Source organism: Loxodonta africana, chromosome 3 (assembly GCF_030014295.1).
Source record: "Loxodonta africana isolate mLoxAfr1 chromosome 3, mLoxAfr1.hap2, whole genome shotgun sequence".
Taxonomy (NCBI): domain Eukaryota; kingdom Metazoa; phylum Chordata; class Mammalia; order Proboscidea; family Elephantidae; genus Loxodonta; species Loxodonta africana.
The window spans coordinates 103,902,114-104,046,292 of record NC_087344.1 but is presented as its reverse complement, the minus strand read 5'-3'; the positions used below and the strand labels follow the sequence as shown (position 1 = coordinate 104,046,292).

The window sequence follows — 144,179 nt, the reverse complement described above, 5'->3', positions numbered from 1 at the left end:
TCTCTAAGAGTTCCATTGATCTGACCTTAAACAAAGGTGGAGAGGGGTTGTTTATCAATCCTGCATCCCCCCAAAGCAACTGACCTGTTTGCCTCTGACTCTTCACTGCCTAATTTCTTATGAAGAGACCTAGTTACTATTTCTGCTTTATCATTCATTGACTCTTTAACCCACAGCAATCTGGCTTCCTCTCCTGCTTCTATCCGCTTTACATGATAATTTATATTCAAAGGTCACTAATAATCTCCTAACTGTCAAGCCCAGGGGACTTTTCTCAGGCTTCTTCCGGCTTAATCTCTTGGAAGCACTTGACACTTGACCAGTCTCTCATATAACTCCGTCTTGCTCAACTTTCTCAGGACTTCTTATTCCTGATTCTTTCTGTTGCCCCTAAATGGAGGAGTGCCGCCATGTTCTGCCCTCAACCAACTCTTTTCTTGCCAAATTATTTTCTTTAGAAAATAGGGCTACTGCCCTGTGGTGCAGTAGTTAAGAGCTACAGCTGCAAACCAAAAGTTCAGCAGTTTGAATCCACCAGTTGCTCCTTGGAGACCCTAAGGGGCAGTTCTAATCTGTCCTATCGGTTCACTATAAGTTGGAATCGACTCGACGGCAACAGGTTTTTTTTGGGGGGGGTGTGGGGGTTACTACTAGTGCTACTGATAATAACAGCTAACTAATATTTATTGAACACATATGTCAGACAGGTACTAAGCATAACACATGCATTATCCCACCTAATCCCAACACTAAAAAGAATTCTATGAGGTTGGTAACGTTATAACCTTATTGTACAGATGAGGAAGCCAAAGCAAAAAGAAGGATCAAATAACTGGTGCAAGCCCACCCAGCTGGCAAGGGGTGGAGCTAGACAAGACCATTGCTTGCACATAGGGTGCATCTGTGCATATTTAGAAAAGGGCAAAAGCAGCCCCATTCCAGAATGCACACCTTAGCAACCAGAGGAAGCCTTAGCCAAGTACCCTCATGCAGGACACAAACCGCAGAAATGAACAAGGCACTCATACAGCCAGAACCTAAACCTCAACCACTCTGACGCCAGAGACATCATACCTCACCAACCTGCTATACCCCAACCTCAGAGCATGTGAGGATTAAAATCAAACAGATCTGGATGTAAACGCACTTTGAGTCTGGCATGTAAGAAGTACATGATAAAAGATAGCTACTATTATTATCATGGAAACTCTGGTGGCATAGTGGTTAAGTGCTACAGCTTAAATAAAAAGGTCAGCAGTTCGAATCCACCAGGTGCTCCTTGGAAACTCTACAGGGGCAGTTCTACTCTGTCCTACAGGGTCACTATGAATCAGAATCAACTCAATGGCAACAGGTTTGGGTGTTTTCTGGTGTTATTACCATCGTTATTCACATCACTGGTCTCAACCACTTCCAAAGTTTTGACAAATTAACTCATCAAGCATTTAATTATGGTTCACGTGCCAAGTAGTATGTTAGGTGCTGAGGTTAAGAAGTAGAAAAAAACACTATTCCTGACTCAAGGAGTTAAGAATCTAGTGGGGGTGGGGTGGGGTGAGGGGAACCATACAAATAATGGGCAGAAATAAAAAGGGACAAGTGCAGAACCCAGTGTGTGCACAGTGCTATGCCAGCACAGAGGACAGTGTTGAGCCCGTGGGACATAGGGATGGGAACCGAGGCAGGTGGGTCGCAGCTTCAGGGAGGAGGGACATTTTGAAGAGCCTGGAACACTAGTTATGGGCAGGTAGGGATCACTAGAAGGGATAATCCAGAGATGGAGACCACATTGAGCAAAAGCATGGAGGTTGGGAAGCATGTGGTATATGTGGCCAGGAGTTTGGACTTGGCAATGGGAAATCATTGAAAGTATATAAGCAGGGCTGTGATGTGGTCAGTTCTCAGTTTTAGAAAGAAAGCCCTGGCATCTAGAGTAGTGTTTTACACTTAGTAAGTGTTATGGATTGAATTGTGTCCCCCAAAAATGTGAGTTGTAAATCCTATACTTGTTGATATAATCCCGTTTGGAAATAGGTTTTTTTTGTGTGTGTGTGGTTATGTTAAGGAGACCCTATCAGTCGGCGTAGGGTGTGTCTTAAACCAGTCATCTTTGTGGTATAAAAGAACAGATTAGGCACAGAAGTAAGGAAGCACCCGTTACCCCATTGCTGCAAGTCAATTCTGACTCACAACAACCCTATAGGACAGAGTAGAACTGCCCCACAGGGTTTTCAAGGAGTAGATGGTGGGTTTGAACTGCCTACATTTTGGTTAGCAGTCATAGTATTAACCTGATAGCACAGTCTTAGCCACTGTGCCATCAGGGCTCCACAAGGAAGCACAGATGAGGGAAATTAGATGTCATGCCACATGAAGACAGCAAAGAACCAAAGAGCAGAAGCTGAAAAGAGACAAAGGCCTCCCCTAGAGCCAACAGAGAAGACAGTCTTCCCATAAGAGCTAGTGCTGTGAATTCAGACTCCTAGCCTCCTAAACTGTGAGAAAATAAATTTCTGTTTTTTAAAGCCACCCACTTGTGGTATTTCTGTTATACCAACACCAGATAACTTAGACGGTAGGTTCTTAGCAAATGTTTGGTGAATAAATGGATGGATGAAAGAATGGAAGAATGCATGATGAATGAATGACTTAGAAGAAACTCTTGCCTCTGGTGTGAGCGCTGAGACAGTCACGTATGAATTGCAAAGTCCTCTAGGGTTGTGTTAACATGTATGCTCACATATTTATTTTAATCCACTGTGGAACAAACTTGGACTTAGATAGAGAGTGTTAGCACTGGAAGAGTCCCTGAAGAGGAATCACTCATGTCAAACTTCACAAACCGGGAGGCTGAGGCCCAAAGAGGGAAGCGGCTTCATAAAGTGACATGTCTCATGAACCAGCCACAGTTTTTGATGCTGTAGTATGGCCATTCTGAATCTAAAGGTCTTTCTAAATTTCTCACTTGATGAAGTGCTCTACTCAGTCTTCTCTTGAGCATACCATTCATGTTTCCTTCTCCATGTCTTGCCTATGTTATCTGTGCCCCTGCCTGAAATGCCTCCTTCTTGGAAACTCTATGGGGCAGTTCTACTCTATCCTATAGGGTTGCTATGAGTCGGAATCGACTTGACAGCACTGGGTATATTCTTCCCAAAGACTATCCACCCTTCAGTGTTCTATTTCTCCAGTAAGTCTTTCCTGACTACCCTGTCACAAAGTTATTTCCTCTTCCACTAGTGGTGATGGAAGTGTAATGATTCTTGAATACATATTATGTGCCAAGAACTGTGCAAAGCAGCTTGGATCCCGTTTTACACTTAATTCTTGCAACAGCCCTATGAAATATGGGCCACTGTTATCCTCAGTTAACAGAAAGGAAAACTGAGGCATCCTCAGTATAATAAAGTTAATATTGTGCCAGATATTAGGCTAAGCACTTGTCATGTATTACTTAGGTTATCTTCACAACAATCCCATTAAATTGGTAGCTACTATAATTTCTATTTTACTGACAACAAAATTGAGACTCAGAGAGGTGAACGTGACCAAGTTCCCACAGAGATATGGTGATAACACCAGGGTCAACCCCAGCATTCTGTCTCTAGAGGCCCTGTCCCTAACCCACTATCTTCACAGTGAGAGTGATGACTTGCCTGGTGCCATGCAGCCAGCACAGGCAGAATCAGCATGCCAGCTGACCAGAAGGTCCATGCTTTAACTTCTCTGCTAGACAGTCTTCCATTGCTCCAACTGGCTAAACCACACATTAGGCTCTTTGTATTGTTATTAAATATTGTGTTCTGTTCCCATGTTTTACTTCTCTGTCTGGAGTGCAATTTCGTGCAGGACAGAGAATGTGTCTTCCTAATTTCAGTATCAGTCAAGACTCCAACAAAGTGCCATCAACACGAAGGGCCTTAATCAGGCTGATTAATTGATTGATTAAGGAGACACCTCACCTATGGAAACAGTATTTCATGGTCTTGAATATGGAAAAATTCATATAAATCAGCAATCCAAAGTTATGTTGCAAGAGCGGTGATTTCAGATTCCATTTTCTTTTCATACCTGGTATGATAGACCCCAGAATAAAAAGGTTAAGTTTATTATGTCATATGCCCAGTTAAAAAAAAAACTCTAAATTTATTTTTCTCTAAGGTGGATTTGCCTTCTTTGAATGCCCCCACAGTCCCTAGAACACCCCCAAGTACTTACTCTATAAATATAGCTGATCAGTTGGTCCATAAAGACACATTATATCTTAACATGGGGGTGGCATAGAAGTTAAGTGCTAGGCTATTAACTGAAAGGTCGGCAGTTCGATATCACCAGCCACTCTGCAAGAGAAAAGCGTGGCAGTCTGCTTCCATAAGGATTACAACCTTGGAAACCTTATGTGGCAGTTCTACTCTGTCCTTTTAGGGTCACTATGAGTCGGAATTGACTCCATGGCAACGGGTTTAGACTCGATATTTATTATATCTTAAATTCCACTGTTTTTTTTTTTTTTTTTTTAGAGAAATCACACATTGTACCTGATTTCTTTATGCCCTATTCCTCTCTCATTAACATGCAGGACTTGTTCCCTTAGAGCAGACTGTAAAGTTTTGAAACTCATCTTTCTACAGGATGGAAAAAAAAAAGAGAGAGAGAGATTTTACTGTCAGACTTTATTTTTCCAGCTCCTGCATGGGAATATTAGATTTTTCCTGCAGGCTTCCTTTTCCAAGGACCAGCTTTAAGGCATTGTATTGTCGCCCCCTACTGGTGAGAAAATGAAAAGGATTTGAAGCTCTTGATGAAGCTCAAAGACCATAGCCCTCGGTATGGAGTATACCTCAACATAAAGAAAACAAAACCTCACAACTGGACCAATAAGCAACATCGAGATAAATGGAGAAAATATTGCAGCTGTCAAGGATTTCATTTTACTTGGAACCACAATCAACACCAGTGGAAACAGCAGTCAAGAAGTCAAATGACGTATTGCATTGGGCAAATCTGCTGCAAAAAACCTCTTTAAAGTGTTAAAAAGCAAAGATGTCACCTTGAGGATTAAAGTGTACCTGACCCAAACCATAGTATTTCCAATTGCCTCATATGCATGCAAAAATTGGACAATGAATAAGAAAGACCAAAGAAGAATTGATGCATTTGAATTATGATATTGGTGAAGAATATTGAATATGCCATGGACTGCCAGGAGAACTAACAAATATGTCTTGAAAGAAGTACAGCTAGAATGCTCATTAGAAGCCAGGACGGTAAGACTTCATCACACTTACTTCAGACATGTTAGGAGGGACCAGTCACTGGAGAAGGACATTATGCTTGGTAATTTAGAGGGTCATTGGAAAAGTAGAAGACCCTTAACGAGATGGACTGACACAGTGGCTGCAACAATGGGCTCAAACACAGCAACAAATGTGAGGATGGTGCAGGACTGGACAGTTTCTGTTGTACACGGGGTTGCTATGAGTCAGAACCATCTCGATGGCACCTAACAATAGCTGATGAGAAATGGAGGTTGACTTGCTCCATAAGGATAGGGCCGGGAAATTTTGCCTTGAAAACATCCAGATGCCTTATCAGCTAAGTACATTTTGTTTTAAATAGTAAATGTGCCAACCAGAGTCAGAAACATTTGACTCACCTAAAGAAAAAAGTGTTCCCCCAAATAACTCTCTAGGATTAACTATACTCTGACTCTTACTTCCATTATACCACAATCATATCCTGCAATTTTATACTTTCTGAGCTCTTCCCAAGTGTCATGGATTGAACTGTGTCCCCCCAAAATATGTGTCAACTTGGTTAGGCCATGATTCTCAGTATTGTGTGGTTGTCCGCCATTTTGAGATTTTCCTGTGTGTTATAAATCATAATCTCGGCCTGTAGTTAAAGAGGATTACGATGGGATGTAACACCCTTGCTCAGGTCACATCTCTGATCCAATGTAAAGGGAGTTTCCCTGGGATGTGGCCTGTACCATCTTTTATCTTACAAGAGATAAAAGGAAAGAAAAGCAAGCAGAGAGAGGGGACCTCATACCACCAGGAAAGCAGCACCAGGAGCAGAGCAAGTCCTTTGGACCCGGGGTCCCTGCACAGAGAAGCTCCTAGTCCGGGGAAGATTGACGAGAAGGCCAACAGAGAGAGAAAGACTTCCCCTGGAGTTGACGCCTTGAATTTGGACTTTTAGCCTACTTTACTGTGAGAAAATAAACTTTTGTTTATTAAATCCATCCATTTATGGTATTTCTGTTATAGCAGCACTAGATGACTAAGACACCAAGGAATTCTATTTTACTAATCTGCCTTTTCTACACCTAGCATAGTAGGTATTGAGACACAGTTTTTGAGACATAGTAGGTATTCAGTAAGTGTTTATTGAATAAATGTATACCTAAATTAATGAAAGAATGAGGGAGGAAGGAAGGAAGGAAGGAGGGAGGGAGGGAGGGAGGGAGGGAGGGAGGGAGGGAGGGAGGGAAGGAAGGAAGGAAGGAAGGAAGGAAGGAAGGAAGGAAGGAAGGAAGGAAGGAAGGAAGGAAGGAAGGAAGGAAGGAAGGAAGGAAGGACTTTTAAGGACTTTTCTGTATACCTCTCAGCTCATGGTAAACTACAGAGAGCCATAACTGATGTACAAAATTGTTTAGTCATCAACAAGTGCTTCAGAACTTTGATCAGGAGAGTCAAAAATCAGGTTAAAAAAAAAATTTTTTTTTCCTTTCTCCCTTTCTCCTGTAGCTGAACAGAATTAAAACATGGTGTAGTTTAAATTAAAGTTATTAGTCTCTCAGGCTTGAAGACTGTACTTTTCACTATTTTCCTTAAGGTTCTCAGTAATTGCAGGACAACTGAGATATTTTCTCTTTTCTAGAAGACAGAGCATAAGAGACTACCCTTGTGTAGCTATAGTAGACATTTGGGGTTAGGCTGACCAGCATCAAACCTCTCGTCTTTCTATTTTGGGGAATGTCCCCTATGGGTATCCCAGGAGGTTCAGGCCCTGCTTCTTGCCCCCTGGCAGCCATTGTCCTGTCATATCACCCAAAATCTGCCAACTAAAGCCTCCTGCCCTGGACTTTGAGGTTCCAGTTTCTTGGCCCTCTGGAACTGTCTAGGTTTTCATTTCTGTCCCCTGTTCCAAGCATGGTCCTCCAGACTTCCTGGAAATTCTCTGAGCCTCCATAGTCTTCCAATCAATTCTCCTTTAAGCTCAATGCAAGTGGAATCAGTTTCTGTTACCTGAATCTGAAAATATTTTAACTAATACAATAGGAATCTATTTTGTGCAATCACACCAAAAACAAAAAAAAAGGTAGAAGGAAAAGATAAAAGACCCTGGAATCCTCTTCTGGTTGGCAAATGGGTGCCTAGCACAGCGCTCAAAGCAGTTGAATGAAGAAATTAAAAATTAATACATTCATTTACTAATACATTTAACTTATTAAATATCACACAGGATGCTTGTTTGGTACTCTTGAGATGATTCCATCTTAGCTGTAGGGGGCCCTCTAGGAGTCCAACAAAAAAACAAATCCAATGCTGTCCAGTCATTCTGACTTATAGGGATTCTAGGAGTAGAACTGTCCCATAGGGTTTCCAAGGTTATAATCTTTTTAAAAAAATTTTTTTATTGTGCTTTAGGTGAAAGTTCACAGTTGAAGTCAGTTTCTCACACAAATATTTAAACACGCACTGTTATGTGTCCCTAGTTGCTATCTCTATAATGTTACCCCACACTCCCCAATTCTACCCCAGAATTCCTATGGCCATTCAACCAGCTCCTATCCTTTTTTGCCTTCTCATCTCGCCTCTGGACAGGAGCTGCCTGTTTAGCCTTGTTCATCTACTTAAACTAAGAAGCACACTCCTCATGAATATCGTTTTGTTTCCCATAGTCCCATCTGTTCTTTGCCTGAAAAGTTGGCTTCCGGATGGCTTCAGTTCTGGGTTATTAGAGAGTCCAGGGGCCATGTCTTCTGGGGTTCCTCCAGTCTCAGGCCATTAAATCTGGTCTTTTTGCTAGAATTTGAGTTCTGCACCCCACTTTTTTCCTGCACCATCAGGGACTCCCTGTTCTGTTCCCTGTCAGAGTAGTCATTGGTGGTAGCTGGGCACCATCTAGTTCTTCTGGTCTCAGGCTGATGGAGTCCCTGGTTTATGTGGCCCCTTTCTGTCTCTTGGGCTAATATTTTCCTTGTGTCTTTGGTGTTCTTCATTCTCCTTTGCTCCAAGTGAGTTGGGACCAATTGATGCATCTTAGATGGCCACTCATTAGCTTTAAGACCCTAGACGCCACTCACCAAAGTGGGATGCAGAACATTTTCTTAATAAACTTTGTTTTGCCAATTGACCTAGATGTCCCCTGAAGCCAGGATCCCCAGACCCCTAACCCTGCTACACCATCCCTTGAAGTGTTTGGTTATGTTCAGGAAACTTTTTAGCTTTTGGTTTAGTCCAGTGGTGGTGACGTCCTCTGTATGGTGTGTTGTCCTTCCCTTCCGATAAGATAATTCTTGTCTGCTATCTAGTTATGCAGATGATATAACCTTGCTTTCTGAAAGTGGAGAGGACTTGAAGCACTTACTAATGAAGATCAAAGACCACAGCCTTCAATATGGATTACTCCTCAACATAAAGAAAATAAAAATCCTCACAACTGGACCAATGAGCAACATCATGATAAACGGAGAAAAGATTGAAGTTTTCAAGGATTTCATCTTACTTGGAACCACAGTCAACAGCCATGCAAGCAGCAGTCAAGAAATAAAAAGACACATTGCATTGGGCAAATCTGCTGCGAAGAACCTCTTTAAAGTGTTGAAAAGCAAAGACGTCACCTTGAAGACTAAGGTGCGCCTGACCCAAGCCATGGTATTTTCAATCACGTCATATGCATGTGAAAGCTGAACAATGAATAAGGAAGACCAAAGAAGAACTGACAGCTTTGAACTGTGGTGTTAGTGAAAAATATCAAACATACCATTGCCCATTGCCTTCGAGTTGATTCTGACTCATAGCGACCCTATAGGACAGAGTAGAGCTGCCCCACAGGGTTTCCAAGGAGCACCTGGTTGATTCAAACTGCTGACCTTTTGGGTAGCAACCATAGCACTTAACCACTATGCCACCAGGATTTCCGAATATACTATGGACTACCAAAAGGACAAATAAATCTGTCTTGGAAAAAGTACAACAAGAATGCTCCTTAGAGGCAAGGATGACAAGACTGTGTCTTGCATACTTTGGACATGTTGTCAGGAGGCATCAGTCCCTGGAGAAGGGCATCATGCTTGGTAAAGTACAGGGTCTGCAAAAAGAGGAAGGCCCTCAGCAAGATGAACTGACACAATGGCTGCAACAATGGTCTCAAGCATAACAACGATTGTAAGGATGGCGCAGGACTGGGCAGTGTTTCGTTCTGTTGTGCATAGGGTCACCATGAGTCAGAGCCTACTCGACGTCAGAGCCTACTCGACGGCCGGTAACAACAACAACTATCTAGTTAGTGAATTCCCATTTCCCTCCCTCCCTACACTCATAACCATCAAAGAATGTTTTCTTCTGTGTTTAAACATTTTCGTGAGTTCTTATAATAGTGGTCTCATACAAGATTTGTCCTTTTGCGACTGACTGATTGCACTCAGCATAATGCCTTCCAGATTCATCCATGTTATGAGATGTTTTGCAGATTCGTCTTTGTTCTTTATCATTGGATAGTATTCCATTGTGTGAATATACCATAATTTGTTTATCCATTCATCTGTTGATGGGCACCTTCGTTGTTCCCGTCTTTTTGCTATTGTCAACAGTGCTGCAATGAACATGGGTGTGCATATATCTATTCATGTGACAGCTGTTATTTCTCTAGGATATATTCCAAGGAGTGGGATTGCTGGATCGTATGGTAGTTCTATTTCTAGCTTTTTAAGGAAGTGTCAAATTAATTTCCAAAGTGGTACCATTTTACATTCCCACCAGCAGTGTATGTGTTCCAGTCTCTCCACAGCCTCTCCAATGCTTATTATTTTGTGATTTTTGGATTAATGCTAGCCTTGTTGGGGTGAGATAGTATCTCATTGTAATTTTGATTTGCATTTCTCTAATTGATAATGATCATTAGCATTTCCTCTTGTATCTGTTAGCCACTTGAATATCTTCTTTGGCAAAGTGCCTGTTCATATCCTTTGCCCATTTTTTAACTGGTTTATTTGTCTTCTTGTGGTTGAAGTTTTGCACTATATTGTAGATTTTACAGACTAGATCTGGATGATATGTCACAGCCAAAAATTTTTTCCAGTCTGTAGGTTGTCTTTTTACTCTTTTGGTGAAGTCTTTTTTTTTTTTTTTTTTTTTTTAATAACTTTTATTAAGCTTCAAGTGAACATTTACAAATCCAATCAGTCTGTCACATATAAGTTTACATACATCTCACTCCCTACTCCCACTTGCTCTCCCCCTCTTGAGTCAGCCCTTTCAGTCTCTCCTTTCTTGAACAATTTTGCCAGCTTCCCTCTCTCTCTATCCTCCCATCCCCCCTCTAGACAAGAGCTGCCAACACAATCTCAAGTGTCCACCTGATATAATTAGCTCACTCTTCATCAGCGTCTCTCTCCCACCTGCTGACCAGTCCCTTTCATTTCTGATGAGTTGTCTTCAGGGATGGTTCCTGTCCTGTGCCAACAGAAGGTCTGGGGAGCATGGCCGCCGGGATTCCTCCAGTCTCAGTCAGACCATTAAGTATGGTCTTTTTATGAGAATTTGGGGTCTGCATCCCACTGATCTCCTGCTCCCTCAGGGGTCCTCTGCTGTGCTCCCTGTCAGGGCAGTCATCGATTGTGGCCGGGCACCAACTAGTTCTTCTGGTCTCAGGATGATGTAGGTCTCTGGTTCATGTGGCCCTTTCTGTCTCTTGGGCTCTTAGTTGTCGTGTGGCCTTGGTGTTCTTCATTTTCCTTTGCTCCAGGTGGGTTGAGACCAATGGATGCATCTTAGATGGCCGCTTGTTAGTATTTAAGACCCCAGACGCCACATTTCAAAGTGGGATGCAGAATGATTTCATAATAGAATTATTTTGCCAATTGACTTAGAAGTCCCCGCAAACCATGTTCCCCAGACCCCCGCACTTGCTCCGCTGACCTTTTAAGCATTCATTTTATCCTGGAAACTTCTTTGCTTTTGGTCCAGTCCAATTGAGCTGACCTTCCATGTATTGAGTGTTGTCTTTCCCTTCACCTAAAGCAGTTCTTATCTACTGATTAATCAATAAAAAACCCTCTCCCACCCTCCCTCCCTCCCCCCCTCGTAACCACAAAAGTATGTGTTCTTCTCAGGTTTACTATTTCTCAAGATCTTATAATAGTGGTCTTATACAATATTTGTCCTTTTGCCTCTGACTCATTTCGCTCAGCATAATGCCTTCCAGGTTCCTCCATGTTATGAAATGTTTCAGAGATTCGTCACTGTTCTTTATCGATGCGTAGTATTCCATTGTGTGAATATACCACAATTTATTTATCCATTCATCCGTTGATGGACACCTTGGTTGCTTCCAACTTTTTGCTATTGTAAACAGAGCTGCAATAAACATGGGTGTGCATGTATCTGTTTGTATGAAGGCTCTTGTATCTCTAGGGTGTATTCCGAGGAGTGGGATTTCTGGGTTGTATGGTAGTTCTATTTCTAACTGTTTAAGATAACGCCAGATAGATTTCCAAAGTGGTACCATTTTACATTCCCACCAGCAGTGTATGAGAGTTCCAATCTCTCCGCAGCCTCTCCAACATTTATTATTTTGTGTTTTTTGGATTAATGCCAGCCTTGCTGGTGTGAGATGGAATCTCATCGTAGTTTTAATTTGCATTTCTCTAATGGCTAATGATCGAGAGCATTTTCTCATGTATCTGTTGGCTGCCTGAATATCTTCTTTAGTGAAATGTGTGTTCATATCCTTTGCCCACTTCTTGATTGGGTTGTTTGTCTTTTTGTGGTTGAGTTTTGACAGAATCATGTAGATTTTAGAGATCAGGCGCTGGTCGGAGATGTCATAGCTGAAAATTCTTTCCCAGTCTGTAGGTGGTCTTTTTACTCTTTTGGAGAAGTCTTTAGATGAGCATAGGTGTTTGATTTTTAGGAGCTCCCAGTTATCGGGTTTCTCTTCATCATTTTTGGTAATGTTTTGTATTCTGTTTATACCTTGTATTAGGGCTCCTAGGGTTGTCCCAATTTTTTCTTCCATGATCTTTATCGTTTTAGTCTTTATGTTTAGGTCTTTGATCCACTTGGAGTTAGTTTTTGTGCATGGTGTAAGGTATGGGTCCTGTTTCATTTTTTTGCAAAGGGATATCCAGTTATGCCAGCACCATTTGTTAAAAAGGCTATCTTTTCCCCAGTTAATTGACACTGGTCCTTTGTCAAATATCAGCTGCTCATACGTGGATGGATCTATGTCTGGGTTCTCAATTCTGTTCCATTGGTCTATGTGTCTGTTGTACCAATACCAGGCTGTTTTGACTACTGTGGCTGTATAATAGGTTCTGAAGTCAGGTAAGGTGAGGCCTCCCACTTTCTTCTTATTTTTCAGTAGTGCTTTGCTTATCCGGGGGTTCTTTCCCTTCCATATGAAATTGGTGATTTGTTTCTCTATCCCCTTAAAATGGTGAAGTCTTTTGATGAGTGTAAGTGTTTGATTTTTAGGAGATCCCAGTTATCTAGTTTCTCTTCTGGTGTTTGTGCATTGTTAGTTATGCTTTGTATTCTGTTTATGCCCTGGGGCTCCTAGTGCTGTCCCTATTTTTTCTTCCATGATCTTTATTGTTTTTAGATTTTATATTTAGCCTTTAACCCATTTTGAGTTACTTTTTGTGTATGGTGTGAGGTATGGGTCTTGTTTCATATTTTTGCAAATGGATATCCAGTTATGCCAGCACCATTTGTTAAAGAGATTGTCTTTTCCTCATTTAAAGGACACTGGGCCTTTGTCAAATATCTGCTGCTCATAGGTGGATAAATTTACGTCTGGATTCTCAACTCTGTTCCATTGATCTGTGTATCTGCTCTTGTACCAGTACTATACTGTTTTGACTCCTGTGGTGGTATAATAAGTTCTAAAATCAGGTAGTGTGAGGACTCTCACTTTGTTCTTCTTCAGTAATCCTTTACTAATTTGGGGCCTCTTCCCTTTCCATGTGAAGTTGGTGATTTGTTTCTCCATCTCATTAAAAAATGTCATTGGAATTGGATCAGGATTGCATTGTATCTGTAGATCGTTTTTGGTAGAATTGACATTTTCACAATGTTGAGTCTTCCTATCCATGAGCAAGGTATAAGGTATGTTTTTCCACTTATGTAGGTCTCTTTCGGTTTCTTGCAGTAGTGTCTTGTAGTTTTCTTTGTATACGTCTTTTACATCTCTGGTTAGATTTATTCCGAAGTATTTCATCTTCTTGGGGGCTACTGTAAATGGTATTGATTTGGTGATTTCTTCTTCCAAGTTCTCTTCGTTGGTGTAGAGGAATCCAACGGATCCTTGTATGTTTGTCTTTGCTGAAATCTTCTATTAGTTCCAGTAGTTTTCTTGTGGATTCTTTGGGGTTTTCTGTGTGTAAGATCAGATCATCTGCAAATAGGGATACTTTTACTTCTTCCTTACCATTTTGGATGTCCTTTATTTCTTTTTTTGTGTCTTACTGCTCTGGCTAGGACCTCCAGCACAATGTTGAATAAGACTGGTGATAAAGGGCATCCTTGTCTGGTTTCCATTCTCACAGGGAATGCTTTCAGACTCTCTCAATTTAGGATGATGTTGGCTGTTGGCTTTGTATAAAAAAAATAATAAAATAAATGCCCTTTATTATGTTGAGGAATTTCTCTTCTATTCCTATTTTGCTGAGAGTTTTCATCATGAATGGGTGTTGGACTTTGTCAAATGTCTTTTCTGCATCAATTGATAAGATCATGTGTTTCTTGTCTTTTGTTGTATTTATGTGATGCATTATGTTAATTGTTTTTCTAATGTTGAACCATCCCTGCATACTTGGAATGAATCCTACTTGGTCATGGTGAATTATCTTTTTGATATGTTGTTGAATTCTATTGGCTAGAATTCTGTTGAGGATTTTCGTATCTATGCTCATGAGGGATTTTGGTCTGTAATTTTCTTTTTTTGTGGTGTCTTTTTTTTTTTTTACCTAATTTTGGTATCAGGGATATGCTGGCTTCACAGAATGAATATGACACTATTCCATCCTTTTCTATACTCTGAAATACCTTTAGTGGTATTGGTATTCAGTCCTCTATGAACGTTTGGTAGAATTCTCCAGTGAAGCAACCAGGGCCAGGTGTTTTCTTTTTGTTGGGAGTTTTTAAATTACCTTTTCAATCTCTTCTTTTATTATGGGTTTATTTAGTTTTTCTACCTCTATTTGTGTTAGTTTAGGTAGGTAGAGCATTTCTAGAAATTTTCTATTTCCTCTAGGTTTTCAAATTTGTTAGAGTACAATTTTTCATAGTATTCTGTTATGGTTCTTTTAATTTCAGTTGGATCTTTTCTGCTATCACCCATCTCATTTCTTATTTGGGTTACTTGCTTTCTCTTGAGTTTTTCTTTTGTCATTTTGGCCAATGGTTTATTGATTTTGTTGATCGTTTCAAAGAACCAGCTTTTTAAAATTCTTTCAATTGTTTTTCTATTCCCTATTTCATTTTTTTCTGCTCTGATTTTTTTTGTTTCCTTTCTTCTGGTGCCCGAGGGCTTCTTTTACTGCTCTGTTTCTACTTGTTACAGTTGTAGGGTTAATGTTTTGATTTTGGCTCTTTCTTCTTTTTGGATATGTGCATTTATTGCTATAAATTGATCTCTGAGCACTGCTTTCACTGTGTCCTAAAGGTTCTGGTAGGATGTGTTTTCATTCTCATTTGATTCTGTGAATTTCTTTATTCCATCCTTAATTTCTTCTATAACCCAATAGTTTTTGAGCAAGGTGTTGTTCAGTTTCCAAGTGTTTGCTTTCTTTTCCCTGCTTTTTCTGTTATTGATTTCTACTTTTATGGTCAGAAAAGATGCTTTGTAATATTTCAGTGTTTTGGATTCTTTTAAGGCTTGCTTTGTGGCCTAATATGTGGTCTATTCTGGAGAATGTTCCATGTGAGTTGGAAAAGCTGCTGTTGGGTAGAGTGTTCTGTATAAGTCTATGATATCAAATTGGTTGATTGTGGCATTTAGATCTTCTGTGTCTTTACCAAGCTTTTTTCTGTATGCTTTGTCCTTCTCTGAAAGCGGTGTGTTGAAGTCTACTATTATTGTGTTGCTATTTCTCTTTTTAATGCTGTTAGAGTTTGTTTTATGTATTTTGGAGCCCTGTCATTAGGTCTATTAATATTTATTATGGTTATGTCCTCCTGGTGTATTGACCTTTTAATCATTATATAGTGTCCTTCCTTATCCTTTGTGATAGATTTTGCTTTAAAGTCTATTTTCTCGGGGATCAATATTGCCACTCCTCTTTTTTGATTGTTGTTTGCTTGATCTATTTTTTCCATCCTTTGAATTTTAGTTTGTTTGTGTCTTAAAGTCTAAGTTGTGTCTCTTATAGGCAGCATATAGACGGATCATGTTTTTTAATCCATTCTGCCACTCTGTCTCTTTATTTACATTCAGAGTAATTACGGATAGGTAAAAAAAAAAAAAAAAAAAATTTTATGAGTTTAGTGCTGTCAATTTGATGTATTTTGTGTGTGTGTGTTGTTGACAATTTCTTTGTTCCACTTAATTTTCTGTGCTGAGTCATTTTTCTTTATGTATTTTCTTTTCATCCTTTTCATTGTTGTTGATTTTGTATTTGCTGAGTCTTTATGTTTTTCTGTTTTTTTAACTTGATGTGTAGGATTGTTAGTTTCCTTTGTGGTTACCTTAATATTTACCCCTATTTTTCTAAGTTTAAACCAACCTTTTACTTCTTTATATCACCTTGACTTCCTCTCCACATGAAAGATCTATGGCTACATTTTTTAATCCCTCTTTTTCATTTTAATGTCGTCACCTTTTACATATTGGTGTCTTTATTTCTCTATTTTCACTATTTTAGCTTTGATTTATTTTGTTACTTCCCTATCTAGGTTGATATGTGATTGCTCTGGCCTGTGTTCTAGTCTTGGTTTGTTATCTGACATTATTGATTTTCTAACCGGAGGACTCCCTTTAGTATTTCTTTTAATTTTGGTTTGGCTTTTACAAATTCCCTAAACTTCTGTTTGTCTGGAAATGCCGTAATTTCACCATCAAATCTGAGAGAATATTAAGTCTTCGTTGGCAATTTTTTTTCTTCAAGGCCTTATATATATGTCATCCTATTGCCTTCTTGCCTGCATGGTTTCTGCTGAGTAGTCAGAGCTTAGTTTATTGACTCTTCTTTGTAGATGACTTTTTGTTTATCCCTAGTTGCTCTTAAAATTCTCTCTTTAACTTTGATTTTGGCAAGTTTGATTATAATATGTCTTGGTGACTTTCTTTTGGGATCTACCTTGTGTGGGGCTCTATGAGCTTCTTAGATAGGTATCTTCTCATCTGTCATGGTATCAGGGAAGTTTTCTGCCAACAAATCTTCAACAATTATCTCTGTATTCTCTGATAGCCCCCATGTTCTGGTACCCCAATCACTCGTAAGTTATTCCTCTTGATAGTGTCCCACAAAATTCTTAGGGTTTCTTCATTTTTTTAATCTGATTTTTAACTGATTTTTCTTCAGATAAGTTGGTGTCAAGTGCTTTATCCTCGATCTCACTAATTCTGACTTCCATTTCCTCAATTCTGCTCCTCTGACTTTCTATTAAGTTGTCCAATTCTGAAATTTTATTGTTAATCTTATGGATTTCTGTTTGTTGTTTTTCTATGGATTCTTGCAGCCTGTTAAATTTGTCATTATACTCTTCTGTAACTGTCTTAAGTTCCTCTATTGCTTTGTCTGTATGTTCCGTGGCTTGTTCTGTGTTCTGCCTGATCTCCTTCCTGATCTCTTGAAGAATTCTGTATATTAGTCTTTTGAATTCTACTTTTGGTAATTCCAAGACCTTGTCTTTCTCTGGGAGGTTTTTTGGTTCTCTGTTTTGGTTGCTTGCTGAAGCCATCATAGTCTGCCTCTTTATGTGTTTTGGTATTGACTGTTGTCTCCAAGCCATCAATAAGTTATTAAACTTATTTACTTTATGTTTACTTACTGTGTCCTAACTTCTTGTTTTGATGTGCCCGAATAGGCTGGTTATGTGAGCTAGCTTGATTATTGGCATCTTTGAAGCTCTCAAGTCCTGTCTCCAGGTGGCTAGAGCTGTTCCTAAGTATGTGAGCCCAGGAGTCCATTTACTTTTCTTGTGTGGATTCAGCTCAGGTGTCCAAGTCATTGGTCACTGAGTGTATGGTGCAGGCTCTCACCTACAGTCCTAGATGGGCAGGGGTGATTGGAGTAGGCACAGGTATCTGGTTGCAATAGGGGGTCATGAGATGATCAAGATAGGGGGATGACTGCTGCCCCTGAGTGTCTGGGTGGAAAGAATGTCCCTGTTCTCTAGAGTGTGTAGGTATGTGGGTTTTGCAGCCAGACTATGGGCACCCAATACTATTGGCCATAAGGACTGGGAGTCACCACTTACTCTTGGATCCCTGTCACAGATCACTTGGTGGAGTGGGTGGAGCCACCAGTCCTCAGGCCCATGACGTGGATAGGTGAGGGCCCTACTTAATGGGCAGAGCAGTGTCAAATATCATGAATCTGCCACTCCCCCTTACAGCAGATACAGTTGAAAATAGGCTTCAGGTATACACCCTGTTGTACTGTGCTAATGAGGGCCTATGCTGTTGAAATGGGCCCACATAGGTCTATGCAGGGGTGAAAGGCATTTAAAGTCTATGGAGCCCTTATGCCTGTGCCTAGGAAAAGGGGCTATGCCTGCCCTGAGTTCCTGGCTTGGGGAGGATGGCTGATTTTTTTTTCTGTTTGTTAATTTGTTCCCTCTCCAAAACTGGGAGAATGGCTCAGGGAATAAGATGGGTCTTAATTCCAGGCCAGGAAGAGCAGCAATCGCTGAAGCCAGACAGGGACCCAGAGCAGGGTGGGGAGGGGGCAGATAAATGAGAGAGAGGTGCTTTCCAAAAGTTTTTTTTTTTTTTTTAATCTGCGCAATAGGTTAAATGCTTGTACTTATTTTTTGCAGATTGTGCACTGTTTCTTGCTGATTCTGGAGGCTTGAGCAGACTCTCTGCCTCTCAGTCTCTCCTGATGTGGAAAACGCTTCCCCAGCACCACTGCTTGCCTCACTGTGCGTGCCAGCTGATCCAACCTGCAGGCTACTGGTGCTGACCTCGTCAGGTCTGGCAACTCCTTGCTGCTTCTAAACTGCCTCTCCCTCCCCCTGCCACTCATTCCGATTCCTAAGCTTTGTCTTAGACTGTCATATATAATCGATTCACTTGTTTTTTGAGGGGGGGTCTTTGCTGTAAATGGGGCCACCGGAAGCATCTGACTATTCTGCCATTGTCTTAGTCATCTAGTGCTGCTATAACAGAAATATCACAAGTGAATGGCTTTAACAAAGAGAAGTTTATTCTCTCATAGTCCAGTAAACTAGAAGTCTAAATTCAGGGTGCCAGCTCCAGGGGAAGCCTTTCTCTCTCTGTCGGCTCTGGAGGAAGGCCCTTCTTGTCAATCTTCCCCTGGAGTAGGAGCTTCTCCCCACAGGAACCTCGGGTCCAAAGTTTCTGGTGCTTCTTTCTTGGTGGTCCCCAACTCTCTACTTGCTTCCCTTTCCTTTCATCTCTTGTAAGATAAAAGGTGGTGCAGGCCACACCCCAGGGAAACTCCCTTTACATTGGATCAGAGATGTGACCTGAGCAAGGGTGTTACATCCCACCCTAACCCTCTTTGACATAGAATTACAATCACAAAATAGAGAACAACTACACAATGCTGGGAATCAAGGCCCAGCCAAATTGATACACACATTTTTGGGGGACATTTTTTTTTTTTTTTTTAATTCAGTCCATGACAGCCATCTTGGCCCTGCCCCTCCAAGGCTGTAATCTTTATGGAAGCAGAGTGCAATATCTTTCTCCCAAGGAGCAACTGGTAGGTTCAAACTACTGACTTTTCAGTTAGCAGCCATGTGCTTAACCACTATGCCACCAGGTCTCCTTTCTCTAGGAGTCGGGTAAACCCAAACCAGGTATTAACTGTGCCTTTCTACTCAGTGTGTGGTCAACAGACCAGCAGGAACCACTTGTGAACTTGCAGAAATGCAGAATCTGGGTCTCACCAAGACCCACTGAATCACAATCTGCACTTTAACAAGGTCCTCAGGTGATTCGTATGCACATTACAATTCAAGCAGCACCATTCTATGAGACCATGGCTAAATTACTTACCCTCCCAAGCCTCAGATTTCTCATCTGTACAGTGAGAATAATAACAGGACCTAAGTAGTCCTGCTAGTGCAACAGTTAAGTGCTCAGCTGCTAACCAAAAAGGTGGCAGTTTGAACCTGCTCAGAGACTCTGCTGAAGAAAGATATGGCAATCTGCTCCTGCAAAGATTACAGCCTAGGAGACTCTGTGGGGCAGTTCTGCTCCATCAAATGGTGTCACTATGAGTTGGAATCAACTCTTCAACACACAACAACCACCCATGCATAGGGTAGAACCATATGAAATTGCCAATATTTAACATTCTGACCTGCAGAAATGGTAATTCTATATAGTTCAACCTAATACTTGTTCTTAGAATTAAATGAGATAATCCATAGTAAGTGCTTACTACAGTGCTTGGCACAAGGTAAGTATTCAGTAAATCTGCCCCAACCTAGATTCTAGCAGATTTTTCTCAGTACAAGTTTCACATGCTGAGGACATTGGAAGTAAACTCCAATAATTCGTGGATAGGGGGAAGAGGGGAAGAGTGATGAGTTAATTAACTTAGGGAGAATTCAAAGGATTCAGTTCAATTCAACATTTGTCTTGTGTATCTGCTCTGTGTCAGTCACTGTGTTAGGTGCTGGGGGTCCCTGGGAGAGAAAAATATCAGCTGTGTATCAGCAGGCACAGTGGAAACTCGTTTGCATACATTCTCTCGTTTCGTTCTCACAAAGCCATTAGATGGAAATTAGCTCCATGTGTAAATGAGAGAAATAAGGCTGAGAGTGAGCATATGTTCAAGGCCAAGAGCTAATAGTTGATGAAACTAAGTTTTTGAATCCAGACAAGGTTAGCTAACCAGTATGCTCAGCTATGATAATGTGTCAACATGGTGGATCAGAAGCTTCCCTTAAGGCCCCGAGAACTTCGAGGTCTTCTCTTTCTCAACCATCTTGCCTCTTCTGGCCTCAACTCCACCTCTCCTGATATTCTTTTTCAACTTGGTAAAACATTGACTCCCACACCAAATGGTTCATGTCCTAAATGAGAATCAAAAATCCAAACCCGTTGTGTAGATTCCGACCCATGGTGACCCCCTGTGTGTTAAAGTAGAACTGTGCTCCACAGGGTTTTCAAATGGCTGATTTTTTCAGAAGTACACTGTTGGCCTTTCTTCTGAGGTGCCTCTGAGTAGACTCAAACCTCCAACATTTTGGTTAGCAGCCAAACTTTAGCTCCCAGAGTTCTCCAGTGGATTCAGCTTCAAGTTTCCCATAATGGTAAGGTGATTTTAAAAATGTATTCTTCATTGCTTGCCTTCTCTCCCCTATCTCACCTCCCCACTCCCCTAGTAGTACTGCCTGTGATCACCTCCATAATAAACTATTTGCATTTGGAGCCTAGTATTGGAGTCTGCTTCTAGGGAAGCTCCAATCAAGGAAAACAGTGTACAAAGCTCATATCCTTGTCCACCCTCAGGGGCAGACTCAGGCAGCAATCACTTCAAATCATTATTCTTTAAATACTCATTCAACAGTTATTAAGTGGGGAGTGGGATTCCTATAAATAAATATTATGAATAAATACTGATTTCCTATTGATAAATTTGAAATACTAATGGCATATCTTCCAGCATCACAGCAACTTGCAAGCCACCACACTACCACAAACTGGCAGACATGTGGGTCATCTATGGTAGACTGGTTTAGTGGAGCTTCCAGACTAAGACAGACTAGAAAGATGGACCTGCCAGTCTACTTCTGAATAATTTGGCCAGTGAAAACCTTATGAAGAGCAGCAGAACATTGTCTGGTAGAGTGCTGGGAGATGAGCCATTCAAGTTGGAAGGCACTCAAAATGCAACTGGGGAAGAGCTGTCTCCTCAAAGTAGAGTCGACCTTAATGATATGGATGGAGTCAAGCTTCTGGGACCTTCATATGCTGATGTGGCATGATTCAAGATGAGAAGAAACAGCTGCAAACATTCATTAATAATAGGAACATGGAATGTACAAAGTATGAATCTAGGAAAATTGGAAGTCATCAAAAATGAAATGGACCACATAAAGATGAATATCCTAGGCATTAATTAGCTAAAATGGACTGGTGTTGGCCATTTTGAATCAGACAATCATATGGTCTACTATGCTGGGAATGACAAATTCAAGAAGGAATGGTGTCAGATTCATCATCAAAAAGGACATTTCAAGATCTATCCTGAAGTACAACACTGTCAGTGATAGGATAATATCCATATGCCCACAAAGAAGACCAATTAATATGACTATTATTCAAATTTACCCACCGACCACTAATGCCAAGGACGAGGGAATTGAAGATTTTTAACACTTCTGCAGTTTGAAATTGATCAAACATGTAATCAAGATGCATTGATAATTACCGGTGTTTGGAAAGCAAAGGTAGGAAACAAAGAAGGATCTGAAACCAAAACCAAACCCATTGCCTTCGAGTAGATTCCAACTCATAGCAGCCCTCTAAGAAGAATCAGTAGTTGGAAAATATGGCCTTGGTGATAGAAATGATGCCAGAGATCACATGATAGAACTTTGCAAGACTAACGACTTCTTCACGGTAAATACTTTTTTTCACCAACATAAACAGCGACTATATACATGGACTTCACTATACAGAATACACAGGAATCAAATCAACCACATCTGTGGAAAGAGATGATGGAAAAGCTCAATATCATCAGTCAGAACAAGGCCAGAGACTGAGTGTGGAACAGGCCATCAGTTGTTCATATGCAAGTTCAAGTTGAAGTTGAAGGAAATTAGAACAAGTCCACAAGAGCCAAAATATGACTTTGAGTATGGCCCACCTAAATTTAGAGACCATCTCAAGAATAGATTTGACACATTGAACACTAATGACCAAAGACCAGACAAGTTGTGGAACGACATTAAGAACATCATACATGAAGAAAGCAAGAGGTCATTGAAAAGACAGAAAAGAAAGAAAAGATGTCAGAAGAAACTCTGAAACTTGCTCTTGAACATGGAGTAGCTAAAGTGAATGGAAGAAATGATGATGTAAAAGAGCTGAACAGAATATTTTAAAGGGGGGCTCAAGAAAGCAATGTAAAGTATTATAATGACATGTGCAAAGACCTGGAGTTAGAAAACCAAAGGGGAAGAGCACACACAGCATTTCTCAAACTGAAAGAACTGAAGAAAAAATTCAAGCCCTGAGGTGCAATATTGAAGGATTCTATGGGGAAAATACTGAACACAAGACTCATCAAAAGAAGATGGAAGGAATACACAGAGTCACTGTGCCAAAAGGAAATGGTCAACATTCAACCATTTCAGGAGGTAGCATGTGATTAAGTACAATGGTACTGAAGGAAGAAGTCCAAGCTGCACTAAATGGAATGGCAAAAAACAAGCCTCCAGGAATTGACAGAATACCAGTTGAAGTGTTTTAACAAAGCTGGAGGTGCTCACTTGTCTATATCAAGAAATTTAGAAGACAGCTTCCTGGAAGAGATCCATATTTGTACCCATTCCAAAGAAATGTGATCCAACAGAATGCAGAACTTATTGATCAATATTGTTAATATCACATAAAAAAAAAAATCACATACAGGTAAAATTTTGCTGAAGATCATTCAAAAGGGGTTGCAGCAGTACACCAACAGGGAACAGCCAAAAGTTCAAGCCAGATTCAGAAGAGAATGTGGAAGGAGGGGTATCATTGCTGTTGTCAGATGGGTCTTGGTTGAAAGCAGAAAAGACCAGAAAGAGGTTTACCTGTGTTTTATTGACAATGCAAAGGCATTCCACTGTGTGTATCGTAACATATTATAGATGACATTGGGAAGAATGGGAATGGGAATTCCAGAGTTGTGCTCATAAAGAATCTGTACTTAGACCAAGAGGTAGTCGTTCAAACAGAACAAGGGGATTCTGCATGGTTTAAAGTCAAGAAAGATGCGCATCAGGTTGTATCCTTTCGCCATACTTATTCAATCTCTATGCTGAGCAAATAATCCTAAAGGCTGGACTATGTGAAGAAAAATGTGGTATCAGAGTTGAAGGAAGACTGATTAACAACCTTTGATATGTAGATGCCACAACCTTGCTTGCAGAAAGTAAAGAGGACTTGAAGCACTTACTGATGAAGATCAAAGACTACAGTCTTCAGTATAGACTGCACCTCAACATAAAGAAAACAAAAATCCTCACAACTGGACCAATAAGCAACATTATGATAAATGGAGAAAAGATTGAAGTTGTCAAAGATTTTATTTTACTTGGACCCACAGTCAATGTCCACAGGAGCAGTGGTCAGGAAATCAAATGACACATTGCATTGGGCAAAAATGCTACAAAAGGCCTCTTTAAAGTGTTGAAAAGCAAAGATGTTACTCTGAGGACTAAGGTGCACCTGACCGAAGCCATGGTATTTTTAATCACCTCAAGCCTAGTGCTGCACATGTATGTAAAAGCTGGACAATGAATAAGGAAGACTGAAGAATTGATGCCTTAGAATTATGGTGTTGGCAAAGAATATTGAATATGTCATGGACTGCCAGAAGAACAAACAAATCTGTCTTGGAAGAAGTACAGCCAGAATACTCCTTAGAAGTAAGGATGGCAAGGCTTCATCTCATGTACTACGGACATGTTATCAGGAGGGACCTGTCACTGGAGAAGGACATCATGTTTGGTAGAGGGTCAGCAAAAAAGAAGACCCTCAACAAGATAGATCGACATAGTAGCTGCAACAATGGGCTCAAGCATAACAATTGTGAGGATGGTGCCCGACTGGTCAGTGTTTCGTTCTGTTGTACACAGGGTCACTACGAATCGGAATCAACTTGATGGCACCTAACGGCAATAACAGCATGAATAAATACTATTCACAAAACAACTTAATTACTAGTTCTTGTCTATTGGCTGAAGCAGAATCAACGTTCAGGATAATTCAACAATATTCCCGCCCTTCTGAAGCTCTGGTTCTACAATTTCCTTTGACAACTATTGAAGTGGACTTTCCTTTATGGAGGCACTTTAAAGTTTTTTTAAGTTTCAAAGATAGTTTAAAATAAATCAAATGTTGCCAGTTCACAGTGTTAGCCGTGCATTATATGTTTTTCAGAACTTCAGCAGGTTATGACCAACTGTGAGTGTGACAAAACTCAACAGAGATTGATCTGGGCTAGCAACAGTTGTTTTTTATTCCTACTGACAGGTGCCAACTCCCTCAGTGGCAGCGGGAAACCTAGGGGCTGTTCTGGTTTTGCTTCATCAGCAGTGACTGAAGCTGTCCTAAATGGTTTGAAGCCCTGGGCTTGGGAGGATAAATAATCGAGCTATTTTTCCCATTCCCATTGCCATCGAGTGGATTCTGACTCATAGCGACCCTACAGGACAGAGTAGAACTGCCCCATAGGGTTTCCAAGAAACACCTGGTAGATTCAAACTGCCAACCTTTTGGTTAGCAGCCATAGCTCTTAACCACTACACCACCAAGGTTTCCGTAGTCTCGTAGAATTAAACCAGCAGTGTGTTATTTCCCAGTATTTTGTTAGTCGCTGGCGAGTTGATTGACTCATGGCAACCTCATGTGTGCAGAGTAGAACTGCTCCATAGGTTTTCCAAGGCTACAGAAACTTTTGGAAGCAGATTGTCAGGCCTATCTTCTTAAGTGCTTCTGGGTGTGTTCAAAATGCCAACCTTTTGGCTAGTAGTTGAGCACTTAACTATTTGTGCCACCCAGGGACTCCATTTCCCTGTATAGAACTGAACCTGGGTGGTGCAGTTAACAGGCTCAGCTGCTAAGCAAAAGATTGCAGATACAAGTCCTCCAGGAGCTCCTAAGAAGAAAGGCCTGGAGCTCTACTTCTGAAAAATCAGCCATTGAAAACCCTACGGAGCCCAGTTCTACTCTGACACAGATGGAATTGCCATGAGTCAGAGTCAACTTGACAGGCAGCTTTTTTTCATTATTTTTATTTTCATTTTACGGATGAGGAAACCAGAGACAGAGAAAGAGCAATTTGGTGGCAACTTTTTTTCATTATTTTTACTCCCATCTTACAGACAAGGAAACCAGAGACTCAGAAAAGAGCAATTTGGTTGCAGTTAATGAAAAGCAGAGCTCGTTTATAGATGGGCATCCTAGCCAGCCATCTGACATCCATCACGTCCATTTGCCCTCTTGGCACTCAGTCTGGACTGCCTTCCCTTCAGCATCCATAGTTTTGGCAGGAAGAGACTTTGAGCTTTGGGTTGCCAGTGCCAGATGCCAAGGTGAGCTCTGCATGTCAGGCTTAGGACATGTCTTCTGTGGCTGCCTTCCTCTCCAGCTGCATCCCGGTCCCTTCCCCAGACCCTGCATGTAAGCTGTGCTGCTGACTGAAAAAATCTAACAAGAGTCAAAATGGTGGAGAGAACCACAGGATATGAACAGTCTTGCTGGAGCCTTGGAGCAAGTAGGTATGTGGGAGCCCCGGCCTGGGACCTCTTGAGCAGTTTCCTGACTCCTTTTTTCTTGACAACTGAAGGAATTGGATAAAACATTTAATCAAATTTGACCTGACAAGCATTTATAGAGCATCCACCATGCACTTAGTAACATCTGAACCTCATGCGGGGAGAAGGATGCTAAAGACTCATAATGTGAGGTCTATGCATTTGAGGAATTTATAGTCTTCTTACCAGGGAAATAAGATTTATAAACATTAAAAATAATAACCAGAGTCTGAGTCAATTGTAGTACAAACCATTGGTCCAATTTGTGGACAAAGTAGGAGAAATGGAGAGAGGAAAGGAAATAAGTGTAAGTATCTACCATCTGCCATGTACTTTTACATTCAGTTTCTCATTTTATCTTTCAACTACCTTAATCAACTACCTTATGAGGTAGATATTATGAATATTATTTTCATTATTATTATTATTTCCATCTTACAGATGAGGAAACTAGAGACTCAGAGAAATTTGGTTACACAACTAATGAGAGACAGCACTGGGATTTGTGTTCGTAAGATTGCATCCAATGCAGAGTTAGACTGAACTCATCAGGACCCATGTAGGGGGAGAAGACTTCCAAGAAGAGCAAGGATTTGAATCAAGAAAATGAGAAACTGGGTAGAATTTAGATGAGCAAAGAAGAAAAGGGAAGTCATTCTGAGGGTGGAAAATGACATAAAAGGAGATGTGTGTAGGATTGGATGTGTGATGTCTATCTAGAACAGGGTCTGCTGCATGAAGGATACAGGGTGGATGAGTAGGTGGGTGGGTGGATGAATGAAGGAGTGGATGGATGGATGGATGGATGGACAGACAGACGGATGGATAACATTGCATAAATGGCATGATAATCACTTACAAACCTAAGTACAAAAAAATGAGAGAGATTTTTAATAAACCTACTGAGATTTTTACTTGGAAATCAATGTTGTCCCTCAAATGTGTCAGCTCCAAGAGTTTGTATATGTTTTGCCAGGAGGATTTCACCTGCTTCTTGGTGTAATGTAGCACAGAAGTCAGGATAAAAGGCTTTTGGGGTTGAATTTCTACTTCACCATTTCCTAGCTGTGTGGCTTTGAGCACATTTCTTAACCTTTCTGGACCTTGGTTTCTTCATTTATACAGTGAGGATAATACCTTATAGCATTTTTCAGAGAGATAAATGAACCAATGCATGTAAAGTTCTTAGCACATTCAATAAATGGTAAGTGAATTTTAAATATAAATAAATACTGGAGGGCTGATTAATCTGGGGGCTTTTTCTGGCGAAGAACTTTCCAAACAAGCGTCACCTATCACTCTTTAAAACCGTTTTCAGGGAGACAGAAATAGTATAAATTAAAGTGTGCTAATTAAGGCTTCTAAAAAAAACATTGTGAGTAGAAACAGAATTTAGAGGCACCTGGCTTCTAAAATCTGAATGATAGTTCCGCAGCGCAAAGAATTCAAACTCAGAGGTTTCAAAGATAGAGCCATTTTAAAATCTGAGTGCACCCATTGTTTACTTACACTGCAAATTGGTAGACTTTGAGTGGGAAAGAATCACATCTCTCCCCAGGACCCGGTGGACTGTTATCACTGAGGTTCCAGTGTGGCAGCAAGGTGAAGCCACTGCAGGATTTATTCAGGGTGCAGGACAAGGGCACAGGATGAAGGGCAGATCTAGGCTCATATAGTGGGAAGCTGATAAAAATTTGGGGACCTTCTTTAAGAAAAACAACACAAAACACTATTGCTACTGCATATTGACACCTTTGAATTGTGGTGTTGGTGAAGAATATTGTATATACCATGGGCTGCCAAAAGAACTAACAAATCTGTCTTGGAAGAAGTATAACCAGAATTCGCCTCAGAAGCAAGGATGGTGAGACTATGTCTTTGGACATGTTGTCAGGAGGGATCAGTCCCTGGAGAAGGACATCATGCTTAGTAAAGCAGAGGGTCAGCGAAAAAAGAGGAAGACCCACAATGAGATGAATTGACACAGTGGCTGCAACAATGGGCTCAAGCATAGCAACAATAGTGAGGATGGCACAGGACAGGGTAGTGTTTCGTTCTGTTGTACACAGGGTCACTATGAGTTGGAACTGACCTGATGACACTCGATAACACCTAACAACCACAACTGCACATATTACAAAAACATGTGACCAGGTGAGCACATTGCTAAGGTCCTTCCCAGGATCATGGAGGGCGCCATTGCCAGTGAGGGACCCCAAAGCTTAAGCTTCATTATTAGTATATCTGCCTCCCATCACCACCTGTCTTTCAATTTGTCATACTATGGTGGATTGTATGTTGCTATGATGCTGAAGCTATGCCACCAGTATTTCAAATACCAGCAGGGTCACCTATGGCGGACAGGTTTCAACAGCACTTTGAGATTAAGACAGACCAGGAAGAAAGGCCTGGCAATCTACCTCCAAAAATTAGCCAATGAAAATCCTGTGAATTACCACAGAATATTGTCTAATCTAGTGCTATAAAATGAGCCCCTGAAGTTGAATGGCACTCAAAATACACAGTGGCTGCAACAATGGTCTCAAGCATACCAGTGATCATGAAGATGGTGCAGGACTGGAAAGCATTTTGTTTCTTGTGCATGGGGTTGCCATGAGTCAGAGCCCACTGGATGGCAACTAACAGCAACAAATATCTGCTTCTGGCCATGGGAGGTGTGCTCCTGACTCTAGGTGGGACTGTGTTTGCCCTCAGTAAATACTATTCACTCTTGCCTTATAGACCTACAGAACCTCTCTGCTAAAATAGACCTCAGAAATTATCTATTTAGCCCACTCATTTTACATATAGTGAGACTGAGAAGTGAAATGTTGGTCAAGATCACACAGACTGGAATAATTAGAATCTAGTAGTCAAATGAGTTCCATGAGAGAGAAAGCACCTTGGAAATTTAAGTATGCAAACCTAAGTTTTAATAAATGGATATTATCCATGCAAATGAGAACCTTAAAATGTATAAATCTATAGGCTATGCAAACAGTTGAAAATAGCTTTTAATAATATTTTCCAAGTACATAGTAATGAATGGTTCTTAAATTGCTCTGGAACTTTCTACCACAATTGAATCATTCATGCATGCAAAAACTATTAAGCACTATCTTAAATTAAAATTTTTTTTTTATTTAATTGGGGTACCTCTGAAAGCAGAGCCCAGGATAGGGTTTGGATGCAGGTAGTTTATTTGGGAGGTGAGCCAGCAAGCAGGAGTGAGGGGACAGGGAGAGGAAGGAGAAGAGGAATAGCCAGCAGAGACTGAGCTAGTTACTACTATGGGAGCTGTGGTTCAATCCTGCTGGGTGTCCCTGAAGGATTCTGTGGAATACATCTCAGGATAGTCCGGCTGGCAGACTGAAGGCCAGATCATTTATCCATCAACTTCCAGCACTCATTTGTTGAAGGCTGCCCTGGAGGGAAGAACTCCCCAGATCTCCTGACTCTGCTGCTCCTTCTTGCCTTGTCTTGCCTTGCCTTTTCTTGTCTTTTCTCTCTCCCTCTCTGTCTCCCCTCACCTCTCCTCTCTCCTTCTCTCCTCACGTCTGTGTCTTCTTCTCTCCTCTCCTGTGTCTTACCCTCTCCTCTCCGGTGTCTTCTTTCCTCTCCTGTGCCCTCTTTCGCCCATCTCTTCCTCTTTCCTCTCCCCTCCCCTCCTCTCTCCTTCCTTCTTCTCTCATTCTGAAAAGGCTTAAACCAGAACAGCTTAGTGAGAAGCCTGCACAGGCACTGCCTGCCACGGCTGCAGCTGAAATCAGAAGTGGACTAATGGGAGGCGGGGCACCAAAAGCGTCTGCTACAAACATCGACTGTGTGCCAGGAGCCAATGTCTATCTAACCCCATATTTTTAAACCAGACTGATCCATCTGGAAGGTCCAAAGGGCCATGAACATAAATCTTAAAGCCAGTAACAGTCATTCAACAAATGCTCTTTGCATGCCCACCATGGCTCTGGTATTGTTTTAGGAACTAGTGATACGGTTGGTGGTGAGTAAGGTTGACTTTGTCTCTCTCTCATGAGGTTTATACTCTTGTGAGGGAAAGGTAATAAATCAATAAGGACAGAAACAAACAAACACAGTAAAATGGTTTGCTAGGAATAAACGGTATTTGGGCTGACAAATGAAATATGGTAATGTGGTAATGCTAATGCAATAGTGAGGAGTTCTGGTGACACAAATAATTAAGTGCTCTACTACTAACCTGAAAGGTTGGCAGTTCAAGACTACCCAGTTGCTCTGTGGGAGAAAGATCTGGTGATCTGTTTCTGTAAAGATTATAGCCGAGAAAACTCTATGGGGCAGTTCTGTTCTTTCACATGGGGTCACTATGAGTCAGAAGCAAATCGATGACACCTAATAACCACAGTGTGATAGTGACTAGCTACTTCAGAAAGGGCTGGTCAGGGAAGGGTTCTCTGGGGAAGGTGGCATTAAGTAGATCTGAACGTCAAGTAGGAAACAAGAATGTCAAGAAGGAGGTAATCATGAGAAAATTGCTGGGTGGTTATGAGGAATGGAGAAATTCTGGAAAGAGGAAATAGCTAGACCTTCAGTCAGAATGGAGCTTGGGGTGGTTGGAGTGTGGCGGGCAAGAGGGAGGGTGGTGAGCTGAGGTAAGGTTAGAGAGCTAGTTAGGGGCTAGATCATGTACAGTGTATGAACTACCGCTAGAAGTTTCGGTTTTATTCTAAGTGGGTTGGGAAGCTATTAAAGAGTTTTAAAGAGGAAGTAATCTGTTATGATTTTGTTTTTAAGAGTTTGCTTTGGCTGCTGTGTGGAGAATGGGAGAGAGGCAGAAATGGAAGCCATGGAACCTTTAAATGGAGGCCATTGCTGTAGTCTGGGTGGGAGATGATGATGCCTTGGATCGTGGTGGTATTGTTGAAGCAGAGAAAAGTGGAGAGTTTCACGATATGTTTCTAAGGTAGAGTTGATAGCACTCTTGGATGGATTGGGTGGCGGCAGGAGGGAGAGTGACAGAAAGAATTGAAGGATAACACATAAATTTTTGACTTGAACATCTGGATGCCTAAGGATTTTTTACTGAGATGGGGAAAGCCAGGGAAAGAATAAGATGATCATGATAGCGCAGGTAATCAGGGTTTCTGTTTAAACTACATTAATTTAAGGTGGTTAAATGACATCCAAGTAAATGACAAATGGACAGTGGGATATAAAACCTTGGAGTTCTGGGAAGAGGTCAAGGGTAAAGATAAATTTGGAAGTTACTGATTTATAGATGGTTTTGGAGCCATGGAACTGGATGATGCCACCTGGTTAGAGAAGAGCCAGGGTCCATGCTTTTCCAAGCTTCTCCACTCTTCTCTGAGCTTGGTCTCATTCCATTCCAATTCTTCCCAGATCCTGACCCCATCTGTTCTTGTTCAGGGCATTCACTGATATCCTTTATGCAGTTTGATCCTTGGATAACTCCAAGGACTTTGGCTCAGCCTTTCTTCTAGAGTTTTGTATTCCTGGTCACTGTGGTAAGAATCCCATGCCTGACTCTGACCTCTAGGATCCAAAACTTCGTATCAGTTCACCTGGGCTTCTCAAGTTCCCATGAGAAGTGTAACCTGATGAGGGTGGGTCCTGCCCGGTGTGACCTCTCAAGTCAATTGAGAGACACCAGGCCTCTGAGAAACAGAAAGACTTTATTGCAAGCTAGTCAAGGAAGGAGTTCAGAGAATAAGTCTCAAATCTAACTCCCTGAGGTTGGGGATACTAGGGCAGTTATAGGGTTTAGGATAGGGAACTTAGGTATAATTCATGAAGTTTCTGAGAATCGGCCAGCAATTTCAGGAACTAATTAACATGTATGGGGGTACAGTGGGGGATGCAATACGGAGGCTAGGGGATACGTGTTTTTTGTTGGGGGGTATGACGCACGGAGTTTATCTAAGGACAGCTTTTCGGCTTATTGCTCATGTCTGAATGGAGTGGGGCCGTGGGTAGTGAAGCAGCCTTAAGCAGAGGAACTCACAGACCCTGGGTGTGATGGGAGGAGAGGGAAAAGTTTAACCCTGTTGGTTACATTCCCTCCTCTGGTCTTCAGTCTTGAAAATTGATCTTTATGTAGGTGGTGGCTGGGACCTCTGGAAATTTTGAGCTTGTTGACTGGTATAAGCATGTGCATTGTAGGATCTGAGGTTTATTGAGTTAAGAGGCACACGATCAGACGTCTGAAGCATCATGATGTTCACAGCTGCTAGGTGATTTTGAATGAACTCGACAGATTGCCTCCAGTGGCTACTGATAGGATTAGTTTCAGATAAAAATTGTCCATGAGATGCTCAGTGTGGGGTCAAAATATGGGAAAGAGAGGAATGATCTGGAGCTGCTGTAAAAAGAGAAGGAAGAACACAATGATTGCCAAGACAGTAAAGGCAATGTAAACATTACAAGCACAATCATGATGGAGGGTCTCCAGGTTGGAGGGTCATAGGTTAGGCGTTAGCTTTGTTTTTCTTTTTACACAGATATTTTAAGTCCTGCACAGGCTGGCAGGTCCAGTTGTTTTGTTAAGGTTGTTCTTGTTGCAGAGGATCTTCCAGCGGGTGTGCAGGTTTGAGGTGAGTGTGATGCATCCAAGGTTCGATGTTTTCAAGTTGAACTGCCGAGTGGGTGGCGAAAAGTCCAGTCCACTCAGGTTCAAGGGGCTCCACTCTCCAGGTTTTCAGCAGAACTTGATCAACAGGCTGGAATGACCGCAGTGGGGCATCAGCAGGATATTTCAGATGGCTGAGAGCATACCTGTGAATAGAAGATAGGACACCAACAAAGACAACAAATATTTTCAGAGAGCAAGCTCCCTGGTGACAGAAACCTGAGTATTGGATAAAGGCAAGTTGTTTTTAAAAAATGGTTTTCTATACATAATTTCAAAAGGGCTCAATTTGAGCCCGCTCCTGGGGGCGACCCGTACCCACAACAGGGCTAAGGGCAAAGCTTAGGCCAGGTTATCTTTTGTTTCTTGACGGATTCTGGCAATTTGGTTTTTTAGCACGTGATTCATCTTTTCAACTTTTCCGCTTGACTGTGGTCTCTAGGCTGAGTGTAAGTTGCAGTTGATTCCTAAAAGTCTAGAGACTTCTTGCATAATTTGTGAGGTAAAGTGAGATCTGTTGTCTCTTCCAATCTTTGCAGGCAGGCCGAACCTAGGAATGATTTCGTTGGGGAGCTGTTTTGAAACTTCTGATGCTTTCTCTCTTTTACAAGGAAAAGCTTTTCTTCAACCAGAAAAAGTATCAATGAACACCAGCATAAATTTATAATTGCTAGGGGCTCTTGGCACGTCAGTGAAGTCAACTTGCCAGTCTTCTCCTGAACTCTGTCCTTGATATTGGATTCCAGTGGGAGGGGGCCCGGTTGTTTTGGGGTTATTTTGGGTGCATATTTGGCAGGAACGGGCTGCCCACTGGATGGCTCAGTGGAGGTTTTCTCCAATAATGTGTTTGGAGACCTGGTTGTAAAGGGCTTCATGGCCGTAATGGGTAGAGTGATGTGCTCCTCGGAGAAGGAAATCAGTCCATCAAGTGTCTTGGAATCTTTACCTTTCCTTCATGTGTACATTTCCATTCATGAAAATCTCTTGTTGCTCCCCACTCAGCTGCTTGTTTGAGATCTCTAATAGTGCAATTTGGAGCTGTTCCTGGAAGTTGTAAAAAAGGGATTAAAGTTATCTACCCGCCTTTGAACTCACAGTTTGTTCAGCAGCAGCTCTGGCGGCCTTGTCAGCTGTAGCATAGCCTGAAACAGTATTGGAAGTTCCCTTTTGATGTCCCAGGCGATGCATGACTGAAACTTGGTGAGCATTTTCACAGCTTCAAGTAGGGCTAAAACTTCTGTGGCATACTTAATGTCTTTCTGAACTGGTGTTCTTTCCAAATGGCCCCATGATCATGCAGGACTGAGAAGGCATACCTGGAATCCACGTAAACGTTGTTTGTTTTACCGGCAGCTATTTGGAGGGCTTGCGTGAGAGCAATTAACTCTGCTTCCTGTGCCAAGGTTCCAGGCAGAAGAGGACGGGCTTTGAGGACATTGGTTTAGGCTACCACTTCATAGCCTGCTTTTTGAGTTCCATTTTTTATAAAGCTGCTTCCATCGGTGTAAAGGGTTAAGTCTGGGTTTTAAACTGGCTGGTCAGACAAGTCTGGCTGACTGGAATAGACTTCTTCAATAGTTTGGAGGAAGTCATGGACCGGCTCACCTGCAGAGTTTGTTGGTAACAGGCTGGCTGGATTCAGGGTAGAAGTTACCTTGAGCGTGACCTCTGGATTGTCCAGGAGCCGGGCTTGGTAGCGGGCCGTTTGGCCTGCTGTAAACCAGAGCCCCCCTTTCTACTCCAATATGGTGAGAACTGCATGAGGCACAAACACAGTCACAGGCTGACCTGAGGTAAATTTCTCAGCTTCAGCTAAAAGAAGGCAAGTTGCTGCTACCGCTCTAAGACAGGATGGCCATCCCTGAGGGATTGGATCTAGAAGTTTAAAAAATATGTTACTGGTCTTTTCCAAGGACCCAGTTGTTGAGTTAAGGTCCCTGCTACAACTCCCCCCGTTTCACGTAAATACAGTTTGAAAGGCTCTCTGAGGTCTGGGAGTACATATGTCAGGGCAGAGGCTAGCTGTTTCTTGATTTTCAAGAAGGCATGTTGATGTTCATCTATCCATTTGAAGGGGTCAGAGTCCTTCCCTAGGGTGGCTTTGTAGAGAGGCTTTGTTATTAACCCAAAGTTCGGGATCCGTGTCCTGCAAAAACCTGCCACATCTAGAAAGCCTCTAAGTTGTCTCCAGGTGGTCGGGGTGGAGATCTGGAGATCTAGGAGCAGGGCTCGCTGACCTTGAGAAACCTGGAGACTTAGGTAAGTTACCTTTTGTTGTGAGATCTGAGCCTTGGCAGCGATAACCAGCCTGGGCTAGAAAGTTCAAACTTAGAATTGTATTTTTTATGAGTCCTGTTTGGTAGGACTAGCAACAAGGAAGTCATCTACATATTGAAGAAGGAAACCCCGAACCATCTGTAGACCCTGGAGATCTTTTGGCAGGGCTTTTCCAAACAGGGTGGGGCTATTTTTGAACCCCTAAAGGAGAACAGTCCAGCAATATTGTTGTTTTTTTCCCAAATAGAGTTCCTCCCATTCAAAGGCAAATATTTCCTGAGATTAAGGGGCTAAAAGAATGCAGAAGAAGGCATCCTTCAAGTCTAGGACAGTAAACCAGGCATAGTCTGGAGACAGGGAGGTTAGGAGAGTATAAGGGTTTGGAACCATAGGGTGCAGGTCTTCAGTTACCTGATTGACCACAAAAAAGTCCTGCACAGGCAGATATTCCGTTTTTAGCTTCTTTACTGGGAGCACTGAAGTGTTGAAAGCAGATTTACACAGGTAGATGAGCCCTGCTTGTAGAAGTCTTTCCTGTTACCCCAATTACTTACATAGTTCAGGGAGAAACTGATCCTTTTATGTGATTCAAAACAGAATAGGTTGCTCCTCTATCATCAAGAAAATCTACAAGGTTATTTCCCACCTTTAATGTAAACTGGGGCTCAGTAGATGAAGCCTGGAGGTTGGTGGATGTTCCTGGTCCTGATCGGCCTGACTCTTTAGGCTGGGCAGATTGAAGCATCTCAGGGGCAGCTGCGCTTTCACTGGGTTTCCAGTTCAGGCAGTCCTTCTTCCAGTCCCCTCCTGTTTACAATAGGTACACTGAATTTGACCTGTCAGGGGACGGCTCTTTAACAATGCCCAGGGCAGTTGTCCTTTCCCATGGTTATGTTGGCCTGGTTCAAAAGGCCCCCAAGCCAGTGCAGCCTTGAGAAAAGCTGCTTGTTGTTTGAATTTCTGAGTTCCTTTATTTTTCAGGACCTGGTCTCTGTTGGTATATGCTTTAAAGGCTATTTCAACTATACCTAGACTCCCCTCAGCTTTTTGTAACTTCTTTCTAATGTCTGGTTCGCTTTTCCCAATAAATACCATGCTTATCATTTTTGTGTTCTCTGGGTTTTCTCGGTCTATATATGTATATTGTCAGAATGCAGCAAAAATTCTTTCAAGGAATGTGGATGGATCCTCAGTAGGTCCTTGACAGACCTCATAGACTGTATTTAATTTTTTTTTTTTCTTTTGGAGGGTTCCCTTTCAACTCCACAGTAAGACAAGTCCGAAAATGGTTGAGCCTGCCATTTCCCAGAGGATCATTAGGGTTCCAGCTAGGCTCAGAAGAAGGTATTGCTAATTCAGGAGCTTGTGGAATAGGGTTGTTGGGCTGATGGAGATGCTTCCCTTCTTCCCTGACTTTTCCTAAGACTGATCTCTGCTCCTCCAGACTCAACAGAATATCCTAGAGTGCCTGACAATCAGCCCAGGTAGGGTGATGGGTGGCAAAGATGGAAGTAAAAAGATCTACCGTACTTTTGCATCCTCTTGATAAGGAGGGAGATTGTTTTTCCAGTTCAACAAATCAGACGTAGAGAATAGAGTGTGTACCCAGACTAATCCCAGAGTTCCATTTTCCTCCTGCCCGGTAGGATCTTGTCTTAGTGGATAATGAGCTGTTGCCTGTTGCCCCGTTTCAGGTTGGGAAGTCTGCCGTCTGAAAGTCATACCACTTCCAGTGTGAGGTGGGGAAACATTTCTGAGGTTGACTCAGCTGGCCTGGATATCTCCGACAAATACAAGGTTGGGGCTGATGGTAAAGGAAGATGGCAAAAATCATTTTCCCCTGGGGAATCAAAGACCTTTTGTCTCTTTATCTCAATTTGAACCATAATTTTACATTGCTTTTGAAAGTTTTTGTTTTTTTACAAGGCACCGACATACCTTTTCTCATCCCATTTATTTTCCTGAGTGCAAAACAAATCTAACTGGAAAATGGTATTACAATTTAGAGAACCATTTTGAGGCTAACAATCCTCATCAGTCAATTGATATCGTGGCCACAAAACATTGCAGAAAAAGTTCACCTTATCTTCCCCCACCCCATAAGATCATTACTAAAAAAACAAAACAAAACAAAAACCCAATTAGCTAGAATGCATCCTAGGGGCGTGCACTTTGGTATATCTTGTGCATTCCCCATACCTGGGCCTAGGCCAAAACCAGAAACCAGAAAAACCAAGAGTACTAGAAGAACCACGATGACCAAGGTGCAACAGGGGTTTCTTATGACCGGAGCAATATAACCCTCAGCCACCCAGATTCTGACAGAAACGGCAGTTCTCTCGGGCTTGCCCCTGGCCCCTAAGTCACTCACCCCCTCTAAAGCCCTTACGTACTTGTGACACCGTTTGCACAATACTCATCAGATCAGGATCTTTACCCAGAATCCGTTTTTCAATCTCAAAAACAGCGAGTCGCCATGGGTCCAGGCACAGCTCCGGCCATGAAGGTCGGTTCCACCGTTGCCTCCCAGACAAATTGGTTGGGGCCCACTGAGGGGAGGCAGTAACACCTAGTGGCTGGAGGTGTTCTCAGGAGCCAGGCGGCTGAAGTTAGAAGCAGAATAAAGATCCTATCTGGGTCGCCAGAATTTGTAACCCGATGAGGGTGGGTCCTTCGCAGCGTGACCCCTCAAATCAATTGAGAGACATCAAGCCTTTGAGAAAGAGAAAGTAGACTGTATGCAAGCTGGTCAAGCAAGGAGCTCAGAGACTTAGTCTCAAATCAATCCAGCTCTCTGAGGTTGGAGATTCTACGGTTCCGGACAGGGAACTTATGCATAATTCATGAAGTTTCTGGCAATAGGCTGGCAATTTCAGGAATTAACATATATGGGAGTGCAGAGGGGGTGCAACATGGTGGCCAGGAGGCGTGTGTTTTTTTGGCGGGGGTATGACGCATGGAGTTTATCTAAGGGCTACTTTGTGGCTTATTGCTCATGTCCGAATGGAGCGGGGGCGGGCGGGAGGGGGAAAGGGGGTGCGGTTAGTGAAGCAGCTCTGAGCAGAGGAGCAGAAGGAGGGCCTTGGGTTGCTACACAGAAGGCTTTATTCGCAATTCACAAATCCTAGGTGTGATGGGAGGAGGGGGAACAGCTTAATCCTGTCAGTTACATTCCAGGAGCGGAACAGTTTAACTCTGTCGGTTACAGAAGGGCATGACTCCCAAGCACCAGATGTACAAAATTTTACTCAAAGAGTTAACTATCAACTGGGGGTGAGAAAACACAATCATCAGTAGTTAATAAGAGGAGGTTTGGATGGATGATCTAATTGTCTCCTGAGACAAGGAAGACATAAAGATTTGGACAAAGTGTGCAAAGCAGGACTTTATGAGAAGTGGTGAGTGGGGATAGAGTAGGAATGCTGCATGGAGAGTCACAGATGTGGGTTCTTATGTTTCTCTGCCACTGACTCATGGGATGTCCTTAGATGTAATCCACTTCCTCTTCTTCTGTCCTTTCTTTGTCTTTAAAAAACAAAAATGAATTCAATGCCCATCCACTCCTAACATTTCTGTGATTCTAAGAGGACCCTGAAAGTGTCAGTCGTGTGACAGGAAATGGATGCAAGGAGGGAAGTTGAAAGCAGGTCTTTTGGAAGACATGGGATGGGGAGGGTCTGAAAGAGAGTTCTAAAAAAAAAAAAAAAAAAAAACCCAGTGCCATCCAGTCGATTCTGACTCATAGCGACCCTATAGGACAGAGTAGAACTACCCCATAGAGTTTCCAAGGAGCACCTGGTGGATTTGAACTGCTGACCCTTCGGTTAGCAGCTGTAGCACTTAACCACTACACCACCAGGGTTTCCGAAGGAGAGTTAGGACAATGGAAATGGGAAGCAACCCTTATGCAATCCGCTGAGAGGCTATAAGAAGACACACAAAAAGCAGGATTTGAGCTCTGTTCTTTTTTTTTTTTTTTATTTCCCACAAGAAACTCCCAATCTATACTTTTCATGACTAAAATAAAAGTTTCTACAGAAGATATGGTTTACTTGTTAAGGGATTTCTGACTTTTGGTATGTAATTTGCTGTGGGTCAAAATACAGTGCACATTTGCACTGAACCGTCTGTCCCGAAGTGCTCATATCTCTATGTTTGGCCTGATCCAAAACAGGCTATGGTCCTTGATCCAGCAACCTCAAAAATCTATTCTCACAAATATTCTCCAGATTTTTTTTTTTGAAGGATATAAATTAGCTAATTCTTACAACTTTTTCCAGATTTATAACTCTTCTGCACAAGTATTCAACATCACCCCATCCTACCCAAGGCCATGCTAAATCTGTATTCTAGTTGCCATAGTAACAGTGTGGTTTGTCTCCTGAGGGAAATGATTAGTTCTCACTTGCAAAGTTGGCATAACATCCTCAGACAAAGAAAGCATACCAAAACCAAACCCACTGCCGAAGAGTCAATTCTGACTCAAAGCGACACTGTAGGACAAAATAGAACTTCCCTCATAGGGTTTCCAAAGCTGTAAATCTTTACAGAAGCAGACTGCCACGTCTTCCTCCCTTGGAGCAGCTGGTGGGTTCGAATCCTTGACCTTTCATTTAGCAGCTGAGTGCAGGGCTTTAAAAAAGCACTGTATTGCGGTTTAGGTGAAAGTGTACAGAGCAAATTAGTTTCCCATTCAACGATTTATACAGAGATTTTTTAGTAACACTGGTTGCAATCCCCTCAACGTGTCAGCGCTCTCCTCACTTCCACCCTGGTTTCCCCATTTCCATTTGCCCAGGTTTCCTGCCCCTTTCTGCCTTCTGAACTTTGTTTTGGAGTAAATGCCACCCTTTTAGTTCTGTATACTTGAATGTTCTGAGGTGCTTATTCCTCACTGGTGTTATTGCTCACTTTATAGGCCTGTCTATTGTTTGGCTGAAAGGTGATCTTCAGGAGTGGGTTCATTTTCAAGACTGAAGGGTGTCTAAGGGCCATAGTATCCAGGGTTCTACCAGTCTGTATCAGACCAATAAGTCTAGTCTTTTCTTTTTTTTTTATGAGTTTGAATTTTGTTCTACATATTTCTCCCACTCTGTTCGAGACGCTCTATTGTGATCCTGATCAGAGTGATCAGTAGTGGTAGCTGGGCACCATCTAGTTCTTCTGGTCTCAGGCTAGAGGAAGCTGTGTTTCATGTGGTCCATTAGTCTTCTGGACTAATTGTTTCCTTGAGTCTTTGATTTTCCTCACTCCTCTTTGTTCCATATGGGGAGAGACCAATAGTTGTATCTTAGATGCATGCTTGCAAGCTTTTAAGACCCCAGTCGCTACTCACCAAAATAGGATGTTGAACTTGTCTTTATGGATTATGTTGTGCCAATTGACTTAGATGTCCCCTGAGGCTATGGTCCCTAGCCCTCAAGCCCAGTAACTCAGTCCCATGAAGTGTTTGGTTATGGCTAAGAAGTTTTCATGACTATGCCCCCTGTGTGCTCTATTATATACATGGATATATTGCAACACATACAAATATGTGTGTAGAAATATCCACTACCAAACCCATACATGCACATACATGGGTGTACTCCCATATACCATGCCCCATCTGTTCAGCTTACATATCTACCTATGTTTCCCCTTGTAAGTTATTCTTTGTTTTTACTGTTGTTGCAGGATTATATATGTAATATTATTTACCATTGTTGTCTTTTACCTTTGTGTACCTCTCAGTGTCTTCCTTTGCTTTCGACATGTTGTGCTGACTTTCCCCATGTTGTGTATTGTCTTTCCTTTCACCAAAATTAACATGTATTTTACTGTCTAGCTGGAAACCCTGGTGGTGTGGTGGTTAAGTGCTATGGCTCCTAACCAGAAGATCGGCAGTTCGAATACACCAGGCACTCCTTGGGAACTCTATGGGGCAGTTTCCACTCTGTCCTATAGGGTCACTATGAGTCGGAATCGACTTGACGGTGACAGAATTTTGGTTTTGCTCTCTAGCTAATGATTTCCCCACCCTCATCCCATCCCTGGTAACTATCAAAGAACGTCTCTTTTTGTGTTAACCTTTTCTTGACTTTTTATAATAGTGGTCTTATACAATATTTCTCATTTTGTGATTGACTTAATTTGTTATCTTTCCCAGGGGTACACTCATTTTAAAAGGTTGAGGACAATGTGTATCACTAAGGGATAAATTACCAGGATTTTACTTTAGAGGAGAGGGGAGATTTAGGGTTTGTAGGAGTCTCTGAGTGGTGCAAATGGTTAAGCACTCAGCTACTAACTGAAAGATTGGCAGTTCTAATCCAACCAGAGGTGCCTCAGAAGAAAGGCCTGGCGATCTGTTTTCTAAAAGATCACAGCCATTGAAAGCTCTGAGGAGCACGCTTCTACTCTGAAACACACGGGGTCACTATGAGTCAGAACTGACTCCACCGCAACCTGTTTCATCTTTTTTGGGGAGGGGTGGAGCTTTTATAACACATCATGCGAACAGGTATCTGAGTCTTTTGTGCCAGTTGGAATCTTGGACTGCAAAGAGCAGAGATTCCCTCCCTTGTAAAGCCAATGCTGGAGGCTGACTTTTTAGAACCCAAGAAGAAATCAAGAAGCACTGACCTAGGCTCCAGCATAAACAGACACTGAAAGGCCACTGCAGACTCAAGGCTGGGAACCTGGGTTTCGCGTGAGCATCTCTGCCCCAGGGCTTTGCCAGGCACAAGCTGCAGCCCTGCACACATCTGCCCTGTACTCTCACCCTTGCCCTCATCATCTGCTGCTTTTTTTCCCCACCTCCTAACCCCTGTTTCCTCTCAGTTTCTCTCTCCCATGACTTTGGCTTACACAGCCCATATCCTCGCCAGCTCTTCTGTGTATTAAACCTTTTAGCTTCATCAGCCACTGCCTCTTCTCTCTTTTATAGTTTAAATCTTGCCCCTGGTCACATCAGTTTGCTGGACAGCCTATGGGATGGCTACCCTTAATTGCCCATCTGTGGTCCTGTTGACCCAGCCAGTCAGGGACAGAGGAGGAACACACAGCAGGTCATGGAGCCCAGAAAGCCGTCTCTTCCTCGGGCTATTTCACCCGGGCAGGGCTGTGGGTGTGGCAGAGGGTGAGATTGCTGGATCTGGCTCAGTTCAAATGTCTGGAAATTTTTCAATAAAAATTATAGGAACTCAGGAAGCAGGCAAATGACTGGCACAAAGTGCTAGACACCCATGTGGAGGTGTCTGAGTTTGGAGGCAATACACACGAAATGAAGGAGAAAAAAAACCAAACAAACTGTAGAGCTAACGCTTCTTAATGAGGAATTACCGTCAAATCATAGGTGGGCCAGTGCCCCAGTTAAATATGGCCTTCAGTGCTCCATGTCATGTTTATGTTTTGTTGTGGGGTTGGGGTGTTTGGACAAGGGAGTAACTGGTCCTTTGTTTCTAATTTAGTTTTCTGAACGTATAACACTCACATTGACTTCATTCAAAATGTGGATAACTGAATGACACCTGCCTGCTTGGTGACCTACCTGGTTTACCAACTTTAGTTTAGTTTTACTCTGGTCTGGAGGAGGGCTTCTTGTACTTTGCTGTTAGCTGCTGTCAAGTCGTTCCTCACCTCATGATGACCCCAAGCGCAATGGAATGAAACATTGCCCAGTCCTGCACCATCCTCATGATCGGTTGTGGATCAGACCGTTGTGATCTATAAGGTTTTCATTGGCTGATTTTTGGAAGTAGATTGCCAGGCCTTTCTTCCTACTCCATCTTAGCCTGGAAGCTCCACTGAAACCTGTTCAGCATCATAGCCACACACCAGTCTCTATTGACAGATAGGTGGTGGCTTCACATGAGGTGAATTAGCTGAGAATGTATCAGTGAACCCTCTCTCAAACTTTAGTGCATTTAAATTACCTGGGAATTCAGGGAGTCCGGGGTATGGCCTGAGAGTCTATATTTCTAGTAAACTCCAGGCTATGCCTCTGTTGTTGGTCCAAGGACAGCACTTTAATAAGCTGTAGAGCAGATAGGTCTCTGCAGGTTCAGTTCCATGGATGTTTCCAGGTATAGCTTGAAAAACACAACTGGGTCAAATAATTTGGAGAAACACTGGGTAAAACAAAGTTCATCAAATTTCTTTACTTTTAGGACTTCTTAGAACTTCTTACTTGCTCATGGGCCTTGTAAGGCTCTAAGAGGAAACAATTATATGCATTGGTTCCCAAACTTATTTAACCGCAGGACTTTTGTTCCCACATATCTCAAAGACTGGGCTTTTGAAAAATATACCTTAGGAAATGCTTCTCTGGGAATCCAATCCTTACACCTTGCTCTCAGCTCAAGACTCTAGGGGGAATTTTAACAATGAGAAACAAACAAACAAAACCAAACTCATTGCCATCAAGTCGATTCCAACTCATAGGGACCCTACAAGACAGAGTAGAATTGCCTCATAGAGTTTTCAAGGAGCAGCTGGCGGATTCGAATGGCCAATTGTTTGGTTAGCTGCCTTAGTTCTTAACTACTGTGCCAGCCGGGCTCCGTTAACAATGGGAAGGATCTGGTAACTGTGTTCCTGGCCTTAGGCAGTGACTTAAATCAGAGATTAACAGCTCTGAAGATTAAAGGGTGTGCGTAGTGTAGTAATGCGTAGTGTAGTGCAACCACATTGTAACACACACCGAGGTTGAATCCTAGCTTCACAACTTACTAACTCCATGATCTTGAGTCAGTTGTTCTCTCTGAACCTCTGTTTGTGTCCTAATCTGTAAAATGGGGAAACTGGTAACCCTTGTAGGGTTATTGCGAGAAAAAAAAAAAAAAGGAGTTGCACATAGAGGACTTAGTACATTGCTTAGAAAAAAACTAAAACCAAACCCATTGCCATTGAATCGATTTCAACTCATACAGACCCTATAGGACAGAGTAGAACTGCCCCATAGAGTTTCCAAGGAACACCTGGTGGATTCAAACTCCCTACCTTTTGGTTAGCAGCTGTAACACTTAACCACTATGCAACCAGGGTTTCCATACGTTGCTTAGTACATAGTAAATGCCCTCATGGAGGGAGGCTCTTGTTATTACAATGATGCAAAAATGCCATAACATTTTATAAGCACCCCATTTTATACTCCAGTTTTTTACTTCAAGAGAGAGGGAAAGAAAGAAAAAGAAAGAGCAAACATTCTGGCTTGGAAGGGAACTTATGCTTTGAAGCTGACATGTATAATTTGTCTTGAGACTGCCAAGCTTTCGGGTTGAGCCTTCATATGGGGAGGAGGGGGGAGACAAGTAAGATTAATCTAGGGCCTTCATTACTTACTCCATCTGGCCTGGCTTGGCACGGCCCCTTCCCTCTACAAACGCATTACTCCTTCAAAAGCCTCAGCAGCGTGGTCTCTAATGGGTTCTGACATGGCAGGAATGGGGCTCACACAGTACAGATAAGGGCCCCAGCAACAGGGCCAAAACGCTTCCAGTGCTGTGGCCCAGATACTCCACCACAAAAGAAAGAAATGAACTGAAAGGAAGCCAAGGCCTCTGGGCTAGGGTAAATCTCAGGGTTCCTGGCTCCCCACGATGAGGAGCAGCGGGAGGGAGCTCACGTGGATGGACCAGTGACCTGGATGAGCTGACTGGGGTGTGTTCTAATGACCACAGGCACTTTTTAATCTGGCTTTACAGTCACACTGAGGATAGGAAGGTACTTGGGGAGAAAGGAAGAGGGTTTTTTTTAAAAAACGTTTGCCAGTAAAAACCTGCTGAGGAGGTTTCTCACATTTTCTTGCACTGTGCATTTGGCCCCGTGGCAACAGGAGTGGGAGGAAGGAGGTGAGAAGGAAGAAAACTGATGTTTACTAAGCACCTACTGGTTTACTATGCTCCAGGCTTGGTGCCAAGTAGTCTCCACAACTGCTGGCTTAATCACTCACCACAAGCCTGAGAAGTAGGTGTTACGATTCTCCTTTTACTGAGAGAAGGTGAGGGGCCATCCAGGGGCACAAAGTAAGTGGGAGAGTCAGGATTTGAACAGAAGACTGCTGACTGCAGATCCATGTGGGTAGTTGTGAAATTCTGCACACAGCAGTAGCAGCCTCTGCCTGACAGGATTTGAGAGAGAAGTTACGAGAAGAGAGAACCTTCCACAACCTCAAGAGGCACTAGTCCAAGTTCTCTCTCCTACAAGATTGTAGTGCATAAGGGCTGAGTGGAAGCCTTTGAATCACCCTTGGAAAGATGGGGTTCTATAACCAAAGGCCAAACTAGATTCACTGGGAATTTATCCGGGATTGGGGGGATGTGAGTCTCCAGAACAAAGGTTCTGCCTCCAAGCTGTTTTGAACACGCAACGCTTTCAAAAAGCTATAGACTTTGGCCTCCATGGCTTAAGGGGTCAAGGTTCAGCCTGATAACTTCCAGGGCCTCAGAGAAGTGGGTTTGGGAATCGTGGGGAGCCAGAGACTGTACAACACTGCCATCTCCTGGGAGCAAGGTCTGCTTTTTTGCCTTGGCTTTCTTTTGAAAAACACTACTCCCCATTCTCAGGCCCTGTGGTTCAGGTGGAAACCCTGGTGGTATAGTGGTTAAGTGCTACAGCTGCTAACCAAAAGGTCAGCAGTCAAATCCACCAGGTGCTCCTTAGAAGCTCTACGGGGCAGTTCTACTCTGTCCTATCGGGTCACTATGAGTTGGAATCAACTCCGTGGCAATGGGTTTGTTTTTTTTTTTTTTGGTGGTTCAGGTAGAGCTGACCTATTTCCTGGTTTCGGGGGTGGGCATATAACCCAGTCTGGACAATCATCACAGCCCACCTTCTTGCCTATGGTTGATTCTGGGATGGCATATGACTCAAGCCAGACCAATGAGACTCTAAGCAGGAATTTTATAGAACCCCTCAAAATGAGAAGCCTCTGTCTGTTGGCATGGAAGCCTGGAGCTGCCACTAGGAGGTGCCAGCCTGCCCAAAAAGAAAGCCGGCAGAAAGGAGAAAAGAGCAGAGAGCCATACCACCTCCACCCTCCACCCCCAGGATTTAGTTCTGCTGGGTCAGCACCTGGAATGTACAGTTATGTGAATTAACAAACCCCCAACCCCCTGCTTTGTTTGTGTGTGTGCCATTTTAAGTTGTGTTTCTGTTACTTTCAACCAAAAGAGTCCTGACCAAAACACTTATCTTTCAAACATTCCATTTCCCACAACTAGATTATAATTCCTTTAAGGATACAGAGCACCCCAAGGCACCATAGAGGAAGGTCTCTGCCTTAAAAGAGCTTATAGTCCACTGGAGAAGGGGTGGTTCACAATAGCCACAAGGTAGCATAGGAGTTCTTGGAGGCAGGCAAAGATCAGGAATCAAGGGAAAGGAGCAGGAATGTTCACCTCTCACTGGTGTGTCTGGGAGATGCCTCCTGGGACAGGTGACAGACCTGGACACATGAAGGACAGAGAAGGGGAGGGGCGTTAAATGAGGAAGGGGTCTAGGCCTTCCTGACTCCTTTAAGTTATTGATCCACCTTCAGCCACAGCATAAAAACGTCTGTAGGCACCACCACTCCAACCCTCATTGATATCATACACAGCCTCTACCCTAAAAGACCATTCGGGCCCAGGTTGGCTTTTCAGCCATCTCTTTTCCCTCGATGACAACCACATGCAGCTTTAACTGGCCACCAGCCACCTGGATGTTGCTAACCATTTCCCAACCTGTGTCTGACCCTCCTGGTCTCTGTTTTCATGATTCCTCTTCCTGCTGTGGCCTGTCCCGAGCCAACTATGCGATTGTTGTTGTTAGCTGCCATTAGGTGAGCCCTGAGTCAGCCAAGGCTCATGGCAACCCCATGTACAATGAAATGAAAATCTATTGGTCCTGTACCATCCCTGTGATTGGTTGTGGATTGGATCATTGTTATCTCAGAATAGATCACCAGGCCCTTCTTCCTAGTCTATCTTAGTCTGAAAGCTCTGATGAAACCTGTTCAGCACCATGGCAACACACAAGCCTCCACTGACAGGTGGTGGTGGCTAGGCATGAGAGTTCCATCCTGGGTCTACCATGTGGAAGACAAGCATTCTCCAACTGAACCACCACTGCCCCCTCTCAACACAGCTTGGGGTTTCCTTTAGTTATGAGGCCTCTGGTTGCCCCAAATAACAACCCTCCACCACTTAGGGCCGGCCTGGCCCTGGGATACTACATCCTGGCTGACCACACATGGATGATGCCCCTCTCCTTTTGCCCTGGCCCTGCATGCTGAACTGAGACAGAGGGAACAAAGGCGAAAACGAAGAGGGGAGGAGGAGTAGGTTCTGGTTGGTCTTTATTCCAGAGGCCATGGCATCTCATGAAGGTGGCGTGAACACTGGCACGGCCTGTGGAGCCTGGCTCCTTTCCGCCCTCTCACTGACCAGGCCCAAGGTCTGCTGGAGTGTTAGATGGTGGTGTGGACAGTCTCACCTGACCTCCACCCACCTGAATTTAGGAGTGCTGTCTGAGCTGTACCCCAGGAGCCGGAATTCCTTCTCACACCATATCCTGTGGCAACAAGGCTGGCAACACTGAATGCTGGCACTGAGTTCTGAGGTGGAAATCAAATAACTATCTGACTTAGAAAAACAGATCCAACACAGCAGTCTTTGTGAGACGAGAAAAGCCATGAGCAGGCCAGAAACACCAAGGGAGTCGGGTTGGCAACTCCACCTTGCCCTGCAGCGGGGAGGGAGGGCCTGCTCACTTTCCCGAGAGAAGCAAAAGCAAGGCCTTGACAGCCATTGCCAGGGTTGGATTCTCTTCCTGGGCCCTGACAGGCCAAGGAAAATAACCAAGTCGAGGCAACCTTCCCAGGCAGCCCCCGAGGGTGTGACAGAGGGTGGCAATGAGCCACATGAGCTCATGCATGGGGGTGCACTTGGCTAGCAGCAGAAGACAGAAAGGATGGCTCAGGTCCTGGGCTGTGCAGCCCACACAGGTACTTCACCCCTCCATTCCCACAGCTTCAGCGCACACCTCCACTGAGGTGCCTGTCACAGGGGATTACAATTATTGCTTTCATTACCTTTTTTCTTAACTAATTCGTGACCTTGGATGTAGAACAGCTGTCTGCACATCTCGGAGCCTAATAGATAGTTGTGAATGAGACTCAATAGACAGCTGTGAATGCATTGTTATTGTCGTTGTTAGCTGCTGTTGAGTCTGCCCCTAACTCATGCCGACATCAAGCACAATGGAACGAAATACTGACCAGTCCTGCTCTATCCCCATGATTGTGAATTGGACCATTGTGATCCATAGGGTTTTCACTGGCTGATTTTTGAAAGTAGATCACCAGGCCTTTCTGTCTAGTCCATCCTAGTCTGGAAGCTCCACTGAAACCTGTTCAGCATCATAGCAACACACAAGCCACCACGGACAGATGGGTGGTGGCTGCACATGAGGTGCCTCGGCCAGGAATCAAACCCAGGCCTCTGTCGTGGAGAATTCTACCACTGAACCACCAATGTGAAAGCATCATAGACGTCCATTTTCTCACTGCAGACTGAGGAGGTTGGACTATATCTCTAAAGGATCTTCCTTTGCGTACAACTTAGAAGTGCAGGCTCTGAGGCCAGGCCGCAAGAGTTTAAAGTCTGGTTCCACCACCTGCTAGCTGGGACTCGTAGTTGCTTAACCTCCCTGAGTTTCCCATCTGTGAAATGGGGATATCACAGTGCTCATCTCTTCAGGGCATTATGAAGTGAAGTGAGGTAATCTTTACAAAGCACTGAGCTTCATGCCCGGCCCATAGTGAGCCTCAGGAAAGATCAGACTCTGAGTCTCTTGAGTGTCTACATTCATTTGCTTCATAATCCATTTGTCACTCAGTCAGTCATTTAATAAACACAGTGATTCAGAGCACTGTGGAGACAAGGTGAACTGAACAGGCTTCACCCTGGAGGAGCTCACAATCCAGGGGCATTTGCCTTGTGTTCAAAATTAGGGTTTAACAGACACCAAAGGCCACATATTTACAATTCCATTTACATGGAATATCCAAAATGGGTAAATCCTTTGAGACAGAAAGTAGATTAGTAGTTCCCAGGGGCTGAACAGAAGCGGGAAATGAAGAGCGACTACTAATGGGAACGGGGCTTTTTCAGGTGCTGGTAAAGATGTTCTTTAATTGGATAGTGGTGATGGTTGCACAATCTTGTAAATATTCTGGGAACCACCGAGTTGTACATTTTACAAGGGCGAATTGTATGGTATGTGAACTATATCTTAATTAAGGAAAAAAAAGGGGAGAGATCTTAGTTACCTAGTGCTGCCGTAACAGAAATACCATAAGTAGGTGGCTTTAAAGAACAGAAATTTATTTTCTAACAGTTCTGGAGGTTAAAAGTCCAAATCATGGTCTCAGCCTTTTTGATTCCTTCTGTGAGCTTCTCCCCTACTTCCTGGTGTCTGCTGGCATTCTTTGGCATTCCTTGACGGTCCTTGGCTTCTGTCTTCCCTCCTCTGTGTCTCTGTGTCTATCCTACTCTTTTCGTAACTCAGAAGTGATTAGGCAGGCTTAGGACCCACCCTACACTGGGATGACCTCATTAACATAACAAAGAAAAACTCTATTTCCATACAGGTACCAACCAGTTGCCATTGAGTGGATTCCAACTCATCATGACCCCATGAGTAGAACTGCACCCCGTAAGGTTTTCAAGGCTGTGACTTTTTGGAAGCAGATTGACAGGCCTTTCTTCTGAGGCACCTCTGGGCAGTTTAAACTGCCAACCTTTTGGTTAGTAGTTGAGCACTGAACCATTTGTGCCGTCTAGGTACCTTGTTGTTATTAGTTGCCATCAAATCAGTTCTGACTCATGGCAATCCCGTGCGTACAGAGTTGAACTGCTCCATAGGATTTTCAACGCTGTGGCCTTTCGGAAGCAGGTTGCCAGACCCATCTTCTGAGGTGACCCTGGATAGGTCTGAACCACCAACACTTCAGTTGTTTGTTTTTTTGAAATATTTATTTTATTTTTGGTGAAAATATACATTTCAGATCATACATCCATTCAACAATTTCTATGTGTGCAGTTCAATGACATTGGTTACATTCTTCACATTTTGTCACCATTCTTGCTATCTCTCCCTATACAGTTTCACCACCACTGACTCGGTGCCCCCTAAACTACTCAACTATGCCTTAGAGTGACTGCTGTCTATCTGATATAGATAACACCTTAAAAGAGGTGAGGATTTCAGCACATATTTTGGAGGCACACAATTCCATCCATAACAACCCTCGAGTCTGACTGCCTGCCACTTACAGCTACCTGACCTTGGACAAGTTTTACGACCTCTCTGTGCCTCAGTTTCCTCATCAGTAAAATGACAATAATAATAATCATGTCATGGAACACTGAGAAAACTAACCGAATCCATATGAACTTTACCAGTCTGTAAGTGTGGTTTTAATCTGCAGTGTCACAAGACAATTCCAAATCAGCAGGCAGGGCATGCTGCACCCCAGGACCCAGCAGCACCTCAGGATGAGGCAGCCTCTTGGAAAGCCTGGCTACATGGCGTGATAAGCCTAGGAGCTCCCAATGCCACAAGGGCCACCATGCAAAAAACATGACACAGTAATGGAGCAGAGGCACAGACTCCAATGACCCTGGGGCTGGGCTAGTGGAATCTCAGTGGGGATCAGTATGGACTAATGACTGAAAGTGCCTCCTTGATGCTGCAGTACTGAGATCACCACAGACATTAGCATGGCCCTAAGGGTAAGTCACAATATTAAGACTGAGGTTAAATTTGAGAGGCTGTGGTTGAAAGCGAAGACTCGACTTCCTGTGTTTTATCCCAACCCTGTCATTTACTACTAATGTGACCTTGGGCAAGTTATCTAAACTCTACTCATCTCTGTTTTACCATCTGGAGAATGGGAATAAAAATCATACTTTGTCTATTGTTGTTCTGAGCATTAAATGAGTAATATTACATGTTCAATTGAAAATAAAAGCAAACAACAAACCTGGCAGCCCAGTGGAATGTGAGTCAGAGCCAGATTTAAATTGTCTGAATAAAGAAATGTGCATTGTTCTTGCCCATCTGAGTTTGTGCACTCACTAGACATCTGTTGAGGCCCTACTCTGGGCCAACCATTGAATTAGACCCTGGGGATACAATGTAATTTGCTATATATATATATATATATTTTTTTTTTTCCTCCAGGTACTATCTGTAAGGAAATATGAAGCTCTGTGAAGAACATCCAGAGGAGAGAGTGCTTACTCCTGGCTAGGAAGACCAAGCAAATTTGTTCTTGTCTTAGTTCAAATTCCTAAGAGAAAGAGATTGATAATTGCAGTTCATCTTTCTGAACCAAGCAATAGGTCATAGGTTACAGGTTGCTGACTAGCCAGTGGATTGGCTGCCCTTGAGTCAGGTGCTCACGCCTGGCCCAGTCAGCTGTGGCCTGGAAATACGATGGCGGCTCATGATACAGAGCATGGCCGTGGCTCCCTGAGCGGAAGCTTATCTTCCATGGAAGGAGAAGTGGGTGGAGCAGATACTCCTGCTTCACTACAGCAGGGAAAAAAATTCTAACAGATGGAATGGCATGGGCAAAATCATGCCAATGCAGAAATGTATGAGATATTTGGGGAACTATGAGAAGTTCTGAGTGACAAGGACATTAAATAGCACAGGCAGGCAGAGGGTGAAGTTGGATCATGGTTGAAAACAAAGCTAGAAAGGAGGCTGGGCAGGGTGGCCTTTGTTCCCTTGTTCCAGAAGTCTGGACATTCTTTTGTTGCAGGGGAGGGGCAAGGGTAGCAGAAGTTGTTATCTCACAAATGCTCATGGCAGGCCCACTCTGGGTCAAGGACCATACTGGACACTGGACTGGGGGCCCCCCGTCACTGCTGTCAAGCCCAACCCACCCCCTGCAAAAGACATTTTGAATGTAATCCTTTATTCTTTGGAAGTTACCATACGACAGAAAAGAAAATCTTCCTTGAGCATGGAGATGGCAATACAAACTTTAATTTAAGGATCCTGAGATGAACTGGTTTTAGGATGCCAGCACTGCTGGCGAAGTCATGGAGACTGCACAGGTGAGGGAGGCAGAAGCCCAAGTTCTTCCTCCCCTCCATGAATCAGCTGCTCTGCAAGGGTCTATCTACTGATGACACTGTGGGACCACTGCACTTGGCCTTCTGTTTTAAACTGGCATTGAACTGTCCTCAAGAATCAGTCATAGAAATGCCTCCCCACAACCACCACCTGTCAGTCAAGAACATGCGGACCAAATTATATTATCAGTTCATCTTGCTAAAACTATTATTTTTTTAAATTAGATTTGAATAAAACTGTATTTCCCAAGGAAAGTAACAGGGGCCTTGGTTCTAGTCCTATATTTTACTTGGACTTTGAAGTCTGACCAACCTGGGTTCAAATCCTGGTGCATCACTTATTATGAGTTCAGCCAAATTATTTAATCTCTTACAGCCTCCATTTCCTCATCTGTAAAATACTGCTGATAATACTCCACTTTAAGGTTGTGGTAAGGATTAAATGACATTGTATATATAATGTGGTTAAATGGTATCTGGTAACTAAAAGGTGATCAATACATAATATTGATCAATATAATTTGTACAATTGGGTGCAAATAATCTGATTGCTAAATGTCATGTTCACGGCAAATCTGCTGATCTTACAGAACAGTTGTGAAGATCAAATGAAAGAATGAATGATGCTGAGATGCTCTGAAAGTACCATCCAAGCTTCAGGAATTATCATGACGTCAGATACGCAGGATGGTTACAGCCCAGGCTGGGAACCCTCCCTGCCTGCAAAGTAGCAGTACAAAGAGCTTGGGTGTAGAAAAAGGCTGGGGCCATGACATGAAAATAAGGAAATACACTTTTAATTCACTTCTGAACTTTTTAAAAATCGGTAAAATTATTTCCTTAAAATGTTTTATGCTATTTCCAAAATAAGTTGTGATTTATTTTATTTAACAGTAACCAATAATTTTATCCATATGCACATATATTTTTCATCAATTTATTGACTGCCTGGCCTATTTTCAAATAGGCTTTAGCAACCACAAATGTTAGTTAAGCATTTGTGAAAATAAGGAATAGAAATATTCCTCAGATACGGATAATAGGTTTTTATTCACATCCCCACTACAGTTGATGAGTATATCATGTTCAGAGCCTTGTACTGAGATTTCTGGAGCCCTGTCTGGGCTTATGGAAACACTGGTGATATACTGGTTAAGTGCTATGGCTGCTAATCAAAAGGCCAGCAGTTCAAATTCACCAGGTGCTCCTCGGAAACTCTATGGGGCAGTTCTACTCTGTCCTATAAGGTTGCTATAAGTCAGAATCGACTCAACAGCAATGGGTTTGGTTTTTTGTGGTTTTTATCTGGGCTTAGTAGAAACAGTGCTGCAATCAATTAGTTATGTCTGTCACGGGCACGGAAAAGTGAGATGACAGCATGTATCCATATGTAGGTAGTTGGCAAATGGATGCTCTTAGTGAAAATAATTTCTGAATTAAATTCTTCCCCATGCTCATATAACCGAGAATGGTTTATTTACCCGGGGGAAAAAAAATACTAATTTGACAGTTGTGGCAGATTGTACATTACAAAGATGGCTACCATATTAGTTCTCATCTCACGTGCTCTTTTGTAATCCAACCTTGCCACTCCCCCATCAAGGGACAGAGTCTAATTCCCCTCCCCTTGAATCTGGGTTGGCCTGATTGGCTTGCTTATAACCAGTTGGATGTGGGAGAAGTGACTACACAGCTCCAAGGCTAGGTCAGAAAAGATGACACAGCTTCGGCCTAGGTTTCTTGGAACGCCTGTTCTTTGGAAGCTCCCTCTTGGAACCCAACACCATGTTGTGAGAAACCCAAGCCACATGGGGAGGTTATGTGTAGACACAGCAGTTGATAGTCTCAGCTGAACCCAGCCTGTGAGTAGAGTCTCCAAATGATTCCAGCGCCCTACCATTTGAGTTATTCCTGGCTGTTCCAGTCTTCCCAGGTGGGGCCCTAGGCATTACGGAGCAAAGACAAGCTATTCCCACTGTGCTCATCTGATTTCCTGACCCAGCATAATAAAATGGTTATTTAACGCCACTAGATTTTTGGGGTGCTTTGTTACACAGCAATTGTTAACCAGAAAAAAACATTTCCCAAAGCCCCTAGGTAGGTGGTGGTGGTAGGTCTGCTTTTTGCTTCACGATTGAGGGATTCTGCACACGTCAAATAAACTCTCAAAATCTCTGTTTTCTTATCTGGGATAATAATAGTCCTCCTATCACAGTGTAAAAATGAAGTCAGAAGCCAATGGAGACAGCTTTTAAGGAACAACACTGTCATGAAGATTGCTGCTCTTAACCAGCCTTTCTGTGTACTGGAGAGGAGCGCTGAGTAAATCACAGAATATATGCTTTCTGGAAAATAGTTATTAGCCCACTCCCCACCCACAAACCCAATTTAATGGATCTAGGTGGATTGTTCACATTTGGTGAAAACCAAACCAAAGACCTCAAAAGTTCCCATAGGACAATCAGACAGACATGAGACACGCTCCTGCCAATGGTGACCTCACTTCTTTTGTATAATGGCATGCCAAGTTGTAAGGCTGCTTCTTGTTCTGGTAATAGGAACCGAGAAAAGCCCTTCAGCCTTCCAGGGGTACACACTGCCCATGGCACCCCTTACTGTAAATCTGCTGAGACAGCAGCTTTACGGTCCGGGGCCTAGCTTTGTAGATTCTATTCCTTGAAGAAAAACAACCTCTTTCTAAACCAAACCACTTGTTGCTGAGTTGACTCCAACTCATGGTGACATCATGTACATCAGAGTCGAACTCTGCTCCATAGGGTTTTCAATGACTGATTTTTCAGAAGTGGATCACCAGCCCTTTCTTCCAAGGCACCTCTGGGAGGACTTGAATCTCCTACTTTTCTATTAGCAGCTGAGTGTGTTAGCTATTTGCACCACTCTGGGATATTCAGGCTAATTTAATAAAGCCTTTCCCCAATTCCACCTCCAATTAATTTGTGTAGCTATGGGTAATAAATTACTTTTCAACATTTAAATTAAAATAGTTTTATTCAATGTGACTATGATACATATCTCTCATCTGCTGCCAGTACCCACCCTGAACCTATGTTCTGGGTGCTTTCTCACCTGCAGGCTCTGAAGCTTTATGAACAAATTCTTGGTTAGCTAGTTACTAGCTGTGAAAATTGGTCAAGACGTTTGTCATCTGTAAAATTAAGATAATCATACCTCATAGGTTGAGGAGGTCACAGCAAAATTTAACACGCTGCCGGGTATCTAGTAGATTTCATTCACTCATTCCAAAAATATTTATTGAGCTTTTATTATGTGCCTGGCACAGGGCTAGATCCTGGGTGCGCATTGGTGAAAGAGTAGTCCCCGCCCTCTAGGAGTTTCTAGGCAGTATGAGAATTTAAGAAAGTAAACAGGCTATGAACACTGAGGATGGTAAGTGCCATGACAGGGGAAACAGGGTGCTATGGGAACACTAGAAAAAACTCTCAAACCAGACATTGGAGGCTCGGAAAGCGCTTCTTGGAGGAAACGATGTTTAAGTTGAGACCTGAAGAACTAGTAGGGGTAGGGTGAATACTGAGGGTGAGGCAGAGAGAAAAGGTGTGCCAAGCAGAGGGAACAGCATGTACCAAGGCCTGGAGGCAAGACAGCCTGGTATTTCCTGAGACATTTGATGCTTCAGCTGGTTCCACATGGTTAAAGCATCGAATGTCATGTGGAAAGGAGAGGAAGAGGAGCTGCTGGAGCAAGCAGTAGGCAGGTCATGTGGCCCTTGGAGGCTCTGCAAGGCATTTGGACTTTATCTAGTATTTCAGACAGAGTGCTTAGACTGTGAAGTGCAAAATGGATCAGAGGGGGCAAGAACGACCACAAGGAGGCTCTGCCATAGACCAGGGAGATCCAGTGACTCTGAGCCTGACTGTTACTACTCTTATATTCAACTCCCCTTCTGTCATGGTTCAGAACTTAAAAACACAAGGCATGTGTCTCTTAGCTGTGATAGTATGTTTTCTGGAGCATTCTTACAAAACAGGGCAAGCAGTTTTCTAATGAGTCAACAAGAAATGTGGGTGAACTCTGGGGCAAAAGAGGCTGAAAGATCAAACCCCCAAATTCTGACCCCCTCAGCACTGTAGTGAGCTCGGCCTTTGCTTTCTTTCTCCACAATGTGGAGTCTCTCCCTCTGCCCCCTCCAGAAGCCTGGCCATTTTCTGGGCCTGGGGCACATCCCTGAACAGGAAGCTGTTTCTTGAGGTGACAGATGAACATCAAGGGCGGGTGGGGGCAGTGGGGGAAGAGTGAAGTTTCAGAGCAGGGCTCCACAGTTTCAACTCAGTTTTCTCACCGTAATCCTCACCACACCCCATAGAAAACGACTTGACTCTCAGGCCACATGAATCCTGAGAGGTGGGAACGTGGCTGTGTGCTGCTGGCCAGCCTCTCAGGGTTCTGTCTCCCTCCACTCCCCAGGGCACATGTGTTGGGACTGCCTCTCTGGAAGCCGCAGAAGAAGGAAGGTCGGCCTTACCCACCCTCACCCGTACTGCTCCACAGCCCCAGCCACCTCCCGCTTCCTCCTCTGAGCTTTTGGCTCCCAAAGCTGTAGCCAAGTGGGATCAGGAAAGCAGTTGAACTATGATCAGAGACTAGGAGGAGCTTTTTGGAGCCATTCCAGGGGCCACAGGCCTGGGAGTGTCTGCAGCTGATTCAACAGATGGGAAGGCAGCAGAAGGGTCATGGAAAGTGAATGAGATTCAGGTTCAGAATTTCAGTCCTCCTACATGGTAGCCATGGGACCTGGGGCAAGTTACTTAAGCTTCAGTTGAGCTTCAGTGGCCTCAACTCTGAAATGCGAAAAAAAAAAATCTCACTTGGCTTCTTGGATCAGGTGGACACTTGAAACTATGTTGGCATCTCCTGCCTGGAGGGGAGATGAGAGGGTGGAGGGGGTTAGAAGCTGGTGAAAAAGACACGAAAAGAGAGAGTGGAGGGAGAGAGCAGGCTGTCTCATTGGGGGGCAGTAATTGGTAGTGTGTAGCAAGGTGTATATGGGTTTTTGTGTGAGAGACTGACTTGATTTGTAAACTTTCACTTAAAGCACAATAAAAATTATTAAAAAAAAAAAGTCTCACTTGGAGGGTTACTGGAAATACTGGAAAGCAGTTAGCCCAATGTCTGAACCAGAATACTTTGTGGAAAACGTGAATTCTGACAGCAGATATTGCGTATACAATTTATAAGACATTATCCTATATAGTTTTCTATCATTAATGGTGCTAGACTTGACTCCCCCACTTAGTCTTAGGGGCATTTTGAGGGCATTAAGTATGTGTCCACATCCTTTCCTTCCCACAGCATTTCATGCTTAATGTGGGTCAATACACATTTCCTGTCATAGATTGAATTATGTCCCTCCCAAAAAATGTGTGTATCAATTTGGCTGGGCCATGATTCCAGGTACTATGTGATTTTCCTATATGTTGTAAATCCTGCCTCTATGATGTTAATGAGGGAGGATGGGTGGCAGTTGTGTTAGTAAGGCAGGGCTCAGTCTACAAGATTGGATTGTGTCTTGAGGCAATCTCTTGAGACATAAAAGAGAAGCAAGCAGAGAGACAGGGGGACCTCATACCACCAAGAAAGCAGTGCCGGAGCAGAGTGAGTCCTTTGGACCCGGGGTCCCTGTGCAGAGAAGCTCCTAGTCCGGGAGAAGATTGATGAGAAGGCTGACAGAGAGAGAAAGCCTTCCCCTGGAGCTGACGCCCTGACTGTGAGCTTTTAGCCTACTTTACTGTGAAGAAATAAACTTCTCTTTGTTAAAGCCATCCACTTCTGGTATTTCTGTTATGGCAGCACTAGATAACTGACACATACCCACATATCAAGACCCCTGTGGGGGAACAACAATGCCAAAACTAATAGAGTCTCTCACACCTAAAGGTACATACACACACACACATACAAAGCAAACTTATTGCCATCAGGTTGATTCCGACTCATGGCAACCCCATGTGTTACAGAGTAGAACTGCTCCATAGGGTTTTCTTGGCTGTAATCTTTATGGAAAGGAGCACAGGCGGCACAAACAACTAAGTGCTTGGTTGCTAACTGAAAGGTTGGTGGTTCAAACCTACTCACTGAGGGAGGAAAGACCTGGTGATCTACTTCTATAAAGGTTACAGCCAAGAAAACCCTATAGAGCAGTTCTTTCTGTCACTACGAGTTGCTTAGGAGTTGAAATTGACTTGATGGCACCTAGCAACAACAACAATCTTTACAGAAGCATATCTCCAGGTCTTTCTTCCATGGCACTGGTGGGTGCATTTAAACCATCAACCTGAAAGTAGTCAAGTGCAAACCATTTGTGCCACCCAGGGACTTTAAAGGCACCCAGTGTCTCCCTTGAATATATAAAATACAGGAGTATTTTCACATCTTTCTTCCACCTGTTAGAAATAGCTTAGAACAAGCCAGTAAACAGAAGAGGCAATTTGGAATAGCGGTGAAACAAGCAGGGCTAGACCCAGACTGGCTGGGGGCCACCATGCTGCAGTGATGTGAACCTGGGCAAGTAACTGAACCTCATCTGTAAAACGGAATAATCAGAGCACCTCCCTCAGAGAATTTTTGGGAGCATTTAATGAGTATATGGAAAGTATTAGCACATGGCACAGGGCTAACGCGGAACCAATACTGGACCCTCCTGATATACGGCAACACTGGAAATCTCACCCTAGATAAAGATCCTGCCACCTGTAATGGGGATCCCAAACTGTGGGAGGAGGAGAGCAAAGCTGGGCTGCCTCTTTAGAGTAGCCCACACAACAAGGTAAATTTGTAGAAGTGCCTTACAGATTATAAAATGCATTATAAACATTAGTGTCATAGTTTTGTTTTTCCTAAAAAGTAGATTTTAGGGGTAATACTTTAAAATCTAGAAACAACATTGTAGAGATAATTTTAGTCCCCACTTTGACAATCTACCATAAACTAGGTACTGTGCCCACTGCTTCTCAAAGGTGAACTCAATGTTCTCAACAACCCTCTACAGACAGAGTTATTTGCATACTCATTTTAAAGATGAAGGAAATGATTGTCAAAGGTCACTCAAGGTCTCAAGTGGGATTCAAACTTGGGTCTGTTGGTTCCAAGTCTATGCTCTTTACTGCATTATACTCGTGGGCTGAATATAAATTTTCTAAGATGGATAAAATGCCACTGGGCTCAAGATTTCCAGCCAAATGGCTAGTCACCCTGCTCTTAGATTCTCCTCAATAGGCATCACAGCATTTCAGCATCGAAGACACATGGCAGTGCTTTGCTATTTAATCTCCTAGAAATCATCTTCTTTTCCCTATTCCAAGTTAACCATGTCAAACTTAGTTTATCTACCTCAGATGGACCCAGGGCTCAGTTGGCCCTGCTACAACTTGACATTACACTTCTTGAGTCTAAGGATTTAAACCTAGCACTGAGGCTGTTTTGTTTTCTGGTTTTCCCATCAAAACAAAATATCACACTCTCCTCCTCAAAAAAATATACGTTTTCTTTCTGAAACCAAAAGAGCATTTTGTAGTTAAGGAAGAAAGAAAGAAAAAAGACAATCGAGAAATAGCAGCTTATTTTGCTTTAATATCCCAAAATTTCTGTGGGAGTGGGAGTATGTTGCAAAATAAGATAGAGATTTGTACGTCTCACTCCGTGGAACAAACTGACTGGGGAGAAGGCACCAGAAATTGAATTGCTGGGTTACATGTGAACAGTAAATGGAGGGGAAGTTTCACCAAGGAGAAAGTAACTTACACTGTCATCTCATTGGCACACTCTAAGGATGAATAATGGCCTTTGTAGCTGATGTTCAGCCTCCATTTTACAATGCAGTGTAAACAGTACCTGGTACTAAGGAGATAAATACCCACACAGCAGCACTGCGTAAGGGCATGAAAAGGAATTGCCATTAGTATAAGCCCCTGGGTCCTCTTTCCCACATGGCTCCCACAAGCATCTTGGTTGGCAGTGCCTCACAAATGCACCATTCATCACCATCTGGTTAGCAGAAAGACCAAATCCTAAAAGCTTGGGTAAATACACTTTGGTTCCGTCTGTGCTCTTCCATCAGATGACTTGGATGGGTCCTGGGGTGGAGGGACGTACCACATTCAGCCTGTCTTCTTAGGTGATAACGGTGGGTGCCGTACGTCCTGTCCTTTCCTGGAGCTGGGACACCTTCAGAGCAATCGAAATGAGGGGGGCCAACATGACCTGGGGAAGACACAAAGAGAAAAACCTTTCCCATCACTTTCTCTAAACACATGTCCATAGTTCTAGCCTGACCTTGCTTCTGAGCTCCCAGCCCATACTAACCGCCGACGATGTCTCAAGCCCAAAACTAAACCAAATCCATTGCTGTTGAGTCGATTCCAGCTCATAGTGACCCTGTTGGACACAGTTGAACTGCCCCGTAGGGTTTCCAAGGCTGTAAATCTTTACAGAAACAGACTGCCACATCTTTCTCCCGCAGAGCGCTGACCTTACGGTTAGCAGCTGAGCACTTAACCACTGCACTACCAGGGCTCCTTTTGATGTCTCAAGGGCTCCTCAAACTCTAAGTCCAAAAAGAAACACATGTTCTTTTCTCCAAAGTCTAGAACTAGCATTCCCTGTCAGTGAATTGATACCACAGTCTATCCTGTAAAGCAAGTGAACAACTAGGAGTCATTCTTTTTTCTTTTATTAATTGAGGTGAAATTTACAGAACATAAAATTAACTATTTTAAAGTGAATGATTCAGTGCTATATAGAACATTCGTAATGTTGTGCAACTACCACCTCTAATCCAAAATATTTCCATCACCCAGAAAGAAAATTCCAGCCCATTAAGCAGTTACTGCCCATTCCCACCTCCCCTCAACTCCTGGCAACCACCAATTTGCTTTCTGTTACTATGGATTTAACTATTCTGGATATTTCAGATAGATGGAATCGTATAATATGTGGCCTTTTATGTCTGGCTTCTTTCAGTTAACATAGTGTTTTCAAAGTTTAGGAGTCATTCTTGATACCTTCCTCTCTCCCATTTCTCTTGTCTAATTCATCAGCAAAGCTAAGTGACTTTGACCTTCTAAATATCTCTCAGCATCACCCACTTCTCTCCATCCCAGTGCCATGGCTCTTGCTAAACTAGCATTCTTTCTCTCTCCTGGAGCAACAGTGCCCCAACACCCACTTTTGCATCGTCCAATTTGTTTCCTATACTATACTCAAAGAGATTGTTTCAAAACGCCACACCCGCCATCTACCTCCCATTACAAATTTTTTTTTTTTTTGCTGCTTAAATATTTTAATATTAAAAAGAAAACCACTGCTCTAGTTTAACTGCCCATTTTACAGTTGAGAAAACTGAGACCCAAAGAGGTGAAGGATTTGACAAAGTGATTCTATGGCAGAGTCAGGAGTGGGGCATTTTCTAATGCCCATTGGTGCTTCACCTCATCTAAATTTCTACCTTTACTGGGTTTTTTTTTTATACTTAGATGAAAGGGAGAACTAACAACATGTGCTGACCACCCCATCTGCTATTCCCCTTTGGGCTTGAACGGTCCCAACAAAGTGCTGAGGCTGTGACCCAGAAGCTATGGAGTAAGGGAAAATGTCTCTCCAACTGGAATGGCAGCACACCTGGACATTGTGAGCATCCTACACCCTTCAGTGCCATCCCACCTCTCCCCACCACTCCCTTAAGACTGTGGTTGGGAAAAAACTTATTTTTCGTTCATTATTCATATCTACCAGCACCAGGCATTTACCTTGATGATAAAGATACAAGTGCAGTTCCTTTCCTCTTGCTCTATTATTCTGTGGGTCTACAATGCAGACCCCACGGCCTTGGTTTAAGTTTGAGGGATGCCTACAACCCAAGAGAGATCTCAAGGATTGAAGCTGGAGCCTAGCCACTGGAAAACCTGTAAAGGTGAAGCATTTTCTCACCTCTCCCTTTTTGTAATAATGACTATAAGAATTACCCCTTCTCAAAAGCTAATCCTATGCGGCAGGCACAGAGTTTAGCATTTTACATGTACTGTTTCCTTAAATCCCCACGACACTCTATGAGGTGGGTATTACTCTGCCCATTTTATAGGCAAGGAAACCAAGGCTTGAAATAACTTACCCAGGGACACAGAGCTATTAAGTGACAGGAACAGAATTTGAACCAAGAACTGTCTAACTCTAAAACCTACATTCAAAACCACTATGCCAGGGGTTTCCAAGTGAGTTTCACAGGATTTTAATTAGGTGTTAGATGAAAAGAGATGTCTTTACTGCACATCTTCTCAGAGGCTTTAACATGTGCTATGTGTTGTAAGAAGGAACCCTGGTGGCACAGTGGCTACAATGCTCGACTGCTAACAGGAAGGTTGGCAGTTCAAATCCACCAGCCACTCTGCAGGACAAAGACGTGGCAGTCTGCTTTTATAAAGATTTACAGCCTTGGAAACCCTATGGGGCTGTTTTACTCTGTTTCTGTAGGGTCACTATTAGTCAGAAGGCTATGTGTTTCTAGGAATCGCTGGGTGGTACAAAGGGTTAACGCACTCAGTTGCTAACTTAAAAGTTGGAGGTTTGAGTCCACTCAGAGATGCCCGAGAAGAAAAGCCTGGTGATCTACTTCCAAAAAATCGGCCACCAAGGTCCCCAGACCTTCTGTTAGCCCAAGACAGGGACCATTCCCAAAGCCAACTCTTCAGGCAGGGACTGGACTGGACTATAAGATAGAAAATGATACCGGTGAGGGATAAGCTCCTTGGCTCAAGTAGACACATAAGACTATGTGGGCACCTCCTCTCTGGAGGGAAGATGAGAAGGCAGAGTGGGTCAGAAACTGCCTGAACAGACACAGGCAATACAGGGTGGAAGGAAGGAGTGTGCTGACTCATTAGGTAGAGAGCAACTAGGAGTACATAGCAAGGTATATATAAATTCTTGTATGAGAGACTGACTTGATTTGTAAACTTTTAGTTAAAGCACAATTTAAAAAAAAATCCACCACTGAAAACCCTATGAAGCACAGTTTTTCTACTCTGACACACATGGGGTCCACATGAGTCAGAACTGACTTGATGGCAACTGGTTGGCTTCTTGCTTGTTTGTTTGTTGTGAATTGCCAAGAAGGGCTACTGTAACATACAAAATCTCCTAAACATTTTTTTTTTTTTTTTTTTTGGGCCACAGAACTCTGGTTGGAAACCATCTGCCAAGATGTGTGTTATAAGAAACACATTCTGGGAAACTCCCCCTGTGCATCACTGCCTCCCCTTTGGCTCCTCCATTGTGACGACTGTCCTCTAAGTTCTCACCCTCACAAGTCCTTCTGAAGACTCTTTGGGTGGGGCTGGGGAACCCAAACCACCAGGCTGCAAGTCCTTAGATTTTTCAAGGAAGAAATTTCTTGCTGGGCCATGAAACTGTCTCTCCCCTACAACCAAATCTAGACCCAGTGTGTGTTCTTCCAGGGCCAGTGATTAGACCAGACAAAGCAGCAACTCATCAGCAACAGATCACACCACCAGATGAGGGGCCGATTCAGAGATAGTTATCCGGAATCTACTACTAACAGTGAACCTATTAACTGTGTAACCTTTCTTTGCCTCAGTTTCTTCATCTCTACGTAGGGATAATAATGGGATCGACCCCATTTGAGGATTAAGTGAGCATATCCAGCTAATGGGCTTCTAACATACTTGGCAAACAGCAAATCTCAGCTATTTGTTAGCTGTTACTGTCGTTATGAGGTATTGAGAGGGAGATGGAGCAAAGTGGGCACAGCTGGAGCCCTGTTTGATCACTGGAGAAAAGGGTTGTTAAAATACCGGCTCAGTGGAACCACAATCATTCCCTCCAACAGAAAGAACTCATAGAGCACACGGTGTGGGCATTACCTGGGGGTCCTGGTTGATCTTGGCGATGTCCTTCTCATAGCTGTCGATGTACAGTCGAATAGTTGCCCCTGCACTCCCAGTCCCGCTCAGTCGGAAGATGATGCGAGAACCATCTGCAAAAATGAGCCGCAAGCCCTGGAAAAGATAAGCAGAGATTTTTCCCCACAAGCTGGAAGGGATAAAGAAGGTTGGCAAATTATGAGGGGTCCATTTGAAGACCTAATTTCATCCATACTGGATCAATCAGAGGATTAGATGCTTGATAAATGGCAGCAATTGAGCCTCATGAATCTGTCTTCTGTCAGCCTCTCATTGCATCCAGATAATGGGGCCTTAGCTAATGCGGGAGAAGCATTCCTAGGGTCAGGTGGGAGATCTGATCCCTGTGATGTTGTATGATGTGAGGCTTTCCTTCCCCTCCCCTCTTCTCTGTGATTTATGGACTAGCCATTCCAGTTTGAAGCTTAATAAATAAATAACACCACAAGATGCAGAAATTCCATCTCCAGATCAGGAGAGTAATATGGTGCAGGCAAAGAATGCCAATCTGCACCTTATGGCTAGGGAGGCCCAAGAGACAGCACAGGCTGAAACCAAAGCAGAAGAGGTTTCAGGTAGACGAGGAAGAACTCTTGGTGAAAACACTAATAGCCTCAAAAAGAGAACAGGGAGCCACTAACTATTCCCAACCTATCAACCATGACCCAGTCGTCAATCTTCCACCGATGCCCGATAACTCAAAGGGCCCAACCCTTTTCTCTGTTGCCTTCTCCTTCCCTCCCTGGCAGCGTCTTTCTTCCTCAGTGATCTTCTTGCTTCAGAGCAAAGTCTTGAGGACTTGTGGGTAGACATTTCATGGCCTGAGGTAAGAGGCTAAGCAAGACAGTTGCCTGAGGACCCTTCTGGCTTTATGAGTCTAACAATTCTTTTATTAAAAAAAGAATCTTCTGTAACTCCAAAGACTGGCCAGTAGGAGAGACACATTCCTTCTCATCTGCTGCTCATCACCAAACCCCACCCAGAGTTTAATTAGGTCATTAGTTAGCTGAGAAAGCTGGTTAATCTCACTGGGCCTTGGATTCCTCATCTGTAAATCTGTAAAATGAGAAGCATCGACTAGATCTTAGATCTAGCCTATTTCACAGTCTATAATTCTCTGCCTCTTGATCATTAAAAATAAAGAAATAATGTGCCTTATTGTCGAGACCTTTCTATTAAGAAAACCCTCTGCTTTCAGATCTTTTAACCCAAGGGTTGGACAGATGATAAGCCCGCCTTCCTTCCCTTCCTCCGTTTCTTCCTTTCTTCCTTCTTTCCTTCTTCCCTCCAGTCCTCCTTTCCTTCCACAAATATTTACTGGATGTCTTTGATATATTAGGCACCATGCTGCGGCTCTGGACAAAGCATCTTGCCCTTGAGTTGCCTACAGTCCAGCAAGAAACATTGAAAAATAAACAGGCAATAATTTGCTCAAGTGGTAAGTGCTTCAATAGGAGTAAGAATACATAAGAGGGGCAACTAGTCCAGGCTTGCAGGTCAGGGATGATTTCCTGGAGGAAAATATGTCTAAGCTAAGCTGTCAAAGATATCATGGAGAACTTAGTGAACACAGACTGCAGGACAGCATTCCAAGTAGAGGGAAAAGCATATTCAATGTTGGTGATGAGAGAATATGATTAGTTAAGGAACTCCTAGTGGTTCAAAATGAGTAAAGTGAGGAGCAGGAGGGGAACATGGGAGAGAGGAGGCTGGAAGGGTTGGTCAAGTCAGATCATGATGGTAATCACCACATGTACCATATTTGAAGGCAGGATTTATTCAGCTCTATACATCCAGGTTCTAGTACAGAACCAAGTGCAGTGAGCGTTCAAACAATAGGTGCCATATTTTGATGTAAATAATGCATGCATTATACGTTTTTTTTTTTTTTTGCTAATCGCACCCTACCCCCACCAGGTATTTTCGTAAGCATGTATTATGGATTGAATTGTGCTCCTCAAAAATGTGTGTCAACTTGGCTAGGCCATGATTCCCAGTATTGTATGACTGTCCAACATTTTGTCATCTGATGTGATTTCCCTAGGTAGGTGTTGTAAATCCTATCTCCATGATATTAATGAAGCAGGATTAGAGGTAGTTATGTTAATGAGGCAGGACTTAATCTACAAGATTAGGTTGTATCTTGAGTCAATCTCTTTTGAGATATAAGAGAGAGAAGTGAGCAGAGAGACAAGGGGACCTCCTACCACCAAGAAAGTAGTGCCAGGAACAGAGCAAATCCTTTGGACTGGAAGTCCTGAGCCCGAAAAGCTCCTAGACCAGGGAAAGGTTGATGACAAGGACCTTCCCCCAGAGCTGACAGAGAGAGAAAGCCTTCCCCTGGAGCTCGCACCCTGAATTTGGACTTCTAACCTCCTAGACTGTGAAAGAATAAACTTGTTTGTTGAAGCCATCCACTTGTGGTATTTCTGTTACAGCAGCATTAGATAACTAAGATAAACTATGCTAATTGTTTTTTTTTTTTAACAAGTTGAATTCTAGCTCTGGAAGGCTCAAGAGCCATAGGAACAATCTCTTACATTCACTTAGTGCTTTGCAAATTTCAAAGCATTTGCACAGTCAGTTTCACCTCATTTGAGTTTCACGATGTGTAAGGTAGAAAGGCCAAGTATTATTTACGTGTTGCTAATGAGGAAACTGAAGCTTAGTGACAAGTGACTCACCCAAGGTCACAGCTGGAACCCAGGGAATGCAGACAGAATCCAGATTGTCTGACATTTGTTCTAGGACTCTTTCCTCTACCCTAACTTCCCAAAGCCCAACGTCCATCAGCCTTCACTAGCTCCCTAAGTTACACACCAGTGATTGTCAAAGATGAGCAGCGTTGGTGTGGAAATGCAGCATCTTGTTCTGCACTGTTGTGCCAGGGCGTGCTATAAGTAACGTGCTATGGACAGTAACAGTTAATGTTTCAAAGTCTGTGAATGGCTTATCTACTTCTTTTTTTTCTTCTTCAGAAATTAGAGGATATCAAAGAAATCTCTGTAATAATGTCATTTTCACACTGTCATTGCTATACGATCTCTTGAGGAAAAAAGAGGGGGTTGATATCTAAAGCAAGAGTTCTCTTCTGTTTTTTGGATTCTGGGGCTCCTTTCTGTACAAACACTCAACACTGCATCTTGCATATAATTCCTGAGGGTGTTAAAATCCCTCTGAAGTCTAGGATAATAATTCCAGAATGAGCGCATAGAGCATTACATAGGACCTGGGCAAAAGTCATTTCCTTACTAGTACCTGTGGGTGTCGATGTGTGACTCAGCAGAAAAGCAGTTGAGAACAACTACCCTAGAAAAACAAAGCAGCAAAGGAAATATGACCAAAGGGCCTTTCTTTTCTCCCTTGAGACTTCAGAGATGAAGCTCTTTCTGAGGTCTCTTTCCCACATACACATAAATCTGTTCCTACCTGATTTCTTGAAATGCTTCCATCCACTGGGTCACTGTATTCAAAGTTATCTGCTTTCTCCACAGTGTAAACTTTGTCACCTGCTGAAAACTGTTTCCCCACAAAGGAGCGATTGAGCATCAGGGCCTCTAAGTCCTTCATCATTTTGTTTGCTCCCTCAGCTTCCACCTCTTCATAATCATACCTGGAAGAAGTTGTAAAGGTGAGGCTCACAGGCTGAGTTCACATCATACAAAGGTATTTCGGCACCTTCATCATCGTTTGTTTGGGCCTCCCCCAAAACTGTCTAACTTCAGAAGAAGCTGGCAAATAAATGAGCTTGTCAGTCACTGGGGATAGATCAAGCCAGGAATGGAAGGAAGGGCAGAAAAATTACCAGCTTGGAGGATTTCAGGGAAGAGTTAAGAGCTTCCGAATAAGCAGAAACCCTCCATCTTGGCTTTTCTACAGAAAAAACCTTCAAAGACTTTGAGAGATACTACCTAATATTTAACCACCACATCCTGAGGTGAATTAAAAACAATGTTATTTCCAGAGAACTCTGCATAAACAAGCAAATGACTCAGGCGCTTTTCCTGCTAATGCCTTGAGCTCTTTAGGGTGAATGATGGGACTGCTTCCCATCTGGGACCTGACTGAGGCTGCTGAGATTTTGGCTAAGGAGAGTTCCAGTCTCCACATGAGCTTCCGAAAATGAGGCCAAGTTTTCACTGACCAGATGAAGGAGCCAAACCCTAACTCTTTACACCTGAAACGCCTCCATCGTTTCAGTGAGAGTGGATTCTGGTCCAAGGCGAAACCTCATGTGAATGTGTGAGGGCCAAGAAAAAAAAAAGTGCATCACAAATTAATTGTACAACTATCTTTTTTTGCTTCAAGAATTGTTCTTGACTTCTTCGTTATGAGGTTAAAGACTCTTACAGGTGGATTTTCTTGACCTAGTGGCATATACCCTCTTGAGAGAGTTATTTTTTAAAGGCTCAAGATAGCAGAGTCTATATTTATTTGCAGTAGTGAAACAAATATGATATGTGCAAGATGACACCTCTGAGACATGAGAAATACCAGGAATTAAGGCCAACCTGTTCTGGCTCCAGGATTCTATGAATCAAGGACAAAACAGTCCCCTTAATCTTGAAGTCAGCTCTTTTCTCCAGTTAAAATGATAAACAGCAAGAAATTACAACCAGGTGTTTGTGCTTTACATCTGTGACCTTTGGGTGTTCAAGGGAAATGTTCTATAAATCCTAGGCACGGAGGGGTGTAATGGAAAGAATCTGAGCTTTGGAATCAGACAGAACTAGCTGTGAAACCAGCCTCTACCAGTTACTAACTGTGTGACTATGGGCAAGTTGTTTCATCTCTCAGAATCTCAGGTGCTTCATAAATAACTGTTTTAACACTAATATGAAATAATGCATGCAAAAGGGCATTTAACAAAAATTGCTTTTGTTCAATAAATGGAGGATATAATGGAGTCCTAACTATTCATAAATACAGGTTCTAAGGACTTGATTTGCAATACTTGTTTAGTAGTTATACTTGAAATTAAGAGATGTATATTAAAACAGTTTTCACATAGGGACCTGAATTCAAGAATGACTGTTTCTCTGAATGAACCCTCCTAAACTTACTCCACTCTGGCCTACTGCTGATTCATTAACTCATTCATTTATCTATTCAAAAAATATTTACACAGTCTCTACTGTGAGTTAGGCATTTGGTAAATACCATGGAACACGAAAACAGACATGTTCCTGATTTCATGATGCCCTAGACTGTGAAGAGTTCATGACTGCTGTTCTGAATGACCAGGTTTTTCCAGCTCTGAAAGAGCAGAGGTTCTTGCCTTGGTTCCCAGGTCTACTATACGGTTGTCACTGTTGTTGGTGTAGTTAGGTGCCATTGAGTTGGCCCCCTAGTCATAGTGATCCCATGCACAGTGCAATCACACCACTGTGATCCATAGGGTTTTCACTGGCTGATTTTTCAGAAGTAAATCACCAGGAATTTCCTCCTAGTCTGTCTTCATCTGGAAATCTGTTCAGCAATATACAAGCCTCCACTGACCGGCGGGTGCTAGCTGCTCTGGAAGTGCGTTGGCCAAGAATTCAACCCTGGTCTCCCACATGGAAGGTGAGAACTCTACCACTAAGCCACCACTGCCCCACTACTGTATGGCACCAAGTGATACTATTTATTACCTACACCTTCCACCAAAGAATAATCCGAGGGAGGAAAAGATCAGTGAACTTGTCCAAAGTTGTTAAAAGGATTCTAATCGAGGAACTCAAGGTGCTTAAGGTTGAATTCTTTCTTGACTATCTGGAGATCACAGACTCTGAAATCTGAACTGTAATGTTTAAAATTTCTACTCCAACCTACCTATCTTACAGAAAAGGCAACTGAGGTCCAGAGAAATCACATTTATACATTTCTTACAGATTAACAATCTATCGAAGATCTGTCTTCTCATATTTCCTTCCCAGAATTGGAACTGTAAGGGTCAGAAAAAATGTTGGTAGGTTTTTACACTTATTAAGAGAAAAGGCAAACTGGAAAAGCACTACTGGCAAAAAAAAAAAATTCAATGTTTTTAGAAATAGGAGCACGTATGGTAAAGAAGAATTACTAAGTATTCTAAGCATTTTGTTCACTGATGGACTCCCAGGACCTGGCAGAAAGTAGGTGTAGAGTAAATATTTGTTGAATCAATGAATGTCAAGTATATATCCTTTGGGGACCTATTTTAATGAAAGGGAAAAGTTTATTTGTACTAAGCTAATTTTTTCCATAATTTAAGAAAAAACCTTTTTCAGACATTTAGTGATCCTAGAATTTACAAAACACTTGCAGATGCATATTTTCTTTAATCCTTTAATCCTTATTAGACTCTTATTTCTCATTTCTACAGATGAGAAAACTCAAGTACAGCAAGGGGTTAAATGATTTCCCAACCTAGTAAGGGGCAGAAAAAAAATTCTGACGCATTCTCCTGAATCAAATTCCAATGTTATTACCATGTCCAAGTTTAAAATGCTTACAAAGCATTTATTCTTTTGAATATGTTAACTAATTTTCTAAGCCTCATTCTTTATGGCTCACATAAAAGTTGACTTCATCTCAACTCTGATAGAACTATTTCAAAAAACCTTAATTGGTAGAGGCTGGATGAATCAGGGTTTCATTATGACTTATGACAGGAAAAAAAAACTGTATGTCTGAGAATTCTCACTGCCTGTTTTCTCACCCTACCTCACATCCCAGCCAGGCTGTGGCTTACCTGGTAAAGAAATTCCGGCCATACTTTTGCCAGTGATCTTTCAGTATGTCCTCCACGCTCTGCTTGCGGGTGGCTAGGATGGAGAGCCAGGCAAGGACGGCCCAGAGCCCATCCTTCTCACGGATGTGGTCAGAACCTGGCAGGGAGAAGCAAGCAGCTGTTTACCACACGATTTCTCCAAAATACTTGATAATAAACCCAACAGTAAGCATGCCAAAAAACGTTGAGTCGATTCCGACTCATAGCAACTCTACAGGACAGAGTAGAACTGCCCCATAGGGTTTCCAAGGCTGTAATCTTTATAGAAGCAGACTGCCTGACCTTTCTCCCTCAGAGTGGCTAGTGGGTTCAAACCACCAACCTTTTGTTTAGCAGCCGAGTGCTTAACCACTGCACCACCAGGGCTCCTCAATAAGCATGCAGACCCAACTAAAAAAGTCACAAACTTTACTGAAGACTTGAGTTGGTGGAGAAAATCACATATGGAATAAAGAGACACAATACTGAAAAGAAGTTGATGCTTCCCAAAGTAATTGAGATATATAAGCAAATGCCAATAAAAATGTCAGTGGAATAATTTGGTGGAATTTTATATATCAATTATAAAGCATGAATGTGAGAGAAAAAGAAAAAAATAAATAAATAAGGGAAGCCGCAAAGGGACATGAGCCACCATCATAAATTTTCAATAATTAAAATAGTCTGATAGCTCAATGGAACAAAAGAAAGAGCCTAGAAAAGACCCAAAAGACCCAAGCACACATGAGACTCAAGAATATGATAAAGGTGTGTCTCAAGCCTGCCGGAAAAGGACGGCTTACTTTCTGAATGGTGTTTGGATAACTGGCTAAACAGTAGTAAAAAAAATTCCATTTTATCCTTACAAAACACCATACCTAAAGGAATTCCAGAGGGATTAAAAATTCAAACGTAAAAACTGAAACCTTTAAGTACTAGAAGATACTGGTAAGTATTTTTTAAGACTTGTAGGTGGTAAATACATGTAAATGAAGAATTCATAAGGGGAAAAAAATGGACGTATCTGCCTACCTTGAAAATTAGCATTTGTATACAAGAAAACTACTATAGATAAAATCAAAAGGCCATTGACCAAAAAACCTTTCCAATGTAAGGTAGATGTTTAATACACTTAAAATAGGAAAAAAAAGTCTTACATGTTAAGAAAAAGGCCAAACCTCAACAGAAAAACAGGCAAAGGATATATATCAGTAGACAATACATATAGATAACCCGTTAACATGATAAAAAGCTGCCATTATCTTTATAATAAGAGAAAATAAAGTTAAAACCATAATAAGAAACTGCTGTTTCCCTGATAAGTAGCCATAGATTGAAAAATGAGAACGCTCAGCATCAGAAAGTATAAGGAAAATGGGATTTCAATGTGCCGCTGGTGGGCTGGACACTGGTACAATCTTTCAGAAAACAATTTGACAAAAAGTATCAAAGTCTTAAAAATGAATCTAAATTTGGATCTAATAACTCCAATTCTAGGACATCTTTCTTTAACCAACAGGGACTGGTTAATATACGACACATCTGTCTCCGGCTAAAGGCCTTGTTAAAGTCTTTACCAAAATTAACAAACTGGCACCTCTGGATGTGTTTATATGCATGTTCTTTGGCAAAAGAAGATGGAGACACTTTTCCAAGGGGCCTTATGTGGAACACAACTTTCTCTCTTTTTTTTTTTTGCCTTTAAATTCATTATTCTAAAAAACCCCCCAGATTATATTAGGCTCTATTTTTGGATTTCTGAATAGGACATTGTCATGGATTGAATTATGCCCCCCACCCAAAAAAATGTGTGTATCAACTTGGTTAGGCCATGATTCCCAGTATTGTGTGGATGTCCTCCATTTTGTGATCGTAATTTTATGTTGAGAGGATTAGGTTGGGATTGTAACATAACCCTTACTCGGGTCACCTCCCTGATCCAAGGTAAAGGGAGTTTCCCTGGGGTGTGGCCTGCATCACCTTTTATCTCTCAAGAGATAAAAGGAAAGAGAACCAGGCAGAGAGTTGGGTACCTCATACTGCCAAGAAAGCAGCACCAGGAGCAGAGTGTGTCCTTTGGACATGCGGTTCCTGCACCTGAGAAGCTCCTCGACCAGGGGAAGATTGAGGACAAGGACATTCCTCTAGAGCCAACAGAGACAGAAAGCCTTCGCCTGGAGCCAGAGCCCTGAATTCAGACTTGTAACCTACTAGACAGTGAGAAAATAAATTTTCTCTTTGTTAAAGCCATCTACTTGCAGTATTTCTGTTATGGCAGCACTAGATAACTAAGACAGATGCTATATAACTCTTCTATAATAGTGTCTGGCATATTATCATGCCATGAAATTTTTAAGTGCCTGGGTCTTCGTGGCACTGTCAGAGTACCTAGCACAATGCTGGTTACATAGCATATATGTGGTAAGTTTGTTTCCTTCCCCCTCTTCACCCTTCTAGACCAACCTCAAATGTCCACTCCTCTCTGTGAGTCTAGCTCCCTGCTTCCCTGAACAGTTATGAGCTTCCTTCTCTTTTCCTATAGCAATGTGCTCAAAATATCTCGTATGCCGCCATCCTCCTTCAGCCTCAACCATCTGTTTATGAGTCTGTCTCTCAACTAACCATGAGCTTCTTGAAGGCAGAGACAATCTCTTAATTATCCTTGTAACTAAGCCTGGTGACTCGCATAGCACATGGAATAAGGTAAATAACTAATTGAGAAGAAGTGCGTAAACGAACAAACAAATGAATCTACTCCAAAGTTTTCTCTTTCTCTTTTTGTTTGATGAGAACATAAGACTTTTTCTTTCACAAGATTTTCTCTTCAGTAGGCTACCACTTTTAGAAGCCACAGTTCTAAACCTGGATGCTACTAAAACTAGAGATATTAGGCAATATTTTTAGCATTTTATAACAAATTTTGGAAATGTTTACCTATTTTTATTATCTATTTGCCTTTACTGCTATTTTAAGGAACAGAAAGTTAGCTCTCTCCTTTTGCAAATGATGATATGTTTTGGAAACAGTTCATCCTGAGAAGCGAGATTTTGGCAGCTTCCCTCATATACTGGGAATTCGTGACAGCAGTATACAGCTTGGAATTATTTGTGCTCCTCTGGTTTTTTTCTCCTTTCCTTTTATTCTTTTTCTTACTTTCTTTTTTCTTTTAGGCTAGGCTGAAGCAAAGCATGGGGGCAGTGTTCCTTCGTTCTTTTCCTACTCAAAGTAAGGAATTTGGCTTTTTCTTTTCTGTGGAAATGAAAATAAAATAAAAAATCATACCCAACTCTGACCAAATTACTTGGAGATAACTAAATCACATGGCCAAATATTATACACAAAATATATGTTCTGGGTAACATAAGCAAATATTCTAGTCCATTTGCAAGATCATCAGTCTCTGGAAATTCTGATTAACACCAGTAATCACCTTGGATGTGTCAAAACTCTAGGAGTTATGATTAATACTCGTAAAAGCTGGGTAAATTTCATTTCTTTCAGTGTTTTGCTGAACCATAACAGGTTTCCAGTGGGAAAAAAGGCAATGGGGCGTGTGTGTGTGTGTGTGTGTGTGTGTTGTGTATTTCTAAAGCTGTTGTTGTTTCTGCAGTTGTGTTTCAGTGGAAAATGCTTTATACTTAAGCGTTAGAAAACTTGACTTTGAGGCTCTGATGCTTATAAGCTGTTTGAATTTGGACAATTCACTTAACTTTTCTGAGTCTCGGTTTCTTCAACTGTAAAATGAGAATAAAACCACCTCTTTCACACAGTTGTGAGAAATTACTGTGATAAAATGGAAGTATTTTATAAATCCCTAAGTAACATATAAATGCAAAATACCATTGTGAATAATGACAAACATAAAAAACTTTTAGTGAAAATTATTTAAAATAATGCTCCCCAATTATACATATTAGGGAGGAAAACAGAAGAATATAACCCATTATGTTCTTTTCTCTAGACAACAGAATTAGTGTTTTTTTTTTCTTTTTCCTTATCTAATTTTCCCATAATTAACGTGGATTACTTGTATCATTTTTTTTCCTTTATATTTAAGAAAAGGAAAAGAAGGTAAGATCGCTTAACTGTGAGAAAAGGGAAAACACTATCAGCAAGGACCACTAGGCCCAGCCGACACAGAAACAGTGGCGGGTTTGGCATTGGGTCTCTTCATACTTGGTCCAGCCAAGGGGCCAACTGAGTGCAAGGGAATTCTGCTCTTTCAGCATCTTCAAACACCTGTCACTTTACTTCGGCCTATTCAGCACCCTGTGATAAGTACAAACTCAGCTCAGTCAGGGCATATTCTGGGGTCTCATCCAAGAAAAATGTCAGACCTTGCTGAAGGAGCCAGGAGCTAACAGTTTAGGGATTAAGTTGCAGTTACCAGTATGGGCACTTCAGGAACTGCCCCGGCTCCTGCCCTGGCTAGACGGACCTAAGAATGGGGACATGGCAGCTCAAAAACAGCTCCATGGAGTTCTCCAAAAGCACTAGCATCTGCCTGTCTGGCTCTCTGTCTTTCCCTCTCTGTCTCTCTCTCCTCTCCAGACTCTTGAACATGCTGTTCTGTCTGGAAATTTCCACCCTACATATTAGCCTGGCTAATATCTCTTGCAATTACTTTCCACGTCAGCCTCATCCATTACACCTTCTTTGTCTCTCTTTTCTAGGTGCTAGTGCAGTACCCTGTACTTACCCCTGTTGTATCATTACTTGTCTGACCCCACCCTAGACTATGAGCTGCATGCTGAGCTGGTGCCTGGCACACAGACAGTTCGCAATAACAGTTTCCCAGAACATGGTCAGAACTCAGCTTGACTGGCTGGGAGGCTCAGCAGACCTGCTCTGTCTGTCTGTAGTCCTCTTTGCCTTCCTCTGCCTAGATGACTTCACTCTGAAAGGAAGGGTGAGCTCCTCAGGAAGCCTTTTCCAGACCACTTCAGCTCCCAGGATGCTCTCCCCCATGGCCCCCCAGACTTTCCATTTAGCAATTAATCCTGCATTGCCTTGTGACTGCTCCTAGAACTCTGTTTCCTTCCCACGAGGTGCCTTTGGAGGAAGATAGTAAGTGCCTGATGGCAGGGACAGATTAACCAGCAAGCAGGGTGCGCACAGCTTACTTGTGTTTACTTGCTAATGTATTCAACCCCATTGCCGTCGAGTCAATTCAGACTAGATGTGGTGAAAAACAGGTGAAATTGTGCACTACAGATTTGTAAGTAAGGACAAGCAAACCCAGGCGTACCTTGTTTATTGTGTAATCCGTCTCTGCCTGATGGGCAGGAACTGTGTCTTAACATAAACTTCATTTCACGCTCAACAAAATAAATCAGTGGCTACCATGTTGCAAGGACACAGTCAAATATGGAGATAAAGAAGCCATGTCCTCTGCCCTCACAGATGAACACATACAGGTGAGAACGGCAGACATGCAAGTAACAGTTTAACTGAGTTAGTTATAACAAGGGTACAAGCCTATTTCTATTGGGGTATTGTGTTTGGGAAATCTCCTCAGTTTGGAGCAACCAACCTTCCCCTGGGGTTTTACCTACTTGGAAAGGTACTCAAGAGCTATGCAAATTAAAATGGGCACAGAGCTAGATAGAAAATCTGATCCTTGCATCTGCAAAACCAGGTTAGGTGCCCTGACTATAAATCAGAGAACTCTGTTCTTCACCTTCTATAACTTGGTGCACTTGTAATTACCTGGCTAGGGTCTGACTTCCTTCCCCAGATGTAAACTCCATGGAGCCCTCCACAAGGAGGTCTTGCTCACCATTATCTTCAGAGCCTAATACAGTGTTTGGGACACAGTAGAAATTCAAGAAACATTGTAGAGTAGATCAATGAAAAGATGTGCAGACATGAAGGACTTTTAATAAGAAATTAAAAAAAAAAATCAGCAAAGCTTTAATGCTGTACTTCAAGTTTTCACTCCTATGTGATGTATTATCACTAAATCAAAAACCAAGCCAATAGCCATTGGGTTGATTCCAACTCATGGTCACCCCATGTGTTTCAGAGTAGAACAGTGCTCCATAGGGTTTTCAAGGCTGTGACCTTTTGGAAGCAGATCATTGGGCCTTGCTTCCAAGGTACCTCTGGGTGGGTTCAAATCACCAACCTTGCAGTTAGTAGTCCAGTGCTTAGCCATCTGCACAACCCAGGGACTCCTGTATTATCACTAGAACATTTTGAAGATGGAACAGGTAAAAAGATATTGCTAACCACCAAACCTGACCTGATCATAATTTGCTGGTATATTTTATTCCATTCAGCGACATCACGTTGAACTGTCCTCCCAATTTCCCACCAGGTTCAAGGTGAGACAGAAATGACATGTTGCCCTGCCACCATAATGCATGACGTGTACATTATGTTCTTCAACTAGGAGGAAAAAAACAACTTTGCGCCATGAGATCAATCAAAAATAACAGGTTCACCTTGTCTAGTGCTGATGCCCAAAATATTATAAAACTGTGACCATTTCTGACTCCCTAACAAACACATCTTTATCCTTGGCTTTCGTGATGCTGATGTTTAAGGAGGCAGCCTCTGTGGTTATGAGAATCATGTGAGAAAGTTGCTGTTTCTCCACCATGAACAGACTAATGTATATTTGTAACCTCAGTAATATTACATATGGGTTTGTGTCTCTTTTCTTTTAAATGTTGGTGGTTTGTTTTATTTGATGAGCTAGTTCTTCTGAAGTCTGATCCTTTGAAACTCTTTGCAAGTTAACTTCTCCCTTTTCTAAAGCTTGCCTCTTATCACAAAGACCTTGGGGTGCCCGACTCTGAGTCCTCTCCGGAATCCCAGGCTGCTGCAGGAGGTGAGGAGTGGATTCTCCACTCAAGCGGGGGTTTGGAAGAAAACCACTGACTGGTCACTTGGGGTGATTCCAGCATGAAATTATGCTGGATGACTGTGAATCTCCTTTCCTTTCCAACACCAAGATTCTGTTTATCTAAATGAAAAGTGTGCTCGCTCAGTCATTCAACAAGCGTTTGCTGAGCACCTACTGGGTACTCTGGGGGGGCTCTGGAGATACAATGGAGAACAAGACAGGTGTGATTCCTGTCCTCATGATACTTACAGTCTAGTGAAGCCAACAGACATTAATTAAATAATCATAAATAACTGTAAAATTACAGCCGCAATAAGTACAACAAAGGAGAGGTATTGGTGCCATGAGAGCCAATACTAACGGGTTTTGACCCACTCTGGAAGGTCAGGGAGTCTTTTCTGAGAAATTGCCTCTGCTCTGGCCTGGTAAAATACAGAAATAAATTATACTCAACTAAGCTATAGAATTCAAAGCTTCCAAAGCTCATAGAGTCACTAATGTCCCCCCTGAGAGCACTCTGTAAAGGGACCGTTGGGAGTATGGCACCAACAGGGGAATTTGTAAGTGGAACTAACTCCTCTATAAATGAAGAGATCCTAAGTTCAATTAAATAGGTTCAGCTGCACTCATCCATAGAAGTTAAGACCATAGATGACATAGCCTAATTTTTAAAATATTTATCTCAGAATATTACAGAACAAATTATCTTTTTCAGAGAAATAGAGAAAGCTTATGAATTATTCTCATGAAGTATTCTCTCTCTGGATATAAAAGATATAAAAGGGAAGATAAAATTACAGTTAACACTTAGTATTTGTTGAGTAAGTTAATAAATAAACCAATGGGAACAAGCTTTAACAAGGAGTAGTGCAAAGTCTAATATTTTCATTCAAAGAAATCAGTTCCACAAATACAATATGGGGCATTTTTCATAACAAATGATCAATGGTAAAATCTTTAAAGGGCTTAATTATCTACAACCTTATATGGGCTAAATGATATTACAGAACTTTCTAAAAGCTAACATAAATGAAAGTTATATTAAGAAAAGCATAGTGCCCAAATCTCTAGAAATAATCACCCTACCCTACTCTTCACTTGTCAGATCAATGCTGGAGGATTTGGCCTCAGTTATGGGCATGACCATCTAAGAGGGGCATTGATGTATTTGGAAACATCTAGAAGCTGGTGCAAAATGAAGAATGACTGGAGGCACTAAGGATGGAGAGCCTGGAGAGGAGAGGACCTGAGAGCTGCCTTCCAGTATTTGAAGGACTCTCATATGAACCTTTTTTTTTTCATATGAAAAAGTAATAGCTTGTGTTGTTCTGACTTCAGCCGTGTTCTGAGCCAGTCAACACTGGGGGCTCCTACTTGGCTCTAGGGCTCTGACCCATCTTGCCCAGTGCTTCCCATATGGGTTTGTGGGGCAAGATGTTGCTGGATGTACCACAAGAAAAAAAAAAAAAGATAACTGCGGTTAACTATGTTTGGGCAAAACTGTAAAAAAAAAATAATAATAATAATTTTTTTTTTTTTTTTTTTTGTACCAACAGGAGTCCTTACATAAAATGCTTTGGAATCTTCAAATGCTAATATCATTGTGAATATACAAGATAGAAAGGCATATTCCAAGTTTTCCAATTTTCATCAACCCCAGAACCCTCTCATGGAATGACTATTCTTCCATATACCCTATTCTAGACTTCTCTGTTCCACTAGTTTTTACTGGGCTCATGCACCAAGGTCTACACATGGTGCTTGCCTTCAAAGACATTTCTGTCTATAAAGAAGGACTGATATCAAGCCTGAACTGGATAACCCTAGAAGAATCTTATGGGGGAAAAAAAACACCTCACAGGCTCATTGGTCATTCATCTAGTACCCTGTGGAGTAAAATGGCTGCTGTGAGTCAGAACAACTCAACAGCAATTGGTTTTGTTACTGGTTTTATACGTATTTTATGAGGTAGGAAAGGACTAAGCAATGGCCTTGTAATCTGTGACCAAAGACATAGATCTTGGGAAATTGTCTAGCTTTCTTTATGGAAATCGTCCAAACCCAACATTCATCCATCTTTCTTAACACCCTCCAATTCTATCAAGTCGATCCATTGCCAAGAAGTAATCTCACTCCCTCAAGGATATTAAATTGCTTAGAACTTTGTAAATATGTGCCTCAAATTTATCAGCTCATTTTGCTCACCCCACCCTCAGACTTGTATGAACAGAAATGAAATCAGTATTCTCTTCTATTTAACCTAACGTGAATTCTAATCCAACTGTAAGGCTGACAGAATGTTTGGTTTTGATTGCTTTGCTAAAAGGTGACAGTAGAGTACTGAAGGACCAAGAAGATTGGTCCCTTTGTTTCAAACTATGGGGCAAGGAGAGAGTAAGAGGAGAAGAGATGTGGCCACTAAAGTACCTTACAACCTAGCTGGAGACCAACACATTAGAGTCACATCCATCAATGGATATTTAGAAAAGAGAGATTGAACTAGATAGAATGGTAGCAGGGAAGGTCACCAAGTAGGTGGGACTTCAGGTCACTATATGCACCAGCAGGGAGGAAAGGGGAGAAGACATAAAGTGGGGTCTAAGGGTCTTGGGCCATCCCTAAAACACACCGTGTTCCACTCTGTCACAATATTACAATTACACATATGCCCTCAAAGACTAGGATATATTTTTTAATTTCTCGATTACCTAGCAACTTAATTCCACCCTACTAGTCTCCCTTCATTTAGCCTTGATAAATCATAACTTGTTGCTATAGAAACCTTGGGCCTTTAAGAAAGATTTAATGTTGTGCTGAAACCCCCCCTTAAATAAAAACAAAAAAGTGACTCATTCCACCATATTTCTCGCCAGAAATGAAAACATTTATAAAGGTTTCCTTGACCACTGAGGGAAGAAAAATATGTTTATCACTCGATTTAATCCCTATGGACTCAATGGCCAGGCCACTGAGGAGGCCCGCAAACATCCTGCCTTGGTAGATGTGATCCTCTGAAAGTAAAATTAGCCTTCCTGGCTGAACGTGCTCGCGGCTTTTCAAACGTGTACACTTCATTAGGGTTGTTATAAATAACTGGTATCCTGATTTAGGACACACCAGCTACCATTGCTATTTCAGTGCCGCCTTATAGCAGTCTAAGCTTTCACTGTAAGCAGTGTTTACAGGCAAGAAAATGTGAGCGCAGGAGCGCGGACTTACCAGTGCCGAAGCTTTCCTCCCCACAAAGGGACAGTTTGCTTGCATCCATCAAATTCCCAAAAAACTTCCAGCCAGTTGGAGTCTCATACAAAGAGATCTTTGTAGCATTAGCCACCCTTCAAAGGCATGAAATCAAAGTTACATCACAGCAGGACCATTAGCATGGCCATGTGAGGGATGGAAAATAGCAACCGTTATTGTAATCAAGGGTCCCATTTAGCATCACTCAGAGATATACATAATTCTCAGATTGGTGGAAAATCGTTTAAGAGAAAACTTGTGCACAATGGGCTATTATATAGAGATTCAGGAGAGAAGGGTAAAAGAGGAAAATGAAAGGCTTAATTGAGATCACTGAGTTTAATATTTTAGAAGAAGCAACAGTAGCAAAATGCACGTCTGTCTTTTAGCCAATTTAAACCTGTGCGTGTTGGATAAAAACTGCCTCTACACCCATTCCATAAAGAACAAAAGAATGATGTCTGAACGCACTTCTAGTATCACAGAATCACAGAATATTGCATCTGGGAAGTCATCATTTTACAGAGGGAAACAGAGCTGAGAATGCTCTGTGGTCAGCCCAAAGTCACCCAGCCAGGACTGCGTGCACCAGAAGGGCCCAGAGAGAAAGTACCTAACGGGGTCACCCATTTGTACTGGCTTCACTCACACTGATCAGTGGTCCCCTTTTCCCTCCAACACATCTTTTACTTCTCCCTATCTCTCCTTGGAAACCCTATGGGGCAGTTCTACTCCGTCCTATAGGGTTGCTATGAGTTGGAACTGACTTGGCGGCAATGGGTTTTGGTTTTATATATCGTTTAGGTCCCTGGGTGGCCCAAACGGTTTGTGCTCATTGCAAAGCTGGTGGTTTGAACCTACCAAGCAGCACCATGAAAGAAAGGCCTGGCAATCTGCTTCTGTAAAGATTACAGTCAAGGAAACCCTATGGAGCTCAGTTCTACCCTTAATGCATGGGATCATTATGAGTCAGAACTAAATCAATGGCAACAGGCTTGGTTTATATATCGTTTGACTATTGAAAACCTCCTTTGAGCAAGTTTTTAAGATTTTTATTCATTCGAACGGAAAAAGTTACCTGGTAAGTTTCATTCACTGTTTTAGTGAAATGTGCTTTCCAGAAGGCTTGCCTTATTCCTAGCAAAGTAATGTCATGTTTGGATTCTAACATTTTAGGAAAATTAAATTTATGACAGCTCAATCAAGGCATGTTTTGAAAACTATGAAAATACATTAGACTTTGATCTGGGTAACGAGGTATTTCCGTTGAGATTCTATAGGTAGCATATCAATTTTTCCAAAAATTGGAATAACACTGGTCTTAGATGACAGAGAATTTATTATAGAACCCGACAGGTGTACTTGCAGTAGCATGACCACAAACCAGCTCATGACTTCAGGTGTAGGATCTGAAGACAGAAACTTGGGTCCTAATTCTGGCTCTGATTTCACTGTGGGATCTTGGGCAAGACTGTTAACCTCTCTGTAAAATAAGGTTTGCTATGAGGATCAGCTTAACGGCACACAACAACAAAATGAGGCTCAGTTGAGATGGTAAAGGTAAAAGCATTTTATAAATTACAAACCACTATATATTAAACTCGGAAACCTTTGTGGTGTAGTGGTTAAGTGCTATGGCTGCTAACCAAAGGGTCAGCAGTTCGAATCCCCCAGGCAATCCTTGGAAACTCTATGGGGCAGCTCTACTCTTCCCTATAGGGTCGCTATGAGTTGGAATTGACTCTATGGCACTGGGTTTGGTTTTTGGTTTATATATGAAACTTAGTCATTATTTTCTTATTAGCTCAAGCGAAGTCAGCACTAATTCTGTAACACCCCATGCGAAACTCCTGCATGACCCAGTGGTTGGGAGCAGAGACTCTGGGTTCAAATCCTGACTCAGCCATTTACTAGCTGGGTGGCTTTGGGGAAATTACTTCTCTGTCCTTTTGTTTTCCCAACTGTAAAATTAGGTTATTAATAACATTTACCTTTGGGGTTTGGTTTGAGAATTAAGTTACTCAAAACATGTAAAGTACTTAGCATGTGGCACAAGGTAATGTTCAATAAATATTAGCTATTACTTAAGAATCTAGATACATACATTCCACCTTTCTCCGTAGCCTTAATCCTTTTTTCTTCCTTCCTTCCTTCCTTTCTTTCTCTCACTCTCTGTTCATTCATTCAGCAAACATTTACTAGGCACGTGATATATTCTAGTTAACATTTTCCCTAGTGCTCATTTGCTACTTATTACTTAGATTTTTCAGTTGTTTTAGATATGTTTTCATAAGCTACCTTAACGCCTTTGTATAATGAAGTGATAATAATACACAAACAAACACATCTGAGATGTAAACCACTTCTCGTCACTGGTTCTTTTATTTCTTATAAAATTCAGTGTTTAGGCGGGGTGAGAGGTGTTTTTTGCATGTGTGTGTATAGGTTTTTAATAACTATTTGACTTTTCTGTTAATTTAGATTTTGGACAAAGAAACATTTACTAACTTTATTTGTACATGGGCATCTAATGAGGGTGGGCAGGGAAAGTTTCTGTGAAAGTTTTGTTCAAACACTGAAATTATTTAAAACTGCTCTTTCACCCTAACTATATGCATGCTGCTAAAGGAAATAATCCTCTAGAATGATCCCTTGAGTGGGTGGAAGTGCCATCCATTCCTTAACATTCAATCAATCATTCATTCATTTATTTTTAAAATAAATATATATATACACACACACATACATATATACGTATAGGTATGTGTGTGTTTGTGTATATATATATATATATATATATATATATATATATATATATATATATGGAGCCCTGATGGTGTAGTGGTTAAGAGTTCAGCTGGTAACCAAAAGGTCAGCAGTTCAAATCCACTAGCCATTCCTTGGAAACAGGAGGAGTTTCCAAGTTCTACTCTGCCCTATAGGGTCACTATGAGTTAGAGTGAACTCAATAGCAATGGGTTTGGTTTTGTGTGCATGTGTGTATGTGTATTCTACTATGCACCAGTCACTATGGTCAAGCAGAGTTTGGGATGGTAGATAAACCAGTCTTTCCTCTGTATAAGTTTACAGTCTAGTAGGTGAGAGAGGCTAATAAACAGGCTACCAGAACACGGTGTGACAAGGGCTACGATGGTGGAAGTGCAGGGTACTATGGGAGCACAGAGCAAGGACACCTAATCCAAATACATCTCCCGTTCCCTCATATAATAAATATTTTTTGGCACACACTATGCATCAGATGCCTAAGCTGAAAGGGGAGGGAAGAGTGTTCCAGGCACAGGGAATAGCACAATGAAGACCAGGATGACCAGTGACAAGGAGGGCCAAGAGAAGGGAGAGACCTACCGGTCCAGGGCACCACTCGTGGGCATGCTGCGTGCAAAGCCACGGACCCCGGTTTGCTGGAAATAAGGAATGCTGAAGATGTTGGCAGCAATGACAGCCACAGAGTCTGAGGGGTTCACAAAAAACCCATGCTTGCCCAGAATCATGTTTCGATCCTTTGGGAGAAGGAAGATTAAAAGGAAGACCTTTCAATCAAACTCTTTTAAATAGGGTTTCATAACATTTAAAACTATATAATTTAAAACTGATACATTTATTTATTCTGGGTTATAAATACTAGATTTTATTTTTAATGGATTTGGACAGTACCATCGGGCCCTTGGGAGTTAAAACAAACTCCTTTAGAGCCAAATATTCTATTCTCCATCCAAAGGCCAGCTAACTTAACCTCCTAGACCTTTTCCAAACTCTGCAACCAATCACCTCTCTCTCAAAGGAGCAGAGAGAATGCACTGAGAGGAGATGTTGGCTGGTTACACAGGTTGGTAAGTCTCCAGGCATCCTCCGAGGAACAAAGGCAGACTTCTTAAAGGAAGTGCTTATAAATCATGACCCCTCCATTTGGTGCTATTCCTAACAAGACATGCTACCTTCACTGCTTCCTTGATGTCTGGTACAGGGGAGGTACTCAATTAACTGAGAGTATGGTGGGAAAACTCCCATCATGCACTGTATCAGAAGGATGCATTGTAAAATGGTCTCTGCTAGGAACCCCTTTAATTTCCCAAAATTTTGAAATTGGAAGAATTGTATTTCAGGAAAATAGTGGATTCTAGCTGATGTTAGAAAACAATAGCAACAACAAAAAGAGTGTTTTCAACCAAGTGTGTATGTATCATGCCTGCTATCTGCCAGACACCAAGAATACAAGCCTGAATAAGACAGTCTTTTCCTTATCTATTGCATATTTACCAATTTAAATAAAACAGCTTGTTTATTTAAAAAAAAAAAAATCGTAGAGAAGGGATAAAAGGTTAATTCTGTCACTGGAGTCTTCAAGTAGGCTATTAAATTATAATTTAATCATTCAGCTAATGTGGATGAAGGAATGGGTATAATATATGGCCAAATCCTTTCTATAAAATTGAGTAAGTAGCCAGTTGCTGGTTAAGAACAGAAACACACCTTAAGACAGGTATCTAGAGCCCAACCAGTTCATGAAGCACCAGTCATTACAACATAAATGGGACCTAATCACCTTCCCACTCCTAGCAAACACGAATGTCTGAAAGTAAGCACACGGGTTACACTTCAAGCATGTTATTTCTGTCTTCTGATAACTTAGTCCTGACCTCTGGAGCAATGAGGAGTCCTTGAACGTTACTGACTAGGCTCCCAGAGCCTGGCAGAAGCAACCCACCTTTACCTGCAGGATCATGCCTGGCCTGCATCAGAGTTCACGTAAATTCGCTTGTACCCACCCCATCGCCATCAAAGGCAGCCCCAAAATCATGCTCTCCTGTCTTCATGGTCTCCACCAGGTCTGCTGCATAGGTGAGGTTGGGGTCTGGATGGTGGCCTCCAAAGTCCTCCAGAGGAACGCAGTTGACTGCCGAGTTTGCAGGGGCGCCAAGTTCTTCACAGAGGATCTTCTTTACATACGGTCCCACAACTATGTGAAGCATGAAATAAAAGTACAAAGAATAAGAAAATAAATATTATTAAAGTATGAGAGGATTGGGGTCAAGGCCGAGGCACTCAGAGAGCAGAATGACATAAGCAAAACGAGAACTTGCAGACTACATTCAGGGACCAGTGGAGAGATGAATCTGAGTGGATAGAAGGTTTCACAAAAAGGAATAATGAAAGATTAGTTTGGAAAGGTTGGGGCCAGTTCATGGGGGGAATAATGAGGGCAGGGAAGGGGACTAACCCTTACTGAAGCTCTGCTATACACCTGTGCCAGGTGCTTCTCAAACATTTTATCATTCAGTCCTTCAAACAACCCTATAAGCATTTAAGCTTAGTGCTTATGAGCTCTGACTCCGTAATCAGAGTGCCTGTGTTCAAATCCCAAATCTGCCAATCATTGACTATATGACTGTAGGTAAGTTATTTAATCTCTGTGCCTCAGTATCCCCATTTTTTAAAATAATTTTTATTGTGCTTTAAGTGAAAGTTTACAAATCAAGTCAGTCTCTCACATATAAACTTATACACACCTTACTACATACTCCCATTTACTCTCTTCCTAATGAGTCAGCTTGCTCCCTCCTTCCAGTCTCTCCTTTAGTAACCATTTTGTCAGTTTCTAACCCCCTCTACCCTCCTATCTCCCCTCTAGACAGGAGATGCCAACACAGTCTTAAGTGTCCACCTGATAAAAGTAGCTCACTCCCCATCAGCATCTTTCTCAAACCCATTGTCCAGTCCAATCCATGTCTGATGCATTGGCTTCAGGAATGGTTCCTGTCCTGGGCCAACAGAAGGTTTGGGGACCATGACCGCCAGGATTCTTCTAGTCTCGGTCAGACCATTAAGTCTGGTCTTTTTATGAGAATTTGGGGTCTGCATCCCACTGATCTCCTGCTCCCTCAGGGGTTCTCTGTTGTACTCCCTGCCAGGGCAGTCATTAGTTGTAGCCAGGCACCATCTAGTTCTTCTGGTCTCAGGATGATGTAAGTCTCTAGTTCATGTGGCCCTTTCTGTCTCTTGGGCTCATAATTATCTTGTGACCTTGGTGTTCTTCATTCTCCTTTGATCCAGGTGAGCTGAGACCAATTGATGCATCTCAGATGGCCGCTTGTTAGCATTTAAGACCCCAGATGCCACACTTCAAAGTGGGATGCAGAATGTTTTCTTAATAGAATTTATTTTGCCAATTGGCTTAGATGTCCCCTTAAGCCATAGTTCCCAAACACCCGCCCTTGCTCCGCTGACCTTCGAAGCATTCAGTTTATTCAGGAAACTTCTTTGCTTTTGGTCCAGTCCAGTTGAGCTGACCTTCCCTGTATTGAGTGTTGTCCTTCCCTTCACCTAAAGTAGTTCTTATCTTATCAGTAAGTAACCCTCACCCACCCTCCCTCCCTCCCCTGTCTCGTAACCACAAAAGAATGTGTTCTTCTCAGTTTATACTATTTCTGAAGATCTTATAATAGTGGTCTTATACAATATTTGTCCTTTTGCATCTAATTTCACTCAGCATAATGACTTCCAGGTTCCTCCATGTTATGAAATGTTTCACAGACTCATCACTGTTCTTTATCAAGGCGTAGTATTCCATTGTGTGAATATACCATAATTTATTTATCCAGTCATCTGTTGATGGACACCTTGGTTGCTTCCAGCTTTTTGCTATTGTAAACAATGCTGCAATAAACATGGGTGTGCATGTATCTGTTCGTGTAAAGGCTCTTATTTCTCTAGGATATATTCCGAGGAGTGGGATTTCTGGATTGTATGGTAGTTCTATTTCTAACTTCTTAAGGAAACGCCAGATAGATTTCCAAAGTGGTTGTACCATTTTACATTCCCACCAGCAGTGTATAAGGGTTCCAATCTCTGCACAGCCTCTCCAACATTTATTATTTTGTGTTTTTTGGATTAATGCCAGCCTTTTGGAGTGAGACGGAATCTTATCGCAGTTTTAATTTGCATTTCTCTAATGGCTAATGATCGAGAGCATTTTCTCATGTATCTGTTAGCCGCCTGAATATCTTCTTTAGTGAAGTGTGTGTTCATATCCTTTGCCCAATTTTTAATTGGGTTGTTTGTCCTTTTGTGGTTGAGTTTTAACAGAATCATATAGATTTTAGAGATCAGGCGCTGGTCTGAGATGTCACAGCTGAAAAAATTTTCCCAATCTGTAGGTAGTCTTTTTCACTCTTTTGGTGAAATCTTTAGATCAGCATAGGCGTTCGATTTTTAGGAGCTCCCAGTTATCTGGTTTCTCTTCGTCATTTTAAGTAATGTTTTGTATTCTGTTTATGCCTTGTATTACGGCTCCTAACATTGTCCCTATTTTTTCTTCCACGATCTTTATCGTTTTAGTCTTTATGTTTAGGTCTTTGATCCACTTGGAGTTAGTTTTTGTGCATGGTGTGAGGTATGGGTCCTGTTTCATTTTTTTGCGAATGTATATCCAGTTATGCCAGCACCATTTGTTAAAAAGGCTATCTTTTCCCCAATTAACTGACACTGGACCTTTGTCAAATATCAGTTGATCATATGTGAGTATCCCCATTTTTAAAATGAGGATAGATAGTAGTAGCTACCTCACAAGGTTAAATGAATTAATAGATATGAAGCAATGAGGACAGTACCTAGAACATATGTTATAAATGTCTCCATGATGATTATCATCTCCAGTTAATAGATTTAGATTAGAAAACTGAGGTTCTGAGGTGAAGACATTTGCCCAAATTTACACAGCTAGTGAGAATGGGAGCTGAAATTCAAAGCTCTTATCTTTCTACTATACCAAGATGTCTGATCTGACAAACTGGTTAAAAAACAAACAAAAACAAGTTAGAAAAAAATAAAATGGGAAGGAAAAGAATTGAAACAAAATGAAAAGAAAAACCAGTCACATACTTTTATGGTGACATTTTGTATAACTACTAACATTCATCTCTAAAATGTTAAGAATATATTTACATCAAGGAAGGTACTGACGACAATATATGCCACGGACGTCAAAGCAGTGTAAAATATTGTCTACTATTGGAGCCCTGGTGGCACAGCGGTTAAGAACTCAGCTACTAACCAAAAAGTCGGCAGTTTGAATCCACCAGCTGCTCCTTGGAACCCCTACAGGGCAGTTCTTTTCTGTCCTGTAGGGTTGCTATGAGTTGGCATCTACTCAATGACAACGGGTTTGGTTTTTATTCTGGTTTATTAGGAGCCACACGTAAGAAGGGTGTTGAGATACCACAGAATGAGGCCAAGGCTGTGAGGGATATAGAAACTGAGGCATTAGAAAAACAACTGAGAAGCCCGGAGAAAAGAAGTCTACTCTGTGACTAACTCCTCCAACCCAATGGCCCATCACAAGCTCTCTTCTCAAGTCAGTCCAGGCTTCTCCTCATTCCACTATTGTGACATCTATTTTTAAGCCTTTATGCCTTTACTACAGCCATTGTCTCAGCTGGGGATGATCTTCACTTGATTTTCCACCATTCCAGATATTTCTTACATAAAAGCTGAGTTTGCTGCCACTTCTTCCAGGAAATCTTTCTTGATACCCTAGTCAAATCATGCCTTCTTCCACATTCCCAGAGAGAACACTCAAAATTCCATATGACTCTCATTTTGTTGACCCTGCAGTGGTTAGTTGTTAGTCATGTAATCTCTCCAAAGAAACATAAGCTCTTTGAAGGAAGTCATCTGTCGAATCCCTGCCTACCCTAAGGCGTACATGTGGCAAGTACTCAATACATGTCTGTTGAGTGGTTTGAAATGACAGGATAGCTTTTTATAAATAAGGATGTAGAACCATTCTGTGTGACTCCAGAAGTCAAGCTAGGACCTAGGGAGAGAAGTTCCAGGGACAGAAGATGTCAGCCCACTAGAAGAAGGTTTCCTAACAGTGGCTTTTCAGTGTAACAGAATACCCTGAATAACATCCTCAAAGGGTTCAAGCAAGGGCAGGAAGTATTCCTCAATCAAGCAGGAGGTTGAATTCCAACACCAGGAAGAATCCTTGACACTCAAAGATTCTGAAGTTCTACAGTATTAAAAAACAAAAAAACAATCTAAGGGCCCAGGAAAGCCCATATTGTTACATGTGTGAAAACCCAATGGTTCAGGTTTACAATGACCACTGGCATTTATATTGACCTGGTCACACAACCAAGAGAGGAAGAAGAGGGGGAGACACACACTCTGTTGCTCCTGACTTTAATCCTTAGCTTGCTCTTCCCCTCTTCTAAGAAAAGGAATGTGTGGGGGCAGGGGTGGGGATGTGGGGTTCAGAAGCATGTTTACCACATCTAGCAAATGCTGAGATGGGGGTGTTCAGGAAGAATGAAAAGTATGTTCTGAGGGGGAGGAAAAGGCCATAACAGATGCATGTTACTCAAAACCTAGTTCCTGCTGCTTAATGTGGAAACGCCAACCTTCAGACTAGTTTGCCAGGAGAAACATCTCTAATATTTTTGCTATATATGATTAGACGGTTATCTGTGTGACTAATGTGCTAAAGTGGCTGCAAAAACGACTCTTTAAAAGCTATCAGAGATTTGAGAAAAGGCTTGTTAAAACATCATGATACATGTAGTAGAGAGCAGCTTTGTATCTTTCAGAGAAAGAAATTAAAGAGAAATGGCCCCATACCTCCATGCATGGCATCGATACGGATCTTTAGTCGGTTTGGCCCAGAAAGCAGTTCTTTCAGTGCATTGAAATCAAAGATGTTTCTTAGCATCGTGGCGTAAGCTTCCACTGAATCCACAATTTCCACTGTGAGAACAAGCAACACCAAGAGATGGAACTAAACACATTGAGAACTTTTACACTTGGAAATGATCATATTACCGTAAACTTGCAATGGCTATTTAATAAGGATAGTTATTGAGCGGCTTCAATATGCCAGGGCTGTTGCATGATATTCAATACTAACAATTGCCTTGAAAAGTAAATATTATTAGTCCTATTTTATAGATGATAAAATTCAAGGTTCTAGAACTTAAGTACCTTGCCCACACAGCTGAGATGGGCCACAGAGGGGATTTTTTTTTTTTTAATTGTGCCTTAAGTGAAAGTTTATAAATCAAGGTTTTTAAGTGAAAGTTTATAAATCAAGGTAGTCTCTCACACAAAAATTTATATACACCTTGCAAGGTTTTAGGTACACCTAGTGGCCCTCCCCCTAATGACATACAGAGGGGATTTCTGAGTGAGGTTTGTCTGACTGTAAACTCTGCTTTGCTGCCATACTGCCTCCCTTCCCATCTCCGTAAGAGCTGTGTTTTGTGTCAGAGATGACAGAAAAAGTCGTGCCTACTTTTCTTCCCTTTCCTTTTTCCAAATTCCCTGCCATCAAGACTTAATGGTAAGAAGCAGGGAGAAAAAAATTTAATGAATCATTTTTCATATACACTGCTAAAGGAATAAAACAAATATTAAAAAATATTGCTGTTGTTGGATTTTCAGGACTCTGAATATTTGCAATACATGAAATGTTTAGGAAACTCCCTAGTGTTTCGAACATCAAGAATGTTTTTGGGAGGTACCCAAGTGTCACTATATCTTTGTTAGGATGCAGTTGTCAGCTCCTGATGATAGGTTCAAACGAAAAAGGTATTCCATAGAACTGCAGTCCAGAGAAAAGAATACATGTTAGGGTGAAGTCAGAATGCAAATCACATGGCCAAACATCTCATTCTCATTTTATTTGTATGAACATAAACATTTATTCCTTCAATTATTTTAATACCTTGTCATTCAACAACAAAATGTAACCACAGCTATGCAGAGAGTTTCATTTTAGCCACCCCTCCAAAAGGTCAGTAAATTATTTTACTGAAAAAAAGAAAAATATATATATATAGGAGCCCTGATGGCACAGTGGTTAAAGTGCTCAGCTGCTAACCAAAATGTCAGCACCTTGAACCCACCAGCCGCTCTGTGGGAGAAAAACATGGCAGTCTGCTTCCATAATGACTTATAGCCTTGGAAACCCTATGGGGAAGTTCTACTCTGTCCTATAGAGTCACTTTGAGTTGGAATGGACTCAATGGCAGTGGGTTGGGTGGGTTTTGTATGTATATGAACATCTCAGTTTGAATCCTCATGTTTACCACTTACTGATTGTGTGACCTTGAGCCTGTTACTTAGCCTCTCTGAGCCTTTGTTTCTTTATCTGTAAAACCATGGATACTGACAATGCTGTCCTCACAGAGCTACCGTGAGCATAAAATGAGACGATGCATGTGAAGAACTTCACACATAATAAGAGCTCAATAAATGTTAGTTATGAATATAATGTTGGAGGTCTTCTAGTCAAGGCCATTTGCTTTACAGGTATAGAAACTGAGGCCTAGTGAGTTGGAAATGACTTACCCAAGGTCATATAGCTGATCACCGGTAGGGCCCAGAGAGTTTAGTCTCCAGACTCCCAGCCCCGATTCCAGACCTGCTAATTAATGTATGCAAAGCTTAGTGACCACAATCTTTCCAAAGCTCAAGAGCCTTGTTATTACCTTGAAAGACAAATTCCTCAGGAAATGGGCAGGAAGGGGAAAGAAGGTAAACATGCCTGTGAAGGGTTTGAATTTGTTCTCCAGGTCAAACTGCTGCTTTCCCAGAACTCCAAGGTCTATTTGCAGGTCAGGGCAAATTGCATACTCTTCAATTGTCTTGCTGATTTGGAAAATTTTATCAGTTATTGCTTCTGGAGCAGGACCTAGGAATCAAACAGCAAACAGTGGGTCATTCTGTGCTGCTGACATAAAAATACAAAGAATGTTAAGCTCACCCATTCCTCTTCACTAGCATATCCACCACCCCATCATCAGGCAGCAAAGCATCAGGATTGTCTAAAAGAAAACACCATGTTTGACGATCATTCCTGCATGGCTCCTTATATCCAGGTACAGTGGGATAAACAGCATTTCACTCTCATGGAAAAGAAACAAAGAGCCCCCTCGCTAAGGGTCAGAACCAGAACCCTGGTCCCCCAGTGTCTCAGTTACGGGTTCATCCATATAAATATAAAATTGTCCTCAAAATAACAACACTCTACTTAGTCATGTTGTACATAAGACATAAAAAGAACTTCTACTGTGTACCTTTTACATAGCTAAGAAAAGGACAGAAAACATGAAGTAAAGCTTCTAAATTCTGTGTTGCCCTTTATAAAAGTGTTTGTTATTGTTGTTGGGTGCTGTCAAGTCAATTCCGATTCGTAGTGGCCCTATGTGACGGAATAGAACTGCCCTATAGGGTTTCCTAGGCTGTAGTCTTTACAGTAGCAGATTGCCAGGTCTTCTTTCCTACAGAGCCGCTGGTGGTTTTGAACCACTGACCTTTCGGTTAGCAGCCAAGTGCTTAGCCATTGTACCACCAGGACTCCTTATAAAATCATTTAGTTCCCACAAATAAATAACAGCAGACTCACCTCCATTAGAAATATTGAATTTTATTCCAAAATCTCCATTGGGCCCTCCTGGATTGTGGCTGGCTGTCAGAATGATTCCACCAATGGCTTTGATTTTTCTAATGATGCAGGATACAGCAGGGGTGGAGAGGATTCCATTCTGCCCAATGACCAAGCGACCAATCTGGGAAAAGAAATTCAGAGCACACACTTTACCATCAATAAATCCACAGAGCTGCCACACAGAAACACCAGCACAACAGGCAGATGGGCAAAGAAATATCTACTGGACCAGAAAAGATTTTCTTTTACAAACATCTACAGCTTGGATGGTCCCTACCATATTATGGAAGTAGAATCTACACACTGTTAAATAAAGCCATCGCTTCAGGTAGTATTTTGACACTTTGTGGTTTTAGAATAGTGTGCTCTGGTGGTGTCATAAGGTTCTCGCAAAAAACATACGGTATTTAAAGCAGAGCCTTTCCAGACCAGATTTATAACTTGAATTTATTGAAAAAATTATGTGAAAACCCACATTTTTATCCAACTCAGTCATACTTCCAATCCACCTTGGCAAAGAGGGTATAGGTTAACTACTTAAAAGGATTCTACCCTAAGGGAAGGCTTTTGTAAAATAAATTTTTTTTAAAGCAAAAAAGGTAAACTTTATATGAAGAATTGTATAAAATGTGCCTATCTCATAAGTCTGTCTTTTCAGTTAAGCTTGGATTTCCCATGTTAGCTTGTACCTGGGTTAGCTCCTGGGCCTAAAGCAGGGAATGCTGGGAGTTATTACTGAGTAAAACAGTTGGAACCGCCTACATGAAAGCCATACAGATGGTACTTTTGCTGTGTCCTTAACTCACCTTCCCATATCTCTCACAGATAGTATCAGCACAGCTCCTAAATCTCCCTTTGCTAAAATGACAGTAATTTATATCTGTTTCAACATGACCCATGTTGGAGAAGAAGGAAGAGATTCTGTCAGTTCCTCTGACATACTTGGAGAAGACATGACTGTTACATAAAGGGATTTATGAAATGGGGAGTTTGTTGCCCAGCCTCCGTCCGTTCTCTCTTCTCAGAGGAGAAAGGGATAGGGATGTTCTCAAAGTTTCCGTTTGTTATTGCTTTTTGTCCTACCCAGGATAAATATGGTTCAAGAAATGAGTTGATGGTGGAAGATACGTTCCCGAGTGTTGAAAATGTCAGTGAGATACCTGGATTCCCTGCAAAAATTTTTCTGGAACTATTACTTTTGCCACCCTCCCATAGGTCACTGAAAACTTGACTGCCTTATAATTCTACCCCTCTGCTACCAGCCTGAAACCTGATGGCATAGTTGTTAAGAGCTATGGCTGCTAACCAAAAGGTCGGCAGTTTGAATCCACCAGGCACTCCTTGGAAACGCTATGGGACAATTCTACTCTGTTCTATAGGGTTGCTATGAGTTGGATCGACTTGACAGCACACAACAACTACCAACCACCTCCCATAAAGCAGTTGGTTCATTTCTGTCACTTCTTGGTTCTCGTATGTCTTGACTCTGAACAATTTTGGGGGTCGCTGCACTAATATATTTATGTTCTGCCTCCCCTGTAAAATGCTAATAACCAACGTAGGTGCTATAACTAGGCTCCTAAATAGACTCGAGGAAACTGCAGATGGTGTGAAATCAATACCAGTGATCAGACTGAGCTGCGGAGTGCTTCCTATACCCCACAGCACTTTCAATACATCCTCACATTTGTTCCTCCCAAGTACCACTAAATGGATGAGGAGGCTGAGGTCCACAGTTGTCAAAATCCTGCCCATTCATTCATTCTTGCATCCATCCAACAGCAATAATAACAAGTATTTATGGAAGAGTGCTATGCCAGACACAAGGACAGATGACATGATGAGGTCATGTAACAGGTTAGTCACCATAGCTGGGAAACAAGCTTTGAAACCTATTCACTCAATACAGCAGGAGTGGTGACATCTCATCCATCCAACAGTTTCCAGGTGTAGTTCTGACCAGAATAAAAGCCTATGGTTGGGCAGTTCCAGAATTTCTATAGGAAAGGCTTGGGGGCAAGGGAGGGTGGGGGGCAACTTCATTAGCGAGAGTGACAGGTAGAATTAGCTGCAAATTGTATTTGCACATCATGTATTATATTCACTATTCCTTAGATTTTATATATTGGTGTGAAAAGGGAAGTTGGTGAATATTATGTCCCCCAAGTCACCTCTTAATTCTACCATTCCTTATGATGAGATCTGGTCCCAGACTGATGGGATTATACAAGCGGATAAGAATAAGAAGAAAAGTCAAGAAATTAATGCTAGGATAGTCAATGGTATCTTCTGTCTCTTGGGCCCAAGAAGAGGTACACTTGGCCAAAGTGTTCCCCTTCCAGAGCAGACTCTTCCCTGTGAATCACCTTCTGTAATGTTAACTTTAACGTGATATTGGGGAGAGAAGGCATCCCTCCCTTAAAGATGCCTGAACCATCGCAGAAGCTCCTGACTCAACCTTCCCTACTCCTCTCCCATCTGTACCTCCCTTGCTTGACTCAGGCTCACTCCATGCTACCTGCTCAGGCCCACCTAGCTCATCCTTCTAAGCCAGGGTTCTAATAGTTATATGTCCCTCTACTCAAAAACCTTTCCATGTTTCCAAGTGCCTCCCAAATTAGAGAGAATTCCGTCAGCCTGGCACGGAGAGTCCTTCATCAAACAGCCTCTTCTGCCTCTCCTCCTCTTCCACTACTCCCAAGTAACTCATGTCATGCCACAAGCTGGATACCTCTTTGTTTCCCCAACATTTTATAGTCAAACATGGCAGGGAGCAAACTTTTTAATCTTCCTTTTAATTGAAACTACGGCCTGGTGTTTTCTCATATTTCATAAAAAAACAAGTTTCATTTTCTTTGTCCTGCTGGTCATAGTATACACTGACTCCACTCTCATTTCTAAATTATGTCTAACAGCTCTGGGGACTGAATGAGACATCAATATTCCAAACGGGGCTCCACCAATGTCTTATTTTCTGCAATAAAACTTCGCATAAAGGCAGTCCAAACCTGTACCAAAACCACTGCCGTCTAGTCAATTCTGAGTCTTAGCAACCCTATAGGACAGAGTGGAATTGCCCTATAGGGTTTCCTAGGAGCAGCTGGTAGATTCAAACTGCTGACATTTTGGTTAGCAGCTGTGCTCTTAACCACTGTGCCACCAGAGCTCCATAAATGGAAACAGCTCTATGCAAATAAAAACAAAGGGAAATTTTTAATGAAAGCAGAGTATAGTCTACAATCCACAAATGCACCAGGTGAAGACGTACTAAAGGGAAAATAAAACCAATTCCATCTAGCTCACTAGGCTGGTAAGTCCTTCAGGAATCTGCTCATGGCTGGGGTGGGTACTGACAAAGACGAGGAAGGAACATTTGTTACCTTCTACCAAAATCTGGCAATAATTACCCTTTTTTAGATTTCCTGCCTGTAGCCCTATCTTGGAGTTGTGATTAAGTGTATAACCCACAATCAAAAGGATGTTAAAACAGTCAGAATTTAGGATACATTAGAAATCAAACCACATATGGTTTTTTAGGTTTTATCAGATTTTAAAGTACTTTATCAGTCCACAAAATGTTTTAAGTAATTCAATTGGGTAGCATGACTGCTTTAAATGCAAAACTATTTTTAATAAGCCATGTCCTTGGAAAGAATTGAAAATATTGCTTGGGTTGCCACAGCTCTAACAAATAGGCAGCTACCATATTTAGTCAATTATTATCACTTAAATGTATTATTTAGCAAACCTCAGATCGTAAATCTGAGAAAGTGTATAGAATCTGCCTGAATTACACTTTCCCACCACCTCTTCCACAGCCTTCAGCTCCGCTCAAAAATGAAATGAAGCCAAATATATCACAGCAAAGGGGACAGTGTACGAGATCCACTCAACAGTCTAGATATATGTGGAGAAATAATGTTCCACTCATTCCCTCTCCAAAGATGAAAAGCATCTTAACGCCATTCCCTTTGCAGCTCTCCTTAAACAGGAAATTTACGGCATGTCACATTTTATCTTAAAAATGTGTATGCTTCATAATAATTTCATATTTGAGTGCTTTATCAGCAGTTTTTACACGAGAGGCATTCAAATTCTGAAACTGAGTATCAAAAGAAAGTTCTCAATATACAACAGGATCTACAAACACTTTTAAACTTGGTCTGGTGGTACAGGTTTTGTTTTGTTTCCCTTTTAATTTGGCTTTTGCAATCACACCTGCTTGGCATATTATTAAAACAGACTGAAAATGAATGCCAGACACATTTGGTTACAATGCTAAATTTTATGTTCCCACAGCCAGAATCTCTTCCTGAAAGGAAACACAACAGATTTTTTCAGTTTACGGGTACTGAGGGGCTGTGTGCTCCAAACCATTGTTAAGCATTATCTAAAAACTAAAACTATATTTTGGGTCCTGTGGCGGAATCTGCAGAGCAAAAACAGCAAGGTCCTGATGCCTGCCTTACTGTAAACCAGCAGGGCTCTGCAAACTATTAGGTTATCAAGAGCAATGTTTTCAGGTGCAACAGTCCTGATTTGGCTAACCCAGCCAACACAGTTTTCACAATGCAGAGCTTTAGCAGACACTCCTTATATTATAGGCTTACCTATTACCTCTACCCTGTTGCACAAATTCACCGCACACAGGGCTTCTTTGAGCCCAAGGTCATTATAAGCGGTCCTCCTGTAACGGGTCCTCCTGGTAGGCTCACACCTAACATTTTTCAATCCCCTCCTAGCATTTCTCCACCACTACCAGGATCCATAAGCAACAGCACGCCCTGGTTTTTGTTTTCTTGTTTGACAAGTGACTGAACTTCAACAAGGAAGGCATCCACAGAAAACAAAATCCTCCTCTCCACCACTCATTAGAGCCCTGTACATAGGATATGCTGCCCCTTGAAGCTAGTTAGAATATAGATAAGACAGCTTAAGGCTGAGAGTGTGTTTTAAGTCTCTAAAAAGCAACAGGTACTTTTTCAAGCAACAGGGACAGGACACAACACATAAAAAGCTGAGCTTGCATTCCTAAACCTGCTAATATAACTAACATAATTCCAGGAGGATTTTCACAATATACAATCTCTGAAGTCACAACGAAACTCAACTGGACATTAGTAAAATTGAGATGTATATAAGTACACCACATACAAATCCTACACTTATGTATATTTCTGAAAAATTATGAGATAATTTGGAGAGTCAGAAATGTAACAATAAATATACCAACCCCATTGGCGGCAGCCATCTGCACTATTGTTTCTGCTGCTGACTTATTAAAATACCGACCATCTCCACCAACCACCAGTGATGATCCCTGGCGCTCTTTTAGGTCTATGGAAAAGAATATACTCTGGATGAAATTCTCCAGATAGCATGGCTTTGACTCAAAATAATAAGTTTTCTTCCATAATCCGCTAGTTCCTGGTTTCTGGTCATTGTAGGGAGCCGTAGCAAAAGTCAACAGAGGGAGAGGACCTTCTTCCATTTTTCCATGCTTCCCAGAAATCCATTGATCAAAATCACTCATCTTTCATTCCCGCCACTTGGCTCAGTGAGGGTATCCAGAGAACAGTCAAGGTTCCCCAAATAGTCTGTCAAGCCTGAAGCTGCAAAGGAATCATTTGAGAAACTAAAATAGAGGTTTTGCCTGGACGATCTCTCAACAGGGAAGCACGGTTGTTGCCCCTTGAAAAAAAGTGAAGGGCCATACACACACCCACACTCCCACGCAAAGCAGATCTTCAAAGTTGTTTTGATGAGGACACTTCTACCCACATAAACAAGCCAAATACCCTTCAATTATTTTTGCCTCATTTCCCCATTAGGGTGGAGATAGCTCCAAAGGGTGTTGCAGGCAGCGGACTTCAGTTACAAACACCAGATGGCTGCCAGATTTCACTCTGGGAGCCCGGGCAAAGGCAGAGCAATTCCTGTCCTGAGAAGCAGATTTGTGAACAGGACACCCTGGTGTGGCTCTCACTGCTCCTGCCACTTCTTAAACCAGAGACTCTCTGGGCATTCATTACAGAGAAGGCCATCTGCAGCTAAAGTTGTTCCATGCCATCTAGCAAGTTAAAAGGTCAATCTGTAAATGGAAGTGAGGGATCTCAGTTACATCTGGTTTCTTCAAATTGCTGTCATTTTGAAATCCAAGTGATTTTCCACCTGCAATCCCAGGTAGAAGGAAAAAAAAAAAAATTCATCTAACAGAGGAGGTCTCTTCATTGGCCACCACAGATTTAATAAAATAGCACACAAATTTAGAAGAATGGATACTTACAAATATGCCCTGAATGACTAATGCTGTTGTTAGTTGCCATCGAGTCGATTCCGACTCATGGTGATCCCATGTGTACAGTAGAACTGCTCCACAGGGTTTTCAAGGCTGTGAGCTTTCGAAAGCAGATCACCAGGCTATCTTTTTTTTTTTTTTTTTAATTTTTATTGTGCATTAAGTGAAAGTTTACAAATCAAGTGAATCTCTCTCACAAAAACTTAATACACCTTGCTACATACTCCCAATTGCTCTCCCCCTAATGAGACAGCCCGCTCCCTCCCTCCGCTCTCTGTTTTCATGTCCATTTGGCCAGCTTCTAACCCAGTCTACCCTTTCACCTCCCCTCCAGGGAGGATACGCCAACATAGTCTCAAGTGTCCACCTGATCCAAGAAGCTCACTCCTCACCAACATCCTTCTCCAACCCACTGTCCAGTCCAATCCCTGTCTGAAGAGTTGGCTTTGGGAATGGTTCCTGTCCTGGGCCACAGGCTATCTCTTGAGGAGACTCTGGATGGGTTTGAACTGCCAACCTTTTGGCTAGTAGTCAAGTGCCTCAGCATTTGTGCCATTGGGACTCCAAATGACCCATAGTGCTTTGTTTCTTGATCTTATGGGGAAGTGAGGGCAAGAATGCACCAAATCTTGAAAATGTAAGCAGAATAGGAAAAAAAAATAAAGTTTTTTTTTGAGTGTATGAGGTTTGCTCAGTTTATGATTTAAAAAAAATAATATGAATAGAAGATTAATTTTTTTTTTTTTTTACTTTTTTCAGTCTCAAATAGACTTGGCTTTTAAGAAACAATTTTTAGTGAAACACTTTAAGTGTTTTGCAATTGAAGGACCTAAGACAGTTAAAAATATTTTACCTGGATGAATTTAATATCCAACTCCATCTGATCCCTCAGACTTTATTAACAATCTGTTTAAATACATACATGTTCTTTATCCGGTTAAGCAGAAGTTGCCAATTAAGAAGCTCCATTGTCAAGGTTTCAGTAAACTTGATAAGGATGCTTAAAAAGAACTCCAGGACTAGTTATACCCTATGTTTTTGGAACTAATGTGCACTGAGGAGCCAATGTTTTTAAGGGAAAGGTAAATAACCATTTGAGATACAAAATCTAAGTATTTTTCTACTAACTTGTCAAGCAAGGTTCAAAAATGAACAGGCATTCTGAGTAGCCAAATGCCTTCTCTGAGGTAAGAAAGCCCCTGTGTTCCAGGAGCTGTTACAGGCTGTATTGTGTCCCCCCAAAAGATATACCGTAACTCCTGGTACCTATGAACATGACCTTGTGTGGAAATAGGGTCTTTGAAAAGGTTTTCAGTTATTTTAACGCAAGATCATACTGGAGTTACACTGCAGCAGCAAGCCAAGGAATGCCTGGGGCTACCAGAAGCTGGGAGAGACAAGAAACGATCTTCCCCTCAGGGGCTCCAGAGAGAACACGGCACTGCTAACACCCTGAATTTGGACTTCTAGCCTCCAGAGCTGTGAGACAATAAATTTCTCTTCTTATAAGCCACCTAATTTGCGCTGTTCTGTTACAGCAGCCTGAGGAAACCAGTACAGGTTGTCTGCACAGGAATACAGAGCTAAACAGAAAGCAGGCACTGGCAAGGGACCCTGGCCCCCTTCAAACGACAAACGGGGCTGGCCCATGTGTATGGAATACCTCCAGATGTAACATTAAACCAGTTCGCAAGACGGGGCTATTAAGTTGAACACGAGTAAGGCAGAAGGCAATTACTTTATGTAACTTGTTTGGGCTCTTATTTAATTTTAAAACTAAAATTAAAAAAAATTATATTAAAAAAGTGTTTGCTTTATTAACAGAGTTATTTACACACCCACTGTTTTTTTTGTTTGTTTGTTTTTAACTCACTACAAATGCATTTTTTAATCATATTTTTTAAGTTCTGTGCCAGGTTTTCTTTGTTTTTTAGACGAGCTTGCAAAAACTGGGCGAGCATATGTATCTTGACATATTCAATAAGAGATCCAGATTTATGTAACATCAACACAATAATCTCTTCATTGGAAATAACAGAGCAACCAACCACATAATTGGTAGCTTCCTTAATGAGATTTTGAAATCCCAGGGCAGATCCAGGGGCACGTGGGCACAAGGGTTCTCCCACATCCCCAACCCAAGCTTCTCTGCTCACTCAATGCATCATATTCCAACATGTTCTCTGATGCCGCTCTTCCCAACACTGGAACTATGAGAGTAACGTTTTGAGCAACTATAAATGCCTGGCACAGTGTTTGTCAGTATACAAAGCTCAACCAAAAAACCCCCACAACCCTTGCCCTAGAAAAGCTTCTCTTCTAAAAATGGGCCTGAGTCATAATTTTATGGCCACAATAGAACCCAACTCCATATAAAAATATTACCAGAGGCAGCAATGTTAGATGGACTGTGAAGTGTGGTAAAAAAAAAAAAAAAAAGAAGAGGCATTAAAAACATTAAGCTTCCTAAGACGCACAGACTAAGTGGAGCAGCTATTAAGAAACTCATTTGTTTTAGCTCTCCAGCAAAGGTTGAACTTCATCTTCAGAAACGTTACTGTCGAGCATAGCGAACCCAATTTGGCCTAATGAATTCGCCTGCATTGCCAGTACTCCTTCACAATGACACAAATTACATTTAAACCATATGGAGGATTTAAGGATTACTCCCTTCAGACAAGGAACTTTCATACTGGTCTTGGGTCCAATCAATTTCACCATAGCAGAGTTATGAACCCCTTCGTTCCCAGCCTCACAGAGTCTCCAGGTCCCATTCTAATCAGAAATGATACTGTACTAGTTGAATGCAGCAGAAACTGTAGACTTGCCAATCCTTTATTTATTCTTTCTTTCAATCAACACATTTTTAATAGGGCAGCTAACTCCTACATCCCAAGTACCAGGCAAAGGTTGGACCCAGAGCATGAGCAGGTTCACCTCGTCACACCAGAGTGCTTTTTTAGCAAATGCCACAGGAGTGGACCCTGGGGATGGAACAGCCAACCCTGTCCCTAGGCACAAGCACTAGAAAGAAAGCCTCTAATTTCTGCTAAGAGGACCAGGGATCATCAGACCTCTAGGCCAAGGTCTTAACGCTTGTGATGATGGCTGCAGGTGCCTACCCCTGAACTTGAGAGCTTAGGGTATTTGTCCCAGTGGTGGGAAGTACAAGCTAGGAAACAGTTATTCATTTCTCCAACAACATGAAATAAACGCCAGCCCCAGACTAGGCATTAAAACATACGAGAATGAACATAGATTTAGAAGCCAGATACAACTAGGGCTCAAATCTTTGACTGTAAAATGTACAAGAGTTACAGTATTGAGCAAGTTACTTAGCTGAGTCTATGAAATGAGTTATTCCTCTTTTCCCTCTAATCCTCAATTTCCTCGTTGCTAAATTGGGAATAATAATATCCACCTCATATGGTTTTTGTGAAGATTGTTGTTGTTGCTTGTTGCCATTGGGTTGGCTCCAACTCATGGTGGCCTTACATATAACCAAATGAAACACTGTCCAGTTCTGCATCATCTTCATAATAACTGGTATGTTTGAGTCCATTATTGTGGCCGCTGTGTCAATTCACCTCATTGATGGCTTCCCTCATTTTTGTTGGCCCTCTACCAAACATGATGTCCTCATGAAAATTAACTCACCCAACTTCTATGAAATTCTTTTTAAACTAGAAATTGATATATAGGCATAAATTATTATTATTTTGGTAGTGGTCAGAGATAGAAACAAAGGTGGCTGGGACTCTGTGTTCAAGAAGCTCACCATCAGAAAGGAGTCATCGCAGTGCAATGGCACTGGTGCTATCCCACAAGTATGTTGATAGAGCTGTGGCACTGAAGAGGTTGGAGTGCCAGGGAGACTGGAGAAATAGTTGGGGCAAGATTATAGAACCTCATAAACCATACTAATTATTTTGTAGGGAGTGGGGAGCTATGGAAATTTTTAAGCAGAAGGGACATAAGCCAATGAGATTTTGGAAACTTGACTAGCTGGCGGTGGTATATGGAATAGCTTGCACATGGAGAGACTGGAAAAAAGATAAATCAAGACTGGCAAAAAAGAATCCTTCCTCAACTGCAGTGGCTTTGAGGATCTGGTTAACGTGATCTTGTCCAGTGCTATTCTGCTGGCCCCCAACACATAACCTCAATCTTGATTCTTTGTGCCAGTTTGAGCCCTGTTTTGTTTCCCCTCCAATATGGAAGACACTCCTTAACACTCTTTCCTCTGACCCCTTCTCTACAGAGTGTCTTCCCACTTATTCTGTGAGAACTTCCCATAAGAGTGGATTCCTGGGTCCATGTTTTCATGACAGACTCTGGTTCCAGGCCATGATATGATAGTAGGGCTCAAAAGTATACTAGTGAGATTCAGGTGGCCCTTAAACTGGGAAGACAAGTAAATACAGGAGCTGTGGGGCAGGTAAAATTGTGTCATGAGAACATCTGTTGAACTGTGACTGACAGCCAGATATGTGAGAATACATTAGAGCTACACAGGACCCAATCCTGCGTCACTGATACATCTCTAAGAGTTGGGGCCTGGATGTATGGGCAGAGTCAGAAAAGAATTCAGAATAAAGCAATAAATAGATTACATGAATCTTCTCAAGTGTGTGGAGGTTGTAAATTCATAAAAGATGACAATTCATGGGCTGTGGGCATTTTTAAACCTAGGAAGATTTAGAATCAAGTATAGTGATGATGAAGTAAATCAAATTCATAGTATAGAGAGAATAAACAATCAAATTTATAGTGTTAATATTTTTGCATTAAGTTTGGGAAAAACCTATGTATATTTGGTATTTAAAATAAGCAGTTACTTATTTCTCCAAACAACCAAGTATTTTCATTTCTCCAACCAAGTGTTTTAAATACTTTAAGAGGATTTGGAACATCAGCTTATATATAATAGGTTAGCCTGTCGATTCCAACTCAATACGTACAGTTGGATAGCTTATTTATTTGTGATTTTAAGTTAGAGGAAATAAGACAGTTTTATCAAAATTATAAATATCACTGAAACATTTAAGAAAATTTAGAATGTACCATATTTATAGGTTTCACATTAGATCCAGACAGTACACCATAAGGACTGAACGGCCTCTAAGGCCAGATGATAAGATCTGAACCCCATCTCTGCCAGTCACAAGCTGTGTGTTAGACAAGCTATTTAACTTCATTGTGCTTCCATTTCCTCATCTGTGAAAATGGGGATGACAGTCCTCCTACATCATTTGTTCTTGGAATTACTAAAAGGAGTAAGCTCAAAAACCAGGGCTGGTACAGTGTGCCCTGTGCAAATATCTGTTATTTTTCTCAGATTGTATGAGAAGAACTTGAATACTTTGAAAGTTTTGTTTGTTAGACAATTAAAGAACTTAGAAAGTAATTTAATTTATAAATTTGAAATATTCACGAGTTTAAATAAATGAGTTTATAAATAAGATCGAAAAGCAAACAAAACCAGACTTACACCGACAGGTGGAGCAGCAGAGGGAGAAGATAGTGAAACAGATGTGCTGAGATAAACAGAGATGAGACAGAGCAGCTGCCTGGGTTCCCACTTTCTCAGGCTTCCGAGAAACCCACCTGCCAGTCCTGTCTTTGGCTTCCAGGAGACATTCCTCCAGCCTTATGATACAGTCCTCTTGGTGGCTCACTCTAGTTTGACTAGGTGACCGTTACTTGCAATGACTTACACCTCTCCTCTGTGTTGACCAGGGCTCTATAGTGCCTGGGTCCCGTATGCCAGCTCTTCTCTGTGTTGACCAGCACTCTGTAGTGCCTGGGTTCTGTATGCCAGCTCTTCTCTGTGTTGACCAGTGCTCTATAGTGCCTGGGTCCTGTATGCCAGCTCCACCTGCTGTTCTATACAGGCAAGAAGAGGAAAAGAGGACACCACCTCGCTTTCTCCCTTGAGCCATAGTCAACAGCAAGCACCCAGGCAGAGTACCATTTACCAGCTGAGTAACCTTAGGCAAGGTACTTAACCTCTTCATGGCTCCATTTCCTTCTCTTTAAAATGAGGATTTAAAAAATTACCTACCACATAGGTTTGTTGTATAAGGACACAATGAGTTAGTGAGTGTAAAGAAAGCTTGGAACAGTGTCCAGCAAATCCTACATAAGTGTTGGTTCTTATTACTGACCTGAAACCAAAATGCAGGCATGTTGCAGACCTTTGCATTGGGAGAGCCATTAGTTATACACATTGTCAATAGATTGGATTATGTCCCCCCACAAAATGTGTGTATTAACTTGGTTAGGCTCTGATTCCCAGTATTCTGTGGTTGTCCTGACCATTTTGTGATTGTAATTCTATGTTAAAGAGGATTAGGGTAGGATTGTAACACCACCCTTACTCAGGTCACCTCCCTGATCCAAGGCAAAGGGAGTTTCCCTGGAGTGTGGCCTGCACCACCTTTTATCTCTCAAGAGATAAAAGGAAATGGAAGCAAGCAGAGAGTTGGGAACCTCATACCACCAAGAAAGAAGCACTGGGAACACAGCATGTCCTTTAGACCTGGGGTCCCTGCGCAGAGAAGCTCCTAGTCTGGGGGAAGATTGATGAGAAGGCTGACAGAAATAGAAAGACTTCGCCTGGAGCTGATACCCTGAATTTGGACTTTTAGCCTACTTTACTGTGAGAAAATAAACTTCTCTTTGTTAAAGCCATCCACTCGTGGTATTTCTGTTATAGCAGCACTAGGTAACAAAGATGTACATATTAATGCAATTTCTCCTTTTTTAATTCAATTAAAAAAGGAGAAATTACACTAAACTATGAAGGGAGTATAACCAGAAGAATTATGAGGGCTACATGGTTCAGACCAAACAGAAATCAAACCTGTTGCCATCAAGTCATTTCTGATTCATGGCAACCCCACGTGTTCCAGAATGGAACTACTACATAGGGTTTTCTTGGCTGTAAACTTTATGGCAGCAGATTGCCAAGCTTTTCTTCCACGGTGCTGCTGGGTGGGTTAGGAATCAAGCACAAATGTTTGTGCCACCCAGGGATCTCACATGGCTCTGAGCTGTACAAAATCCCAGGTTCAGAAAGATTCTAAACAAAACAGCTGTCTCAGAATACATATATTCCTCAGCATCTATCAGTCTGTTATCTGTCCCTTTACCTGTCTATCTAGCCAACATTCGCTATATAAATTGATTTACCGCAAATTATCATCAGGCACTGTGCACTACCGAAAGATGAAGGGGGCTCAAGTTGTCAAGAAGCTCCTGGTCTAGGAAATGCAGGTAAATCAACCATCATCACAAAATGGAGTCAAAGATGCTAAGCTGGGCTCACATGACAGCTATGGGCGCTCAGAGGAGAGGGAGAGGCTGGTGAAGGCATTCCCCAGCTCCACAAATGCCATTCCTTAACCTGGAGTGGTTAAGTGTAAAAACAGCCTAAAAATAATCTCCCTAATTTCGAGACTCACAAAGCTTAGGAACCCCTTTCGTACATAATGAACACACGAAGATAACTTCTGTTTTATTAGAAATTATCAATATCCAACCATTTTGACCTACAAAAACAACACTTTCTATGCTTCATGTAAATTTTTTACCTGTATCTTTTATTTCCTTTTTGGATCATTCTTGGGCAATTTTCACTTAAATCCCTTAAGAATATTCACTTGAAGCTATCAGAAAAATTTCTCATATCTTGGCTGTTACCAGGAGCTAAGTTTTAAAATGTCTTGGTCAAAAGAAAGGAGCCCTGGTAGCACAGTGGTTAAAGCAATCAGCTGCTAACTAAAAGGCAGATGGTTCAAACCCACCAGCTGCTCCATGGGAGAAAGATGTGGCCGTCTGCTTCCGTAAACGCTGCAACCTTAGACATCCTTTGGGAGAGCTCTACTCAATCCTATAGGGTCACTAGAGTTGGAATCAACTCAAGAGCAGTGCTTTTGGTTCAGGGTTTTGAACCAGTTCATTCTGATTTGAACACCTGCTGAGAATTTGCATTTCTAACAAGTTCCCTGCTGAGAATTTGGATTTCTACTCCCAGATATACTGAATCAGAATGTATATTTTAACAAGATCCCCAGGTGATTCTTCTGTATAACCTCCTAAGAACTTGCTGGAAATGCACATTGGTTGGTTGGTAAAACCAAAAACCTGCTGCTCGTGGAGTCGATTCCAACTCATAGCAACCCCATAGGGTTTTCCAAGGCTCCAAATCTCTACGGAAGCAGACTGCCACATCTTTCTCCTGCAGAGTCGCTGGTGGTTTCAAACCACTGAACTTTCAGTTAGCAGTCGATCACTTTAAGCACTCCACCACCAGTGTTCCATGGTTGGTAAAAAGAGGCCTGTATTTATTTTTAAATTTTTTATTTATTTAGAAAAAAAAAAAAAAGCTTCATTTTCAAGTCATTCATGGTTGTATGTTTCCCTCTTGTGGTAAAAAATGGGAAAACAAGCTAGATTTGTAGGCAGTTTCGCAAGGGAGTGCTCTGACTTATTCCTAGTGACACCCTCCTCTTCCAGCTATTACACTGCCCAACTCCAGGGGACCCTGTTGGCCTGGAATACAATGGGGATGCTACTGTCTGGAGTTCTGTGGCAGGTATTATCTGCCCCTCCATCACATAATTAAAATGTGGCAAGATTTCTGGGCTTTTAAAAGGAGAGGAATGGTGGGGTTACTCTCTGTCCATCTCATTCTCATTATTCAGGAATTTTCCAATTACATGGCCTGGCCAAGCAGGATGTCTGCCTGTAAAGGAAATTAATGAGGGTGGCCACAAAGAGGGGATGCCCTTTTCTAGTGGCTCTTTGTAAGCCTGCTTTTCTGTAAAATTGGGATAGTAAAACCTCCCTTGAAATGTCCTGTAAATAAATGGGGAAAGGCATGTAAGCTGCCTATCACAATGCCTGGTCATATAGCAGCCACTCAATACATGTTATCTGAACAAAGAAGGAGATATTGATAAGGACTGACCACATCCTCCTAACACATTCCCTGATCTCCTAGGAGGTGAGCCCAAGAAGGAGAGAACCCATTCTAGGGGCTGATCTGTTTGATATTAACACTGATTAAACATCTTCCATGGGCCAGGGAGGAGAGAAGAGGTGGGGGAAAGGGGTGCTAAAGACGAATCAAGCACAGTCCCTGCTCCAAGCAGAGGGCTTTGGAATCAAACAGGTCTGAGTCTGAATCCTGGCTTTGCCACTTACTAGCTGTGTATGGCCTTCCTGGCCTCGGTTTCCTTCTTTTTAAAATCAGGACAATGATACCTGCTTTAAAGGTTATTTAATAGGAGATAATTCGGGGCTTCAAACAGATTTGAAAAAGATTCATCATGGCTGATGGAAACAGGTAAAGGGAAAAGTGGTGAATGAGAGCTAGAGAGATGGAGACCAAAGAAAACAAGAGGGTCATGGCAGAGCCAGCATTCCATCCCCTTCAGCAATACTGGAGGGAGATCCATAGGAATGAGAGTCACACCATATATCTACACTGTAATGTTCTGTGTCTGTAAACGTGTCCTTTAACTTAGTGAATTATACACCATTCACTCCACAATATGGTTTTTTAGATATTCTCAAGAAATCCAAGTTTGAAGCTTTCCCTCTTAAAGAAATCGGGTTGCATAACTGTGTTACATGTCACGTAGCCTACCAGGTAAACAAAGTTATAATCTCAGCAAACTGACAGATATTTACTCTATTACTGAACAAATACTGTGACTCCTTTTCAAATGTATGTTATCAGTACCCCTTATCAATAGCCTTTTTGGAAGCAGGTCACCAAGCCTTTCTTCCTAGACTGTCTTAGTCTGGAAGCTCTGCTAAAACTTCTCCACCATGGATGGCCCTTCTGATATTTGAAATACCAGTGGCATAGCTTCCAGTATCACAGCAACTCACAAGCCACCAAAGAACAACAAACTGACAGATAAGTGGTAGACTCAATGGACTCAAACATACCAATGATCGTGAAGATGGCACAGGACTGGACAACGTTTTGGTTCTGTTATATGTAAGGACACCATGAATCAGAGCCAATTCGATAGCAACTAACAACAACCACCACCTAAGTCTCCAAAATTCTTGCTTCCCATCAGGGTCACAATATAATTCTAGGCCTGGGCCTTCGGTTGGCCTGTGTATAAAAAAAAGCCCAAGAGTAAGGACCTGTGTGGCAGTCAACCAGTGCCTTGCCCTCCCTTCTCTCATCTGCAATGCAGAGTTAACACGAAGGCCTATCTTAAAGTCTAAGGCTGTAGTCTTACTTCCCACAACGGCCTATTTGTTTTGCATATGCTGTTCCCTCTGCACAGAATGTCTTCCCCGTACCTCCATGTCTCCACTTTTTCCTCATTTCCTTCTAATCATCCCTCAGTACTTGGCCCAAATACCACCTCTCTTCCTCTGACCACCACTCTGTGCTCCTGCCCCTAGTGCTCCCAGTACACCTGATGCCATATTCCCCACACCCTAATGTAGGGCCCACTCGACAATGCTTCCACAGGATGGAGCTGTCGCGTGCACGTCTGTATGCCCCAAATGCATAGCATGGTACCAAGCAACGAGGAAAGAGTAAATGCTTGTAGGATGGAAAGCACCCACTCAAATATTGTTAAGGAGTGGTGTCTGGAGTAAACGATCTAACCAACTGTTGACTAGAGCCACTATGCTAAAGCCCAGAGGGATAGATCTGCTATGCAAACACCAAACGCTGGGTGAACTGCACTTTAGCTACTCGGGGACATTTTTGCTGACTTTTGAGCTGGCCGCTGTATTCTTTTGAGATGAAAAAGCTTATTATCAGGCTGATGACATATTACTGAAACCTAAAATTCTGTAGAACGGGTTTTCTTCATCGGGCCCTGTGCAAAAAAAAAAAAAAAAAAAAAACGCTATAAAAAAGACATTTCTGCTCTGAAACTTACAGGCTAACAGGTGTGGAGCATCTTGCTAGGTCGTTGGCAAAGGTGAGAAGAAGAGAAGGAAAACTGAGAAGGTGGGAGCTGCCTGGAGGTCTACTTGGAAGTGCACGCATTTCCCCTCAAAACCCTACCTGCCCAGTGCAGCAGCCTGAACAAACATGACTATATGTAAAGATTATGCTAGATAATTTCCTATGCATTATCTTCTTATTTCCTAAACACACCTCTATGACATACTATTAATTTCACAAATGAGTAAAGAAAGAGCTCAAGCCCTTTGCCAAGGTTAAAGTTTATAAATAATGTATCCAGGAATCAAACTCAGGACGGTCTGACACCAAATGTTGTATCATAACAAAATTTTAATGTAAAAGAATTAATTCTGATATCCCACTAAGATTCTCAAAATGGCATCATGCCTGTACTTTTTTGATTACCCCACACTGGGCGGGTTCTTCAGCACATCTGAGTTTTGGACTTTCAGGGATGCTAGATAAAACCGTACGTGGAGATTTGTTTTGGCAGGAAGCTTCTATTAGTAGGGTGACTTTCCCATAGCAATAATGGAATTTCAAAAACAACCATAGTAAGTCACCTTTGTATTATACCTTAGAGTTCCCAAGGAGCCTTGGTGGCACAGTGGTTAAGCACTCAGCTAACCAAAACGTCGGTAGTTTGAACTTACCAGCTGCTCTGCAGGAGAAAAATGTGGCAGTCGGCTTCTGCAAAGATTTACAGCCTTGGAAACCTATAGGGCAGTTCTACTCTGTCCTATAGGGTCACTATGACTAGACACAACGGCAACGGGTTTGGCTGGGGGGTTAGAGTTTCCAAAACTTTTGCAGGCACATTATTTCATTTAATTCTTGTAATACCTCTCTGATGTGGCAGATATTAGAATTAATTCCATTTTACAGATGAGAAAACTGAGCTTCTGATAAATTAAGCAGAATACATGATATTGCACAGTAAATTGTTAAAATGGAAATCTGAACCAAAGTATTCAATTCCAAGGGGCAATGGTGGTTTGTTTCAGTGGTAGAATTCTCAGCTTCCATGCAGGAGACCCAGGTTCGATTCCCGGCCAATGCACCTCATATGCAGCCACCACCCATCTGTCAGTGGTGGTTTTTGTGTAGCTTTGATGCTGAACGGAAACCCTGGTGGCACAGTGTTTGAGAGCTACAGCTGCTTACCCAAAGGTGGGCAGTTCAAATCCACCAGGCACTCCTTGGAAACCCTATAGGGTCTCTATGAGTTGGAATCAACTTGATGGCAACGGGTTTGGTTTTTTGGGTTAAGATACTGAACAGGTTTCAGCAGAACTTCCAGACTAAGAAGAAAGGTCTGGAGATCTACTTTCAAAAATCTGCCAGTGAAAAACCTATGGATCACAATGATCCAATACACAAATAATCATAGGGATGGCACAGGACCAGGCAGCATTTCCTTCCATTGTGCATGGGGTCACCATGAGTTGAGGGCCAACTCAACAGCAGCTAACAACATCACTACAAACTAAAGTAATTTGGTAGGCTCCAGGGAGCCACCAAGTAGCCTGTCTTCCATTTGGTATTATGTCAGAGGAAGTCTACAGAAGTACTGCAGATTACAGTGCTCTGAAAACTTATTGTCAATGCTTACCATTAGTATACTTTCAAATAGGGCAGCAAAGGTATTAGCTCTATGCATTAAACTAGTGGCCACCCTCTGCCCCCACCCTGACTTTGCCCTTCACTAATGCCTCTTTATCTTTCTGCACTTGTCTCAAATATTACCTCATCTGGGAAGACATCCTTGTTCTCCCCTTTCCCCTCAAGGTGTGCTTGGCAGACCCTCCCCTGTGTTTCTATAATTCCCCAAACTTCTTCTCTCATACTAGTTGTAGTGGGTTGAATGGTGGCCCCCAAAAGATATGTCAACCCAGAACCTGGTAATGTGACTTGTTTGGGAAAAGGGTCTTGGCAGATGTAATTAAACTAAGGATCTTGAGATGAGATCATCCTGGATTACCCAGATGGCCCCCAAATCCAGCAATAAGTGTTTTCATAAGAAACAAAAGAGGATAAAGCACAGTCACACAGAGAAGGCCACGTAAAGACAAGGCAAAGACTGGAGTTCGGCAGCCACAAGCCAAGAAACCCTTGGAAGGCGAGCAAGGATTCCCTCCTTGCTTCCCCAGAGGGAGTATGGCCCTGCCAACATCTTAATTTCAGACTTCTGGCCTCCAGAACTGTGAGAAAATAAATTTCTGATGTTTTAAGCCACTCAGTTTGTGGTAATTTGTTACATCAGCTGCAGGAAACTAATACACTAGTATTCACATCCTGTTTTTGTAATTATCCACAGAACATCGATCTCATCTGCTAGCACAGGTATCCTGAGAATGAAGACTTTGTCTTCTTCATCTTTGTACATCTTTGTACCCCCAACCATCTGGTACAGTACTCAATAATACTTGTTGAATGAACAAGTCCATGCATCCCAGGTTGTCTGCAATGCCAGCCTACATTTCTTGCAGCGCCCTATCTGTGGCATGACACTGGCCAGGGCCAGGTAACCAGTCCACAGATCCATCCTGAATGATCCACTTCCACTGCTAGCTCCTGACTCAAACCAGGTCAACACTCCAAATCAATGAGCCTGCAACTGCAGTTTACAACTATGAGCCTTTGCCCAACTGTGATGAAACCCAAGGGGTTATGTTGTTGACAGGGACAGGATAGGACATCCATGGGCTGGGGTAGTGAAGGCAGACACAGGAGGGCCTTCACTTGGCCCACTTCCTCGTCCCCTTCCTCTGCCCTCCAATGGCCTCAGTATTTGGAATAATCATAATAATTGTTAGAATCATCAGCATCATAAGCTTCCATTTACTAAACCCTTACAATGTCAGGCACTAGGACATGTGCTTCACAAGTCTTATTTCATCCTCACGTGAATCTTTCAAGGCAGATATCATTATTATTTTTAAAAACCAAATGTGGGGAAACAGGCTCTGGTGAACTGTATGACTGAAGTGGGATTTTTCTCAATGATTTGACTACAAGGGGCTTAGAGCCAGCTGTGAGGCAGTTGGGGTTTTGAGAGAGGTGCCAATGTTACTACTAATCCCACCTGCATTTCCTACACTTATTTCCCTTTTGCTTCATTTATAAATCTGCTTTTAAAATTTCATCTTGCTTTATAGGATGCATTTTTCAAAGTTCCCATGGCAGTTTAGTTTTATAACTAAAACAAAAGGCTTTCCTCTGCCCATACCCAGTTATGCCAACCCAGCTCCATTTTCTGGCCTCTTTGCAATCATGGAACAATTTCTCAGAGTTGAGGGGAGCGTTGGCTTAATGTTTAGGTTTCTAAATTTCTATTGCTTAAGAGCTGGCAAGACTTGCTTCCTAGGTCAGGGCCAGATATTTGGCAACTTTATCTGCTTGCATTTTAACGATCCTTCCCATTGTACACAACTCCTAAATGCCTTAACCAAAAAAGTGTGTTGAGATGTTCACCAGAATGGGAGAGAACTGTATCCACAGGCCACCAGGGTAGGCTGCAGAAAGAAAACAGAATGACAGAATCTCCCTCAGCATAAACTGTCTTCCAAGATTCTTTCTACAGGGCTGTGTGCTTTAACGGTATAAAATATTGTAAATAATTTTAAGCAGTTATGCCAGAATAAATTCATCTCAATTAGTGTTATCTCCTTCAAAACAATCACCTTGGGACTTTTGCAACATATTGATTCAAACAATGCTGACAACACGCTAACATTTCTGGAACTCTTTTTAGGGGAACTGTCTTTGCTGTCTGTTGCATATTCTTTGAAAGTCCTCGGTCATAACAAATTTCACCCTTTGAGAACGGATGTGAACTTTGGAAAGAGACAAGAATTGGTTGGAACCATGTCTAATGAATGAAGTGGGTGATCAAACCTCATTACATAGTTTTAGGTGAAAAATGAGGCATGACTATAAAATAATGTGACTGGTTTTCCTAGGTGACTCATAAACGAACTGGCTGAAAAGTAATTCCCATAGAGGAGTTTCAGAATGCTCTGAACACTAGACACATCTCTGGAATAAATGTATGGTTCCCAGAGTGGCGATTTGGCAGACTACAATACTAATTTGAATATATAAGTTCAAATATGTTTTAAAAAAAGGTAATCTGATTGCTTACGCTCATGAAAATGAAAAAGCTATTCTCCTCGAGAAATTTCTCCTTTTTTTTTTGACAGCTTGGTCTGCTTTGAGGAGGGAGGCTGCTAAGAAAAAAAGGCCTACCTCCTACAGAAGCCCTTCACCGGCTGTACTTACCCCACTCAGCCACTCCAGGCTCGGGTAGGGGCTCCTGTTCTGAACTTTCACAGCTATTGTTTTCCTTAGCTGTTAGCTCTTATTGTACTCAGTGAGGAGTCCCTGGGTGGTGGAAATGGTCAAGACACTCAGCTGCTAACTGAAGGGCTGGAGGCTGGAGTCTCCAGAGGCCACTGAAGAAAGGTCTAGTCTACCGACCTGCTTCTGACAAACAGCCATTGAAAATCCTATACAGTGCAGGTCTAGTCTGACACACATGGGGTTCCCTTGATTGAAAGGTGACTCGATAGCAACTCGTTTTATTTTTTATGTCGTTGTTGTTGTTGTTGTTAGGTGCCGTCGAGTCAATCCTACGTACAACAACACAAAACATTACCTGGTTGTATGCCATCCCCACAATTGTTGCTATGTTTGAGCCCACTGTTACAAACACCGTGTCAATCCATCTCCTTGAAGTTCTTCCTCTTTTTCATTGACCCTCCAATTCACCAAGCGTGATGTTCTTCTCCAGGGACTGATCCTTTCTGATAACATGTTCAAAGTAAGTGAGACGAAGTATCGCTATCCTTGCTTCTAAGGAATATTCTGGCTGTACTTCTAAGACAGGTTTGTTCATTCTACTGGCAGTCCATGGAATATACAATATTCTTTGCCAAAACTATAATTCAAACACATCAATTCTTCTTTAGTTCTCCTTATTCATTGTCCAGCGTTCACACGCGTCTGAGGCGATTGAAAGCACCATGGCTTGGGTCAGGTCCTCAGAGTGACATGTTCGCTTTTTTTTTTTTTTTTAATTTTTATTAAGCTTCAAGTGAACATTTACCATTCCAATCAGTCTGTCACATGTAGGTTTACATACATCTTACTCCCTTCTCCCACTTGCTCTCCCCCTATTGAGTCAGCCCTTTCAGTCTCTCGTTTCGTGCCAATTTTACCTTCTTCCCTCTCTCTCTATCTTCCCATCCCCCCTCCAGTCAAGAGTTGCCAACACACTCTCCTGTGTCCACCTGATTTAATTAGCTCACTCTTCATCAGTATCTCTCTCCCCCCCACTGACCAGTCCTTTTCATGCCTGATGATTTGTCTTCGGGGATGGTTCCTGTCCTGTGCCATCAGAAGTTCTGGGGAGCATTGTCTCTGGGATTCCTCTAGTCGCAATCATACCATTAGGTGTGGTCTTTTAATGAGAATTTGGGGTCTGCATCCCATTGGTCTTCTGCTCCCTCAGGAGTTGCCTGTTGTGTTCCCTGACAGGGCAGACATCAATTGTGGCCGGGCACCAACTAGTTTTTCTGGTCTCAGGATATTGTAGGTCTCTGGTTCAAGTGGCCCTTTCTGTCTCTTGGGTTCTTAGTTGTCGTGTGACCTTGGTGTTCTTCCTTTGCCTTTGCTCCCGGTGGGTTGAGACCAATTAATGTATTTTAGATGGCTGCTTGTTGGCATTTAGGACCCCAGGTGCCACAATTCAAAGTGGGATGCAGAGTGTTTTCATAATAGAATTGTTTTGCCCATTGATTTAGAAGTCCTCTCAAACCAAGTTCCCCAGACCCCAGCCCCTACTTCGCTATCCTTTGAAGCTTTCATTTTATCTCGGAAACCTCTTTACTTTTAATCCTGTCCAATTAGGCTGACCTTCCATGTTTTGAGTGTTGTCTTTCCCTTCACCCAAAGCAGTTCCCATCTACAGATTGATCAATAAAAAGCCCTCTCCCTCCCTCCCTCTCTCCCTCCCTCCCCCCTTTGTAACCACAAAAGTATGTGTTCTTTTCCGTTTTTTCTATTTCTCAAGATCTTATAATAGTGGTCTTATACAATATTTGTCCTTTTGCAACTGACTCATTTCGCTCAGCATAATGCCTTCCAGATTCCTCCATGTTATGAAGTGTTTCAGAGATTCGTCACTGTTCTTTATCGATGCGTAGTATTCCATTGTGTGAATATACCACAATTTTTTTACCCATTCATCCGTTGATGGACACCTTGGTTGCTTCCAGCTTTTTGCTATTGTAAACAGAGCTGCAATAAACATGGGTGTGCATATATCTGTTTGTGTGAAGGGTCTTGTATTTTTAGGGTATATTCCGAGGAGTGGGATTTCTGGGTTGTATGGTAGTTCTATTTCTAACTGTTTAAGATAACGCCAGATGGATTTCCAAAGTGGTTGTACCATTTTACAACCCCACCAGCAGTGTATGAGAGTTCCAGTCTCTCCGCAGCCTCTCCAACATTTATTATTTTGTGTTTTTTGAATTAATGCCAGTCTAGTTGGTGTCAGATGGAATCTCATCGTAGTTTTAATTTGCATTTCTCTAATGGCTAATGATCGTGAGCATTTTCTCATGTATCTGTTGGCTGCCTGAATATCTTCCTTAGTGAAATGTGTGTTCATATACTTTGCCCACTTCTTGATTGGGTTGTTTGTCTTTTTGTGGTTGAGTTTTGACAGAATCATGTAGATTTTAGAGATCAGGCGCTGGTCTGAGATGTCATAGCTGAATATTCTTTCCCAGTCTGTAGGTGGTCTTTTTACTCTTTTGGTGAAGTCTTTAGATGAGCATAGGTGTTTGATTTTTAGGAGCTCCCAGTTATCTGGTTTCTCTTCATGATTTTTGGCAATGTTTTGTATTCTGTTTATGCCCTGTATTAGGGCTCCTAGGGTAGATCCTATTTTTTCTTCCATGATTTTTATCGTTTTAGTCTTTATGTTTAGGTCTTTGATCCACTTGGAGTTAGTTTTTGTGCATGGTGTGAGGTATGGGTCCTGTTTCATTCTTTTGCAAATGGATATCCAGGTATGCCAGCACCATTTGTTAAAAAGACTATTATTTCCCCAATTGACTGACACTGGTCCTTTGTCAAATATCAGCTGCTCATAAATGGATGGATTTATATCTGGATTCTCAATTCTGTTCCATTGGTCTATGTGCCTGTTGTTGTACCAGTACCAGGCTGTTTTGACTACTGTAGCTATATAATAGGTTCTGAAATCAGGTAGGGTGAGGCCTCCCACTTTCTTCTTCTTTTTCAGTAATGTTTTGCTTATCCGGGGGTTCTTTCCTTTCCATATGAAATTAGTGATTTGTTTCTCTATTCCCTTAAAGTATGACATTGGTATTTGGATTGGAAGTGCGTTGTATGTATAAATGGCTTTTGGTAGAATAGACATTTTTACTATGTTAAGTCTTCCTATCCATGAGCAGGGTATGTTTTTCCATTTAAGTGTGTCCTTTTGAATTTCTTGTAGCAGAGTTTTATAGTTTTCTTTGTATAGGTCTTTTACATCCTTGGTAAGATTTATTCCTAAGTATTTTATCTTCTTGGGGGCTACTGTGAATGGTATTGATTTGGTTATTTCCTCTTCGGTGTTCTTTTTGTTGATGTAGAGGAATCCAAGTGATTTTTGTATGTTTATTTTATATCCTGAGACTCTTCCAAACTCTTCTATTAGTTTCAGTAGTTTTCTGGAGGATTTCTTAGGGTTTTCCATGTATACGATCATGTCATCTGCAAATAGTGATAGCTTTACTTCCTCCTTACCTATCTGGATACCCTTTATTTCTTTGTCTAGCCTAATTGCTCTGGCTAGGACTTCAAGTACGATGTTGAATAAGAGTGGTGATAAAGGGCATCCTTGTCTGGTTCCCGTTCTCAAGGGAAATGCTTTCAGGTTCTCTCCATTTAGAGTGATATTGGCCGTCGGCTTTGCATATATGCCCTTTATTATGTTGAGGAATTTTCCTTCAATTCCTATTTTGGTGAGAGTTTTTATCATAAATGGGTGTTGGACTTTGTCAAATGCCTTTTCTGCATCAATTGATAAGATCATGTGGTTTTTGTCTTTTGTTTTATTTATGTGATGGATTACATTAATGGTTTTTCTGATATTAAACCAGCCTTGCATACCTGGTATAAATCCCACTTGATCAGGGTGAATTATTTTTTTGATGTGTTGTTGGATTCTATTGGCTAGAATTTTATTAAGGATTTTTGCATCTATGTTCATGAGGGATATAGGTCTAAAATTTTCTTTTTTTGTAATGTCTTTACCTGGTTTTGGTATCAGGGAGATGGTAGCTTCATAGAATGAGTTGGGTAGTATTCCGTCTTTTTCTATACTTTGAAATACCTTCAATAGTAATGGTGTTAAGTCTTCCCTGAAGGTTTGGTAGAACTCTGCAGTGAAGCCATCTGGGCCAGGACTTTTTTTTGTTGGGAGTTTTTTGATTACCGTTTCAATCTCTTTTTTTGTTACGGGTCTATTTAGTTGTTCTACTTCTGAATGTGTTAGTTTAGGTAAGTAGTATTGTTCCAAGAATTTATCCATTTCTTCTAGGTTTTCAAATTTGTTAGAGTACAATTTTATGTAGTAATCTGATATGATTCTTTTGATTTCATTTGGTTCTGTTGTGATGTGGTCCTTCTCGTTTCTTATTCGGGTTATTTGTTTCCTTTCCTGTTTTTCTTTAGTCAGTCTAGCCAATGGTTTATCAATTTTGTTAATTTTTTCAAAGAACCAGCTTTTGGCTTTGTTAATTCTTTCAATTGTTTTTCTGTTCTCTAATTCATTTAGTTCAGCTCTCATTTTTATTATTTGTTTTCTTCTGGTGCCTGATGGATTCTTTTGTTGCTCACTTTCTATTTGCTCAAGTTGTCGGGACAGTTCTCTGATTTTGTCTCTTTCTTCTTTTTGTATGTGTGCATTTATCGATATAAATTGGCCTCTGAGCACTGCTTTTGCTGTGTCCCAGAGGTTTTGATAGGAAGTATTTTCATTCTCGTTGCTTTCTAAGAATTTCCTTATTCCCTCCTTGATGTCTTCTATAACCCAGTCTTTTTTCAGGAGGGTATTGTTCATTTTCCAAGTATTTGATTTCTTTTCCCTAGTTTTTCTGTTATTGATTTCTAGCTTCATTGCCTTGTGGTCTGAGAAGATGCTTTGTAATATTTCGATGTTTTGGATTCTGGAAAGATTTGTTTTATGCCCTAATATGTGGTCTATTCTAGAGAATGTTCCATGTGCGCTAGAAAAAAAAGTATATTTTGCAGCAGTTGGGTGGAGAGTTCTGTATAAGTCAATGAGGTCAAGTTGGTTGATTGTTGTAAGTAGGTCTTCCGTGTCTCTGTTGAGCTTCTTACTGGATGTCCTGTCCTTCTCCGAAAGTGGTGTGTTGAAGTCTCCTACTATATATGTGGAGGTGTCTATCTCACTTTTCAATTCTGTTAAAATTTGATTTATGTATCTTGCAGCCCTGTCATTAGGTGCGTAAATATTTAATATGGTTATGTCTTCCTGATCAATTGTCCCTTTTATCATTATATAGTGTCCTTCTTTATCCTTTGTGGCGGATTTAAGTCTAAAGTCTATTTTGTCAGAAATTAATATTGCTACTCCTCTTCTTTTTTGCTTGTTGTTTGCTTGATATATTTTTTTCCATCCTTTGAGTTTTAGTTTGTTTGTGTCTCTAAGTCTAAGGTGTGTCTCTTGTAGGCAGCATATAGATGGATCGTGTTTTTTTATCCAGTCCGTGACTCTCTGTCTCTTTATTGGTGCATTTAGTCCATTTACATTCAGCGTAATTATAGATAAGTAAGTTTTTAGTGCTGTCATTTTGATGCCTTTTCATGTGTGTTGTTGGCCATTTCATTTTTCCACATGCTTTTTTGTGCTGAGACGTTTTTCTTAGTAGCTTGTGAGATCCTCATTTTCATAATGTTTAACTTTGTGTTTATTGAGTCGTTACGTTTTTCTTGGCTTTTTTCTTGAGTTATGGGATTGATATTCCGTTTTGTGGTTACCTTTTTATTTACCCCTATTTTTCTAAGTAAAAACCTAACTTGTATCCTTCTATTTCGCCTTGTATCACTCTCCATCTGGCAGTTCAATGCCTCCTATATTTAGTCCCTCTTTTTGATTATTTTGATAGTTTATCTATTGATTTCCATGATTTCCTGTTGTGTGTATTATTTTGTTTATTTATTTATTTTTTAGAATTAGTCTTAATTTGTTTGTTTTTGTGCTTTCCCTGTTTGAGTTGCGTTGATATCAGGACGTTCTGTATTGTGCTGGTACCAGATATTATTGGTCATCCGCCCAAACAATCTCTTTTAGCATTTCTTGCAGTCTTGGTTTAGTTTTTGCAAATTCTCTAAACGTGTGTTTATCTGTAAATATCTTAATTTCTCCTTCATATTTCAGAGAGAGTTTTGCTGGATATATGATCCTTGGTTGGCAGTTTTTCTCGTTTAGTGCTCTGTATATGTCGTCCCATTCCCTTCTTGCCTGCATGGTTTCTGCTGAGTAGTCTGAACTTATTCTTATTGATTCTCCCTTGAAGGAAACCTTTCTTTTCTCCCTGGCTGCTTTTAAAATTTTCTGTTTGTCTTTGGTTTTGGCAAGTTTGATGATGATGTGTCTTGGTGTTTTTCTTTTTGGATCAATCTTAAATGGGGTTCGATGAGCATCTTGGATAGATATCCTTTCTTCTTTCATGATGTCAGGGAAGTTTTGTGTCAGGAGTTCTTCAACTATTTTCTCTGTGTTTTCTGTCCCCCCTCCCTGTTCTGGGACTCCAATTACTCGCAAGTTATCCTTCTTGATAGAGTCCCACATGATTCTTAGGGTTTCTTCATTTTTTTTAATTCTTTTATCTGATTTTTTTTCAGCTATGTTGGTGTTGTTTCCCTGGTCCTCCAGAAGTCCCAGTCTACATTCTAATTGCTCGAGTCTGCTCCTCTGACTTTCTATTGCGTTGTCAAATTCTGTAATTTTATTGTTAATCTTTTGGATTTCTCCATGCTGTCTCTCTATGGATTCTTGCAACTTGTTAATTTTTCCACTATGTTCTTGAATAATCTTTTTGAGTTCTTCAACAGTTTTATCAGTGTGTTCCTTGGCTTTTTCTGCATTTATCCTAATTTCATTTGTGATATCTTTAAGCATTCTGTAAATTAGTTTTTTATATTCTGTATCTGATAATTCCAGGATTGTATCTTCATTTGGGAAAGATTTTGATTCTTTTGTTTGGGGGGTTGGAGAAGCTGTCATGGTCTGTTTCTTTATGTGGTTTGATATGGACTGCTCTCTCCGAGCCATCACTGGGAAACTAGATTTTCCAAGTAGTCAGCTAAAAAAAAATGCAGTCAGATCCCTATCTGAATTCTCTCTCTGGCTCCGGGTATTCGGATATTAATGGGGTCGCCTGGGGGGGGTGGGGGAGGGATCTGAGAGCTAGGAGTGTAGCACCACAGAATATAGAGCTGAACAACACGTTCACGCTCCGCCCCCGTTCGCCAAAATCCGGGCTGGACGGGTCCCTGGCTAGGACACTGCTTTCCTTGTTCGGAAACCAGTCAATTCCTCCTGGGGACTTCCTCCGGTGCGCGGCACCGCTCGTGGGCACTGGGTGGGCGTTTCCCGCACGAACGGGTGGGCCCGCCCCCAGGGTCTATTCAGGCGATTATAATTAGGTCCCGCGGTCACGCCCCGCCTGTGCGCGTGCCCAAATCCCAGCGGGATGACTTCTGGGTTAAGACGCTGCTTTCCCTGTTCGGGAACCAGTCACTTCCTCCCCGGGACTTCTCCTTCCAGAGCGCCACACCTCTCACGCGAACTGGTTTGGGGTCACCTGCACGGCCAGGTGGGCCCGCCCCCTGGGTCAATTCAGGGCAATAAAAATACATGTTCGCTTTTTAATGGGTTTTTTTTTGTGTGTGTGTGTGTGCTTTAAGTTTACAAATCAAGTAAGTCCTTCATACAAAAATTTATATACACCTTGCTATATACTCCTAGTTGCTCTCCTCCTAATGAAACGGCACACTCTTTCTCTCCACCCTCTCTTTTCATGTCCATTCGGCCAGCTTCTGACCCCCTCTGCCTTCTCATCATCCCTCCAGACAGGAGCTGCCAACAGTCTCATGTATCTACTTGATCCAAGAAGCTCCCTCCTCACCAGTATAATTTTCTATTTTTTTTTAATCTAGTCCAATCCCTGTATGAAGAGTTAGATTTGGGAATGGTTCCTGTCTTTGGCTAACAGAAGGTCTGGGGACCATGGCTGCTGGGGTCCTTCTAGTCTCAGTCAGACCATTAAGTCTGGTCCTTTTACGAGAATTTGAGGTCTGCATCCCACTGCTCTCCTGCTCCCTCAGGGGTTCTCTGTTGAGTTCCCTTGTCAGGGCAGTCATTGGTTGTAGCCGGGCACCATCTAGCTCTTCTGGTCTTAGGCTGATGCAGTCTCTGGTTTATGTGGCCCTATCTGTCTCTTGGGTTCATAATTACCTTGTGTCTTTGGTGTTCTTCATTCCCCTTTGCTCCAGGTGGGTTGAGGCCAATTGATGCATATTAGGTGGCCCCTTGTTAGCGTTTAAGACCCCAGACGCCACTCTCCAAAGTGGGGTGCAGAATATTTTCTTAACAGATTTGACTATGCCAATTGACTTAGATGTCCCCTGAAACCATGGTCCCCAAACTCCCACCCCTTCTACTCTGGCTGTCGAAGCATTCAGTTTATTCAGGAAATTTCCTTGCTTTTGGTTTAGTCCAGTTGTGCTGACCTCTCCTGTATTGTGTGTTGCCTTTCCCTTCACCTAAAATAGTTCTTGCCTACTATTTAATTAGCGAATACCCCTCTCCCTACCTCCTTTCCCCCTCTCATAACCATCAAAGAATATTTTCTTCTCTGTTTAAACTATTTCTCCAGTGCTTATAATAGTGGTCTCATAAATTATTTGTCTTTTTGCAACTGACTAATTTTACTTAGCACAATGGCTTCCAAGTTCCTCCATGTTATCAAATGTTTCACAGATTCATCATTGTTCTTTATTGATGCATAGTATTCCATTGTGTGAACAAACCGTAGTTTACTTACCCATTCATCCACTGATGGGCACCTTGGTTGCTTCCATCTTTTTGCTATTGTAAACAGTGCTGCAATGAATATGGGTGTGCATATATTTGTTTGTGTAAAGGCTCTTATTTCTCTAGGATATATTCCAAGGGGTGGGATTGCTGGATCCTATGATAGTTCTATTTCTAGCTTTTAATAATACAACAACAGCTTTTAAAGGAAGCACCAAATCAATTTGCAAAGTGGTTGTGCCATTTTACATTCCCACCAGGAGTGTATAAGTGTTCCAATCTCTCCACAACCTCTCCAACATTTATTATTTTGTGTTTTTTGGATTAACGCCAGCCTTGTTGGAGTGAGATGGATCTCATTGTAGGTTTGATTTGCATTTCTCTAATGGCTAATGATTGTGACCGTTTCCTTATGTACCTGTTAGCCACTAGAATGTCTTATTTTCCAAAGTGCCTGTTCATATCCTTTGCCCATTTTTTAATTGGGCTATTTTTCTTTTTTGTTGTTCAGTTTTTGCAGTATCTTGTAGATTTCAGAGATCAGACGCTGCTGTCATAGCTAAAAACTTTTTCCTGGTCTATGGGTAATCTTTTTATTCTTTCAGTGAAGTCTTTCAATGAACACAGGCGTTTGATTTTTAGGAGCTCCCAGTTACCTACTTTCTCTTCTGGTGTTCATGCATTGATAGTAATGTTTTGTATACTGTTTATGCCATGCATTAGGGCTCCTAGTGTTGTCCCTATTTTTTCTTCCATGTTCTTCATCATTTTAGATTTATATTTAGATCTTTGATCCATTTTGAGTTAGTTTTTGTGCATGGTGTGAGGTATGGGTCTTGTTTCACTTTTTTGCAGATGGATATCCAATTATGCCAGCATCATTTGTTAAACAGGCTGTCTTTTCCCCATTTAACTGACTTTGGGCCTTTGTCAAATATCAGCTGCTCATATTTGGATAGATTTATAGCTAGATTCTCAATTCGGTTCCACTGGCCTATGTATCTGTTGTTGTACCAGTACCAGGCTGTTTTGACTGCTGCGGCAGTATAATAGGTTCTAAAATCAGGTAGTGTGAGGCCTCCCACGTTGTTCTTCTTTTTCGGGAATGCTTTACCTATCTGGGGCCTCTTTCCCTTCCATATGAGGTTGGTGATTTGTTTCTCCATTCATTACAAAATGTCTTTGGAGTTTAGATCAGAATTGCATTGATAGATCACTTTTGGTAGAATAGACATTTTTACAATGTTAACTCTTCCTATCCATGAGCAAGGTATGTTTTTCCACTTTCGTAGGTCTCTTTTAGTTTCCTGCAGTAGTGTCTTGTAGTTTTCTTTGTATAGGTCTTTTACATCTCTGGTAAGATTTATTCCTAAGTATTTTATCTTCCTGAGGGTTATTGTAAATGGTATTGATTTGGTGATTTCCTCTTTGATGTTCTTTTTGTTGCTGTAGAGGAATCAAACTGGTTTTTGTATGTTTATCTTGTACCCTGATACTCTGCTGAACTCTTCTATTAGTTTCAGTAGTTTTCTTGAGGATTCTTTAGGGTTTTCTGTGTATAAGATCACGTCACCTTCAAATAGAGATACTGGATGCCCTTTATTTCTTTATCTAGCCTAACTGCTCTGGCTTGGCTCTCCAGCACAATGTTGAATAAGAGTGGTGATAAAGGGCATCCTTGTCTGGTTCCCAATCTCAAAGGGAATGCTTTCAGACTCTCTCCATTGAGGATGATGTTGGCTGTTGGTTTTATATAAATACCTTTCATTATGTTGAGGAATTTTCTTTCTATTCCTAATTTGCTGAGAGTTTTTATCATGAATGAGTGAGTGTTGGACTGCATTAATTGATAAGATCCTGTGGTTCTTGTCTTTTGTTTACTTACATGATGGATCACATTAATTGTTTTTCTAATGTTGAACCATCCCTGAACAGCTGGTATGAATCCCACTTGGTCATGGTGAATTATTTTTTGATATGCTGTTGAATTCTACTGGCTAGAATTTTGTTGAGGATTTTTGCATCTAAGTCTGTAGTTTTCTTTTTTTATGGTGTCTTTACCTGGTTTTGGTATCAGGGATATGCTGGCTTCACAGAATGAGTTTGAGAGTGTTCCATCCTTTTCTGTGCTCTGAAATACCTTTAGTAGTAGTGGTGTTAACCTTTCTCAGAAAGTTTGGTAGAACCCTGCAGTAACGCCGTCTGGGCCAGGGCTTTTTTTTGTTGGGAGTTTTTAAAATTACCTTTTCAATCTCTTCTTTTGTTACGGGTTTATTTAGTTGTTCTACCTCTGCTTGTATTAGTTTAGGTAGGTCATGTGTTTCTAGGAATTCATTCATTTCTTCTAGGTTTTCAAATTTGTTAAAGTACAATTTTTCATAGTAATCTGATATGATTCTTTTAATTTCATTTGGGTCTGTTGTGATATCACCCATATCATTTCTTATTTGGGTTATTTGCTTCCTCTTCTGTTTTTTTTTTGTCAGTTTGGCCATTGGTTTATCAATTTTGTTGATTTTTTCAAAGAACCAGCTTTTGGTCTTGTTAACTCTTTCAATTGTTTTTCTGTTCTCTATTTCATTTAATTCTGCTCTAATTTTTATTATTTGCTTTCTTCTGGTGCCTGAGGGTTTCCTTTGTTGCTCTCTATTTGTTCAAGTTGTAGGGATATTTCTTTGATTTTGGCCCTTTCTTCTTTTTGTATGTATGCATTTATTGATATAAATTGACCTCTGAGCACTGCTTTTGCTGTGTCCCAAATGTTCTGATAGGAAGTGTTTTCATTCTCATTTTATTCTAAGAATTTCTTTATTCCATTCTTAATGTCTTCTATAACCCAGTCATTTTTGAGCAAGGTATTATTCAGGTTCCAAGTGTTCAATTTCTTTTCCCTGTTTTTCCATTATTGATTTCTACTTTCATGGCCTTATGGTCAGAGAAGATGCTTTGTAATATTTTGATGTTTTGGATTCTGCTAAGGCTTCCTTTATGACTTAATACATGGTCTATTCTAGAGATTGTTCTATGTGCACTAGAAAAGAAAGTGTACTTGACTGCTGTTGAGTGGAGTGTTCTGTATATGCCTATGAGGTCAAGTTGATTGACTGTGGCAATTTGATCTTCAGTGTCTTTATTGAGCTTCTTTTTGGATGTTCTGTCCTTCACCAAAAGTGGCGTGTTGAAGTCTCCTACTCTTATTGTGGAACTGTCTATCTCACTTTTCAATGCTGTTAGAGTTTGTTTTATATATCTTGAAGCCCTGTCATTGAGTGCAGAAATATTTAATATGGTTATATTGTCCCTTTATCCTTTGTGGTAGATTTAACTTTAAAGTCTATTTTGTCAGAAATTAATATTTCCACTCCTGCTCTTTTTTGATTGTTGTTTGCTTGATATATTTTTTTCCATCATTTGAGTTTTAGTTTGTTTGAGTCTCTAAGTCTAAGGTGTGTCTTTGTAGGCAACATATTGACAGATCGTGCTTTTTTGTCCATTCTGCCACTCTCTGTCTCTTTATTGGTGCATTTAGTCCATTTACATTCAGCGTAATTATGGACAGGTATGAGTTTAGTGCTGTCATTTTGATGTTTTTTTGTGTGTTGGTGACAGTTTCTTTTTCCCACTTAATTTTTTGTGCTGAGCACTTCATATATTGTTTTTTCCTCTTATTCATTGTTGATTTTGTTTCTGCTTAGTCTTTATTTTTTTTCTTGTATTTTATTTTGATGAGGATAGTCAGTCTCCTTTGTGTTTACCTTATTATTTACCCCTATTTTTCTAATTTTAAACCAAAGTTTTACTTCTTTATATCATCTTGTCTTCCTCTCCATGTGAAAGAACTATGACTACATTTCTTAGTCTCTCTTTACTGTTTTAATGTTCTCTTCTTTTACATAATGATATTGCTGTTTCCCTGTTTTGAGTGTTTTTGGTTTTTTTTATCTTGATTTATTTTTGTGATTTCCCTATTTGGGTTGCCATCTGTTTGCTCTGTCCTGTGTTCTAGTCTTAGGTTGGTATCTGATATTACTGATTTTCTAACCAGAGCACTCCCTTTAGTATTTCTTGTAGTTTTGGTTTGGTTTTTACAAATTCCCTAAACTTGTGTTTATCTGGAAATATGCCAATTTCACCTTCATATTTGAGAGACATTTTTGCTGGATATATGATTCTTGGCTGGCAATTTTTTCCCTTCAATGCTTTATATAAGTCATCCCATTGGCTACTTGCCTGCATGGTTTCTGCGGAGTAGTCTGAGTTTATTCGTATTGACTCTCCTTTGTAGGTGACTTTTCATTTATCCCTAGACACTCTTAAAATTCTCTCTTTATCTTTGGTTTTGGCAAGTTTGATTATAATATGGCTTGGTGACTTTCTTTTCATATCTACCTTATTTGGAGTTCGATGAGCATCTTGGATAGATATCTTCTCATCTTTCATGGTATCAGGCAATTTTTCTGCCAACAAATCTTCAACAATTCTCTCTGTATTTTCTGTTATCCCTCTCTGTTTTGGTACTCCAATCACTCATAGGTTATTTCTCTTGATAGTGTTCCAGATGATTCTTAGGGTTTTTTCATTTTTTTTTTAATTCTTTTATCTGATTTTTCTTCGAGTATATTAGTGCCAAGTATTTTAACTTCAATATCACTAATTCTGCCTTTCATTTCTTCAATTCTGCTCCTCTGACTTTCTATTGAGTTGTCTAATTCTGTAATTTTATCGTTAATCCTCTGAATTTCTGATTGCTGTCTCTCTATGGATTCTTGCAGCTTATTAATTTTTTCATTATGTTCTTGAATAACTGTTTCAATTTATTCATATGTTTTATCTGTGTGTCCCCTGGCTTGTTCTGTGTTTTGCCTGATTTCCTTCCTGGTCTCGTTCCTGATGTCTTGAAGAGTTCCGTATATTAATCTTTTGTATTCTGCATCGGGTAATTCCAGGAAGGCACATTCATCCAGAAGATCCCCTGATTCTTTGTTTTGAGAGCTTGTTAAAGTGATCATGGTCTGCTTCTTTATGTGACTTGATATTGACTGTTGTCTCTGAGCCACCTATAAGTTATTGTATTAGTTTATTTTATGTTTGCTTATTGCATCCTAGCTTCTTGCTTTGTTTTGTTTTGATATGCCCAAATAGGTTGCTTGAGTGAGCTAGCTTATTTTTGCCTTTGAAGCTCTAACGTCCTGTCACCACATGGCTACAGCTGTTATCAGGTATATGAGCCTAGGAGTCCATTCACTTTTCTTGTATGGATTTGGCTCAGGTGTCCAGGTAGTTGGTCATCAAGTGTGTGGTACAGGCTCTGTCATACAGTCTTAGATGGGCAGGGGTGATTGGTGTAGGTACAGACATCTGGTTGCAGCAGGGGTCATGCTCTGAACAAGGCAGGGGGCTGACAACCATTCCCTGAGTGTCTGTGAGGAAAGTGCATCCCTGTTCCCTAGAGTGCACAGGTGGGTGGGTTCTGCAGATGGACCATGGGCACCCAATGCTTTTGGTTGTAGGGACTGGGAGGTACCAGTTATCCTTGGACCCCTGTCACAGGTGGCTGGGTGACATGGGTGGAGCCACCAGTCCTTAGGCCCATGATGTGGATAGGTGAGGACCCTGTTTAATAGGTGCCTAAGGGTTCCCAGTGATTCGGATCCTGCAATTCCTCTCTGTTTCTGAACCATCTCTCCCTCCCCCTGATGCTCAGTCTGTTTTCTAACTTGCCTTTGATATTCAGGGCTTCTAACCACTGCTGTCAAGTCGATTCGAACTCATAGCAACCCTATAGGACAGAGTAGAATTGCCCCATAGAGTTTCCAAGGAGCCCTGGTGGATTTGAATTGCCGGTCTTTTGGTTAGCAGCTCTAGCACTTAACCACTATGCCACCAGGGTTTTCTCAGGGCTCCTAGCTTGTCACAAATATAATCATTTCACTTGTTTTATTGGGTGTTTGTTGTAAGAGGGATCACCGGAAGTGTCTGGCTATTCCACCATCTTAGCCCCGCCTCCTGCTTTTTAATATTTTAAAGAGGTCTTGTGCAGCAGATCTGCCCAATGTAACATGTCATTTGAATTCCTGATTGCTGCTTCCATGGGTGTTGATTATGGATCCAAGTACAATGAAATCCTTGACAACTTCAATAATACTCAGTGATAATTGTCTGTTTATGTGTCAGTCTTCCCCCACTCAGTCAGAGGCTCCTTGAGAACAATGACATCTTTGGCTTTCTCTCTTCAATACCCAGGACAGTACACATAGAAGCATGAGATACCAATTCCACTGCTCTTGACACAAATCATTAACTTTTGCCTTCTCATGCTTCTGGGACTTCATTTGCTAAATGTAAATTCTCCTGTCTGGCAACCAAAAAAACCCTGGACATTCAGTCTATGTAAAATCTACCCACACTAATCTATAGCGACTGAAATTAGATTAGTGGTTGCTTAGAGCTGGGGGGACAGAGGAGGAACATGGATGGTCTCCTAATGGGTGTAGGGTTTCTTTTAGGAGGATAAAAGTATTCCAAAATTAGATTGTGGTGATGATTGCACAGCTCTGTGAATACACTAAAAAACATTGAATTGCATACTTTAAACAGGTGAACTGTATGATTATTATGTAAATTGTATCTCAATAAAGTAATTTATTTTTAAGAGCTCCCCCACAATAGAAATGCCCATGCCTTCGTCCCTTTCTGAGGAGTGATTTGTATAAATGATAGCCAAGGTCTCTTCTAAAAATCTAGTTAACTATGTAAAATTAAGTTTCTGTTTTCTCTCTGTAACCCCATCACTTGCAAATAGCTTAGTGATTTCTTTTAACAAATTTTGAAGATATGCTTAGGATAGTGTGTAGAGACTATTGGTTATTTCATTACAGCAATTCTTTTCTTCAGTTAGCTTTATAGAACTCTCCCTGAATGTTAACTTGACACATGCCATCCAGAATAAAATTTATTTTTCCCAGCTTCCGTTGTTGCTACAGATAGTCATAGGCTAAGTTTTGGCCAATGCGACTTGAATGAAACTGATGTGTGCAACCTCCAAAAAGGGTCATGCCTTCCTCTGTCTTCCCTTCCTGTTGGCTGGAGTATCCTAGGGAAGCCTGAGTCATATCAGAAAAGAAACATGTGTCTCTTTATACAAGGTAGCCACCACACTAGCCCTGGACTGCTTGCATTCTATTACTGTAAACTTTTGTTTAAGTAACTTATTTTGGAACTCTGTTATAGCACCCAAACCTTATTTTAACTAATAAGAAAATTTGTATTCTGTACCAAAACAGAATCTAAAATATGTGGCATTGGTATGGTCTTTATGTCATGGCAAACCATTTAGTAAAATTATTACCTAATATATCTTGGAAGGCAGGCCACTGGCCAACCAAACCTGTAGCTCTAGACAAACAGTTGGAAGAATTCAGAACATGAGTGTTTGTTGGCTACTTCTTGCTACAATATAGAGAGGAATTCAGGCTACAGCCAAACATTCTACAGCAGAAACGAAGGAAGCTATAGCCACGCAAAGAGAAGTTTTCTTTGACTGTGGTCTATAAACTATGTTGCCAAAGTCCAATAATGTATGGCCCTGCAGAGTTGAAAATGACAACTATTTGTACACTCAAACTAAAGCAGCTATACATGAAGCAGGAGGCCTAACAGAAGAAAGGACTGTGGTCTCAAAACTTGCCCAGGATTCTCTTTCTAGCCCCCCAGCAAAGATCAGATTAAGGCGCTACCTTCTTACCCAAGCCTGTAACTTCCTATCATCTCGAGGTGGCCATCGGTGATGCAGAAATCAGAGGAGGGACAGAGAATAGAGGTCAATAAATAAAAGTCAGAGTATTCAGGCTTCAAAACTCTATCTAGATGAGAACTTTCGTTGTGGTTACCAGTACATGAAACTGATCAGAACAAACCAGAAATGTACTAAGTTTTTGAGGAAACTGTCTAGCCAAAAAAAACCATGAGCCTGGCCTGCACAAGCAACCCCTCCCCAACTACCCCTAAGCTTTCATCAGCAGGAAGCAGGTTGCAAAAGTCTTTTCAGGGTCTGTTCTCCAAAGTCCACTTCTAAGTGAAAATGGAGGATAGAGAATAAAGAGTTCCTCCCAGAGGGCAGGTCCCTGGCCCCTACTCCACTGCAGGGCAGGGAGTCCACATTCCCCGACAGCAGAATATGAACACTATGGCTGGCGACTGCTGTGTGTTCTAGTCCTTTCCTTTTCTTAACAGGAATCTTTATTGTAAGTATCTTGCTCTATTCAGCTAATAGGCACATAATCGTGTGTGGGTGCAGCAGGGGTGTGGGAAGGCTGATAATTTATCTTTAAATGTATTAGATGCTAAACCACTAGGAGCTACACATATGGACCTGATGGAAAGAATTGACTATCACCCAGGGCTCAGTCTGGATTTCGAAAAGACTGGGTAACTGGAAGGAACTTGGGGTGCCTCGCCTGGAGAGGGGTGGCTATGTTTATGTGTGAGAGGAAGAACAGACATGGTTAGCTGCATGAACAAAGAGACAGACCATGACAGATTTCCAGTTACCCCTTCCTTTCTTAGGGTAATAGAACTATCTATTTTTAGTTGGTCACATGACCTCTCAATATTTTTTTCAGCCCTTCTTGCAGGTAGTATGGTCATGTGATTAAGATCTAGCCAATGGGTTGTAGCAAGAGTATGTGTGGAATTTCCAGATTGTTTAAAGGGAAAAACTACTCCGCTTCTTCATCTTTTTCTTGAGGCAACTGGTTGGAATATGGATATTCTGGTGGGGAACCATCTCGAACCATATGTACAAGGGCAACACTCTCAAGACGGCAGAGCAACAAGACTGAAGGAGGCTAAGTCCCAACAACATAGATCCATCATACTGGTACTGGCTTGCTTATACCCAAACTATTCCATGAGAGAAAGAGAAATCCTTATCTTGTTTAACCTACTGTTGTTTTAGGCCTCTGTTATAATAGTGGAACCTGTATAATTGTAGAAACGTTTTTACTTTAAATATATGATACAAAATGTACATCAAATTCACTTTGTGGGCGCTAGGGAGGCACTTCTGATCACCATCAACTGAGCTACAACAGGAGGACCAAGTCTTGTTAGGGAAAATAGTTCAAATACAAGCTAAGTTAAAATCCACAAAGGCATGATTCTCCAAACTGCATGTGCTGGATCGAGACCAAGGTGCTTCTCACATGTGCTACTAGAGGAGCAGCAAGAATCTGCAGCAGACTCACATCAGACAAGGATTTATATGACACTAATTTACTATAAACAATTGACAGGGAGAGGAAGGGGGAGGATTTATTGGATCACAGTATAAAAGAAGAGGTGAAATCCACAGCAGGCTTGACTGTTTTTCTTCCTTTGATGAACCATTCCATTCAATGACCATATGCCCTCAGTCGGTCTTAGTCTCCATATGCCTCTCAAAGTATAAGCATCTTGCCGTGCTGAGTGTAATTCTGGTATTTAAAGACACACATATCTATGTTGCACATGTTGATCTCCAATGTGGTTATCTTCCTAAGGGATTTTAAGGATGATTTTGACTACATTCAAGATTCATCTTCCATTCTACCCCTAGAACCCATCTGTGTAAAATGTGGCTTCCCTGTATTAATTGGAGGCTAGTAAAAAATTTTTTTTTAGTTAATGATTTGTCCCATTGATCCCAGGGAGGCCAACTGGTCCTAGAACTATATTCTACTGGCTCAGTTTCCATTTTTTATGTGGTTCATCAAAGGAAGAAAAACAGTCAAGCCTGCTGTGGATTTCACCTCTTCTTTTATACTGTGATCCAATAAACTGTTTTCAATGCAATCCAATAGTGAGAAAAGTGACCTCAATCTAAGTAGTAACGTCTGCACGCTTCCCTTCTTCAAATGCTCACTTCGTGCTTAAAACTTCACCAAAACTCACAGTGTCCTCAACCACTTACAGTGGGAATCTGTATTTGGAACATGGTACTAAGTGCCTGTGTTGTCTACTTTCACATCTCTGACTTTCTAGGAGCTGCAGGGGCAGTTTCCAGTCTCTCTTCTTGACTCCATGACCATGGTCCTGGGACACCTAAAGGATTCATTGTAGAGAGGAAATAAAGCCATGTAGGTAGAAGTGCCTCGTAAAATGCAAAACAAGTGGTGTTGCTTTAGTACAGTTGCTTCTTTCTTGTAGGGTATGAAACAAGAATATCGAGTTGAGTAGGTCTCTAACCTACCCTTGCAACATATTGTTTCATGTCTGATCTGGTTCTACCTGTAACACTCCTCTTCACCTCCGGGTCTGTTTAGCTGTCACTGCCCTGTTCCCTATGCCCGAGTTAGACGCACCTCTTTTTTGCTCTCGTAGCCTGCCTTGTTCACCCCCATAATAGTGCTCACTGCACCTTGTAGCAGTTGCTGGTTTGCTTGTCTGTATTTCACCTGGACTCCAACCAAATCTCAATGGTGAGGACTGTGCCTGTCTTTTTTCTGCTGTATCTCTGCACACAGTACAGTAACTAAACAGCTCACCCTGAGCTTGCCGCCAGTGTCTGTGGCCCTTACATTGGTTGATTTGGCCCCTAAATGGCCACTACATCACACTAATTAAGGCCACTGGACTCACACAAAGTAATGATCATTTCAACTCACCCTTAAGCAACAGAGGTGCTTGTGAGCATATAGGTACATAGGTAGCACAGTATAAAACCAAAACACCACACCCAGTGCTGTCGAGTCAATTCCAACTCATAGAAACCCTGGTGGCGTAGTGGCTAAGTGCTATGGCTGTTAACCAAAGGGTCAGCAGTTCGAATCCACCAGGCGCTCCTTGGAAACTCTATGGGGCAGTTCTACTCTGTCCTATAGGGTCGCTATGAGCACAGCATAGGGGACTAATATTTGCCCAGAAGAACTTTTGTCACTTACCCCAAAGCCTTAGTACATGGTCACCTGGGAGGAAAGTATTCTTTGGGCTGAATCAAAAACGCTCAACAACAGTCAAAACCAAACTCGTGTGTCAGTTGCCAAAATAAGCCATGTGGTATACATCTATAAGAAAACAGGATCTCAACCTCCCTGCGTATCATTAGCAACAGAAACTAAACTTAAATCTGGGAAGTCTCTTTCAGGTTACAGGTGGGCATATCAGGCCATAGTGGTGTAGGCCAGTATTTCCCAAAATTGTTTTAGAGTCCTCTTGCAAACTCACAGACTCATTTGTATATTAAAAGCTCTGAAAAGTTCTACTTAACATCATTCAATCAGTTTCCTTAAATGTTTAACCAGGAGACTGTATCAATCTTCAGAACTATTTGTTCTGGAATATATTTATTTATGGAAAAGATCATCTAGATGAAATATCAGAAGGCCACAGTCTCAGTTCCAGCTCCGCCATTTACTAGCAAGTTGGATGAGTCAACCAAATCTCTCTGTCCTACCAACAGTCTACTGCATTTGATCCTTCCCAAAACACTTTGGGGTACTCATAAAGAGGGAAAAAAGAAAGAAAATGTTTCCTATGTGAAAACACAATGTTCAAGCTGTTTCTGATTTATGATTAAATCCTTATTGGCATGATTTGATTGACTGTCATCATTGTGCTTATTCAGGGCTTGACTCACCTTTTCTATCTTTATGCCTCAGGAGACTGGATGGTAGTCAGGAGAAGCAATAGGAAGGGAGACTTACTAGTTGAAGTACTAAAAAAAAAATTTAAAAGCTTATATTTATCTGTATACCCCAACCCAAGAGCACATTCTTCTCTCTCTTACCAACTAACCCTTTCAGGCTGCCCTTTGTGATTTTTCCCTGTGAGGAGACCAGGTGAGAAAAGTCTTCTCCAAATACTCCCAACTGAAGCCCTTGGTTTTAAAAAAAAAAGTTTCCCTCCAGTTGATTCCAACTCATGGCAACCCATGTATATCAGAGTAAAACTGTGTTCCAAAGGGTTTTCAATGACTGATTTTTTTTTTTTTGTAGATCACCAGGCCTTTCTTCCAAGGCACCTCTGGGTAGACTCAAATGGCCAGCCTTTTCGTTTGTAGCCAAACATGTTAACCAACTGCACCATCTAGGGACTCTGAAGACTTTGGTGAACCCTCAAATACTTACTTAAGATGCTCAGTAGCCATTTTTAAAAGGTGAATTCCAACTCTGAAGACAGCTCAAAGTCAACAGAATGACTGCCTGTGTGGACTTCAGGAGAATTTGGGGGTGGGGGAGAACGAATCAGTCCAAACTTTTCAGCATAAATGTTCTTAGAGATGTAGCCCACTCAAATCATTCTCCTAAAAGCTCTTCTAAAGTCCAAGAGAACAAAAAATGTATTGTTAAGTATTTGAGCAATGCTTATTATACCATTCTTACTATCCCAAGATAAATTTATAATTGGAGCCCTGGTGGCATACTGGTTAAGAGCTATATCTGCTAACCAAAAGGTCGGCAGTTCGAATTCACCAGCCGCTCTTTGGAAATCCAATGGGGCAGTTCTACTCTGTCCTATTGAGTCACTATGAGTTGGAATGGACTCGATGGCAATAGGTTTGGTATATGTAAAATTTCATAGTATATCGGGGTCCTTTGTACAAAGTTTATACTATGTTTATTTGGAACATAATTTTTATAATGTTCAATGATTAGCTATGTTTATACTTTACATTTAACTCTTCCTCTGCCTGGAAGTCTTTCCACAAATATCTCATGGTTCACTCCTTCACTTCACTCAGATCTCTCTCAAAAGCGGTTCATCAGGGAGGCCTTTCTGACCACCTCTCCAAACAGAGCAACCTACCTTCTAGTGCTGTCTCTTTAAAAAGTCTTCCTTTACCATGTGTTATTTTCCTTCAGAGTTTTTACCTTCACCTGACATATATTTATTTAGCATTTATCTCCCTCCACTAAAAGATAAGCTCTGTGAGAACAGAAACTTTGTTCTGTTTGCTGCTGAGATAGCTTTGAACAGGGCCCAGCACCTAGCAGGTGCTCAATAAATATTTAAAGAATCACTCTTCCCAAGACAATATACCACTTCTCCCCATATAATCTTGTTTACCAAGAGAAGCATTAATGTGAGAAGGGAGGCTGTTTTCCTTTTTAGTCTTCAGTGCTCTAGCAGTCATTTGATTTGGTTAAGAAAGGAAAAAGGACTTTACTTTTAGCAAGAACATTCTCTCTTGAGAGAAAGAGAAGCTCCTGAACAATTTGATTTAAATATTTTCTGTCACAAAGATTGTTAAGTGGCTAAGTACCCAGCTCTAAAAAAAAAGTCCTGTCCCTTCCTCTTCCTTACCTCTCCCCTGTCCCCGGACCTGAAAGTAGGCCCCCTCTTCTCTGTTCACACGCTATCCCCTCTTCAAGACACAATTCAAATTCTACCTCCTCCTTCCCAGTCCAGAATGTTACCTTCCTTCTCTGAACTCAACATTTTTTCTAATTCAGTTCTTTTTTATGTGTGTGTATTTGTTATGTCTTATCTCCTCCCCCAAAAGATCGTAAAACCCTGGATGGAAAAAGACAATAATTTATTTATACAGCTGTTTCATAATCATTCAAAACTGGAAAGTTCAAACAAGGAAAGAACCATTATTAAAGCCTGTCATAATTGAAGGACTTTTTGTAACATGGAAGTTATCGTATATTAAAAAGTGACCCAAAGATGTTTCTCTGACAAGTCATCCCTGCTCCAGGGACATCAGGTATTAACTAAGGGAAGCCAGGTGCCTCCATGCTAACACCATTTACCTCATAGTCCCCAAACCTTCCTTTTCCTGTTCTTTCATCTCCTTCTCAGTAAATGTTGTGAACAATATCCAGAAACACATCCCTTCCACAATATTTATAGCTGGGCCTTTCAAGAAAGTTCACAGTGTGATTTATTCCAAATGGGAAATAAGGCAAGTTTTAAGTGTTATAAAGCGGAGTTCTCAAAGCTCAGCTGGCTTAGTTTGAGAACACGAGACCCTTAATTTCTGGGTCCTGTATTTGAGGCCTGTTCTGGTACAGGCAGTACCTAGAACTAGACGGGGATCATTTCTTGCGTGCAGGAGTTCTTAACTCAGGGTCCTTGGACCCCCATGATATCCAAGGGTAGAATTCAGGGGGTTCATACTGAGCATATTGTTTGTACTCATTAAGGTAGTATTCAATTCTTCACTACATCTTATTATTTAATGAATTAATAAAGAGGCACATGTTTTGCTATATCACAAATTTAGTTTAATGTTTTGGTCACTGTATTTCAATATAATATTTGTTTCATTTGTAATCCTTTGTATTTTCTTTTACTCATTTAAAAACTTATTCCCCAGCATGGCAAAGCGATCTATGGCACCAAGAAGGTTAAGACCCCCCGAGAATTGATTTTAAAAAAAACCCGCTTCTTCACAAGTTCCCATAAAGGCATCTATCTTATTTTGTTTAGGATGATGACAAATTATCCTTCGAAGTATCAAAATCCTCACTCGTTTTTAATGTCACCTCTCCCCCTAAATTCCTAATACTGGGACCAAGAGTGGTTTTTAGAGACCAGGAATGTTTTGAACCATGAAGTCTACACTAGGAATCTCCTGGACTTCTCAGCAACATCGGTCAATAATTCCTTTTGGGGATAATCCGAGCCAGGCTTTTGTCACCTGCACTCAATTGGGTCCTATCAAGTTGAGTTGCTCTATGTTGGCCAGGGTCACTGAGGACTGGAGAGAGGTGGGAGGTAATAAATCTATTCCGGGACTAACGGCTGCCATCAAGTTGGAGATTTAGATAAACTTAGTGTCTTGTTATCAGCAAAACATTAAGTCACATACAGTCCTGCCCCAGACTGCCTGAGGTTTTCCCACAAGTGTCATTCAAGCAGCTTCCTCCAGGTAGGAAGGCAGTGCCCTGTACTTACTAATAAATTGTTTTATTTAATCAACAACCTCTCTGGGTATGTAGTCATTCCTGATGTTTACAGATGAGAAAAAAAAAGGATTAGGAATTAAATAATTTGCCCGAGAGAACAACCCCCAATTCCTATCATTTCTATTCCTTCCGCCTAGAACTCCTCTCACCAAAGACATCCACCTTGGAAATCCCAACTTATCCTTTAAGGCTCAGATCAGCTACCACCTCTTCTGTGAGGCCGTCCTCACTTTTCCTCCAAAATACAGCCCCCATTATCTTGCCCCATGGTTACCAGGCACAACTTCCATTTAAACGCCTAATACACTGTGTTGTCTGTCTATTTTAGTCTACCTCCTCTTCTGGACTATGTGTTTCCTAAGGAAAAGGATATTTTGTATCCCAATGGCTACGCACAAAAAAAAAAAAAAAATACCTGATATAAAATAAGTACATAATAAATATTTGATGAGAATAAATTTAATGGTCACCAACTATATGGGGCTTTAAGGTATGTGCTGGAAACACAGATTTTGAAAATACAATTTGGGGCAATTGAACAAGGATTCATTGAATGCTACATTGTTCTAGGTATTGTGGATACAGATACAAAACAGACCCTGAGGAAAGCTTACTCTCTAGTGGGAGACTGGGACGTGTGAACAGATAATTGCACTGGAATTTGATTAATTTATTCTATAGGTATCCAGGAAACCCTGGTGGTGTAGTGGTTAAGAGCTACAGCTGCTAACCAAGAGGTCAGCAGTTCAAATCCACCAGGTACTCCTTGGAAACTCCATGGGGCAGTTCTACTCTGTCCTATAGGGTCATTATGAGTTGGAATCAACCCGATGGCAGTGGGTTGATTTTTGGTTTTTGTTTGTTTTTTTAGAGGGATCCATAGGAAAGGAGCACTTAACAGAGGAAGGGCAAGGAAAGCTTTTTGAAGATGCTATCTGAATTGAATCACACCAGGTAAGCAGCAGCAATATTTAAATCTCTGGTGAGTAGCTAAAAGCAGAGAGCACAGAGCTGAGGACAGAAACCTAGGCAACACTTGGGTTGTGGGTAGGGCAAGCAGTCCACGAGGGAACTCTCAAAAAAGTGTGAGCAGACTCAGGAGAGAGTGGTCAAGGCAAGGGAGTTGAGAGTTTTAAGAGTGCAAATCAGCAGTGCCAAGTGCAGGAGGAAAGTCAAGTTAAGATAAGGCCTAAAAAGTATTCAATGGATTCAGCAACCAGAAAGTCCTTAGTAATTTTGACAAGACCAATTTTAGTGGCGCGGTGGAAAGGCAGAAGCCAGGTTATGGTGAGGTGGTAAGTGAATGGGAGGTAACAAGTCAGAGATGGTAAATGCAGACAACTTCTACAAAGTTTGGCTAAAAGGAGAAAGAGCTATAGAGCAGTAGTTAAAGGGTGATGATAAAAGTTCAAGAACATGTTTTTGTTTAGACTTAAACTCATTCTTTCCTCTTCAACCTGCACAGCTCCCAAGTGGACAATCCTCCATTTGGATGCCTAAAACTCCCACTATGCTGTAAATCCTTAAGGACAGGGCTTGTGTCTGAATCATCTTTTCATTTCATAGGTTACTCTGTACACGGTATGAGCTCAATATTTGTTGAATGAATGAATGAAAAGCAAATTCAGCACTGGCCGTAGCAGGGAAGTGAAGGGTCCCTACGAATTGAAATAGACTCAATGGCACACAACAACTGGGATACAGATATTGTTTGCTCTTCTTTCATGGGAATTTGTGGTTGTCTGACAACTTGGGAGCATACAAAAAACAAACCCAGATAATCTTCCCTCCTTGATGTTTATAAATGTTTAACCCAGTGAGGCAGCTGTAGTTAGCGTCCAGGGCAGCTGGTCTGGAAAGACGGCGCGAGCAGGTGGAACAACGAGGGCACTACTCTCGGCAGTGCCTGGCCCTCTTTCTTAAAGGGACAGGGGACAGGGCCCTCCCTCCGGCTGTCAAAGATACTTGGAAAACAGATCTTTAGATCCAAGAGTCCCTTCATTCATAGAAGCTGCTCAACTGGAATTGGTAGATCTGTACTGGATTCTCAGCTCTGTCAACATACGTCCTGGAAACTATTTAACCTATCTAAACTTCGGTTTTCTCATTGGCAACTTGAAGATGCCCACAATATCATTTACCTTACAGGGCTGTGGGAGATAAAGGAGACAACTGTAAGTGAACCGCTTGGTAAATGGTGCTTGGCAAAACAGCACTCACTAGGTAGTAAGTTAATAAAATACTACGTAAAATGAATAAAAATATTAGTAAAGGGAATAATCTCCAGAAGTTGGGTATAAGTCAAATCTTTTTTATAAATATGGAAAGAAAACGTGCTGTTTAGAAGAACTCGTTGAAATGTTTGATAAAAGTGAGTAAATAATCAGCCCCAATTTGCCAATTTTCCTCTTTCGGGTTTACTGAAAAATCTATTTTGAAGTTCCACACATTTGAGCGGACCTGCCCAATTAAGTCTAAGTTAACGTTCCTCAGCAGGGGGCGGAAGCAAGGTGTTGCATTAATTTCCCTGCCAGCCACGACTGCTTGCATAAGAGTGCCCTGGGGTATGTTGTTTCTGTTCTAATGAAAATTCAGCTCCAGCCCCCTCGGTGGAACAAATCCAAACGCACCACGGGACAAACATCAGTCTTTTCAAAAGCCTGCACCCCCATAACCAGGCCGCGGCAGGACAGGAGCTCTGTCCCCACGCGAACTACGAGGCGGAAAAGAAGGCTAGGCTCCCGCCTCCTCAGATCGGCCGGCCTGATACACTAGTGGGTGGGTGCCCCCGCCACCCCTGCCCCAAAGCGTCGGGTTCGGAGTCAGCGAGAAGCGCCAGTCCCAGGCGAGACGAGAATAGCAGGCAAGGAGGTGGGATGCAAGCAGTTCTGGGCAAGGTGGCGACCGTCTAACCTTTCCGGGTAAAGGCGACGGCGCTCGGCGCTGTAACTGTATCTTCGGAAACGGGAAAGGTTAATGTAAATGTCAGAGACCTCGGGAGGGGGAGGAGGCGGGGAGAGGGAGGAGCAGGAGGCGGAGGCTCGGTCCTCCCTCCCAAGGTCAAGCCCAGCTCCCCACGGCCGCGCCTTCCCGCTCTCGGGAAGCCAGGAGAGCAGCTCGCCGGGGTCGCGTGGCCGCTGTCCCCCACACCACGACCTCCGCGGGGCCTCCAGCCCGGGAAGAGCGAGCGCAGCGAAGCGCGGGGTGGAGACTCCGCGGCCCCGCACGGAAGGGGCGCGGCCGGCGGGCCAGGGGCGGGCGGCACTCCCGCACGTCGCGCACGGCCTGCGCCCCGGGTGCACGCTGCCGAGGAGCCGGCGCGGCCCTTACCCCGTTGGCGGCGGCGATGCGGACGATGAGCTGGATGGCCTCCTTCATGTAGAACCTGCCGTCCCCGCCTACTACCAGCGTGGCCTCCTGCCGCTGGGCCGGCTCCACCGTGGAGATAACACTCTGGATGAAATTCTCCGCGTAGTGGGCACTGCTCTGGAACACCTTCACCCGCTTCCGCAGCCCGCTCGTGCCCGGCTTCTGATCCGGGTACGCCTGGGTCTTGACGGTTACGATCTTCACCATGGTGGCAACTCGCTGCGTGGGGCCGAGCGGACTCTGCTCACCGAGGGGCGGCCGGGGCTGTGGCTGCAGCTGGTCTGGAAAGAGGGCGCGAGCGGGTGGGAACAACGACGGCTCTCTCGGCAGTGCTTGGCCCTCCTTCTTAAAGGGACAGGGGACAGGGCCCTCCCGCCGGCTGTCGGCCCAGATAGCAGGACCTGGAGGGGGAAGAAAGGGGAGCGCCCATCTCCAGGCCTCTTGGGAAATGGGTGGAGCCGCTCTGATTTACCCTTCCCCTAGTAAACCAATACACTATAAAATGAAATCTGCAACTCCTCCCGTAAATGGAGGGGCAGAGCTTGGAGTACGGACCTGGGCATAGGGCAAGGGTATGAGGTAGGGTGGGAAAAAATAGAGTATAATTATTTCCTGTGGTTGGACTAGTGTATCATGGACAGAAGTGCCAGCATCAGCTAGATTTCATGACTCTTTATTCTTTCTGTTCTCCAAATATAAGGCATTTGTGTTAGGAAAAGTAGTCAATTCTAATTTGAGTTACTACTTTCCATCTGTTTGCTAATGGACCACACACTTTATTTCCATTGGTGAGGGTGCATATACTAATGATTTATTGAATATGTTTTTAAACCCCTAATTTATGCTTGGAAACCCTGGTAGCGTAGTGGTTAAGTGCTACAGCTGCTAACCAAAGGGTCGGCAGTTCGAATCCGCCAGGCACTTCTTGGCAACTCTATGGCGCAGTTCTACTCTGTCCTATAAGGTCGCTATGAGTTGGAATCGACTCGATGGCAACAGGTAGGGTTTAATTTATGCCTACAAAACTGAGATTCAAAGAATAAGATGCCTTGTCAGGCCACACGATTAAGTCCATGCAGGAGCCCAACTCAGGTGGATATGAATCCAAAACGAGGGGTCTTACCATGATTTGTCTGCAGTGTCAACAGGCTGGACAACTAGAGAATGTACAGGGAGGCCTTGATAACTTGTAGATTCAACTATATGGTAAGGCTGAGTATGATTACCATCATAATATGCCAATTATCCATATAATAGAAATTCAGAGAAGAGAGCAGCAAAGACTGAAGGGGATGAAAAAGGTTCAAAGTAGAGGGCTGATGAAGGTGATTAGATTATTAGGTAGGAATCTTGCCTTTCCTTTAGGTTTAGTGTCTCCCTTCACTGGTGAGAGTAATTGTCTCCTCTGCTCGAGAAATATGTTATTTTGGTGAAAAAAGGTCATTTTTTTGCCTTACTAGATGTGTGACCTTGGGAAAGTTAGTTAATATCTGTAGGCCTCCATTTCTTTACTATAAAACCTATCTTGGATGATTTCTATTAGAAATAATGAGATTTGGTATGTTAGTAGTTCTCCATCGTGAATACATTATAGAATCACCCAGGGCAGTTTTAAAACCACCCATGCTCCAGCTCCAGTCCAAACCAGTTCAATCATAAATAGCTGATGTAAGTAAATCACCTGACATGGTGCCTAAAACATCGCAAAACCCAAACCCACTACTACCATCAAGAAGATGCTGACTCAGTGACCCTATCAGACAGAGTAGAACTGCCACATAGGGTTTCCAAGGTTGTAATCTTTATGGAAGCAGACTGCTACATCTTTCTCCTGTGGAGTGGTTGGTGGGTTAGAACCGCCAGCCTTTTGTTGAGCAGCCAGGCAAATGTTTAACCAGTGCACCACCAGGGCTCCTTGCCCAAAACAACAACAACAAAAAAAACCATTGCCGTTGAGTCGATTCTGACTCATAGTGACTCTGTAGGACAGAAAACAGAGGCCCTCAAATATATTAGCTCCCCTCGCCCAGTTCCAGAGCCAGAGTTTATCACTACCCTGTAAGTTTGATCATATCCATGCTTCTTTGTGGCTAATTGGTATAGCCTGATCAAGCAGGAAGGTTGACACACCCACATGACTACTGACCCTCAGAAACCAAGTGCTGATATAGCAAAGTTCACTATAGATGAGTCTCATTGGCGAATAATATGTGAAAGTTGAATCCTGGACTGCTAGTAATGATTTTCTAATATTTACACAGGAGTTCACAGTTTACAGAATAATAAATCTTGTGACTTAAGTAGTATAATTAACCCCACTTTATAGATGAAAGAATTGAGTACAGAGTGGTTAATGTAATCAAGGTTACCTA

The 144,179-nt window shown here is 41.8% G+C and overlaps 2 protein-coding genes across 3 annotated transcripts; both read right to left on the bottom strand.

Moving 5' to 3' along the window:
* Positions 1-54,537: 54,537 nt before the first annotated feature.
* On the bottom strand, positions 54,538-142,186 carry PGM1 (phosphoglucomutase 1). Of its 2 annotated transcripts, none has more exons than XM_023549504.2 (11): positions 98,385-98,907; positions 93,110-93,272; positions 92,249-92,395; positions 90,325-90,450; positions 85,473-85,663; positions 84,052-84,206; positions 80,665-80,780; positions 70,578-70,713; positions 67,295-67,478; positions 63,827-63,961; positions 54,538-60,152 (listed from the first exon to the last, which is right to left on the bottom strand). In XM_023549504.2, the coding sequence occupies exons 1-11, from the start codon at positions 98,682-98,684 to the stop codon at positions 60,063-60,065; spliced, it is 1,743 nt and encodes a 580-aa protein (XP_023405272.1). In that variant the 5' UTR covers positions 98,685-98,907; the 3' UTR covers positions 54,538-60,062. The 2 variants fall into 2 exon arrangements, with proteins under 2 accessions (XP_023405272.1, XP_003411091.1); XM_003411043.4 differs by lacking the exon at positions 98,385-98,907 and adding an exon at positions 141,769-142,186 and having other exon boundaries at positions 54,541-60,152.
* Positions 119,764-141,737, bottom strand: L1TD1 (LINE1 type transposase domain containing 1). The gene is made up of 2 exons (XM_064282092.1): positions 135,652-141,737; positions 119,764-135,239 (listed from the first exon to the last, which is right to left on the bottom strand). Exon 2 carries the CDS (start codon positions 121,781-121,783, stop codon positions 120,767-120,769), a length of 1,017 nt encoding a protein of 338 aa, XP_064138162.1. The 5' UTR covers positions 121,784-135,239; positions 135,652-141,737; the 3' UTR covers positions 119,764-120,766.
* Positions 142,187-144,179: the final 1,993 nt, after the last annotated feature.

What these genes read in the sequence shown, in the direction of transcription:
- L1TD1 (XM_064282092.1), bottom strand. Translation starts at nt 121,783, where the DNA reads ATGGCTCGGAGAGAGCAGTCCATATCAAACCACATAAAGAAACAGACC.
- PGM1 (XM_023549504.2), bottom strand. Translation starts at nt 98,684, where the DNA reads ATGAGTGATTTTGATCAATGGATTTCTGGGAAGCATGGAAAAATGGAA. An exon ending in AGATGGCTGCCGCCAATGGG is followed by an intron (nt 93,273 to 98,384) that starts GTTGGTATATTT and finishes TTCTTTTCCCAG; the next exon opens with ATTGGTCGCTTGGTCATTGG. An exon ending in AGATCAACCAGGACCCCCAG is followed by an intron (nt 60,153 to 63,826) that starts GTAATGCCCACA and finishes TGTCTTCCCCAG; the next exon opens with GTCATGTTGGCCCCCCTCAT.